This window comes from Agelaius phoeniceus, chromosome 9 (genome assembly GCF_051311805.1).
Source record: "Agelaius phoeniceus isolate bAgePho1 chromosome 9, bAgePho1.hap1, whole genome shotgun sequence".
NCBI lineage: Eukaryota > Metazoa > Chordata > Aves > Passeriformes > Icteridae > Agelaius > Agelaius phoeniceus.
The window spans coordinates 14048398-14170293 of NC_135273.1; the positions used below are offsets into that span (position 1 = coordinate 14048398).

Sequence of the window (121896 nt, forward strand, 5' to 3'; positions counted from 1 at the left end):
AACTTTCTGACCTCACTCTGATAAAGCACATGCTTCAGTCTTGCAAGAGAAAGGAGAGCAATGCGAGCTCTTGATCCACACCAAAGATCTGAAAGGTTTGAGTGCAAAGGGAGAGAATGATTGGCAAAAGATTCTTGTCCTTGAAGAAAACTAAACTCATTAGACATTCAACAGATAGAATCAACAGTGGCCAGGAATAGAAGAGGAAAATACATCTTCTTGAGACATGCAGGGCCTGACAAATTCAATTTAGTTTTGAAGTCAGAAGCTGGTATCTGAATGAGAATTTGATTCTCAAAGAAACTTGAAAGATGTGTCTGGAGAATGGATGCTGCATTACAAAGGCTTAGATGTTATTGTACAATTGCTTCTGAAACTAAGCAGCAGCATGAGACTGAGTTTCCTGATGCTCAAAGAAGTTGTAAGCATTTGCAGTTTGATCAGCTCTGAGCTCCATGGTCCTTGGCCTCTGGCTTTGAAGAAATAATTTTTTTGTTTGTTGTAGCTGGTCTATAACATTAAGAAAAACAAATGATGGCTCCAAGATGAAACACACAGTACATGAAACTGATTTTCTCTGTAGTCACAAACCTCTTTTCTCAGACTTTGGCCAAGGAGTTCACAGACAGTGCCTGTCAATGCTGGGAGACACTGCTGTTGCAGCCTGGGAGTGCAGCCAGCAGACTTGGAAACATCTGCTAGCTGTAGTGACACACAGCCATGGAGACATGTGAATGGGGGAAAGCAGAGCTCTTGGGGAACAGAGTTAGCAGGAGATGTCAGCTCTGATAAGAGCACTGCTCCCAACAGAGTACAGATAATTTAATAAAAAAATTGAGCTGGAGAAGGCTCACCAGCCCCTGCTGGAAGGTTTTGACAAGAACATGGGGGTTTCCATACACACTAAGAAAACATTTTTAATTTGGTTACTCACTCACTTTTATTTGTGAGCAAGTGGCAAGTGCTAGAATTTAAGGTGTCTGCTACTCTCTGGGAAGAGGGAGAAGCAATAACAGGTATGAGCACAGTCTAACTGCAGTTTAGGGGCAGCACAGAGACCTGCTATTGTGGAGCAGCAAAGTAAGTAATGGCAAAATAAAGTAATTCTCATCTAAGGATGCTAAAGGACTTGAAGTCTTTTATTTTCCTAAGGTGAGTATATGCACCAGGATTCTTGATGGGTCAGACAGAAGTGGATGGCTGAAACTGCCACCAGAAAATTCTGCCTCATCACTAGCGCTGCAAAGCTTGTCCTTATGAAACACAGTGGAGGAATAGGCTTGGTATAATCAGAATCACTTTGAGAAATTATATAATGGTTGAAGACAGAAAAAAGCTGTAGTCAAACTATGCCATAGCAATAGCTCCCTTCTCTGAGATACTCACAATAGCAGAACTGCTCAAAGAAAGGGGAAGACTAATCAGAAGTGTTCAACCTCAGGGTGCCAACATTTAAAGGCAGCTCACAGCTTCTCTGCCAGCAGCCAGCCAGTCTAAGCTGGGAAACCAGAGCTGAGGAGGAATGTGAGGGGGCCAGATGGAGGCTGCTTCTGCCTAGAAGAGTGAGAAGGTTTAAATGAACTTATCAGGAGAACCAGGCTTCCCTTGAATGTGGGCAAAGGTGGGAGAAGACACACACACACCTAGAACACCCTTTTAGTTTCAACAAAACAGAGTGGTAAATGCCAGCCATTGAAGAGAAAAGGACCTGAACACAACCACACTCAAAAGAAGACTTCTGTGAAGGGCCTGGGGCTAATGTTTCACAAGCAAGACAGCTGAACTTGAGAGAAGATAAGAATAGTCAGTTTAGCAGAAGAAAACTCCAGTGGAATGTTTGTCTAATAGAGAAAGAGAAATGTCACCTCCCTGAGTTGAAACTGGGCTTCATCAGTCAGTCTGCAGAGCTTTGTCACTGACTCACTGAATTGGGATGTGGACCAGAGCAGCACTAGCATTTGGATGGAAGATACTTACAGATTTCTGAGCTGCACAGTGGGCAGCTGACCCACTGAGGCCAGCCTGACACACACCACAGCAATAATCCCAGAACAAGGGGAACTATTCTCAAAGTGCAGGGCGTTGCCAGGATCAATTTCCTGGCCTGTTTTGCTCCTTTCTGGAAGTGGCATCCCCAGAGATTATGAAACCATAGTATTTAGCATTCCACAAGTTCAAAACTATGGGCTGAAACTTTTGTAAACTCAGTGTAACAAATGGTGACAGCATCACTCAAAGGTGGGCACCAGACTTTGTGCATCCATACTCACCCTTGCGCTTCAGAGACATCAGAGAACGAAAAAATCCAGAGGCTGTGCTGTTTGCCCCAGGCAGCTTTGGGTCCTCCTCTCCCATGAGCTGGGCCAGCTCTGCCCCAGGCAAATCAATGAGCCTGGTGATGTTGCTGACAACCAGCTCTGTGAACACCTCTGGCTTTTCATGGCGCAGCTTTTCCACAAAGAAGTCGGGATTGAAGATGATCGGCTGGCTGCGGAGGGAGGAGTCATTGCAGATGACAAAATTGCAGATGGCATCTCTGAAAAAAGGGAAAGAGGAAAAAAATACAGTAACTCCTCATCACTTTGGTTTTTACAGCCAGCTGGTCTGCCCTGAAGGAGACATCTGCTGACACAGGAGCTACCAGTCTACACCAACAGCACTGTCTGACTTTGGTGAGTGCTCAGCACAGCACAGTTACATTTCCCTATGGAGCAAAATAATTTCTGGACTGTTTGTACAACACAGTCTAAGACGAGCACTCCACAGCGTGATGATGACATAGGCAACACCCAATGAAAACTACATCTACATCTTTACTACTTGTTTCACTGTGTCTACATCATACTAGCTCTGGCAGAGATGACACCTAATATTTTACATTAACTTATTACTTTAAGTCATAAATAAGTTTGGCTTTACTTCCCTTCCTCCCCAGAAATTCACTCCCAGTGGCCCAAAAGTCTGAAAAACAATCTAAATTTTTCATGGCCAGCTTACACTCATCAGTTCGTATTGCCATTCTATCATACCTACCTTTCTATCCACAAACAGATAGTTCCCATGTCCTGGGACTCTGTTTTTAAGGTCATAAATGTACAACAACACTGAACCCTCAGTTTTGCTGTGGGTGTGGTCAAATGCTCCCAGGTAACACGCTGCCAACCCTTTGGTTACTGTTCTCTGCCAGCTCCTCACTCTGAGTCTGGAGCAAGTGAGTACTCATTGTCATGAGCCATGCAAGATCAGTCCTTGAGGAACCCCTACTAACTTTTCACCTAGATCATCCCTTTTCAGCTCATCCAGTTCTTACCTCTTTGTCATCCCTTCATGCCCTTTATCTGCCCTCCCTATTCTCTACTGACACCTTTCTTCATTTCATAGCTTCTCATGTGGCATGGGAAAAGGGATGCACCCGAGACACTGCTCTAACAGTTATCTCAAACAGGTGCATAACTCTACCAGAGGATAGGTACATTTACCATGTAGAAAATCAAATCAAAGAGTTATCAAAGAGATATCTCATGTTAATCAGCACTCTTAATGCTCACACTTAACTTTTATCCCAATTTCCATCTACCTCTAGGTTTTCCGTTACCTCTTCCCACCAGTGTTCCAAACATTTTCATATTTCTGAAGTCAAGCCCAAAGGCTAGAGTTGCCCAGCTTCTCCCTCCACTCTTTTACTTAAAGGTGAGGATTAGTGTCATTATTCTCCAGTCATGAGCTACTGTCCTGATTTCATACTCAGCTATAAAGTGACAGCCTGGCTCTGTGAATGGGTGTGCCAGTTCTTCCAGGGCTCTGGGAGGAGGATGCCTACCCACTCAGCTTGCACATATTGTGTGTGTTCAGCCTGTGACATTTCTCAATCTTTTAATCATTCTTTAGCTCTTATATAATACTTTCCATTCTTTCTACATCCATCCTCAGCTGTGAGCTATCACTGGACACCATTTTCCAAGGGCAGCTGCCAAGTGCACAGTTAATAGGGATGCTGTGCTTATGTACCAGGAATCACATCAGTCCCTTAGATGCAGATGTGGGGCAGTGAGTGCTCTGCTGAACACCCCTAAGCCCATAAAGGCTTTCTCTTCAAAACAGGCTTTTCTAGAGAAGACCTGGAGCACCTTGATCTTCCTCTCCTCCCTGCTGAAGGGTGGAGGCCATGCCATTGTGTTCAGACCATGCTGGGCATCCTTGCTCGCTGCTCAACACAGCTGCCACCAAAAACATCTGCAGCCCCCTGAACCTCACATCCACTGGCTCAAGAAACAGAGCACTTCACTGCTGGTTCAGAGACCTCAGCAGCTTCCTGTTCTCATGTAAACTGACAGTAGCTCACGACAGGGGGACATCAAAGCACATAGTGGCAAGTCACCTGAACTCCAGCCCACCTCCACACATTATCTGTGAACCCAACAGTTATCTAAGCTACTTTATGTTTTTGGCCTGAAAGACTATCTCCAGGATTTCCAGGATGCCTGATCAGCATAACAGAACAGAAGCTGGGACTCAGGCTCCACAAGAAGAAAGATACTTGCTGAAACAAGAGGAAATGAGGCTCTCAGCAACTCTTGTATCGTGAGAATCCATAGCAAACCCCCCTCCCCTTTACACTGCTCTCCATGGGTGCCAAAGACGCCCTTCAAGAGGATGGAGAGGAAGAAGGTCTGCAAGGCAGACTGCAAGGCAATCTGCCAGGTCATCTAAAATTTTAGAAAGCTCTTAAAGGCTCCCAGCTGCCTGGCTCAGTGGCCTAGCAAGCACACTGCTGACTCCAAATGGGGGCCATATTTTGCTGAGCACCTCCCAGCCAGTTTTTCAGCAGTTTGTTATCTGCAATAAATCAAGACCAAAATGCAACAATTCGGTATCAGCTGCCAAAAAGCAACTGCCAATGGATCTGATCATATTCGCATTTCATTGCATAGGGCTACAATGCGCAAACAAGTGCCAGCTCTGCCCATAATGTGGAGCAAGCCCTTTGCTTGAAACCCATGACAACTCATTCTGTGGCAATACAGATCCTGAGAAGGGTTAATAGCAAGTGTATAGGCCCAGTGACCCTGCCTGCAATGATCCGTGCACTGTTATTCACTCACTAGCAGTTTTGTTTCCCCACAGAGAAGATATGCAAATACTTTGAAGCAGTTACATCAAGCATCACAGATTATCTCTTCCCTCTGACAATTAGATATCTGGATTCACAGAAAGAAAATTAAACAATTTTGTCAACTAGCACTGACTGATAGGATTTCTCTGCACAGCCTGTGTTAGAAGTCACACAAAGTCCAACAACATTTAATGCAAAAATAAATAGAAAAAAGTAAATTTCTTACATGAGTGCTGAGAGCTTTTGAAGAGGCATTAGGAAGCAGAGACAGGGAAAAGAACTTGCTCCTTGTTTCCAGCAACAAAAGAAACCTGCCTGTCCCAGCACAGCCTATGCAAATTCCACGCATGCTACGAGACACAAGGGCGCATTATTGGGTCTGAAAGGCCCCCTTGGCACACACTGGGCATCAGCCTTCACACAGGGACAAAACAGAAAAGAAAAGCTGGACAAATTGATTCATGTCTCTTGCCAAAGGCTGCGTTGCTGGAGTTTAACTGCAAATAATTCCTACATAGAAACCAGGGTTTTGAATCAGGACCAGAGTGGTATTAAGTGCTTTCCACCTGTATCCAAGAGGAATCAGCAAAATAGTTCCAAGTCTACCCTGTGTTTACCATGAGTAAAGCCAGGCAAACACATTCCCAACGGCATCCAAGCACAACTGATGTTACAGCACTGGCAGGACAATCGCCAAGTCCCTTAACTGCACAACCCTGTGCCCAGAAACCTTGCTGGAAACACTCTCTGCGCCTGCCTTTCACACTTTCAGATCCTTTCAAAGACAAAGCACATAGATCAGCCCCTCAGAGCTGGGAACAGCACCTGGCCATTGCTGCTTGCTACCCTTACTGTGCCACCATGTGCTCTTCATCCACTTCAGGATTCCTGTTCCACGTTTCTCTGGATTCCCGTGCAGTTTCCCTGCCTGCTGCAGCTGGGACCAGCCTTGTGTACGCTTATTGTGATATGGCACTTCAATGAGCTACTTCATTTTGAAAGGTCACTTTATTAGCAGCTCTTCCTTACACAGAAAATTTGCTTTTGTATCATTATTGCTAATCAAAATGGAAATGTGAAGCAAGCCCCTATTTCTGAGCAAAGATAAAGCCCCCACTGGCTTTACACACAATAACCCTGCCAATCCTCACTGCTGCACACACCATAACCTTCAGAAAGAGCCATGTGCCCCATCTGCTGTTTTCATGTTAAAAAAGAGAGATGGATGTACTCTACCTACATTCACAGTTTATATAACAGCAGCAAAGGGGAGACAAACATGTATTCATGGAGTTTATTGCCTTTTTTTTTGCCTTGCTCACAATTACAGAGTTATATTTTCTATATGCTGTGATCTCAGATTGCTTTACGACACGTCAAAAGACAATAAAGTAAAGGAATAAATAGCTTCCTCTCCAGTCTCATGAATATAATCAAATCCCAATGAATAATAAAACCTTGTTCTAATAGGGTTGTGATTAAGACAGCAGATTAAAAAAAATGGGTCCTATATTGTGCTGAGATTCTTGCCATTCTAGTATCCTTCAGAGGCAAAGCCTGTGATCCCAGCCAAGTCACAAAGAAAGCTGTCTGTCACACACAACGTTTTTGCTTCAGGCATGACAGCCCCATCATTTCATGGGGAGTGGATGGTGCAGGAGGTCAAAATCATGATGGATCAATTAATCCCTAAGGTAACTAGATCCAGGCCAGGGAAATGCCTTGGAAACTGGGACAAAAATGAGACTTTAACTGCCAAAACCTGGTGATCAAACCTGCGGTGCAAGAGCTCTGCAAGCAGGCAGATAAGTTCACGTGGCAGCAAGCTTGCATTCGGATAGGTGAGATGGAGCTGCTGTAGTGGCTATCACAGGTCTGATATTGGTCTAAATCCACACATGTGACAGAAGAAAGGTCCAAGAAGCATGAAATAGAGCATAAGGAGAACAGAAGGCAAGAAAGAAAGAGAAGGAAGAGGTACCTTTGGGGCAAGGCATCAGCTGTGTTTGTCTGGCTGGGAAAGGGGATACACTGAAAGCTAAAGATTTCAGAGGAGCCTTATGTGTCTAACTCAGTGGACAAAATCCATCTCCAGTGCCATTTTGCACACTTTGTATGTCATCACCAAGGCCCTATGCTTCAGACACACCACAGCAGACAAGTTTTACCATGGAGGAGTAAAAGGATTAAAGAGCTTTTGAAAATAAGGCAGATAATAGGAGAAAATCTCCCTCTATAATAACAAAATCTTTAGATTATAGGAAAGAGCTGGGCTGGTACCAAATACTAAGAGCAGGGTGATAAGCAGGCAGTGCTGAAGAACACAAAACATGAACAATTCTCTGCCTGGCTAAGCACAAAGGGACATGGGACAGATGCACACAGGCTCGGATTTCCCCAGGGAGGAAGAAGTAGCGTTGTCTCCTGTGCTGTGCCAGAGTAAGGAATCAATTAATGAGGATGTCTGAAGACAGTATTTCCAGAGCCAGATAGGAGCCATCCCAGATTTTGCAAAGAGATGAAAGAACCATAGTGGAATTATATGGAATCATTTTAAGAACAAAAGGACTAGAAGAAAAATTATTTTCTAGATTAAAAAAGAATAAAAAATAAAAGTAGTCTAATGGGAATGGACTGCAGAGACATTAGAAGAGACTCCACAGTTAAAGTAGCTTTGAGGGCTGTACTTCAGACTGACATTCTTGTAAGATGGTGTAACAAAGATCACATTCAAGCCTCACACTTGGCACCCTAACTCTTCATAGGATGACTGATAAGCCTCTGGAAAATGTCAAGAAAAACACAGAGTAATTTTTGCCCAGGGTTATACTCATAAGGTCTTCAGGGGCAGAGTCCTTTTGTGATGAGTACACAGTGCACAGCACAGTGGGTGCCAATTCTTGCCTACTGTCTCTAGCTTTGACACAAGTAAGCCTTATGAGATATCACTGTCTTTTTAATTTTTGCTTTGCTTTCTTCACATTTAAATAGCTTACACAGAGTGATTCAGCCTTCTGACTATGAGAACCAGATAATAATATACAATTTAAATGGCAAGGAGCTGGCTAAGAAAGCTGCTGTTATTGATGGTGGCCTGTGCTCAACAACCTGGAACTAATGCAACTCCTGGCCACCTTTTGGAAACCAGGTATATTGGTTATCCCTGTCACTGCTATCATCTATGAATTCAAATTCTGTGTCAGTAAACAACTCAGAGTAGATCTTGCCAACACTGGCTACACATCTGTGATATGAACCTGGAGGAGATGGACCTATCTGAAAAGATAAAAGGGTTGGGAGGGGTGGGGGTCTGTGCTTTGGAAGAAAATGAAAATGCAATGTATTTCCAGCGTCAAAGAAAACAGCAGTAGCAAGACAGCTTGATATATGTGAAACATCAAGAAATTTGCATTTCAGCATGAAATTTCTTAAGTTTGACCTGAGTGAATTCCTTGTGATATTTTTAATAATAGCCACTGGAATATTTTAAAGTCAATCAAGCAGTACTTCAATCAGCCATCACAACATCAGAGCATCCAGATGCCTTCTAGTGCTAGGAGGGAGAGAACCAAGGGGTGCCTTAGAGACAATTGTATGTTCACTGCTGCTCCTCATCAAGTCTCCTTCCCAGTGCCACCACCCCAGGTCCGGGTGCTCCCACACTCTGTCATGGCTCAGCTGCCTACCCAAGACCCTGTAAAAAATGCAGAAAGGCAGCTACCACCAGAAATGCAGTAATTTTACATTAAAGATCTGCAAGCTCACATGTCTGCCTTAAGATCAGATTACCAGAGTCGAACAGTGTTAAATAGGAATGCTGCTCTGATTTTCACGACTGTCAATGCATTTGTGTCTCTATTTTAATATAAACTCCTACTGGGAGCAGTGATAGAAGAAGAGCCTTAGATCCAATCCTGATTTCACTGAAACCAGCACCAAAACTGAATCTTTTTAGATGGCAGCAGCTGCCTCCTCTCGTTACTGATGTGCTCACTTTTATCACTGTGGCATTGGGAACCTCGGTCACAGCTGGGGACTCCGCTGTGCTCCGTGCTGTACAAACAGAACAAAGGCAATACCCTGTCTTCAGAGGGCTGATAGCTAAATCTGAAATGAATGCTGCAGGGACAGAAAAGAGAAGGAATCCCAAGAGAAGATGCAGCACTATCAGTCAGCATGACTGATATAACTGAACTCTGCCAGCTTTTCTGTAGACACTATTAAAAAGGAGGGCGAGGAAGGACAGGAAAAATAATCAGGTCACATTGCAGACATTTAGAAGAAATACAGCTTTTGCATATGGGGTGACATGGGACTGAGCATAAAGGAGCTGGTTTGAAAGCTATCAGGCAGGGATGGCTGGGACATGGGGCTGAGGAGGCAAGAGCTGAGCCCCACGCACTGGCTGGGAGCTGCTGGTGAGGCAGAGACAGGCCAGCAGTGCCAGGCAGCTAGAGAAGCTTGGCAGTGCCACAGGGCACCGTGTGGCACATCCAGACCCTCACTGCAGGGTGGGACACAGCCTGAGGAAGCCCCACAGCCATTTCCCACCAAACATGTCTGCTGTATCCCCAGCGCACTGGTGGGTACTTTCCAGTTGACAATAATGATAGCATTCTCTTACTCTTCTCATTCTAAACTGTCTTTATCCTCTTATTTCCCCTGGATGGAAGCCAGGCATGGCCCAGTCCCACCTATACCTTCTTGGCCCCTAGCAATCCAAAATTGCTGCATGCACCTCTGATTGTCACCCTTGCTCTTGAAGGTGAGTCTTAGGGCATCTTTCAGAGGCAGGATGAAATGGAGTTCAGAGACCAGCAAAGACACACCATCTATATGCTTCTCAGCCCAGTAGCTCCAAGCTAGTGTCCAGGTCAGAGCAGAACTACCATCTATAAACAGCAACCCATAATAAGCAGGTTTACTTCTGAGACAAGAAATCAAGCAATTACACAAAAACAACACAGAAAAGTTAACAAGATATTGTAGCAACCAGTCTGGGAACTCAGAGCAACCCAGCAAGGCAGGACAGATGTTTTCCTAAACCCTCCCACAGGATGATACCCAAAAGTGGCAGCACCAGCTGGTGCCCAGAACACATTTGGGAATCCCATGCCACCATCAATTGGTAGACTGGTGCTTGAGCAAAGCACCACAATTTGAGTACAGTGTGCTGCAGCACTCACAGGTTTGCTGGACTGCTGCTGCTTTTTGTGCACTGAGAGGACACTGAGGTCAGGACTCACAGCCAGCTCCTCACAGTACTGTTGGTGAGGTTTTGTAGTCACAGCCTGGCAAATACAGAGGACGAAGGTATCCAGGAATTACAGCTCTTGCTTTTGTTCACTACACTTCTGTAATTCCACAGCGCTCCAGAGGTGCAGTGAACAAGCTGCATCCTTGCATCTGTGTTTTGTATCACAGTGGTGTTTGCAAAGGATGATAGCACATCAAATCCCTCCTCATCAGCAATCCTCTGCAGACACCACTGAGTATGTCAGAGGCCACATCCCTTGCTCCAGATGTGTAAACTCCTACGAGCTGGAATTGTGATGAGGAACACCTGGATAGGTGCCAGCATTTAAATAAGCTGGTGACATCTGGTCAGGGCTGCCGAGCACACAGATAAACAGGCTGGGCCCGCCACAGAGCAGCACAGCATGCAGCACCAGAGAGACACAGATACACAAAGCAGCCCAATTAACTCACCAAACTGAGCAGGATGGGGGCCTAGGGCTTTTGAAGGGGATCTGGGCAGGCTAGGATGTCAAAAACTGGAATACTGTACACAGATACCAGGATTCATTTGACAATAACCTACAGTGTCACTTTATGCGACTCTGGTGAGATACAGCTTCTCTTCACATCCTGCCTGACAGTTCATCTCTGTCTGGCTCAACTCTGCTTCACTGCAGAGCCCAGGGAACTGTGATATATTTATACAAGCTCCAGGGGCCACTCAAGAGAATGCAGAGTGGCATGTGCGTGAGGAGAGCTCCAGGAACCCCCAAGAGCTTGTGAGGATGTTCCCTAAAAGGCTTCCTGCTCTCCAAGGCACAGAGAGCCACAGCATGCTTGTCTGCTGCTATAAGACAGCTTGCAAGCAGGGCTGTAGGAATGCCCATATGGAAGTCCCAAACCATAAAGCTATGTTTCAACCTTGAATTTGAGCTCCAGAAAAACAAAAAAGAAAACTAATGCCATTTCCCCTGAGAAATTCCTGCCTCTGAAAATCAGAGCTGCCACATTACTGCTCAAGAAGAAAGGATGTTTTGGCTGGAGTCCAAATTATTAGAGCTTTATAGGCCAAAAGCAAACACATTAAAAGTTCCTGTAAGCCAGCTGGCAGGCAATTATTAAGCAGCTTATCACATTCTCCGCTATCTATAGTTTCTGAAAATAAAATTTATGAGGAAACTCTAGATAGTTTAATTGCAATTACCTAGTGTAGAGGTGAGAAAGGCCAGGAGTCAAGGAATGAGGGTTTTGCACTTTGGAGAAAAGGGCCCAGACACCATGGTAAGTGTAATGCATTCCCAGGATGAGAGGTCAGGGACACACCAGACCTGTGAAGCTTTGAAAAACTTCATCCTATTTATCCCAGCAAGCAGCCACATTTCCTCTCACTTCTCTGCCCATGCTGACTCCAAGCCCCCTGTGACCTGGGGACACAGGAACCCTCGGTGGCAGTCCCTAGGATCACAGCTTTGGTAACAGCGGGGCTGTGCCTCAACCCAGCAGAGCATAGGGCAAGGAAAGAGCCTCAGCTCCCTGCTCCTGCCTCCAGCTGGAGGGCGAGTGGAAATGAGATCCTACAGAACCAGACAGGCCGAAAACAACTGGCAAATGTAAGGGCTCAGCAGTGACGAGGAGCCCAACTCAACACTCAGAGGCACAGTATTTCCAAGATGGACTTGACTTCAGTGTAACCATTTGACATTAGCCAACAATTCCATGCTGTCCCCATCTCCTTCCCATCTGTTCATGTCATTTATTAAATCAACACACACTGAGGACTTTTGACCTTTAGGACAAGGCATTTGATTCCCAGCAGCTCCTAGCACTCAGTGCTTCAGTTTCAGACTGAGCTAAATGCCCAGGCACCTTTAAAGGAGTGATAACGAAGCTCTGTGACATTTTCATAGGCATGTAAATGTGCACACAGCAACAAGGCAATGGCCAGGCTGGCAAGGAGACCCAGACGCTGCGTTGGGCTATGTGGGAAGCAATGCTCCCCCTTCACACACACAGACAATAAACTGAAGGGTAGCAGAACAAGGATCCTGTTGTCAAAGCCCATCCCACCCTGGATGGGAACAGGACAGGGTGTTACATGCAAACATATAAAAATACTGCAAACACAACATGGCCTTGAGTTCAGTTCAGATGCAAACCTCACAGGACTTGGATGGAGTATGGGGTCAAACACGAGTTTAGGTCTCAAAGATTCTCATAAGGGCTGTGGAAAAGGGAATGCATGAATGAGATTGCCCCCAGCTCCCAGGCTTTCTTCAGAGAAAAGTAGCCATGTGTTCAAACTTGGCTTTAACTCTGAAATCAACCATTTTTTCTGCCTGACCCTCAGCAAGTCACTTTGATTTTTTGCCATCAAGTCATGTTTACAGTGAACATTTTCCTATTTCCAGTAAAACACAGATGGCAACTGTGTCTATTTTCATAACCTGTTTATGATGTGAGCTCTTGATGTCCAGTTGTGCAGTGCCACTATATCAAGCCATTTTAGCAAGATGCTTTATGGCTTTTTCCAGCTTCTTTCGGCCCCACTGCTTTTTCCCTTCCACTCACCCCACCCCTGCCATATCAAATAGCTGACATGAGTGCCTGGCAAAGCGTTTAGGCACTGCTTGAGTCGGACATTAAACGCATTCATTAAACAGACAGATGTTTCTCTTTTGAAATTGAGCACTCTGGCACAGTGCAATCTTCATTCTCAGTTATGAAGAACCAGGCAGAGGTTACAGAGACTACAAAGAGAAGAGAGAGACCCACACAAATCATCTTTTGTCATGTTCAGTAACATTTGGTAAGGAGTTTAGGACAACCAGGTTTTAATTCCAGTCTTTAAGTCAGCATCCTGTAATACCACACACACAGCATGCAAGCTTTACTAGCTAACTTGCACTTCTCTCCAGATGAGAGGAAATGGGGGCAAAAGCACAAAAAAAGAGGAAGCTTTGTGGCCTGTGTGGTGATAGGCCAGCAAAGCAAGAGCTCGATTTTCTAGCGCTACCTGTGGGTGACAGGCAGTGCTGGAGGAAAATTTGTACTTCAGGCTTTGCATTAACAGAATTGCTTATGGAGGGTGGGAATAAAGAGCAGGAGAATACATCCTAAGGACAACTGCCAACATAGAAAAAAATAAATCTAGTCATTTAGGCTGATCCAGGCCATGTTACAAATTCTTTATCCAAAAGGGCATTTTAAGTGTCAGCTGTACTAAGCATACAGATCCCTTTACCAGGTCCAGCATTTTAGGCACTCCCTGCCCAAACAGGCTGCAATGAGCACCATCTCTTCATCCCTACTGCCAGGGCAATGCTCTGCCCCAGCCCAGGTACCACAGCAGTGCCCCCAGATAAGCAGAGCAAGTGCCATCAGGATGGGTCCCACTCAGCAGCGAGCAGGATGGCACCACTGTGAATCAGGCTGGGTAAGAGGCATCAGCCCTCTTATAAATAACTGCATTTATTTATTCACAAGAATTACCATTCAAAGGATACTCAGTTTGCAGCTACACACCACACATACAGGGAGAGAAAAAAAAACAGAAGGGGAAGAAAAAAGGTACTGCAGCTTTTTAATAGTCATCCGACACGGCACTGCTGTAGCGAGGTGCTCATGCAGTCCTTGCTGTTTTATTGCAGCAGTAACAGAACGGTGATGCATACAGAAGTGTGAGCTGAAGGTGGATTACGTGAAGCTGACATCGCCTGTGTGTTTGGAACGCCAGAATAGCGCGGGCAGAGCGGACAAAGCGAAGGAGAAGGAGGGCTGAATGCGAAGCCAGTCTGTATAGTGCCATCACCCTACCAAAGCCCGCAACTGCCGAGCGCTCGGCGCGGGCTCTGCGGCTGCGGGAGCGGCGAGCCGGCCCGGCGGGCCCCGCAGAGCCGCACGGCGGGCACGGTGCCTTGTCCCCCCCGCAGGAACACGCCGTGCCGGGGCGGGATCTGTCCCCGCAGAGGAGCGGGCGGCGCTTCCCCGCAATGCAGCACTGGGACGCTGCGGGGAGCGCTCCCCGCCGCACAGCCCCGGGCATACGGGCACCGCGGGCACACGGGGCCCTACCGCCACCGCCGCGGGACCCCGCGGCGGCTCGCCGAGCTCCGGAGCCGCCGGAACGCTGAGCCCCACAGCTCCGTTAAGGTGCCGGGGCACCGGCGGGCGGCGCGGCACCTGGGACGGCGCGGCTCGCACGGGCAGCGCCGCAATGGGCGGGCTGAGGCCCACAGACCGGCGGCTGCCCATCGGATGGTGCGGGATGCCCGACCCGTACAGCGACGGCCGGAGGCCGAGGGGAGCGCGCCGCCGGGACGGGGCGAGGGGTGCCTGGGTCCCGCTCCTACCTGCGGCCGCCGGACGCCGGTGCTCCCGCCGCCATCTCATACCTGCCGCTCCGCCTGCCCATTGGCCCGCCGCACCACCCCCTCGGCCCCGCCCAGCCAGCGCTGCGCCACGCCATTGGCTGCGGCCGGCACCGCCCCGCCGCTATTGGCCGGTTCGAACGGGCAACGGCCGATCCGCGCGCCCGAGGGGGCGGGTGCGGGGGAACGGCCGCCCGTGCGCCGCGCTGCCTGCTGGGAGTTGTAGGCACCGGGAGCAGCGGCAGCAGAGCGGTGCCGCAACCCCTCCACTGCAGGGAAACCCACACCGGCCTGACGGACACCAAGCCTGCTCCAAGAAGCACGAGTTACACCATAAACTGCAATTCCCATCTCGGCTTGAGTGTTTTTTATCACTGCTTTCCATCAAGGACAAATAAAGAATATAGATACTGGAAGAGCAGTTTTATTCCGTTTTTCCCCTTTACGGGTGAAAGCATCTGAGTGCTCGCAGCCAGGGTCTCTGTGGCCCTCTACACTTACTGCACCTGCAGTGCTCAGGTAGCAACTATAGAAAGAACTTAGAAACAATTGAAACTGTAGATTGGAGTGCTGAGGGACTAGGAATTAATGTAATATTTTTTTTAATTGACTAGATTTCAGCTGGAGCGGTCCCTTGGCATTTAAAACTCCACACTTAATTATCTTGCTGCCAATCATTTCAGCCTAAACACCAAAGCTCCTCTTATACTGCTGTCCCCAGGAGGGTTTTCCCATCCCTGCAGCATGTGTGTGAGGAATCCCAACTCTGAACAGGGACCCCCAAAAGGCCTTGCAGTGTGCTTCGAGGATGGGGTGGTCCATCTGGACGGTGGGTGGGCACAGCCCATGGGGCACATCTGCCCCCAATTTTGAGCTTTAAGAATCACGGTGGGCATTTGCAACTGTCCCAGCCAGCACTGGGGGACACATGTTAGTCCTGCCAACCTCTCCTCAAGCTGGGATCTGCAAGGGTTGGGAACCCTTTGTGACAATGTCATGTGCAAGTGTAGCTGATTTCTGGTACTTCGTAGTTTAAGAGCCTGCTGGATGAAGAAACAGCCTTCAAGCCACCTCCCAGCTTGAGCAGCAAAAGCCAAGCACGTCTCCAGGTCCCCAGCTTGTGCCTCTCCATGGGTAACTGCAAAGCAGTTGCAGCAGGCAGGGGCAGGAGGCACAACCCCCACCACCCCTCACATGCCCCGTGTCAGAGACCTGCTCAGGCTCCTGAGGGTCCCCAGGATGCAGCTCTGCTCCCTGCCAGGGGCAGCTGCTGGTGGGGAAGTGGCTTGACTCACAGCCAGCCTTCCCAGGCAGGATGACATCTCCTCACCCAGGGTTTCCATTGCATTACATGATTAATTAGCTGATTAACAAGATGTTGTTGCAGTAGAATCCGTTCTCTGGACTCCAGCTCAGGTGAACACCATCCTCTGTGCTAATAAAGCTCTTCTGTTCCATGCAGTCATGTACTAATCTACGCAACAACATGCAAATGAAGGACAATAGAGTGAGTAAGCTGGAGCTCCCAAATAAATTAGCTACAGCCTTCTCCAGGCCCTGTCTCCAAGGAGAGAGGGGAAAGCAGGAAGACAGATAGCTCTGCTGGGTCTAGAGCCTCAGGTTACAGGTGCTGGTGTCTCAGAAGGTGACTGCTGCCTGTCTCCCCCTGTCCTGCTCTCAGGGGAGGGGAGGGCATCAGGCCCACGCTGCAGGCAGCAGAGGAAGATAGCATAGCTCCTGGTCACAAGGTGCTGCTTGTGAGAAGCCTGTCCTGTAGGCCAGGCTGTGAGATTCCTTCTGGCAGGACAAGCAGCAGCACTTCAACTTGGTCATGGGGCTCAAGGGTCCCACTGAGAGCCCTGGGTGGGAAAGCACAAAGGGAACAGCATTCCTGACAAGGCAGGACCAGTATCAGTACAAGAGCTCCTTCTCCATCCCAGGCTTTTAAAAGGATCTTGGGGGAAAAAAACCCAAACAAGCATAAGAAAGCCACAAAACTGGATTTGCAGCCTCCAGAAAGAAGCCTGCAGTAAGAGGCTGAACAAGCACAATCCCTTTAGCTTATTACAGAACTGAGAAGCGTTGCAATTCCAGCATGTAAGCTGTCACAAAAGGAAATTACAAAGGGCTGAAGGCTTTTTAATAGGAAAGAGGAAGGGAAAGCCATCTACATTCACCAACGCTTGTTCTTAGCAGTGTGAGCAATGGGACCTGTACCCACTACCCTCAGCCCTGCTCCCTGCAGTACACTTTGGCCAGACACCATCTTTTGCACTCAGCATAGAAGTAGCTGGGCAAAAAACCTGATGCTCAGGCCAATGTGACAGGGCTGAGCAGCTAAAAAGGTTCAGGATTACTCATGCTGCTCAGGTCTGGCAGGAAGTGGCCAGAGCAAATGGCTTCTCTCGGCTCTCAAAAGTAAGAGAAATGGCAAGGCACAGAGCTTTGCTGTAGCAGTTTTCCAGCCAGTTTGAAGAAATTTGCAGCAAACTGTTCCTCCCCCACTGTCAGGCATGGCTGATATGGGAAAAGTGTCCAGTGGTCAAATGGCAGTCACTTTCTGCATGGCACAGATCCCCTGGCCACGGTTTTGGGCAGAAGAGCCTGCCCGGAGTTTGGTAAAGAAAGCTGATTGTAAGGACTTCAGCCTCTCTGGCTTTGTTCTATGGCCAGCTCCACATCTCAGCCCTATTGCACATGTGCCCCACTGCTCTGTGCCACAGTGCTGCTCCTGGCAGCCTCCAGGCACGCCCAATGTGGGAGAGAGAGCTCTGGCCCCGTGTCCAGGCTGATGCTGCTGTGAGCCCTGCAGGATGCAGCCCTACAGCGGCAGCAGGGCCCTCTGCACATGGACAAAGGCACAGCACAGTTATGCAAGATCTGAAGGGAAGGAGAGAGAGGAGGAATCTGAGCCGGGTAAGAACAGAGGGTATTTATCTATCTAGAGGATTCTTTACATATTCCTTGCTCTCACACACACACACCCATGCCTGTACCAGGCACAGAAGGGCCATTAGTCCATAATACACCCAAGTGGCTTTCCAGGGAGTCTCAAACAAATGGAGGTCACCTTCAAGAGGACTCCCAGCTGTTCCACTAACAGGATTCTGTGTCCTTGGACAGGGGGAACACTGGAGTGTCCTCAGGAGCGCTGGGACTTCAGACGGTTCCTGCGGCCGGCCTTGGCCCCGCGCTGGGCTCCCTTCATCAGGCCCTTGAACTGGCCCTGCATTTTCGCCCGCTTCCTGCAGGGAGCAAGGAGCAGGAAGCTGGTTTGGAGCAGGCACTGGGCACACCTAACCCATGGGGATGCTGCTCCAGACTCCGCAAGGAGTGGCACAGCAGATGACAGGAGGCATGCAGGATCAAAACCGTTCCCACTCCTGTGCCCTTCCTGGTTAGCCTCACCTTCTGTTGAGTTTAGCTCTGTTCAGGGGGATGTAGGCATAGGGGTCGAGTTGGCCCTTCTTCTTCACGTCACCTTTACCTTTCTGTGGGAGACAGTGACATGAGAGAAGATGCAGCACCAGGGAAGATGCATGCATCCCATTCCAGTGCAACCCTGCCACCTGACTATCCCAAAGACTGTGTTGCAGTGGGGTGCCAGCTCAGCACACTGCCCTGGGAGCTGATTTCCCACCAACATGATGCTACAGACACCTGCTTTGAGCAAGGATAGGACAGGAACTTTGAAATGGGCTGGCAGTGTTCAGAGATACTGAGCATTTGGTAACTCCTCTTGGAGCAGAGATCCCGTCCAACCTTGGTGCTACAGGACCAGACTCCCAACAAAAATGGTGCTTCGTGCCCCAGCAAGTCCAAGCATCCCCACAGACAAACCCTGCGACCCCATGGCTCCCTCACCTTGGATCTATACTCTGCACCGAAGGCTGGCTTCTTGTTCAGTGGCCGATGGATCCCAGAGCCTCCAGCTGGAAAAGAGAATGTACGTTGGAAGGAGGTCTTGGGCCTCCCCCTGCCCAGTCCTAGCCTGTAGTAACTGTTCCTGCTTTTGTCTCCAGCTCTTGGTGTCAGGACAGCAGAGGGGTGGCCATTTCCCACAAGTAAAATCTCAGGAGAAACGTGTAGAGAACTGTCTGAAATTAATGAAGGCAAATGCACCTGGGGAGAAATAACCCCAAGCACCAGTTCGGACTGGGGGCCAACCTGCTGGAAATCAGCTCTGCAGAGAAGGACATGGGGATCCTTGGTAGAAAACAAGTTGTTCAAGAGCCAGCAGTGTCCTTGTGGCCAAGAAGGCCAAATGGTGTCCTGGGGTGCATTAGGAAGAGCTTTGCCAGCAGGTCCTGCCCCTCTAACTCAGCCCAAGTGAGGATGCACTTGGAATGCTGTGTCCAGTTCTGGGCTCATCAGTATAAGAGACACATGGAGCTCATGGTCCAGTGAAGCATTAAGGGACTGGAGCATCTCTCTTATGAGGAAAAGGCTGAGAGCTGGGCCTGTTAGACCAGAAAAGAGGCACCTAAAAGGGCACCTCATCAATGTCTTTAAGTATCTGAATGGAGGTTGTCAAGAGGATAGCACCAGGCTCTGCTCACTGCTGTTGGGTAATAGGACAAGAGGCAATGGCAGAAACTGATGCACAGGAAGTTCTTTGCTATGTGGGTAACTGTGCATGGGAACAGACTGCCTAGAGAGGCATTCTGGAGTCTCCCACAATGGAGATATTCAGGAACCATCTGCATGCAATCATGTGCCATGTGCTCTGGGATGACACACGGTTCTGGCCCTCTGGGGATCCCAGACTGGGCAAAGGCAGAGGATTTACCTCTATACTGAGAAGAGGCTCCACCCTCAGCTTCCTCATCGTCTGGCTCCTCTCTGAACCGACGCTTCTGACTCTTCTTCTGCAGAAAAAGACAGCAGGAACCCTGCAGCTGGCTTGGCCTTACAGTTCTGCCCTCCCATCGACCCCCAACCTCCTGCTTCCTCACTATGAGCACCAAGAGACTTTCCAGACAGCACATCCCCATCCCAGACAACTTCTTGCACCCCTCCAAGCAGCTGGCAATTGCCTGGTGTCCCCACTGGCCTCTTGGGCAGAGCTGCAGCTGCCATGGCACAGGCAGTGGTTTGGCGAGGATGAGTTCCCCCAGCATCTCCTCAGGACCACGAGCCCCATACTCACACTGCGGAGCCCCACATCTTGCAGCACATCTGCCATCTCCTCATCTGCTCCTATGGTACAGGATAAGAAGGTCAGTGTGTGATGAGGGCATGGCAGAGCCCTGGTACTGTGCTAGCCCCTGGAGGGGGTGGCAGCACCAGGGTGCCTCTGCTGAACCAGCACCTTCCTGATGATGTAGGTGACTGCTTCCCCTGGGCAGCGGCCCAGAAGAGAGCCACTTGGTGTGACACAAAGCCATACCAACTCCTGCCACTTTCACCCACATCCCCCCAAGATCCCACGTGCAGGTGGCAGGATGAAAACCATTCAGAGACCCAGAGCAAGTCTAGAGTGGCCCCTGTCAGCCTGGGTAGTACCTTTGCCTTCATCATCATCCAGCTCCTCCTCCTCTTCATGGATGATCAGGCGTCCGTCCTCAGACATCTGGAAATCATGGCTCACTCCTCTGGACCGCTTGGAGCCTGGCTTGGTGGCTGCTCACAATGAAATGGGTCAGGGCCTAGAGAAGGATCCAATTCTGGGGGCAGCAACCCCCAGGGCCCCTGTGCATTGCAGCAGCCCCTGCCCCATCCATCCCTCCCTAGCCCCATCTGAAGCTCCACTCCTTACCCAGCACCCGCTGGGACACATTAGGGTCCAGGAAATTGAGGGGCTCATCATCTTCCCCTTCCTTGAGCCATGCCTGGCCCTTCTGCCGTGCTTGCTTCCTCCACTCCTTGCTCCGATGCCGTTCCTCCTCTTCTTCCTCCTCATCCTCTGAGTCAGCCAGGATCTCCTCCATACTGGTCAAAAGGTGGAAAGGATGATGGAAAATGGATTAAGCCCAGGGGTGCACCCTGCCCCACAATGAGGAACAGCCCTGGAGATGTCTCCAGCATCTCTAGGAGCACCAGCTGAGCAGCTGCAGTGCCAAATCCCCTGCGGGGGCTGCTCTTCTTTACCCTGAGCCCATCTTCACCTGTGTCCTCTGGGCTGTGGTGCTGGTGCCTCCTCCTCATCCATATCTGCAGCTGCCTTCTTCAGGGCACGCTGCTTGCGGCTCCGGGACTCTGCTTTGCGGATGTTCACCAGCACTTTATGGTACTCAGCTGGCAGCAGCCCCTTCACCAGCTCAAAGCTGAGGAAACACACAGAGAGCAGTCAGCACCCACCTTCTCCTGCACTGCTTCCCAGAGAGCTCCCTCACCACCCCAGGACACCCTGGCTTACCCGAACTTGCGGATGAACTTGATGAAGAGGTTTCGCAGCTTCATACGGAAGTGGCGCCTCATGTCATCTGAAAGGTTCCCCACAGCCTCCAGCTGTCAGGACAGAAACCCTCAAGACCAAAGCACACCTGCCTTGGGGACCCAGCCTCCCAATCTTTATCTGCGTGGCCACCTTGTCCACCCTGCTGCCATCTCTCCATGCCTGCCCCAGGTAAGGCCATGGGGAGGTGTCCATGCTTGGTGGTGCTAGTTCATGGGGCTTTTTTGGCACGTCTATGCCAGGATGCAGGAGAGAAGCCTCCTCACTGCCATCTCAGCCACTGAGATCAAGGTTGTTTCCTTGGCTCCCAGGCAGAGTGCAGCTGGAGATGCTCCTGTCTGCCCAAGGCAGACACAGCTTTGCCCACCACCCTCCTCGAGGCACCCTGTGCATGATCTCACCATTGTCTGGACATGCTTGGCCAGGAGCTTGGTGTCCACCAGGAGCAGTGTGACCTTCAGGAATCCCAGGGCTGCCTTGACCACATCCCGTGTGCGGGAGGCCAGCAACAGGCAGATGTTCTGCAGGAGCTGCTCCACCACACTGAACTCCAGGTGATCTGTAACCACGGTGGGACTCAGCCACAGATGGCTTCCTCCCAGTACCCACCTTCACCAAAGGGCTCTGCCTCGTCCCCCCAGCCCTCCTGCTCACCTTTGAACTCGAAGAACAGGCGGGTCAGTGCCAGCACGGTGCAGCTGATCATGGTGACCGAGCCAGTGAGCCCCACGTAGATGAGGAGCAGGAAGCGCTGCATAGCCTCTGCAAGAGGGGGATGACTCAGGGCCCGACTCGCTCTGCGTCCAGCAGCATCCCTGGCCATTGCAGCAGAATGCTTGGCCTGGGTCTGACCTCCCTGGGGCCAGAGTGGCCGTAGGGCTGAGCAAGTAGAACAGAAGCTCACCTTCAGGGGTGGGCCCAAAGCGGATGAAAGCATGGCCCATCTCCACGAGCAGCATGAAGGCGTTCTTGCGGGCCCCCACTGACACCTCCTTGGTGCACAGGATGACCTGGAGGAACACAGCATGTCACCACTGCTGCCACTACCACAGCCAGAACCAGCCAGCTCCTCACAGGAACCCTGCTCACCTCTGGGACCAGGGCAGTGACAAAAGGCTCGTGCTCTGCAGACAGCTGCTTCACAATGTGGAACAGGCATTTCAGCCGTGGCTGGGGAAAGAAACAGACCAGCACTGGTACACCAGCGACACACACCTGGTTACCCTGCCACCCACCCTATCCCTTCCCTTCCAGCAGTGCTGATCACCACCAGCACAGCCCTTGCTCTCACCCTCTTGGCTGGGGATGCTGCGCTCTTGAGCGAGTCCAGCAGCGCTGCCTGCAGCTCCTGGAGGTGGGAGTGGACGAAGGCCTGGCAGGGAGCGTGGGGAGCAGCACACACCTCCTCCAGCACACGGTATGCCTTCTTCTGCATGCTGCGCTCTTTGCTCTGCAGGGACAGCCAGCATGCTCCCACTGTCAAGGCAGCCCCTCACCATGGTGTCTGAAGAGACACCAGGACCCCAGACCACCCAGCAGAGACCTATCCCCTAAGGCAGCTGCTCAGTCCCTAGAGTGTGGGTTCAAGCTGTCAGAAAGCAGAAGGTGCCCTACTGCAGCCCCAGCTCCTCTCAGGGCTGAGGATCAACTCACCTGGAGAGAAGGCTGGATGGTACAGTACAAGGAGTCCAGGGACTGCTCATCAGCATAGGGTGCCATTGCCACTACCAGGTCCAGGATGGAGAGTCTGCAGCAGAGAAGGACACACAGCTGCAGCTGTTATCTGTGGCATCACATCCCAACCGAGCTGGGACACCAGCTGCAGGTCACATCAAGTGCACAATGGTGGCAAAGCCCACACAGGACAATGCCCTAGTGCTGCTCACCAGGAGCATGCCATGAGTTTTACCCACTAGCATCAGCTCCCAGGTGTTACCTGGCAAACTCAGAGCTCTCAGGACTGGTCAGCTTTGCACTGGCTTTCTCCAGGAATCCACACACCATCTGCAGGGCAGGCACAGAGAGCAGGATCAGAACTGATTGAAGCGAGTGCTTTTACAAGAGTTTACAATCCACCTGGCAAACAACTTGCTAAAGGACTTTGTGAAGACCAGAAGCACCAGAGAGTCCAAAAAGACCTGGACAAATTCACAAAGAGCTTGTGCATGACGGGTGAGATGTGATTGCAAGACTGGGAAATCCCAGACTGTGGGTTGGAGAGGTCTCCCTGCCTATGAAGGCAGGAAGGACTGCTCTCTGGTCAAAGCCTTTCTACCTGTCCTCATCAATTAGGCCTGCACCAAAGCCCCATCAGACTGAGTCCAGCTGGGAGATTCTGGCCCGAGCCAGGACAGCTTGCCCCAGTGCCCCAGAGGCCCCTCACCTGAGGATCTGTGATGGTCAGGTAAGCACGGACAGTGTCCAGCACAGAGCGGCGCTGAGCACTTGTGCCCCCATCCTCCTCGGGTTGGCTGTACACGTTGAACAGGATGGGCAGGAAATTTTTGGCAAAGCGACCCACTTCTGCCCGCTCAGCATCTAGGGAAAGGATGACAGGGGGCTACAGATCAGCATTTCCCCTCCCACAGGTGGCAGGAACCCCCCACAAGGATCTGTTTCCCCCCAACCTGTCTCGCAGCCTTTGTGGATGAGGGTGCGCAAGGCCTGGCACACCGTGGGGCGGAGATCGGGGCGCTCACTGATGGCCATGCCCAGGGTGCGGGCCAGCCCCTTGAAGGCCCCCAGCACATCTGTGGGATGCGTGCAGAAGCCAGGAAGCAGAGTCCAGACCTGGAAGGCAAAGGAAAAGGTGGGAGGCCACAGTCTTTGCCCCAGCCACTGCTCCCCAGCCTGGTACCAGGGGTACACTATGGCAAGGCTCCCAGGCACTGGTTGTCACCTGCCACTGCAGCGTGTCATAGATCTTGGCCTCCACACTCTTCCCAGCCTGGGTAAACTCTAGGGCTGCAGAAGAAAAAGAGATGAGCGGAGCAGAAGACGTTGTAAAGCCTTGTTCCACCCCAGGGCAGAGAAGGGAGGTCCCACAGAACACCCTGGACTGCTGAGACCCCTAATATATGCTGCTTTCCTCACCTCTGCTTTTCAGGGCAGCCGCCAAAGGCAAGAAGTAGCTGTTGAAGAAGCCAAGGCGTGCACCCTGCACGTTGTCCCGCAGCACTGGCAGGAGCCAGCTGCGGGGGAAATCCAGCGTCTCCCTGGAGAGGAAAGGCATGGTTTAGGAGGGTGTGGGGCACTGCCAGCATCAGCTCCTGGGCACAAGGCACCTTCACCCAGCCCCAAAGCTGGGCACAGGTAGGACTAGCAGCCATACCTGCAGCACTGCATGGGGAATGAACGGGAACATAACAGCTGCAAAGCTGCTATCCCGTGACTGTACTCACTCCTTGCCATTGATCTCCAGGGGCACAGCTTCCAGGAGCACCTCGGGACCCATGGTGCTCACAGCAGCCCCCACTGCCTGGTCCACTTCAGCAGTGTAGGGAAAGTGTGGGGAGAGACGCAGGTCACACAGGGACTGGAGACACTGTGGGGACGTGGCAGGACAGTCACAGAACAGCCATGTGCACAGGGCTGGCACATATCACTCTTCCTGCCCAGGGATGCTAGCTGCCCTGCATGTCCCTGTGCCGAGCATCCCAGAGCTGTGCACGCTCTGGCCACACGTGGACAACAGAGCAGGGCAAACAGCATGGCCCTGCTCCAGCTGGAGGGGGCAATGCAGCCCAGACAGCAGTGCAGTCACCCCACCAGCCTCTATGGATGAATCTGTGCCCTTTTAGTCTGGCTCACCTTCCTCATGATGGGATGGCACTGTTTCCCACATGTCTCAAAGAAGACCTCCAACACTCGCAGAACTTCATCCCATGCTGCATGGAAACGGTATGTCAGCCCTTCCTCCACTGATCTGGGGAGAAGAAGGAAGATGGTCACACTGGCAGTATTCAGGGTGCCCACCAGGCCTGCTAGACCCCATTGAGGACTGGCCAGAGGCTGGCCAGAGCTCAGCCAGACCCATGGGCAGCCCCTCCCAAATCACTGCACCTCACCTGAACATCTTGCACAGATAGGCAGCAGGGGCTGGGGCAGATGCAGACACAGTGCCCACATCCTCCATGTGGGGAGCAATACACTCACTCAGGATGGTCTGCAAGGGCAAACAGGAAAAATGGGACAGGTGTTGGACCACAGAACCCCCAGCCTCACAGGCACAGAGGGGCACGCCACTCGCTGGCAAGCCCCAAGCCCCATAGCTGAGCCCCCCACAAGGCCCAGGGTATCCAAGCAGGGAGAGGTGTCTGAGTGTGGTACCTCCAGGGTCTGTGCTGCTGCTGACACCACCTGGGAGTGTGGGGAGAGGAAGCAGTTCATGGCAGCAGTGAAGAGCCGGGGCAGGTGAGCCCAGCACAGGTCCTTCTGCAGCCTGGAGAGGAAAGAAAGGCAGATTAGAGACCAAGCAGGCACCTCTCCCCTCGCCCAGCCATGGCCCCCATCTGCACCTGCCCAGGTTGATGTGAGCCCTCTCCATGGTGGACAGCCAGGTCAGCAGAGGCTGCAGGTCACTTGTGCTGGGCACATAGTCATAGAGAGCCTGCAGAAGCAGAAGGTTGGGTGGGTGGGTGGGTGCTGTGCAACTGCCAGCTCTGTCCCTCCCCACACTGGTAGCCCACACTCACAGTGATGATCTGGGCATTGAGCTCAGCTGGCAGGCAGGCCACACTGGCCTGGGCGCTGAAGAGGCTGTGGAAAGCTTGCATGGCACACGCTGTCACCAGCTGCAAAGGACATGGTGTCAGGAGAGGGGGCTCTGCTTTGAACCCAGTCCCCCCTATCCCTAAGCAGGCTCTGCCCTGGAAAACTCAGCACTACTGCAACTATGCTGGGTCTGCATAGCCTCCCTCTTCCACAGCAGTCAGGACAGCAAGCTGTCCTGGGCTCTTTTCCATTTGCATCCTGCATTTCCAGGCTCCCAGTTGACAGCTGAGAGAATTTGATCCCTTTCAGAGTGTAGCCCATGGGGAAAGGGTCTGGCCTTGTCATCCCTGGAGTGGGAACACTCACCACATGGCTGAGGGTCATGACTCGGAGCAAGGTCTCACAGCAGGTCTTCACCACAGCTGCAGGGAAGCAGGGCAGCACGTCCCGCAGCAGGGCAAGGACATGCAGGGTGGTGGTGGCCTCCTTGGCACCTACAGGAGCAGAGCAACCTCTGAGCCTGTGGGACACCACAGCAAAGCCCTGCCCAAGGCAAAGCCCCCATGATAGCAGTGGGGCTGACCCACAGAACACTCCAGAACACACAGAGTGAACACTCCCCTAACTTTTGGGAACAGGAAAGCACCGGAATGGCTGAGGAGGCTTCAAAAAACCAAAGGTGCCCCAAAGATATCTCATACCCTCCCCAGCAATCCAGCATGCTGCAATCTCTCCTCTTCCCTCCAAGTCCTTATTCTCCCACAGTGGCAGAGTCCCCCACATGCAGCTACAGACTCCATAATCCAGTGCCCCACACCTCCAGCTTTTTCAATCTCCTGCACACAGAACTTGGCAGTGGAGGGTGCTGCAGGGTGATGCTCAGGGGCTGCATCACCAAACATGAACTCGCTGCCCCTCAGGACAGAGCACACGCCATGCTGCGCTGCTTTCCGCACCTGCAGGAAGAAGAGCCCAGGTGAGCAGAAACTACAGACCCAGGGGTACAGCCATCCCCAGAAACAACCCCCCAGAGCAGCATCATCTTCTGCCAGAAGCACTGGGCTCTCACCTTGGGCTTGGTATGAACACAAAAGCTCAACAAGCCATGATAGACCTGCAGGGTGACAGGGTAGCTCCAGGCTGCCAAGTCTTGCTTGCGTAGCAGTGTGGCCAGGCAAGAGAGGACCTGTGGCAAGGGAGCAGCAGGGACATTAGCATCACCCCACAGAGACATCTTCCTTTCACTGCAAGGGCCTCAGGCCGAGCACCCAGCACCACCCTACAGCAGCAGCCTTGACCCCAGCACTCAGCAGACCCCGGGGAGAGCTGACATAGCTGGCTGCCTCTTGGCTACTCACCCATCTCAGGGCAGAGGTGGAACTGCTGCAGGCCTGTGAGGACACGATACTCATGAAGGCTTTTGAGGCATCTGAGAACTTTTTAATAAGAACAGGGCTCGGGACCCTGCCAGGAGAAAGGGACATATCAGTAGGGTGAGGAGCAGACAGCTGGTAGTAGTCACAAAGGGGACTGCATCGCCAGCTCATCCCAGCTGGATTCCTTCCCCAGCCTGGGGAGGGAGGACAGCACCAATCCCTTTTCCATGCTGGGGCCTGGTAACTGTCTCTGCTTCTCTGCCAGCCACTCACCGCTTTAGGACAATGTTAAGCAGGTAGGCGACAGCAGACAGTGACTCGGGGGACTCCACTGCCTCCAGCGTGGTCATCTGGGAACAGAAGGGATGACTAAGGGATGGGGTGCAGGGGGTCACACCAGGCCAGCCCTTCCCCACCCCCTGGGGAGGGGGAAAAGAAACCAGGAGCAGCCCAACAGCATCTCTGCTGAACAAAACCACTCAGGCTACAAGCACAGACCTTTCTCTATCCCTTCTCAGAGCCCACCCACGCTGCCAGTAGCAGCTCCCCTCACACCCTTCCACACAACCAACACTCACCAGTGCAGCAAAGTATTCTGTCTCACTCTCCTTGCCACCTCGGGAGCGGATCACCTCTGTCACAGCTGCCAGCACGGCACAGATCTGAGAGCAGCCAGCACAGCTGGTCAGCACCTCTCAGCCTCACAGCCAGGGGCCATCCCCCCAGACACCCCCCTTCCCCAGCCCTGCTCTGCCCGTACCTCTTTGTGAGCAGCAGAGTTGGATTCCCAGAAGCGCTGCACCTTGCTGAAGGTGACGTTGGTGCAGTCGCTCAGCCCGCTCAGAAAGGTGCCAGAGGATTTCTCTGTGGCAGCCTCCTCAGCACTGCCCTCCTCCATACGCTGGGCGCTGTCACCCGCCCGCTCCAGACGCAGGGACCCCGACTGCAGCTCATTGTGCAGCTTCACTGCATCCACCGTCAGGTTACTTTTCTCTGCAGGGTGAGAGATGTGTCAGAACTGAGGAGTCACACTGCTCCACCATTCACCCCGAAATCCCCCATGCTCCCCTCCCCTCCCAGCCAGACTGGCTTGGCTGGAGCTCATATCCAGCACGTGGAATACAGGTGCTGCTTTGCCCCAGTGGGCAAAACCACAAGAATAACTGTAAAGAGCTCCTTGTTCCTGTGCAAAGAAACCAGAGCACTGTCCAGTCATCTCTGATGACAGAGAGCATCATGTCCACTCAAATATATGCCGGTGTGCCAAGGCTTTAATAACACTGAGATGCTTCTTGTACTCTGCCCTACTTATCTTCCACCTGAAGCCCTAGCAACCAGACAGCCAGGACAGATGCTGCATGTTCCTGTGAGTCCCAGCTATCAGCCTGTATCTGCATGAGATGTTGAGATGAGATTTTCTTGGCCAGGCATCTGCATAGGATGCACGAAAAATATTTCCTTGGCCAGGAGCAGCCAGTGCTCTCAGAGTCCTCTGGCACACTTTTGGTTTACTTTCCCCATCATATGGCCAGCTGAATGTTAGTTTGTCACGTTCCTCATCACACCAGACACCACAGCAACACTTAAAGATATGATGCACCATGCGATGCCCCATTCCGCTTCTGAGGCCTGCTGTCACTACGAGGTTAACTCCTTGCGCCTTGGTCTCAGTTTCCTCCCCGGTTTGCTGCCTCCGCCTACCTTGGAACTGTCAGCGGCTCCGCTCTCACTCCTGCCCCAGCCCCAGCTCTCGGAGGACCCCAGGGTTCGCCCCGCAGCCCTCCGCGGCCCTGCAGCCCTCCTGGAAGAGCCGGGCACATGTCAGGAGCCGCCTGCCCCTGCCCTTACCTGCCGGCCGGCTGCAGAAGCGGCTGCGGGCAGCCAAACGATGCTGGCGAGTCTCGGGGTTGGAGTCGCTGCTGTGGCCTTTCCGCCAGCGCTTCAGCTTGGCCGCGGCTCCCAAGCGGAGCCTCCCGCTCCGCGCCATGCTGGACCCGGCGCCACGTGCGGCCGCGCCCACAACCCTGTTTCCGCTTCCGGCGCCAGCCGCCATCTTGAGTCAGGGCGGCCCTCAGGGAAGACCGCGTGCCGGCCGAGCGGGTGACAAGCGGTGTCGGGGGAGCTCAGCAGGGTCGTGCCCAGTCGGGGCAGAGTTGGGAGACCCGACGGGCCCAGGGCCAGCCACCGGCAAGAGCCCACCAAACATCCCCGTGCCCGAGCCGCGGCCGTGTGAAACCGCTTAGACCTAGCCCGTAGCCCCGGCCGAGGAGTCACGTGTTACGTATTACTGTGTGTCGTGACGTCACGGTGACGCCACGCCCTGAAGGTCGCACCGCCCTTCGCGGCCGCGCCATGTGGTACGTGCGCCTCCGCCTGGCGCGCGTTCAGCGCATGCGCCTCCCTCCTCCCACGGGCGGCGCGCGGGGCGGGGCGGGGCCGAGCGGGGGCGTTAATCGCGCGCGGCAGCGGCGTGAGTAGCAGCGCGCCCCGGTCCCTCCGCCCGCCATGGCCGCCGCATACCGGCTCGTCCTCGTCCGCCACGGCGAGAGCGCCTGGAACCTCGAGAACCGCTTCAGCGGGTGGTATGACGCCGACCTCAGCCCCGCCGGGCAGCAGGAGGCGCGGCGCGGTGGCGAGGCCCTCCGAGGTACCGGTGGACCATGGAGGGGGTGCCGGCCAAGAGGGGGGTCGCGGGGAACGGGGGAACGGGATGCGGCCTAGTGCGGCAACGTCGAGCCTAACGGGTGCTGGTTTGGGGCTCTCCGATGCTGGGCGAGGGCCTCCAGTGCCGGGTCGGGGGTTCAGTGCTGCTGGGTGAGTCGTAGGTATCGCAGTGTGTTCGTTATCCGGTACCGGTCGCGTCCTGGCCGCGGCCGCTTTCTGTGAAGACGAGGACGCGACCCGTACCGGTGCAGTGAGGCCGCCGCCCTTGCCCTTTTCACCGATTGCATAAGGCCGGCCACTCACCTTCCTGGTCTTCCCCCGCCTCCCCCTTTCCCCGTATTTTCTAGATGCCGGCTATGAGTTCGACATCTGCTTCACTTCGGTACAAAAACGGGCGATCCGTACTCTCTGGACCGTCCTGGATGCCATTGATCAGATGTGGTTACCCGTTATCCGGACCTGGCGCCTAAATGAGAGGCATTATGGGGCTCTCACGGGTTTGAACAAGGCTGAGACAGCAGCGAAGCACGGTGAGGCGCAGGTCAAGATCTGGAGACGCTCCTATGACATCCCTCCACCTCCCATGCAGTCTGACCACCCCTTCTACAGCACTATTGCAAAGGTAAGACCCGTTGCTCTTTGACTTCCTCGCTAAGGGTCTCTTAAAAGTTACCTACAGCATGGCCTGGGTTCCTGTATAAGGTCTCCTGTGTGTCTCTGTTGCGTTATCTGGGGCTGTTGTGCATGGTGTTCATAGACTTCAGGCTGAGTTTATCCTGCTTCCTCCCTGTGGAGTTGAACCCCTGAGCATTTTACAGACAGATCCAAAGAAGAGGGCACAATATCTCTGTTAATCATTAGTGCCATGACCCATTGATAAATGTTTGATCTGATTTCTTTGCCCAGATAGGCAATGTATGACTTATCCTAGGAGGGCTCATGGCCCTGACTGTGGCTCATTGCAGCTCCAAACCTCAAAGGCACTTTCTTGCTTCCAAGCCTGGCTTTGCTTACATGTAGTGAGTCCTCAGGTAGAGAATCTGGGGGAGAGATAAAATCTTGCCACCTTCTTCCCACACTGGATGGGGGGCACTGGGCTGCTGCGTGAGCACGGTTGTTCTCCCAGGATCGCCGCTATGCCGACCTGACAGAGGACCAGCTGCCAACGTGTGAGAGCTTGAAGGACACCATTGCCCGGGCTCTGCCTTTCTGGAACGAGGAGATCGTCCCACAGATCAAGGAGGGCAAACGAGTCCTCATTGCTGCTCACGGCAATAGCCTGCGTGGGATTGTCAAGCACCTGGAAGGTAGGTCACCCCTGCAGGGACATCCCAGGGACCCCTCCTTCCCTAGCTGCCACTGTGGGAAGGTGCAAGAGTGACGGCACTGCTGTGTTTGCAGGCATGTCAGAAGAGGCCATCATGGAGCTGAACCTACCCACTGGCATCCCCATTGTCTACGAGCTGGACAAGAACCTGAAACCTGTCAAGCCCATGCAGTTCCTGGGGGATGAGGAGACCGTGCGCAAGGCCATGGAGGCCGTTGCTGCTCAGGGCAAGGCCAAGAAGTGAGGGCAGGCAGCAGAGCACCACGTAGTAGAGCCCCCTGCCATCCCCCACCCCTCTGTTCACACCCCCACAGTTGTAGGAACTCAGAGCTGTGGAGCTGGAGGTGCTCCCCACGGTTAGGCCCATTCCCTCAGAGCAGGCTCCCCTCTGCAGATAGCCTGGGGGCTCCGGGGCGAGGGCTGGACACGGAGGTCTGGTGTGAAAGGGAGCCCTGTCTCTGCCAGGCAGCGACCCCACACCTGTCCATGCTGTGATCCCAACCCTCAGACCCTGTCTGCAGAGGGACAGGCCAAGCAATCCCTTGCCATGCCAGGCTCCTCCTTTGCTTTGCATCCCTGGCAGCTCTCATCACCTGTTTACTGTAGTTTTGTCACTTGATTTAGTCCTCCTGGGAGCAGTGAGGCAAGTGCAGTGCCGGCAGTGACCAAGGTGGGTACCCCATCCCCTCGTGGGTGCGTGGCACAGTGACTGGGATGCCACTGGAAGGGTTGTGTTTTGGTGCACGTGGTACAGCACCCCAGGGTGGTACTCATGACTCTGGGCCCAGCTCTGCCAGCCCCTGCTTTAACTATACTGCCTTCAGACAAGGGTGAGGGAGGGAGCCTGTTGCCTGGAGGTGTGTGTCTGCACCATGCTTCCCCCAGCTGATTCCCATGCTCAGCCTGCTGGTGAAGCAGGTGCTGTTGTGTCCCATCCCTCATGTGTGTACGTGGCCTGTCACTGTGGCCTCCCTCCTGCCGGTGTCGTGAGCCTGGGCTTGCACAGGGTCGGTGTAACTGTCCAACCATAGCAGCTGTCTTGTTCCTGTTCAATAAAGGAGTAATGCGCAATAAGGAAGTGTCCACGTGTCTCTGGGCCATGTGGGCTCCATGCTGCCAGCACGTGCACATGCAGCAGTCACTGCTGGGCACGCACATGAGTGTGCAGAAGCTGTGCCAGGCTCAAAGAGCAAAGCTCAGCTCTGCAATCTCTGCCCGAGAGAGTGATACCCTGCCATGCTCTGGTTTTTGGGCTGTGTGTGCCACACCCTCGTCCCAAAGAGCAGGGCATGCAAATGTGGCCTGAGGAGATATGTCCCCAGGCTGCTCTCAGCCACCGCCCGGTTAGTGGTGTGCTGAGACAGGCTCTGCTCCAGGCTTGACTCCAGTGTAGCCCAGCGCTCTGTGTGGTTGGTGTCACTCCATCACTCCCCTTCACCAGCACTGAAAATGTGCTTCCTTCTGCCCCTGGTGCTGTGGAAGCTGTTCCCTCACCTGCCTTGCTGCCGCAGCCAGATCAGAGTGCCGTAGATAACTGGCTCCCCCACTGACTAAAGAACAAAGCAGGAAGCTCTCAAAAAAAATTTATTATACAAGTAGCAAACCTGTCCTTGCCAGTGGAGGCCTGGCTGAACCTGTGAAGAGGGTGGGAACCCAGGGACTGCTCTGGCTCCACAGGCCCCAGTGCTGCAGCCCTCTGCCCCCTCAGGTGTTAGGTCTGCAGGAACTGGGGCTGCACCCGGGCCACTTTACGGAACTCCTTGGTGTGTGTCCGTGGGCACTGCATCTCGCACCAGCTGATGGGCACCATCTGCACCCCTGGGGACACAACACATCAGGGCTGCTCCTTCCCAAGCTTGCACTCCTCCATGTGGAGAGGGAGGCAGCTACATCAGCTGCCCCTAAGGCAGGGATGAGGCAGCACTGTTTCAGCCTGTCTCTGTCCCTGTGCTGCCCCTACCTGCCTCACTGCGTGCCACCACCACGCCCAGCTCGTTCTCTGCTGTGCTCAGCAGGTAGTTGGACTGTGCATCCCCCAGGGATATCTGGTTGGACAGAGGTTAAGGGAAAGACTTCCACAAGGGAGCCTGAGCCACCCCACTGCCCCTGAGGGGGAAGGATACAACTTTGGCCAGGACGATGTCACTGGGGCGGAAGCTCTTGTACACTTCTACCTGCACAGGAGAGAGCAGGCAATGCCACACAGTGCCAGGCTGCTGTCAGTGGGGGGACAGGGCCCCACAAGCAGAAACTAGGGAGCAACGTGTATAGAACAGTTCCTGGCAGTGGCTCACTGACCTTATCCTTCTCTGTGGCTCGGATATCTTCTTTCCTAAAAAAGGAGATGGAGAGATCTGAGTGCCAATAAGCACAGACAACTCAACAGCCTGTGGCAGAAGCTGTCCCAGTCTCCCTGGGCGCTCAGCAGGACCTGCTGGACACCAGCCCAGTGCTCAGGGCAGAGCTCCAGCTCAGGGCAGCCAGCTGCACTGCCCACCACAGCCTTCCTCCCCGTGAAGGGAGGGGATCCTAACCTTTTCCCTACCGTATGGTGCCTCGGAAGGTGGATTTCAGCGGCGTGGAGCCAACATACAGGATGTGGACCTTGGCAAAGCGAGAGTTAATACTGCAGACCTGCATGTAGGAAAAGGGGACTCAGTGGTCCAGGCAGGGAAAGGGCAAGGAGCAGGCAGGGCTGCACGGGGAGCTCAGGTCTCACTTGGCCTCCTCCACCTTGTGACCAAGCAATGGTGGGACACCTGGCAGCAAGCCAGGTGAGGAAGATTATACTTGTGCAATTCGAGGCACCAGAATAAGGCTGAGACCTGCAGTGATCCCAGTCCCTCTCCCACCACCAGGAACATAAGAAAACTAATCTCTGGTCTGTGTAATCCTTTCTACAAGCTGCTTGAGGCACTGACCTGCATGCTCCCTGCCCCAAAAAGAGTTATGGAAGGAGAGCAAAGAAAATTGTTCCCTCAAGCCCACCTCAGCCTCAGGGCAGGTGTCCCTCATGCCAATACTCACTTTCTTTGTGAGTGAGAAACTCAAGGGAGCCCCTGGGCTGCCCCTGCCCTGGTGGGAGTTGTACAGAGGGGACTAAGAAGCTCAGGGACTCCTCACCCCACCCTACCCGTGTGCAGGAAGAAAGTTCAGTAGGAGACAGAGTCGAGGCCCATGCAGTTTGTCAATGCAGCGCTCCAGTGCCCCACCTTGCATGTCACCACAGCCCCCACGTTGGGCAGGAGCTGGGACTCGCTGTCTCTCACCACCGACACCACGGGCAGCTGCAGGGCAAGACACGAGGGTCAGCACAGGGCACAGCTCGTGCACAGGATCACCAGCCGAGCCCACTGGAGTCCGATTCCCCGTGGCAGCCCAGTCTCCAGGGAGGCTGTGCAGCCTGGGCGCACAGCACTGAGCCCTGGGGAGGAGCAGCCGTGCCGCGGCCGCGCCCACCTCGTTGTCCTCATTCCTTCTCTCCAGACAGCCCGCCAGCGAGGAGAAGATGAAGCCATGACGAGTGTAGGTGCCGCTGCCAGCCGTGGCCTCCTCCGTGCTGCACAGCCGCTCACCTGCGACATAGGGGCTTCAGGGGCTGCCGGAGACCCGGCCCCGGACCGCCCCGGACACAGCGCTCGCTCCCAGCCGGCCTAGTGCGGGGCATTCCCGGGACAAACTCCCCCGTACTGCCTCGTCCCCTACTCCTCTCCTAGGCCACCGCGTCCCCTTTCCGGGCAGTAGCAGCCCCAGCCCCAGGAGCCCCGCACCGCCCCGGGCCGCACTCACCAGGGACGCAGTAGCGTGCGGGAGGCGCCATGCCCGCTGCCGACAGGGCATCACCAGAAAGCCCTCACCCTATTGGTTCCAGACTTCAATTCTGCCCTGTAAGCGTCGCGGCTATTGGTTCTCGCCTACCCGGCGTGAGACATGCTGGGAGCTGTAGTCCGGTTGACGGCAGCCGGTGCTCCCGGCATGCCGTGCGCGGGCGCTGCCCGTGGGCCGGCAGGGCCCGGGCATGGAGGCGGCGGGCGCCGGGCCCAGGTCGGCGGCGCCGGGTGGGGGTGTCAGGGCCTTGCGAGAGGCTCTGGGCTTGTGGGGGCTGTGGCTGCCGTGGGGCTGGGCGGGCTGGGCGGCGATACAGAGGTGCTCTGGGGCGGGGAGCGCGGGGGCCGGGAGGCGATGGGGGTGCTCCGTGTGCTGTGGGGCAGGAGGTGCCTGTGCGGAGCCGGGAGGCCGTGGGGTCTGTGGCCATAGGGTCTGTGGCCATAGGGTGCGCATGGGATGGGAGGCAGCGGGGGCATGCTGCTGGTCTGGAGGGGCCGGGATGCTGCGGGGCAGGGAGGGCCGGGGTTTCGGGGCTGGACGCGGTGGGGCTGTAGGCGAGGGCAGCCTTTGAGGATGGGGCTGAATGGCGGAAAGTGTCTTGGCGCTGTGGGGCTGGGTGCTGCTGAGCGGGGGAGCCGGGCGCTGTCAGCCACCGGAGGGTGCCACAGGGCTGCGCCTGGGTGCCTGGTGCTGGCACGGGAAGGCCTCCTCTTTGCCTGGGGTGGGGCCAAATCCAAGGATCCCCACCCCTCGGCTGTAAGGTTGGCAGTGCTCTTGTCTGTGCTGGTGGTTGCTGTCCCATTCCCATGGGCTCGGTGCCCCGCGGGGATGTGGGGATGGCCATGGGCAGGGCGAGGGCTGGATCCCAGTGCCCGGCTGGGCAGGGGAAAGTTTTGTGACTCTACTGGAGCCTCATCTCTGTGGTTGTGCTGCTGTCTTCAGGCAGCTGCCTGGGGACAGTGGGTCTTGCTCTGGAGCAGGCTGGCTGCCTCCCCTGTGGGTTCCCTGCCCAGCAGCTGCCGCTGTTGTAGGTGAGGAAGCTTCTCGGGGGGCAGGAAGGTGCTGTGTCTTTGGAGGAAAGGGCTGACCTCAACACCTGCTTCTGGCTGCAGTATTTTGTCTTTTACCACACTGACAGCACAGGGATGTGTGCCACCAAAAGGCTGCACGGCAGGAAGTTGTTGCTCCTCTTTGCACCTGCTGAGTTTCAAAGAAAAGCTTTTGGCAAACCAAAGGGGAAATGTGGAGAAAAGAGTGATGAAAGCGTTTGCATATCCCACCTCTCCCATACCAGGGCAGGAGCCCTGCCTGTGACCTGGAATGGGCTGCTGGGTCTGGGGTCCTCATATCCAGCACATCCCAACCTTGGGGTCAACCCCACACTCCTCAGGCAGGGTGGGGGAGAGCCCTGTCTCCTTTGGGCAGCCCATCTGGATGCTGCAGCTTCTGCCCTCACCCTCCCTGGTGCTCCCCAGGGGCTGTGTTGGTGGGCACAGCAGCGCAGAGAGACGATCCCTGCTGGAGGGACTCTGAGCTCTGGCACCAGAGCCTGGCACCAGGCCAGGGCGAGTGCTTGGCCCAGGCTCAGAACGTGCCTTGGCAGGACCCTGGGGCAGCCTTGCTGCTTAATATTGATGGGTATTGCCTGCACGGGTGCCTGGGGCCCCCAGCCCTGCAGATCGTTTTCCCATGTGCTGAGCCAGATCGGGTTCCTTGTCACTCCCAGCAAAGCTCTCAGGCAGGACAAGGGGCTCAGCAGGCAGGGGACCACTGGCCCAGGGCTGTCCCTGGGCCTCTCATTTGCTGGTGTGGGGCACTGTTCAAGGATGGAGGCGAGGAGAAAGAGGAAGTGTTGGGACTCTTGGAGTGAGGCTGTGAAGCTGTGAGGGTGGCCTCAGCAACTTGGTCCAGAAGTTGAGGTGAAGGAAAGTAGCATCCTTCACTTTAGGGAGGGACTAGGAGAGGAGGGATAATCCTTTACTGGCTCATCCACATTTTTGTTGTGTGGATTCCCCTATTCATGAACATGTTGGGAAGGGCTGAAATCATCCCTGGAAATGGCCCAGCATCCTGGATGTTCATGCCTTCTCTGGTTTCCTTTGAGTCAGACTCTCCGTGTCACTCCCCCGGCCCCCTCCCCGCTGGGAAAGACGAGATGGGACCAGAGAGCACCTGAGCCCAGATGCTGAGGGGCCTGTGCCCCCTGCTCCGTGCAAAGAGACATCCCGGCGACAGCGGCCCCGCTGCCTCCAGGAGCTCAGCTTCTCCAGCTCGGCATCCTCGTCAGCTCAGGGAGCTGCACTGCCGGCATCAGCGCGTCGGGGACAGCCAGGCAGCAGGGTGGCCTGCCCACGCCCAGCTCCTGTCCCCCCAGGCGTGGTGTGGCGGGGATGAGGAGCCGGCAGCGGATGTTTGCCGCCGTGATGCGCCTGCTCCTCAAGTGCCTGCGGCTGGGGCGGCGGCGGCGCTTCAGGCTGCTGCGGCAGGTGGAGCAGCTGTGGCACTACGGGCAGCTCTGCCTCCGCTCCTTGCTCTACAACTCCTTCACCAACGGCGATGTGGTGCTTGACTCTCTCTTCGAGCCGGTCTACTGGCTGGTGGACCATGTCACCCGATGGTTTGGTGTGGTGAGTCCCCCTCTGGGGCAGGGTGCGCGTGGTGCTGGGGCAACGGGCTCAGAGCTGCCTGTGCTTCAGGCAGGAAGTGAGCTGGGACCTCAGTGTGTGGTTCAGATTGGTTTCCTCTGGCTCTGTCCTGCTCATGCCTCTTCCCAGGCAGCAAGGGGCAGGCGCTGCCCCCTCCAGTGACCAGGTCCCTTTCCTGTAGGTGTTTGTGGCACTGGTGATCGGGCTGACGAGCTCTATTGTGGCCATCGTGTACATCTGCCTGCTGCCCCTCATCCTGCAGACCTACACACCTGCCTGGATATGCTGGCACCTCGCCTATGGACATTGGAACCTCATCATGATTGTCTTCCACTACTACATGGCTATCACCACTTCACCTGGGCACCCACCACAGGTGAGGCACCACGTGAGCTACAGATGGTCACTGGGAACAGCCTGGTGATGTTGCAGGATGCCTCTAAACTGGGGAAGCTAGCCTGGGCAGTGCAGAGTGGGGAGGCACTGGGGTGGCACAGAGGAGAGCAGGAGTGCAAGATGCAGTGTTTAAGATGCACAAATCTCTTCTGATCTGTGCACAGGCCAAGAACGACCTCACTGGTGTGTCCATCTGCAGGAAATGCATTGCCCCTAAGCCAGCTCGCACCCATCACTGCAGCATCTGCAACAGGTAGGACACACTCCCTCTGCCTGGGGCAGCCTTTGGAACCCTGTTCCTCACCCCCTGCCTGCCCCAGTATGAGACAGGGGCCCTTCCCCTGTGCTCTGCCACCTCCTTTCCCTGTCGCTTGTAGCCTGCAGGGCTGGGGGGTGCCTGTCCCCTCCCAAACACACCCCTTGCACTGGCTCTGACACTGGCACCGGTCTCCTCTCTCCCAGGTGTGTGCTGAAGATGGACCACCACTGCCGTATCCTTCTGCAATACTAACCCATGGCACACTCCTGGGGGGAAGCAGCACTGCTTCCCCCTTCTCTCCCAGCCCCTTTTCTCAAGGAGACAGCCAGCATAGGAATGGGTGATGGGAGCAGGGCCCAGAAGAACTGCCCTGGGCCCTGGGTTGGATTTGGACCCATGGTCTGTTACAGTTATGTACCTTTAACCCCAGAGGCAGCCTGGCTAAACAACTGTGTGGGCCACTACAACCACCGCTACTTCTTCTCTTTCTGCTTTTTCATGACCATGGGCTGCATTTACTGCAGCATCAGCGGCTGGGACATGTTCCGGGATGCCTACGCAGCCATTGAGGTGAGCAGCTTCTCCTGCCATGCACCAAGACTGCCTGGCTTCCCCAGGCTGAGCTTGCAGAGCAAGGCTGGGCCAGCCCCAGCCATATAGTGACTGTGCTTCCCCTCTTCCTCCTCCTGCAAGGCCCCCAGCTGTTCTGGTCCTGTGGGGTATGAGGGGAAGGGTCCCTGTCCCACTCCTCTGAGACACATAACTGGTGCCCTGTTTTCCGTCCCCCTAGAGAATGAAACTGCTTGAGAAGGAGAGACTGCAGGTGGCTGCCAACCAGGTGGGACATCCCTGCCCCCCAGCTGCTCCAGGCAGTGTGGAGCAGAGCTGCTGTGCAGGCTGGGTCCTGCTTGGGGCTCCGTTCTCAAGGAGCACCCCACATCAGAACCAGCCCCCATGTTCATCTCACATTTCAGAGAGCTGGGGCTGGTCAGGCAGCTCTGCTACGGACAATGCCTCCAGCAGCTTGGGGTTTGCCTCTCTGCACCCAGCTTCCAGGGGCTTGGGTTGGTGACAGCTTCTTGGCATGTGCTACTCAGGCCATGGTCTCCTGGTGAAGCTGCAGCACTACATACACATCTCTCCATGACCACCAGCTGCAGTGTCCTGACGAGGCCCATGGCTGCTCCCTGCCCCCTTACCTCCAGCCCACTGTTCCTCACACCTGTGCCAGCTCTGGGTGTCTGTCTGTCTGTCTCGTGGCTATCCCAGCTGCCTCCCCCTCACCCTGGCTGTTGCATTAGTTCCAGCTGCAATCCTTTCTTGCTGTCTAAGCTCTGCAGCAGGGAAGGGTGCAGAAATCCCTGTCTGGCTTCAAGCTGTAAAGCAGTTTGGGTAATCCTCCCCATCTGGTCCTTTTTCAGACATACTACCAGACCCCACCACCCACCTTCACCTTCCGCCAGAGAGCTTTCCACAAGAGCGTGGTCTACCTCTGGGTCCTGTGCAGGTGAGGGGGCCCAGGGGCTGGGGAAAACAGAATGAAGCCTGTGACATTGCTTGCCATCTACCTGCCTGTAGCTGGGCTTGCTCACTCTAGCACAGATGTTGCTGCCCTGCCAGCCTTTGGGCCACGGGGAAGGAGAGATTTTGTCTGTCGCAGGAGATTAGACAAGCCAACCCACTTAGGTGGCTGTGGGTGTGGGGAGGCAGCCTCAGCCCCCACCAGCTGCAGTGCCAGGGAAGGAAGGTCTGTGTTCCACCTGCTGTCCCTTGTCATACCTAGCTCGGTGGCGCTGGCCCTGGGTGCCCTGACGCTGTGGCACGCTGCCCTCATTACTCGCGGGGAAACGAGCATCGAGCGGCACATCAACAGAAAGGAGAGGCAGAGACTGCAGAAGAAAGGCAAGGTGAGCCTAGCCCACGGCACGGGGGCTGGCTGGGGCAGAGCTGGATGTGATGTGCCTCTCCCTGTCCTGCAGGTCTTCAGGAACCCCTACAGTTACGGCAGCTGGGATAACTGGAAGGTGTTCCTCGGTGTGGATGTGCCAAGGTAAAATCCTGGGGAAGCCCCTGCCTGAGAAGGTGGTGGCTCAGCAGCCCTTGGGGTTGTAGGGACAACAGGGGCTCTCCTTGGGCTGCTGGGGGAGAGGACAACAGCAAACATTGATACCACACTGCACTGCACTGGGCTTTGTAAGGTGTGGAAGATGTGGACATCATGGTCTTGTGCCTCAGGAGCCCTGTCTGGTGACAAGGTGGCATGCCCAGCACACCTTTGCCAAGAGAATCTGAGCTGAGGAGCTCAGCCATTGATTGTGGCAGCTCAGGATATGGTTCCTCAGAGCTGAGAAGCACCAAGACTTCACCTTTTGGCTGTGGCCTCACTTTCCCCACAGGCACTGGCTCACCCGTGTCCTGCTGCCCTCTCCTCACCTGCCCCACGGGACAGGCCTGAGCTGGGACCTGCCTCCATGTGTGACGGAGCAACGCACGCCACTCCTGGCAATCTGAGGCCCTGTGCTCTGGAAATCCCTTCCTGCAGGCAGGGGAGTGCATGGGGAAGCCACTCCACACTGCAGCTTCCTTTGGCCAAAGTGCCTGCAGAAGGCTGGCACATATCACTGACTGAAGCCAGAGCCATGGGGAACTCTTATGGACAGCGTTGGTGCCTGGACACCTGCCCTCTTGGCTCTTGGTGGCTGCAGGCAGCCCAGGGGTGAGGTGGCAGAGCTGCTGCTCCAGCTGGACAGTGCTGCCCTCATTAGCACAGGTACAGGCCAGCATTGGCAGCATTGGCCCAGCTCAGCTCTCTGAAGGGCTGGGCGCAGAGGATGGCACCCCCAAGTGCTCCCCGGGGAGTCTTTTTAGGACCATTACTAAATACTGTTTTTTTTTTTTAAGGAGTCTGTTTGTGTTATCTTGTGGGGGACATGGACTTCTGGGGATGGGAGATGAGGGACAACAATGTTAAGAGAGAAGGAAGAGTCTATAACCAGAAGGATCTTAAGCAGCTGAACACACAGAAGAGCACTGAGGACCCAGCCTGAGCTGCATGGAGACCCTCAGAGCATTATCAAAACAGATATATTTATTCTTCTGGTACATGTGTTGTCACACACCACACGTGTGCACAGACCTGTCCTCTCCACTCACATGTGGCAGGGGCTGTCCATCACTGTCCCTGGCTGCAGTAGAGGGTGGGCAAGCCACAAGCAGCATAGCTCCTTCCCTGCTGTGGGTGCTGGGAAGGGACTGCAGTGAGGGGTGCTGTCTGCTGGCCTGCACGCTCCAGCCCTAGCACTCGGGGCACTCCTGGGCTCTGAGGATCCAGGGGGTCCGTGGCATTTGGTCGAATGACTTGGTGGCTTAGCGAGGCGCTGGTCAGACTGTTGGTCAGCACAGGGAGGGGACACAGGGTGCTCACCTGCCTGGGCTCCCGAGCAGGAACCTGCAGGGACAGAGATGGCATCATCAGCCACATCCCCTACATGCTGGCACGCCCTCAGCAGCTACTTCCACACACTCACCATTCTCCACGTGCTGCCACTGCTTCCTTCCGCACCAGCCTCTTCTTGTCATCCAAAGGTTTGGCCAGTGCCCGGATAACTCGGCCCTTGTATGGGAGCAGCTGTAGGACAGAAGGGGCTCTTTGTGAGAGAAATGGATGCTGGCTGCCCCCAGGAGGTCTGGGAGCCCTTGCCCCTCTACACGCAGGAGCAGGCAGCAGGGTGCTGCAGAAGCACTTACCACTGTTGTGGGCAGACTGGTAAGGGCGTGGGCACAGCGCAGGGCGGCAATGCGGACAGCCTGGAACAGAGAGGGATGAGGGCAGCACAGGGGGCAGGAGAGAGTGGCATAGCAGGGAGGAAGGAGGGGGTGCACGCACCATAGTGGGGCTGGAGGTGAGGCTGAGGAACTTGGTGACCAGTGTGTCGACATGCAGACTCATGATCTGGGGAGCTTCGAGCAGCAGTGGGTGGAGGCAGCTCAGTGTGGAGAGCTGCACTACACGATCTGAGCAGGACAAGGCCTCAAGCAAGAGGGAAAGCAGCTGCAGAGAGGGAGAACACAGGAGTCATGAGTAATCCCAAACCATGTACTCCACAATATTACAGCTCACCCTGCTTGCCACCCAGGCTGGCTCTTACCGTGGGCAGCTCTGTCACCAGCACAGGTTTGGGGAGGTGATTGAGCACATGGGACAGGCCCTTCAGGTAATTGGCCTTCACATCTGTGGAGAGCAGAGATGGTTACAAGCAGCCTGCAGAAGGAGGAGATGGTGGCTCAGGTCCCCTGTGTAAAGGGTCAGGCGTGGTGAGGCTGGGCTGGGGGTGGCCACTCACCGGGGCCAGCCCCATGGAAGCCTTGCACCAGCTTGGGGACGTTGTCAGTGAAGAAGCGCTGGCGGAACATGATGCGCACGTCAGCATGGCAGCCCTTGTGCAGCACGTCCGGGGACTCGGCCATGAGCAAGGAGAAGCCATCGGCTGTGGCAGGGCCCAGCTCCGTGTCACCCAGCAGGCCCAGCAGCTGCAAGGGAGAGAGCTCTGAGACACAGTGCCCTGCTCCTGAGGGTCCCCAGCTAGCCATGGGGGAGCAAGGCAGGTTTCTTAGACCGCCCAGCCCCACTACCACCTACCTTGTCTGTCAGGGAAGAGCTCAGGGGGTGGTAGCGCAGCACCAGGGCTTTGGTCACCTGTGCAGGTAGAACAGTCAGTGCCAGGCTGGCTCCCCCAGCCCCCCTGCCCCACTCATCCAGGACAGGCCTTACCCAGAGCAGCAGGGTGAGTGCCTGCGTTCGGCGGGGCCCCTCTGCAAGGCTGGGCTCCATCCTGTTCACTGCAAGCTGCAGGATTTCGTCCAGCTGCTGCCCTGGGGATGGAAGGGCCAAGCTGAGCCATTCCTCCTGTCAGCAGTGGGCAGGGACACCTGGCATCTGCCCCAGCCCCCTTACCTGCTGGGTGCTTGTTCACCAGCCCTGCAAAGCACTTGGCAGCTGTGGTGGCCGTGAAGGGACAGTTGGAGGAACAGCTCAATGCCAGCAGCTCCCGGAGCAGCCATTCCTGCTGAGGGATTGCCACCTGGAAGAGACACAGAACGTGTTATGGCCCAGGGCTGCAGCTGCTCCCTCAGTCTGTCCATGGAGCTTGGTTTGGACAGAGGCTGGAGGGTGCTTGGGCAGGGCTCCCCATCAACGTACATCGCAGGGCAAGGAGCAGACGAAGGCCATGAGGAGGGCGATCAGGCGTCTCTGTGCCTCCAAGTGCTCCCCATCCTGCAAGGGAAGAACAGTGTCCATGTCATCACAGTCCTTGCTGCCAGCCTGTGCAAACATCCTCGTTCTGGTGCCCCAGCCCCAATCAAACATACCCCGAAAGGCTGGAAGGAGCAGGGAAAATTGTTTTGGGGTAAGAAGGAGACATCTCCATCCAGAAAGAGGGGCACCACACGAGACACACTCTGGGCAGCCAGCCTAGGAAAAGACATTATAGTGTGCTGCTCTGGAAGGGTCACCAGAGACCACCCAGGAGGCACAGGGCCACCCTGTACAGATAGCAGCAGAGGGCATGCAGCCTGCTCCCTCCCCACGATGGAGGACCCAGCTGCCTGCCCCAGCTTCACTCACTCAGGGCTCAGGTGAGTGGTGGCAGCACTGATGACTGGAATCATGGCAGCCAGCACCTCTTCCTCCAGCAGTGCCTTGCCTGGCAGTGTATGGGTGCTCTCTGCAGGTAGTGGGAGGAATGGAACTTGCTGGAGCCTGCTGTTCAGAAGGAGGAGGCAGGCACAGCCCCCTGAATGCACACCAGAATGGGGCAGGACTCTGGGACAAGGGCAGGGAGCAGTGAAGCCCACTCTTGACAGCCATGGGTGCCAAAAGGCATCAGCAGTGGCACTGACTGCAGGATCAGGGACCCCTGAGAGCCCGGGAGTTGCCTGTTCTACCCTCTCCCACTCTAGCCCTGCACTTACCTGGCATGGCTGCCTGCACAGCCAAGGCCAGCAGGCACGGCACCACTGTCTGGTGGAAGTACCAGCAGCCCTCAGCATCCTGCTGGCACTGCAGGGCCACACGGTGCAGGCTCTGGCACACAGAGATCACATCTTGGGTGTTCTTGGCCTCAGTCTCTGCAGGGCACAGTCACCACCAAGTCAAACAGCCTCAACACCCAGCCCCCTGATCTGCACCAGGATCCTGGGACAATGCAGCTCTTCTGACTCCCACTCCACCAGTGGGATTCACATCCCAGGTGTGGATTCCTTGTACCACTGCCATTCCAGCTCTCTCCCAGCTATCACCAGTAACAGAGGAAGCTCCTGCCCAGACACACTCTGTGGAGCTGCCTGCGGGAGCTCCATTACCTTTCTGCACCTTCTGGAGATGCTGTAGCAGGATGGGGACAGTCTCCTTCACGATGCTGGTGTGGGTGGACACAGCTGCCAGGGCCTGCAGGCAGCGCTGTTGCAAGGACTGGCGCTTGTGGTAGCTCTCCTCCCGCTCTGAAGAGGAAACACAGCTCAGAGGAGGACCTGGGGACACCCCACTCAAGCACAGTCAGGGCCCAGACCCTGCCAGAGTGGATGGGGTGAAGCAGCACAGCAGACCCAGCCCATGCCAGGCTCAAGGCACTCTGCCTGCTCTGCAGCTGCTCTGCACCCTTCTCACAAGGGTGGCCCTGGCCCCACACAGGCTGGCTGCCAGACCAGCCACAGCCTTCCCTGTGCCAGCACACAGTGCCTGTGCTGGGAAACCCCAAGGACAGCCACCGACCTACACCACATAACACAGCCCCACTGCCTGGCAGGAGCCCAATGGGGATGGAAAAGGCTTTACCCCAAAACCAGTCACCACTCTTTTCCCAGCCCTACCTGACTGCAGCTCCTCTTCAAGCCTGGGTACCATGTGTCCAGAGAAAACCTTTGGGTAGGTGGGGGCCAGGGACCCAGCTGCCTCCATTGCTGCTTCACTGCCAGGGGGAAAGAGAATGGGAAAGGTGATGCAAGGACTGCAAGTCCAGGGCTGCTTGTATACCAGCTGCACAGACCTGGCCAGAAGGTGTCTCCAGAACCCCATTTCTCAACAACTTGCCTTTTTCACCCCTCAGGTAGGCAGAGCAGAACCCCTGCTTTGACAGGCTCAACTTTGTTATTTCTAGCCCATGAATTGTCTGGCTTATTCCATACAGTCTTCTTGTTCAGAGAGTTCTTGTGCCTTCCTTCAGACTACAGCAAAGCCAGGCTTTTTCCTCCTCCCAGTGTGGGTGTGATGCCAGCCCTCCCCTCACCTGCTCTGGGAATCCTCCTCATGCAGAGCAAGACGGATGAGGTGATCCACAACCAGCTCCAGATTAGAGGAAGACAGGAAGCCTGTAACAAGAGCCATAGAGGAATCCTACCCTTGGCCAAAGGCAAAGATGCTGGTGTGCTGGACAGGATTCCTTCCCCCTCATCCAGGCCAGCAGCAATGCAGCAGCACACCAAATGCCAGAGATAAAAGGTGCCCAGCACAAACAGGCAAGAGAGAGACCAAATGTCCCTGGAGCTCATGGCTTGGGTAGAACACGTTGCTGCTACTCCTGTGCACTTACAGGCAGCAGACAAGGATGTCCCAGCAGCCACCGTGTCTCTGAGAACACGGTGACACCTCCCTCTGTCTCAAGGGAAAAAAGGCACCAACCTTGCAGGGAGCCCAGGACAGTCAGTGCCTTGATCCCAACCAGCTGCAGCTGCACACTGGGATCCAGCAGCGCCGAGAACACCACAGAACAAACCGGGGCTTGGTGCAACAGCAGAGGGCTCTCATCTGGAGAGAGGGGCATGGAATCACTGCCAGTGTCTGGCTGTCACCACACAGCCACCATCACAGGACTTGACAGACCCTTTCTGGGGTGCTGCTTCTGATACTCAATCATGCAGGGTCCCTGGGACATGGCAGGGGCTCACACATGCAGCCACACTGGCCAGTGAGTTTTCCTTGTATGTCAGCATACAGGAAAGTGAGGTCAGAGCCAGGAGCTCCTGGGATGCAGATGCCTCCAGAGGGAACAGCCACCCTCACCTTCTTCCACATGTCCCCACTTCTGCTGCAACTCCAGGAAGCCTAGCAGCATTTCCAGGATTGTCCTCCTCTGGCTGCTCTGCAGGGACACAAAGGTGTAACCCAGATCACCGTCACTGCTGGGACAGAGCTACACCTCAGCCCAGCACTGCACCCAGCACCACAGGGTGCCCATGGGATCTCTACCCACAGCTAGGGAAGGACATCCTTAGACACCCTGCTGCCCCCAGGCCCTGTGGAGCCAGTGGGTGCCCCTCACCTGCGTGTGCTTGGTGTACTGCTCCAGCAGCAGGGGCAGGACGCTGTGGGTGATGCGGTGGTAGGTGCGGAGGGAGGCACCCGCTGCTGCCTGCAGGAGTTTGGCACTGGGCCACACCAGCTTCATGTCGGGCTCGCACAGATGGTGCCTGCAATCTGAGATAGGCTGGGCGTCAGCTTCACCGGCACAGAGCTCCTCTGCCTCGTGTGCAGGGACACAGCGGATAGCGGGCTGGGACGTGATGCCAGGGCGCAGCTCTGAGCTGCAGCACAGCCTCCCCAGCTGAGCAGCCTCCTACAGCTCCAAGCACATAGAGTGCAGTTCCAGCAGAGATGGAAGGAGCTCAATCCCCTTATCCTCCCTTTCTGCAGCCAATTACCTTGGAGAAGCCAAATATTGCTGTGAGGACTAGAAAGAAAAGAGGCTTGAAAGAGAAGAGGAAGGCACATCTCTACCTAGGAGGATGCTTTCAGGCCTGGCTGCATGGGGCAGGTCTCTGTTAGCTACCTTGCAGGATGCTGCTGAGGAAGGAATCCAGCAGATCCTCAGAATCAGAGCTGAGCACGGAGCGGGAGAGGCAGGCAGAGAGAGCACGCAGTGCAGCCAGGCATTCCGTCTCAATCTTCTCACTTGCTGTCTGGAACACCTGCAGGAAAGGCCAAAGGATGAGCTGAACTCCACTGCTCACAACAACCACGGGCTTCAGGCTCCCAGTGCAGGCTGAAGGGCTCAGGCTCCTGCCTCACTTCCCATGTGATTTGAACATGCAGAGTGGCACCTTCAAGCCACATGGACATGCTGATAGGGCTGGCCTGTCCCCTCCACTTTTTAGCTGGGGCAGTCCAAGGTCACAGGTGCGACTGCTGGGAGACACGGGGCCCGCCTGGTCTGGTTGAGAACTCCTGCTCAGCAGAAGCCCAGCCCAGGTGGAGCCCTGCAGTACTCACCTCTCTGCGCAGGGATGACCAGAGGCTGGGAAGGAATTCCTGCAGCTCCTTCTGCCCATAGATGGCACAGCAGGCAGTCTGCAAGAGGAAGACAGGAGAAAGCATCACAGAGAAGCCAGTACCAGGAGGACACAGTGCCAGGACACCGCTCATCGCGGCAGGTTCATGCTGAGCTGCACAAATCGCTCAAGAAAAACAGGAAAGAGTGATGCAGGCGAAATCAGGACTCTGGAAATTGTGGCTCTGCAAGGGAGAGTCTCTGGCTGGCAGGAAGAAGGGCTCAGAAGTGGCTGGCAGCTGCTACTGCCACAGATTAGCTATAGGCTGAACGAAGTAGGGGATCTCTCCTTACCAGAGTCTGCAGCGAGTCAAGCTTGGCACTTTGCAGTTCTGAGTCCAACTTCTCAATAAGCAGAGGGAGAAGGAACTGCAGAGAGAAACATTTTAATTCAGCTCATCCCTTTTACCACCTTGTCCATGGCCCTGCAAGGCTGCAAGTTCAGCCTCTGCCAGGAGAGCAGAGGTGAAGGGGTACCTGCAATAGGCAGCCCCTTCCCAGGGTGTCAGTCAGCACCCTCCCCATGACCAGCCCCAGCAGGAGACAGGGCTGTCCAAGTGCAAGCTCCTGGTCCCAGTTTTCCCCATCCCACAGAGTCACAGCAGGAGCTGCAGCCCTATGAAAGGCAGCCTGTGCTAAGGGAACAGCGAAGTGCACAAGAATCCCCAGGGAGCTTTGTACCTCAGCAAACTGGGTTGTGGAGGCCAGTACAGCCCGGAGGCTCAAGATCAGGTCTTCCCTCTGGATGCCATGAGGATCATTGGGGGGCTGGAAAGGAAGCAGAGAGCAGGAGACCCACCAGTCAGGCAGGAAACATCGCAACCCGGCCATCAGCCAAGGCTGCATCACTTCATCTCCAACAAGGCAGCAGCAGTGCCAGTCACCACAGCTAGTTTGGCACCTGCCTGTCAGCCTGGGTACCACAGCTCACAGCTGAACACTGTCCAGCCAAGACTCTTGGCCACCCTCTCATCCCCTTCCCTGGAGGGGATACAACCCCCTAAGAAAACACCAGAAAGAAATAAAGTATAGGCTGTGGCACATGGCAGACTCACTCACCGGAGTAAAATCAACAGGGAAGTAGCAGGATGTAACTTCAAACAGCTCCTCCACAAAGGGACCTGCAGACAGAGGAGAGAGGGGGTGAGCAAAGATACTGGGCAAAAAAGGCACAGCAGCTGTGTTCAGCACCCACAATAGGCCAGCTCTGCAGCTTTTAAAGCATGTTAGGGACCACCCCAGGCCTGGTCAGACCCAAGAGCCATTCCTCCAACAGCTCAAAGAAAAGGGATATGTTTCCCAGCTTTGCATGGCAGGTTTAGGCTCACCCAGGGCATAGTCCTTGGCAATGAGATCATGCACAATCTGGAAGGCCACCAGCAGATTGCGGGGATCCTTCTCCCCATCCATGACCTGGATGAAGCCGAAGGTGAAGTTGGCACCCAGGCCTTTCAGCTCTGCAGAAAGAAGGAGCATGAGCAGGTGCAGGACATCAGACCTCACAACACGGCATTAAATCAGCCAAGTTGCCCCAGCCCCACAGTCCTTTTCCAGGTCTCCCAGGCAGAGCCACAGAGCCCTTGGAGAAGGTGAAAGTGAGTCATTTTCCCAGCCTCAACAATCCCAGAGTGATTCTGGCATCTGCTCCCTCACCTTCCTCCCTGGTGCTCATGAAGTTGGTGATGATGCTGTAGACTGTGTGGCGGTCCAGCTGCAGCAAGGACTGAAGGGAGGAGCAGACCAATCAAAACCATCCTGTACACATGGCAGCACAGCTACCCACGACCCCACAGGCAACACATGCCCTTGAGAGAGAGCAGGACCCCCAGCAGCTCAGCTGCTGCTTCCTAGCACAGAGATCCCATTTATCACACGCGAAGTGTGCACATGCCTATGCAATGGCACATGAACATGACTCTGTCCCATCACTGCATGAATACACTATCAGTCACACCAGGGCCACACATGCTGCCCAAGGCACTGCAAGCAGAAACAATCTTATATGTGAGGAGAACTGGACTGGGGGCACTTAAACACTGAGAATGGAGCAAAAGGAAGTAATTCCCCTAGGGCTGAGAAAAGAGAGGATAAGGGCCAAACAGGATTCTTGGCTGTTGTCTGTCTCTCACAGTCTCTCTTGCAGTGATCCAAGCTGTCTCTGAGCTCTGCAGAAGCACTGTACTGTGCTGAACGGCCAATCCTCAGGGCAGTCGGCCACTCCCAGACACACAGGGAGCAGAGATCAAGGACAGGAGGATAGGAAATCACATTGCTCACCTGCACATGTACCTCCTGGAAGATGGCTTTGAGCACAGACACTGCTAGCCCTGGGGACAGCACCTCACACATGCTCTGGGGACAGGAAGAGAAAAGCAAGAATAGAATACCATTATGGCAGCCACATAACAGAGCTCCTGCCTCCACACAGCAGCTGCCTGTAGGATCCTCTTCCACAAGAGGGAGAGCTCAGTATTCCTTCCCCAGACAGAACAGGATAAGATGCCCATCATCTGTGCTGCTCCCCAGGGTGCCCCAGTGCCCAACACAGGGCAAGAAATCAAGACAGTCTCCTGTCCCTGGCTCCTCCACAAGAAGCACAGCAGAAGAGAGGAGAAAAGGCAATGTTGCCAGATGGGCTGACAGCCCAGCCAGGCCCTGCTCGACACAGAGCTCCAACCCATACCCAGGTGTTGCACCTCCCTGACACTGCTGGGGGATGCAGCCCAGCACTGTGGGCTGGGGGTGCGAGCTCACCAGTGCCCGGAGTCCCTGGAGCACCGAGGGAATCACCAGGTGATTGTCTTGCAGCCGGCTCTCATAGAACAGGACCAGGTGCAGCACTGTGAGAAACAGACACCAGGTGTGTGTTAGCCCTAGGAAACACAGCTGCTGGGCGCTGGCCCCAGCTCAACCACAAACTGATGGATTAAGAGTGAGCACATCTTGCACTAGTGAATGGGACAAACTGCTGCTGTTGGGTGCACCCACCTGGCTCCAACACCTTTGCCCTCCTCTTGTAAGCAGCCCACGCCTAACTGCAGCAGGGCAGCAGCACCTCTGGCTGCTGCAGAAGTGCAGGAGCTACCCAAGAGGCGTTTGCCCTGGCCTGTCCAGACACGTGGATGCAGACACCAGCAGCAGAGTGGCAGTCTGCTCAGCGGAGGCTGGAGGATGTCATGGGGTGGGGTACAGAGTTGGGGCAGGAGTTCTGGCTTCCTCCAGCCTGGCTCCACAACACGTTCCTGGCCCCTGAGTCACGGCCACGGGCGCCTGCACACCCCAGCCCTGGGGAGTGGTAGCAGGAAGCAGACTGGAAGAGCCGGCTAGCAGCATCCTGTGCCCACAGCTGCTGCAGAAACTCAGCCCCCCAGGAGGCAGCCTGACGCAGCGCTTGAGAAATTACCTGCGTGAGCAGGGACACGAGGCTCTAACAGAGCTCACTCCCCTTGCTCAATTGCTCTGAGTCTCTTTTCTCCTTCAAGTATCCCCACTGAACCTCCCCACCTCTGGCTGCCCCTCCAGAGCACCCCAGTTCCCATCAGTCATCACATCTAGCTACTGCAGTAGATAAGGTTCTATGCACAGCTGCTCTCAGCCCTGCCTGGCTGCAGCCAAAGAGAGCCAAATTCCAAGGACTAAGCATCTTTTACTTCCATCCTCCCCTTCCTCCACCTTACCTACTAGCTAGGCCCCCTGTCTAGCCAGCCTCCTGGCGTAAATTCAGCTTCCCATTTGCAAGGTCCCCAAGCCCAAGCTGAAGCTTGTTAGCACTTTCTGGCTTTCCCTGCTGCCAGCCAGCTGCTATGAGGCATTTAACAGAGGCAGACCTTCTCCTTGGCTCCATGAACAGGGCATCTTCCCCTCCCCACCCTGGTCCATTCTCATCCTTACGCTGATCTCCCCTCCTCCGCAGGCCCCAGGGTTCCTCCTGAGTTAACACGGTCAGGCTGCAGGGCTGCAGTGTGACTTGGTGTGTGAAGGACAGGCTTCCTGCTCTGAGTCATCACCCAAGGATTCTGACATACAGATGTATCCCCAATGTGTCCCACGTGGCGCTGAGCACACCTTGGTGTGCAACACCCACACATTGTCAGGGGCCCCAGCTGTCCAGCAATTGGGGCCTGAATTATGTGGTGAGTTTGGCAAAAAGGCTGCAGCGCAAAGCTTCGTGGACTTTGGACTTTGACTCTTAGAGACATGTACAAGGTTGTCACAGTGTTAAATCAATCTCTTTGCCAATTGCAGGACAGACATTTTAATGGCACAGGCTTTGTCTGCAGCCAGACACTCAAGGGCCAGAAAAGCCCTTACCTTCCTTCTCCTGGAGTAGGGAGTAACACTGTAGCAGGACTTGTGACAACAGCTGGATGCCTCGCCCTCGCATCCGAGGATCTGTGTTTTCCAGGCAAAACCTAGGCCAGGAGGGGAGAAAGCCCAAGAATCCTGTTGTGAGCAGGTACATCCAAGCAGGAAGCACATCCTGAGCAGGCACAAAACCAAAGAGGTGCCCCTCTGTGGGCCCAACCACACCTGACTTGCTGGCAGAGTGGAAACAGACTCCTCTCCCCCTGTCTGTGCTGCATGTGTGCACTCAGCCCCAGAACCATGCAGAAAGAAATCCAAGCTCTCAAGTCAGACCAAAGAAATTGCTCTTGCAGCATGCTCCCAAGATCACAAGGGTCAAAAAGGATAAAGCCTCTTACAGTGAGGCACACCCAGCCCCCAGCTTGGGAGAAAGGAGCCTAGGCTATGACAGTTTGGACACAAAAGCAGAAGCTGAGTGCCAGCCAACTTGTGACATGGTGTTGTGCAGCTGTGTGCTCAGGCAGCTCCTGCTGGGGACAGCCCCAACTGCAAAGTGCCCTGCAGCATGCTGCCTGCCACAGCAGCTCTCCTCTGTCCTGGGAGAGCATCAGGGGCTGCTCCAGCCTTGCTCTTTCCCAAAGAGCTCCCACATCCAGGGAGGGCAAAGCACTGCTCAAGCCCCACTCTGTGAGCAGACAACATCCTGTCCACTGCAATGTGTCATCCAGTGCTGAAGCTCATCCTGGATGAGCACACTTGTCCTTCTCACTATGCCTCCTTCTGGGAATGTCCCCTGCAAGGCCTTTACCCAATGTATAACTTGCGTAAGGCTTTTCTTACCCCAGGGCTTCCACAAGCTGCAGCACTGTCCACCTTCCATCCTTCACCCCTGGAGAAAGAGGTAAAGAGAGTGAACCAGAGAGATCATGCAGGCATGTTGCTGGAGATGGATGCTGGGACACATCCCAGCACTGCACTGGGAACTGCCAGTCAGTGCTGACTCCTCACCAAGCACCAAAGGAGCCATGTGCACTCAACTGGTGGGGCTGCCTCCAGCCCTGCCTGCAAACACCTCTGAGACTGAGAGCTGAGAGGAGACAGCCAGGGGAGAACTTGCCTGCACTTTGCCTCACCCTCTCCCTGCAGCATGGCTGTATGTGTGGCTCCTAAGAGAAGTCTTGCTGTGTTCCACTTCTCTGAGATACTGAAACCCCCTTTTCCAAGGTGAGCATGCTGTGAGGAGACAGAGGGCAGCTCTCCAGATGCTTCCTGAGGGAGAACTGGCTGAACAAGCAGTGCAGACACTAGTGATCACTCAGCTTCCCACCTTGGCTCCATCACCTCCATGCTGTGCAAGAACTGCACTAACTCCTTCCAAGATGGAGGGCACAGAGAAAGGCAGTTTTGTGGTCAGAGGAAGATAAAATGCTGGGATTCCTGGAGTCTATTTCCAACTCTGACTCAGATTCTTTGCAAGGTTGCCTCATTCACCTATGGCCTCCGTATTCTTGCAATTCAACTGGGGGAAGAGTCACTCCTCAGGAGGCTTTGGTAAGGACCTGCTTGCTGCACCTTACAAGAACCTTGGCAGAAGGGCAGGTTCTCCATTCCTGCCACCCATTGCCAATGTGGCACCTCCCCAGAAGGAAAGCTCTGTGTATGCCCTCTGCCCAGATATGCTGGCAGGCAAGGGACTGCCTTCCTTCAGACCCCTAACCTGCAGTCAGGTGTCAAGTGACATTGCTAGAAAACAAGCAGCATCCCTAACTTTCTGCCTGGACAAAACAGCATTCTCATAAAAAAAACCCCAAATCACCTGGCAGTCACTGAAACTCACTGTCTTTGCCCAGGGGCACTTTTGGGCACTCTGGAGGGACCTGCTCACCTCTCTGCCCTGCTAAACCTACATGACTGACAGGGCACTCACCCTCTCAGAAGCCCAAAGGTTTCATTATGGGCTTTCCCAGGCCTTGTTCCAGCCAGTGTCTCCTGCTGCTGCAAGCCTTTACTGTCCCTTCCTAAGCAGTTAATTCCAGTATTAAGACACACTGTTCATCATAGAGCTGTCTCTAGGGATGGGATGACAGTGTTTTCTGACAGTGTGTTCTGACAGCAGGCAGTCCTGACTCCAGAGACAAAGCTTTCAATCCCGCCTGGCGCAGCAGGGAGAGGGAGCCTGAGCTGAGAAACAGAACAGATAAGGGGAGCTGTGTGGAAAAAGAGCCCAGCAGGTCTTGAAATTGACGGGCACAGACTGAAAAGGGGGCACCCTCAGAGACAGCCATGATGTGCTGGCAAAATTTCCTGCAGAAAAACAACAGTGAAACAGCAAGCAGATGCTTTGCACCAGACAAAGCAGAGTGGGCTGCAGAGAGAGCTTGGATAGCCCCTCCACATCCAGCATCCCAATATCTTGCTCTGCAAGCTCATGAAGAGCCCTTGTGCCTCTGCACCATCACAGAAAAAGTCTGAGACAAATGCCATCTCTGTGGCCAGGTGCTCTTCCTCTCTGTGTCTGCAGAGACTGAAAGCAGCTCTACACAAAGCTTCTGGTTCCCTACTCAACAGGAAAGAGCTGCAGTGTGATGGCCAAACCACAGTCAGGTACTGATGCACCCTGAGGTCAGCAGCTCCTTTGCTCAGCTCAGCGAGGGAGCTCCCTGTACTGTCAGGGACCCAGGTGTGACCAGCTTTGCCTCACATGGTGTGGCCACCCCTCCCTGGCACAGCCTGTGAGTGTGGTGTGCCTGTGGCCAGCACAGCTCATTGGACCTGCCTCATCAGCACGGCAGGCACAGTGGTGAGCCCTGAAACTGCTGCCTTCACATCTGGCAGCTGCACATATGCCCCAAGGTTAATTAGGCACCTTGAATCCCTCTACCAGGAGGGGCTGCCTTGCTATTCTGGCATTGCTGTAGCTCCCAGAGACTTAGCAGAAGGAAGTCATTCACCCTGTGCTGGATTGCTACTCTGAACCAAGCTGCTCTCTTTCCTGACAGGTCTCTCCCTCTTTCAGTGTCCTTTTAGGTATTAGTTGCTTCTGGAGGACTTCCATTCTTGTTTCCCGCACACCTTCAAAATGTGAGCACAACTTTCACAGGGAATGTGTAATGGATTCTGTAACAGTGGTATCCTTCTCTCCCCATTTTTTAAGATGAATTCAGCCTCCTCCTGCCACCCACTGACCTATGCAGCCCAACCTGCCTGTGACAGCACCAAGGCCTTTAGGCCACTTGCCAAGCTATGCTCATTTTAGTCCTTAGCAACAAACCGGTGAAGCTCAGTGTGTTTGTTACAGCAATTGCACAATGGCCATGAGCTTAGAAAAGACCTCCCTATCCTTCTGCTCAAGGATACACAATGCAATTTAATCCTTTCTGATGTGTGTTTCTGTACGAGGTCAGAGGGGCTCAAGGACACTTGCCAGCCCCACTGTTTGTGAAGGTGGACTTGTCACAAGAGCCACACGGCTGAAAAGAGCTGGGAGGAGCAAGAGGGTAGCAATTCTCTCTTGGAAAAGCTTTCTCCAGGCACTTCCGTAACATGACAGCAGGTGACAATAGCAGTTGTAAGGTTATCCTTCCCCAGGTATACCCCAAATATGTCGGAGACTGCGTAACCCTTCTGCAACATCTTGAATGTCACATAGGTTAGAGAATTCCTCCCAATTTCCTTGGCATTTTCTTCAATCTGTGTTACATGGGCCACTGGGTTTCCTTTCTGTTTTGCCAGCTCATCTCATCACCAAGACACTACATAGCAGTTCACAAGCCATCAGGCCTTGGGAAAGGTTCTCGAAGGTACCTGTCTATGTAATGTAACATACACAGACAGCCCTTCTCGGCTCTCCGAGCTCCTTCCCGAAACATGCTGAAGCCACTGCCTACACACACAAAAAATCAAATACCACCTTATCCTTAGAAAGCCACATTCCTGAAGCTGTGACTTCCCTAATGCAACAAAGTCACCCAATTGCTGATCGAAGGAGAAAGATAAATTATCCGACGAAATCAAATGCATAGGTCTTGCTAGAAACCACAGTGAGGGTAGTCTGCAACTGTCACCTCCCACGGTCCCTCAGCAAGGCCATGAGCTCTCGTCCCACCGTCGATTTCTCTGCCACGCACACGTGCTTCGCTCCTGGAGCCCCTGACCCTCGCGGCTGTCCCGCTCCTACCGCGCACCTCCTCGGCAGCTCCGAGCTGCAGGCCCTACCCTCCCCATTCCCACGTGCCCTGCCCGCACGGCAGCCCCACAACCCACAGACACGCTCTGTCCACACCACACCACACCACACCACACCACACCCTACCCTACCCTACCCTACCCTACCGTGCCGTGCCGTGCCCTGCCCTGCCCGCAGCCCCACGCTTCCTCCCAAACCCCTCCCCACGCCGCCACGACCCGCCCGTACCCACGCCCGCCCCAGGCCGGCCCCGCAGCCATGCCCACGCCCAGTCCCGCCCCACCCCGCCCCCGCGCGGTACCTGCTGCCACCTCCGCGGCACGGCCGTCCTGCTGCCCAGACACGAAGTCCCGGACGGAGGCGGCGAGAGCCTCCGCCCCGGCCCCGGCGGCCGCCATGACACCCGCGCGCAGAGCCGCGGCCCGGCCCCCGCACCCCGCCTGCGCCTGCGCGGGGGCGGGGCCGGCGGTCACGTGCGCCCGGGGGGCGGGGCGGCCCCGCGCGCACGGGCGGGCGCAGCGCGGAGCCGGTGCGGCCCCGATGCCGAGCGCCGCCGGTCGGCCCCGCCATGGGCGGCTGCGTGGGGCGGCAGCGCCGGGAGCGGCCCGCCGCCGGCGGCAACAACCGCAAGCGAGCAGGTGAGCGGGGGTCGTTCGGGCTGGGCACCCCCGCGATCGCGGGCACTGGGGCGGGGGCGTCCCGTGTTCCCCTGGGGGTGGCGCGGGAGGAACGTGGGCACCGGAGGGGCGCAGTCCGCCACGGGACAACTTCCCCCTCGCACAACCCCAGGAGCCGCTCTGCGCCCTCGGGGTTCCCGGACCTCGGGGGTCCCGGTTCGGTGCGCGGCCTCGGGAGCGGACAGGAACCGCGGCTCCCGTCCCGGTGCCCCGAAGGCTGTGCGGGGTGAGGGCTGCGCGTCCAGCCGAGCCCTGCCGGTTCCCGGCTCCTCCCGGGAAGTACTGTCCTGGTAGGTCTGCAGGGTGGCGGATGCCCCGGTCCGGGCTCGGCAGCGTGCCCCGCGCGGCACAGCGCGTCCTGCGAACGGCTGGGTCCTGCTCGCTCGCGATCCGTGCTGTCCCGTACACCCGGCGGCTGCCGGCGGGCGCCACCGCCTCCGCGCTGCCCCGGGGCTCCGGGAGGTGCGGCCGGGGCAGGGAGCGGCTGCGCCGGTCCGGAGAGCAGCGGCGAGACTGGTGCGGCCCCGCGGCCCCCCGGAGTTACCGGTAGCCGAACTCCCGGGTGCCGTGAGGCGCTTCCCCGTGATGCCATGCCGGAGGATCCCGGAGGCCGCGGGGATGGGTACGGCGGAGTTTTGGCGGAGAAGCCGTGGGCTGGTAGGATGAATCACGCCTTTCCCCTGCCGCCTCCCCGGCCGGTGCCGTCGCAGCCGGTAATTACCGTGTTTATGGCAGAGCGGTAGTGGGCGGCGGGAGAGGAGGGGCAGGAAGCGTGTGCCCGGGACGGGACGCCCCGGCCCCCGCCCGCAGCTGGGATGAGGGAGGGAAGGGCGTTCTCCGTGGGACGGGGCTCGCCGCTCCGGCTGCGCGTGCGGGGGGCCGTGGCTGCCGGGCCAGGCTGTGCCCGTGCCCGTGCCGTGGGCAGCCGCCCCCGCCGTGCGCGGCTCCCGGTGTGCCAGCCTGCCCCGGGGATGCCCTGCTGGTATCGATTGGGGTGATAGCTCCCCCACCCCGACTCACTTTGCCCCCCAGGAGTGCCTTCTTGCGGGTATCGGTGAGGCCTGGGGTTCCTGGCTGACTGTTCTCTCAGCTAGGTGGGATGTGGAGCCATTGTCATTGCCTTGTGGCTCAGGCTGCTGTGATGGGGGTGGGATCAGATCCCAACATCTGGATCTGTGTGATCCCCTCCCGCTCCAGGCAACAGCTGGCTGCAGAGCCTGTGTCTCGATCCCCACTTGCTCTGCTGGGATGGGTCATGGTCCCTTCCTGGTATACTGCTGGAGTTGCTGCTGCTGCTTTCTTCCAGTGTGTGCCTTCCTGGGAGAGCAGGGCTGTCCCTTGTGCCAGGTGCCCTGGCTGGTTCCTGCCTTTTGGTTCCACCAGCCCATGGGAGCTGCTCAGCAGGTGATGGGGGATGAAGCAAGGCTACAGCTGCTCTCACCAGCAGTATGGGGACATGCCCTGTGCCAGCAGGTCCCAGTACACGAGGACCTACCATCAGTGGGATGGGGGCACTGTCTGCCCACCTCTGCTGCCACAGGGGCCCTGCTAAGCAGCCCACCTGCCTGGCCAGCTCCTGCCCTGCCTGGGGCTTGTTGTGACCCCCTGTGGAGAGGTCCTTTGAGGACTCCCGGCAGCAGGTGACAGCACTGTCCCTGGGGTGGCCAGCTTACCACAGCAGGAGCGGGGGATGCCCGTGGCATGCAGCATCCCAGCCCTGCCTGGCTCCGGAGTGGACCAGCCAGCACTGCTGGAAGCAGTGGTGTGTGCCTTCTGGCTGACATCTTCTCTGGGGCCTCCAGGACCTGTCAACTGGGGCTGCCTAAGGCTCCTGCAGGCAGGGAGCAAGCCCAGGGCAGGGAAGCCTTTGGGTCACATCCTCCTGCCCGGGGGTCCCTCAGCAGGGCACCGTGGGGGCTGAGCCACGGGCAGGGTGCTGCAGGCACAGGGCAGGAGGAGCAGGCTGCCAGCCAGATCCTGTTGGCTCGAGGCCGGGCACAGCGAGCGGATGGACCTGTCTGGTGGTGCTGCCATGGAGAGTTGCACAAGGGGCTAGGAATAGACCAGCAGGAGGTGATTAAAAGGTGCAGGCCCAGTTGGGTGGTAGCAATAAATAGACTAGGCTTAAGCCCCTGCCTACCTGGGCAAGGCTGCTGGGCATGTCTGTACACATGAGGCAGCCACTGCCTGTCCCTGCTCCCTGCCACATTCGACCCCCACAGCTCCAGTCCTGCTGCCTCTCCTGGGCCAGCCTCTTCCCTTTGTTGCAAGCAGAGCTGGGGGAATGGTGCTGACTGGGAGTGCTGGCCAGGAGTCCTGGCTGTGAGAACATGAGCCCCAGCCTGGTGGCCATAGCAGCGTGGGGACATGATCCCAGACATGTCCTTGAGGCTGGCTGTGGACACTTCTCCGCTGCCCTCCTGGGGCAGGTGTTGCCTCTGACCTTGCCGTGTCCTGTGGTGCTGCAAATCCCTGTGGCCCAGCACCGTGACTGCTGAATCGGCAGCGCTGGCTGCAGCCGGCTGCCCTTGCTGCTCCGGGGATGTGGGCAGGATGCTGCCTGCCAGGGATGCTCAGTGCCCAGCCCCGGGGTAGCTGAGCACCTGTGCCCCTTGGGGACCCCTGAGGTGGGTGCTGCTGGGAGGCAGATGCCATGCTGGCTCCAGTGGTCTTGGGCAGGGTGAGGCAGGGCTGGTACAATCAAAAAGATCACATAGTGCTGTGTGTCAGCACACACTTGCTCAGGAGCAGCTGCCTGGGGAACTTGGCTCAGCCACAGCTGGCGGTGGTGGCTGTCTCCAGTGGCTGGGGTGTGTGGCATCACCTTGGCTGGCAGGTTGCTGTGTGGGCACAGGCATCTTCCTGCCCAGCTGGCGCCTCACTTTCCCTTCATCCTGTCCCCACAGGAGGGGCGCTGCCTAGCCAGCTCAGGGAGGGGGGTGACAGGAAGGAGCTGTTATCGTTCATTGTCCCCAGCTCAGCTGGGAGTGACAACAGCTCCTTCCTGCCCCACGTGTCCGGCCTGGCTGTGGGACCGGTGGGACAGGGCTGTTCCCACAGGGCCACAGCCCAGGGTAGTGAGGGCTTGGTGATCCGGGACTGGCATTGGGGTAGCTCAGATCCCTGGGCAGTGCTGGCTGCAGAAGGTCTGTGGGGATGTGGCTAGGGGCTGTTTTGGGGAGAGCCAGCTCAGTTCAGCCTGTTGCTGGGGCACCTGCAGTCTGGCAGCGATGCCCTCTGTCCCCCTGGTGCCTGAGATGCTGTGTACCTGCTGTCCTGCCTGCAGCTGGTCCCTATCATCCCAGGGTGGGCAGAGGGGACAGTGAAGTCCTGACCCCCCTTTGCTGCAGCTCAGCCTTTGTAATCCCCTTCTCGTTCCAACTCACCAGCTTATTTCCTGGCTAATTCCCCAAGCTATAAATACTGTGCTGCCTCAGAGGGCCCCAAGGCCCTTTGGCTACCCTAAGGGGCAGTGGCTGGTCCCCCCAGCAAGGAAGCAAGAGCCCTTGTCCCCCCTGGGGACACAGTTGGGGGAGCAACTGCCGTGGGGCCAGTGGGATCTTGGGCCAGGCTTGCTTAGGCCAGCTACCTACCCCTGGCTACATTGGGGACTGTTGTTCACTGGACAGGGTGATTCCTCAGACCCTTGCTGGGGTGCAGGAGGTCTCCAGGAAGAACCTGTGGTTGTGGGGAGGTGGGGGGCTCAAGACCCGAGGAGAAACTCTGTCCTTTGGCTGAATATCCCCCTGTCTGCAGGCCGCAATGAGCCCCTGAAGAAGGAGTGTCCCAAGTGGAAGAGTGACTACCCCATGACAGACGGGCAGCTGCGCAGCAAGCGGGACGAGTTTTGGGACACGGCACCAGCCTTTGAAGGCCGCAAGGAGATCTGGGATGCCCTGAAGGCAGCTGCCTATGCTGTAGAAGCCAATGACCACAGTCTGGCCCAGGCCATCCTCGATGGAGCCAGCATCACCCTGCCCCATGGTAAGGGTCAGCACTGGGGGTTTGGGTGGGGTGTGTGCTGAATGTCCCATATCTGGGCACATGGGGGTCCCAGGCTGAAGTAGAAAGGTGCTCCCACCTGCCATGCAGAGCCAAGGTGAGAAAGGCAGGCTGTGCCACACTGCTTGAGGTGGCCCTGTCCCCATTTGAGTGGTCCATGGGGATGCCCACCTTTAGCATCTTATCCTGCTGTCCCCAGGGTCCCTGACGGAGTGCTATGATGAGCTGGGCAACCGGTACCAGCTGCCCGTCTACTGCCTGGCACCCCCGGTCAACCTGATCCTGGAGCGGAGCGAGGAGGAGGCGGTGGAGCCGGCCGAGCCCCCGCCCCACGCCCGGCGGGAGTTCACCCTCAAGGTGCGCCTCTCCACCGGCAAGGACCTGCGCCTCAGCGCCAGCATGAGCGACACCATCGGGCAGCTGAAGAAGCAGCTGCAGGCGCAGGAGGGCATTGACCTGGCCTGGCAGCGCTGGTTCTTCTCAGGCAAGCTGCTCACCGACCGCACGCGACTGCAGGAGACCAAGATCCAGAAGGATTTTGTTGTGCAAGTGATTGTCAACCAGCCCCTTCCACCCAGGAACTGAGCCACCCCCTGCTGGTTGAGGGGAGAGCGCAGGGGGCTGGGGGACAGTGGCACCTCTGGGGATTCCCTGTGCTGTGTTTTGGCCCATCTGGAGCTGTTCCTGCTCCCCCCTGAGGCTGCCACACAGGTGACCCCCCAGGAAGGTCTGCGTGGGGCTGTGCCACCACAGTGGCTCCCCTTGGCCGGGGACACGGGCGGGCGCCGTGTTTGCTGAAGGAGGTTTGAGACCAAATGTCTCTGGGGCTGGGGCTCCTCTGCCAGGCTGTGCCGGCAGGGAGAGGCTGTGACCCACTGGGCTCTGGCTTCCCCCTGGCCAGGAGACCCGTGGGGTGCTGGGCTGGGTGGAGATGTCTCCCCTCTGTACATAGTCTGTATTTATCAATAAAGCCTTTTCATCCTTCCTCTGGCCTTGGGGACAGGCTGGAGGGGGCTGTGACCCATAGCCACAGGTGGTCCCTGTGCCTGTCCTGTATCTGCTCCCATGTCAGAATGGGCACAGGGTGGTCAAGGTTAGCCTGGACACCCTGGCTCTGCTCCCTAGTGCCACCCTGACCCTGTCCTGCCAGCCCTGGCTGTTTGCTTGCCAGGATCCTTCCCCTGCATTGTCCCATTGTCATCCCGGCTGCTTCTTAGTGTGGGGTCACCACCTCCTTTTCCTGGTGCTTCCCCTCTGGAAGTTTAAGCTTGTGTCTCCCCTTGAGCTAGGTGGGACAGTCCATGGAGGGGAACAGTCCCAAGACTACCTTCATGGCCACCATGGCCTGCCCTGGTGGAAACAGTGTCCTTCTGCTGTGGGAGGCTGTCACACCCATGGGACAGGGCACCCCAGGATGGCCCTAGGAGCTGCCCAAGAGGGTGACAGTGACGTGTAGCTGTCCGTCCCTCCCCCAGCTCCTGTGCTGGTGGACGGTGCCCAGCGCATTAACTGTCCCAGCACAAGGCAGTGTTGGCCTCACCTTACAAGGGGGGAGTTCTCAGGAGGGTTGAACAATGTTCCTGCTGCTGGGAATAGCTGCCAGCTCTGCCTGTTGGCCCCACGTGAGGCCACTCTCCTGCTGCCAGGCTGCCATGTGCTGTGGGGGAGGCCAGGCAGCCTCAGGGACCCTGGCAGAGCTGCTCAGAATGTTCCACACCTGAGGTCATCCTCTAAAGCAGCACAGAGGGGCTGTGACTCCTGGCATCCCATGCTGCCTGCTGCTGGCTGAGAGACTTGAGAGGACCCATTGCCTCCCTTTGGGGTGGGCAGCCCCCCCCCAGGCCCCCACCTTGCCCAAGGTGCCAGGGAACCTCGGGCACTGTTGGTGGCTGCTGCAGCATCTGATTGGACAGAGATGGGAGCCATGGGAGCATCTTGCTTGCCCGGGATGGGTGGCACAGGTGCCATGCCTATGGGGTGACCCTGGATCATGTCCCTATTCTGCTGAGCCTCTCTTGACTGGCTGTCACAGGTTCTGCACACCGCAGCTCCCCATAACAAGCACAGATGTCCTGGTCAACCCAGGGTGTGTGTGTGGGGGGGGTGTTCTTTAAGAGAGTGTGGGGCTGGAGAGGTGAGTCAGGGACAGAAAGCAGAGGGTGAGCTCATGGCAAAGCTGCCCCAGTCATGTGGAGCAGCCACAGCTGTTGGTGCCCTTGGGCTGTGGGACAGAGGGGCCAGCAGCATAAAGCCCCACGGCCAGCAAAGCCGCCGGCAGCACCGGGAGCCAGGACTGGGAACTCCCTGCCCGTGGTAGCAAGAAGAAGAGGACACATCCAGCACAGGACTGTGCACTGCAGGCAGACATGGAGCTGGATGTGGAACGGGCCAAGGAACTCATAGAGCAGAAGCTGGCAGAGGAGGAGGAGGAGGAGGTGGGTCCACAGGGCAGGGGAACCTTCCTGGGCTGTAGTAGGAACCCCCATTGTACTCTGTCCATGCTTAGGGACTCGGATATGAGGAGGCTGGCACTGACCTTGCCATCCTGGGGGATTATATGAACGTGTCCAAGGGCTCTCAGGGGGATCAAGTTCCCAACCCGGCAGCTCTAGCCCATGGGGCAGAACAGAGCAGCCGGCAGGTGCCCAGCTTACCAAGCAGGGTGGGCAGACAAGCTCAATCCCGAGAGCTGCCAAGCACCCCGCAGACCTCAGTGGCGAGTGGAGCCATGCCCAGAGCCACCTTCCCCAGCAGGCTGAGGATGGAGGCAGTGGGGCTGCTCTGTGCCCAGACAAGACCATGCAGCACCCGCTGTGCCTGTGCAGAAACTCAGAGGGGATGGAGCACGGGAGCCGCCGGCCGTGGAGCGGATGAACACACCTGAGCTGGAGGAGGAGAAACGCCGTGGGCCCAGGAACTGGGGCCTTGAGGCCATCAAGGTGAGAGGGTTGGGCTGCAGGGTGGCCAGGGGTGGCTGGTCACAGGCAAGTCAAACGGGGCACTGTGTGTGCTCACCAGGGCCAGGAGAAGGTGCGGAGGAGTTCAGTGGATCTGAGGCGGGAGATCATCGACGTGGGGAGCATCCAGCGGCTCATCGAGCTCCGCAAGCAGCGCCGGCAGCGCCGGGCAGAGCGGGCAGCCACCCCCGAGCCCACTCCACCACCTGAGCCCCTGGAGATTGTACGTCAGGGGTCCCAAGCTGTGGGAGGGGGCTGCTGGGGTAGGGGCTGGACCACCCACAGGCCAGCCCCCGGGTCATCCTGCCATTCAGGGACCTCTCTGGGGAAGCAGGGCAGGGGGCTCCCATGTTGTCCCCTCTCCTGCACCCCTGTGCTGCCCCAGCCCTGAGCCTGTGGCATTGCCAGGAGGGTCCTGTGGAGCCAGAGACCTTCCTGCGAGCTGCTGTCCAGGGCAAGATGCACGTCATTGAGAAGTTTCTGGCAGATGGTGGCTCCCCTGACACATGTGATGAGGTAGCATCCCTGGCAGCCTTGGGACAGGGCTGGAGGTACAGCCAGACTGGGCAGAGGAGGATGCCTCTGTCTGCCAATGTGCCACCCTGTCCCCCAGTTCCACCGCACAGCCCTGCACCGCTCCTCGCTGGAGGGACACATGGAAATCCTGCAGAAGCTGCTGGACACTGGGGCCACTGTTGACTTCAGGGACCGGGTGAGGCTGGATTCTGCTTCCAGCTGCATGCTGGTCTGAGCATCTGGGTGTGTTGCAGCCAGAACTACGGCAGGACTGGGGACTCTGCAGTGGGGCAGTGCTGTCCCCATCACAGAAGTGGCTGCAGGCAAGGCTCTGCCAGTTCAGCTCCAGCACGGGGACCTGCTGGGGCGGGGGACAGGCACAGGGTAGGGGTGTCCCCCACCATAACACAGCACTGTATGTCCAGCTGGACTGCACTGCCGTGCACTGGGCCTGCCGGGGTGGGCACCTGGATGCTGTCAAACTGCTGCAGGACCGCGGGGCAGACCTCAACGTGAAGGACAAGGTGAGCAGGACAGAGCAGGTCACAGGGTTGTGCCAGGGGCAGGGGCATACCCTGGAGTACCAGAGCTGACCCTCTGTTGGGTTAGCAGCTGTGGGTGCTGATCCCTCCTGATGTCCATCTCATCCCCCCTTAAGCTGCTCAGCACACCCCTTCACGTGGCCACCCGAACCGGACACCTTGACATCGTGGAGCATCTCATCCACTGCGGGGTGGATATCAATGCCCCAGACAGGGTGAGTGCTGCAGCCATCCAGGCATCACTGCGGGCAACACTGATCCCCCTCCAAGGGCTTCCAGCACCCACGGTGGGGCACATCTGGACACACACATCCCTGCCCCAGGGTGGTTGCAGCCACAGCCAGGTCTGGGACAGGAATGGTCCTCCTTGTGTGGAGATTGGCATGCTGGGGACTGAGGAGCAGTGCTGGGGACAAGCAGAGGGTCCTTGTCCCTGGACCACACTGTCCAGTGAAGCTGTGTCTCTCACAGGAGGGTGACACAGCGCTGCATGATGCCACACGGCTCAGTCGCTACAAGATCATCAAAACGCTGATCCTGCACGGGGCTGACATGATGGCCAAGAATGAGGTGAGTGTGTGGGGCCAGCACCGAGGCCATTTCCTGCCCCCATGTTGCACCACCCTGTGCCCAGCCTCTCTCTGCCCACTCTTGCAGGCTGGCAAGACCCCAACAGACCTGGTGCAGCAGTGGCAGGTGGACACACGCCAGGCGCTGGAGACAAAGGAGCAGCCACAGGGGGAGATGGAGGTCCCTGCATGATGGCACCAGGCAGGGACCAGGGGCTGGGCCCAGCTCCAAGGAGCAGGATCCAGACAAGGCTTGTCTGTGTCAATAAAAGTCAGCAAAGAGCAGCATTTGGCTCCAGGTGGCTTTGAGGTTGGGCAGCCTGCACCAGCGTTGATGGGCCTGGGAAGCTGGGTTATCCTGGGAGCAGGGTTATCTGGCAGCATGATGAGCCCTGCCTCCTCTCACTAGGACTCAAGTATTGGTGACACCAAGTGGTTCAAGGGCAGGACTCCTCGCTGCAGGAGTCCTGATTGCTCACAGTCTTACGAAGTCCCACCTGGGCAAGCTCAGGGAGGAAAAATTCATGGACAACAGTTCAACCTGCGTCCATGTTGTGCTGGAGGCTGGGGCTGTGCCAGAGAGCAGCAGCTGTACCTGTGCTGGACAGCCACTCTGTGGGCTTGGACGGCTTCTTGTCCTTCTGCCTTTCCTGCTGCAGCCGTCCCCAGGGGACAGTGGTCCCTCTGCCCGCATGCTGAGTGCAGTGCTCACTGCTCCCTACAAGGAAATGCTCACTCCGGTTTACAGGAGACCCTACCCTGGCAGCTGGATCAGGTGATCCCTGACCAAAGCCGTGGGACTGCTTGCAATGCCTGGTCCCTCCTTGGCCTTGCAGCCCAGCCCTGTACGAGGCAGAGGGATGGCTGCCAGGGTTGGCAAGCACAAGGGAAAGCCACGGCCGCGGTGGCCAAAGCTCACCTGGAGGGGCGCTGAGCTCCTTGCAGCCGTCCCTTGGAGGGGGAAGAACATCCTGAGCTCATCTGGTGCCACCCCCCCGTGTCACCTGCCCAGCAGGGTCGCGGGTCCCTCACGTGCCCTGTCAAACATTAACAGGCGCGGCAGGCGGCAGAGCCCGCGGCAGCCCGCAGCAGCTACCATGGCCCTCGGCACCCGCCTCGCCACCTCCCTCCGGCCCGCCCTGGCAGCTCTGCACCGGGCAGCCCCCAGGCGGTGCCGGGGGCTCAGCACCCCGCAGGGATCAGAGCCCTCATTCAATCTCGGCGGCATCTTCCCACCGCTCGCCACCCCTTTCTCGCCCGCACAGGAGGTGGACTATGCCCAGCTGGAGGGGAACCTGCGCCGCTACGCCCGCATCCCCTTCCGAGGTAAGCGCTGCCCCTGTCCTCCTCCGTGCCGGCTCCCGCCCGATCCCCGCCTGCCACAGAGGCTGTGCAGGCAGCCTGCCAGCTTCCCAAGGGTGCTCAGCCTCTAGCTGGACTTTGCTCCGTGGCTGGCAACGCCTCGGGTCACCCACCTGGGGCCCTCTGCACGGCACGTGCCCAGGCACACGAGTGTGTCCTTGCACACCCCCAGCACACGCCAGCACGTGCTTGCACACACGCTCCACACATGTGCAGGCCTGCACACATGCTCCACTCATAGCTGCAGGCTTGAACCTATGCAATGCACTCCCATGCACACTCTGAAAAATTCATGGGATATCTATCTGTTGATTGCCAAGGATGGATAGATGATAGGAGAGGAGCTGCAGCCTCACAAGGATGATCCCCAGTCTCCTCTCTTCTGACCAGGAGGCTGGGACTGCAAGGACATAGGCAGGAGAGGGCGCACTGTGGGCTGTGGAGCTCTGCCTGGGTGCCAGCAGCAAAGAAGGGAGTGAGAGTAATGTGGATCCCTGACAGTCCTGGCACCCTTCTCCTGCCCTCCCCACATTTGTGTTCCAGGGCTGGTGGCACTGGGCTCCAACGGGGAGTATCCCTACCTGGCATCCCGTGAGAGGGTGGAGGTGGTGAGCTGCGTGCGCCGGGCTCTGCCCAGGGACCGCTTGCTGCTGGCTGGCTCGGGCTGTGAATGTGAGTGCCTATGTGGGCAGCGTGGGGGGCAGGCAGGGCCATGTGTCCCCCCTGGAGCACCCCTCACCCCTTTGCCTCCTCCCCAGCCACCCAGGCCACCATCGAGCTGACAGTCAGCATGGCAGAGGCGGGGGCTGACGTGGCACTGGTTGTGACACCCTGCTATTACCGGGGGGCCATGACCACTGCTTCCCTGATCCATCACTACACAGAGGTGAGCCTGTCCAGTGCCTGCCAGCCACCCCAGCTGGGGCAGCAGGTTACACACATCCAATGTGTCCCCAGCCCACCCCAGCTACTGAAATCTGCCTGGCTGCCTGCAGGTTGCTGACGCATCCCCCATCCCTGTGGTGCTGTACAGTGTCCCTGCCAACACCGGCCTGGACCTGCCCTTGGAGGCTGTCATCACCCTGGCTCAGCACCCAAACATCATTGGGATCAAGGACAGCGGTGGGGACGTGAGTGGGGCAGGACTTTCCCAGGGCTGCTTACCACCAAATGTGGACCTAAGCTGGGAATGGGGAATTGGGACCTGCAGCCCTTCCCTGGACCCCAGGGCTGCCAGCAGGCACCCTGCAGCAAGGGGCACCAGGTGATGCCTGCCCCAGGGCATGGCATGTCTCTCCCCAGATCACCCGCATGGGGCTGATGGTCCACAAGACAAGGCAGGAGGATTTCCAGGTGCTGGCAGGATCAGCTGGCTTCCTGCTGGCGAGCTACGCTGTGGGTAAGTGCAGCTGCCCAGACTTGGCTGGGGACACTGCCTGGCAGGGGGAGGCAGGTGAGAGACTGGGAGGTGCTGGCTAGGCACAGCACTCGGAGCTGGTTGCCACGGTGTCCTGGTGTCTCTAGGTGCCTCTGGGGGTGTGTGTGCCCTCGCCAACGTTCTGGGTGACCCATTGTGTCAGCTGGACCACCTGTGCCGCACGGGCCAGTGGCAGGAGGCCCGTGACCTGCAGCACCGCCTCATTGAGCCCAACACAGCGGTGAGCGGGCAGAACCCCATGGATGCTGAGGGCAGGGGTGCCAGGCCATGACACAGGCAAAGAATGGAAGTCCCTTGGGCTGCAGGAGGTGGAGGGGTGGTTCAGGGGGACAGGATGGCACAGCATCTTGGCCAGCAAGCCTGGCAAGGCTGGAGGTGAGAAGGTGGGAAGTGCCAGCCCTGTCATGTTAAGGAACAGCTTGTCCACTGGCACCAGGCAGCGGTGCGTGACCCTCCGTGAGAGCCTTGCTGGCTATTTATAGGCAGCAGTGTGTATGGGGGAAGAGTTGGTCTTTCCTGGGTCCTTCATCCCCTATGGAGCGGCCTGTCCCTGCTGCAAAGCCCAATGTGCCACAGAGCTCCTGTGTGGAGTCCTGTGTGCGTGTGCTCTGCCCCCTCACCCCACAGTGGGCGCTTCATGGGCTGCTGCAGCCACCTCACACCCTGCCAGCCTTGCAGCCCCACATGGGGAGGACAGGAGTGATGGCAAGCAAAGGAGCAGGGGCTGCACAGCAGAGCCCAGAGAGCATGCTGCCCCATGGGAGCCAGGAAGCCTCCATGCCCTCCCTCTGTCCCACAGGTCACCCGCCGGTTTGGGATCCCAGGGCTGAAGAAGGCCATGGAGTGGTTTGGCTACTATGGAGGTCCCTGCCGTGCACCCCTGGCCCCTCTGAGCCCTGCCCAGGTTGAAGAGCTGAGGAGCACCTTCAGTACCAATGGTTGGTTGTGAGCTGTTCTCCATCTGCCCCTTCCCACACTGGGCAGGTACAGGAGTCAGGGATGCTGGGAACTGGGGACATTCTGGGGACGCTGGGAGGTGGCCAGGAGAAGGCTGCCATATTACTCTTCCCTGTTGGACATGGCTGGACTGGGCAGACTGGGCAGAGGAGGGCAACCCCAAGCCAGCCTGCATCCCTGCCAGCCCCCAGGGACCTGTTGCATTCGCCTGGGAAGGGGTGGATCCTTGTGCCATGAATAAACCTGCAGTCTCCTCTTTGTGTCTGCAGTCCTGTCTGTGCAAGGCACCCACTCCATCCCTGCTCCCAGCAAAAAAGACATGGCACAGGTGTTTGGCAACATGGTTTACTCAGCTGAGGCCCGTGCAGGCAGCAGCACAAGGCAGGGTCACAGCAAGGCACAGGGCCCGGTGTGGGCAGAGACTGGCAGGGAGGCACAGCCCCTGCACTGGGCAGTGAGGGCTGCCAGGACCCCTGTGCCACAGCCAGCCAGACCACACTGGGGGTGAAGGTGAGCATGCAGTGGGGAGGTGAAGGATGCTTGTGGGGGGCAAAATGGGGAACTGTGTGCCCCCTGCCTGCCCCGTCACCATACCTCTATCCCCGCTCTGCCCAGGCCTCCTGCTCCAGCCCTGGCATTCCATGCAGCCCTGCTCATGTCCTCACTCCAGGCTCCAGCTGATCCTTCTCCTTGCTCACCATTGCTGCCATCCTCACCAGCGTGCAGCAGACATGTGCCAGGCTGGGCATTCCCCAGTCGCTCTTGGTGGGGATGCTGCTGCTGGTGTCCCCAAGGCAGTGGGTGGATAGATTGGCACAGGGATGAGGGGAACACAGCCCATTGGCTGGCCTGAGAGCAGGCTGGGTTCTTTGGGGACACAGTGTCACTGTACCCTGGGCATGCAGAGGGATGGCCAGTCACCCAGAGCTGAGGGTGCAGGCCCAGGGTGCATGCCTGGGGTGCCCACCCTGCCTCCAGGACCAGGGCAACAAAGTGAGCCAGGAGCTGCCCCTCTGGGGGCACGTGGTTCAGTCAGCAGCTTCCAGCCAAGGCACCCTGGCAGTGGGGTCAGGGACCAGCCTCTACCCCCCTGCTCCATCCTCTGCAGCTGGCTAGCAGCTGTAGTGGTCCACAGTCTTCCTGGGGGGAAGAGGGGCCAAGCCCCTGCCACCCTGTCCTTCTGCTGCTCCAGCAGGTGCCAGGGCTACAGCCAGAAAGAGAAGGCACCACGGCTGCCCCAGGGCACTTGGGTGGAGAGCGGAGAATCCCATCCCCTCCAGCGGCAGGGGTTTGGCAGGAGGACGCTTGGAGAGGACGAAGGGCAGGGAGGGGCACCCAGCAGTGCCACATCCCTTCTCCAGGGCCAGCCAGTGCCCAAGTAGGGGGTCCCTGCTCTGGTGGGAGGGGATGCAGGCTCCCTCACGCTGTCAGGCTGTGGGCAGACTTGGAGGCGCCCTGGGCCCTCTGGATGATGGCCGTGCACTTCTCCCGCCGCAGCAGCTTGTTGTTCTCAAAGAATCCCTCATTGCGGGGCACGCCGTGCGAGCCATCAGGGAAGGTCAGGAGACCTGGGGAGGGGAGGGAAGGGCCGGGAGTGAAGAGGCAGGGAGCTGCACCCAGCGGGACGGGGCCAGGGAGGTGCTGGAAGGGGCTGTGCTGAGCAGGGGCCATGCAGCACTCACCGAAGCCGTACACGCGCCCGCCTTTGAACTCGCCCTCAAAGGTCATGTTGTCACAGCGGGTGAAGACCCCAACGCCATTGAACTTGCCCTGCACAAACTCCCCCTCGTACCTGTGTGGGAGGGTTTCCTGAGGCAGCGGCTCCCCACGGCAAGGGGGAATGCCCAGGGAGGTGTATGCGGGAGCGCCGTGCCCACCTGGAGCCGTCGGAGAAGGTGAGCACGCCGCAGCCATGGAAGAGCCCGTTCTCAAAGTGCCCCACGTAAGCAGTGCCATCAGCAAATGTCAGCTGCCCGATGCCGTGCCTGCGACCTGGGTGAGAGCAGAAATGGGCAGCACTGGGCAGAGTGGGACCTGCCCCAGTGTGGAGCTGGGCAGAGATGTGGGGTTTGTTGTCCCCCAGCACAGGTGGCACCATTCCCTCCTACCTTCTTTCCACTCGCCGCGGTACTCCTCCCCATTGGAGTAGGTGAAGGAGCCTTTGGTGAGGGTCATGGCAACAGCCTCCGGCACAGCAGGACAAGAGCTGGCAGGGAGAGGCACAGAGAGCTGCTGGGCAGGGAGAGCAGCTCGGCTCACCCAGAGCCCTTGCATCCTCTCGGCTCTCAGAGAGGTGGCTGCCTGCCCTGGGGACAGCTCTGCTAGGGCACAGCACAGATGAGAAGGTGAGCCCAGCTGCCCTGCCCAGGCTCTGAAACCCCAGCCACCAGGTTCGGGTTGCTGCCCGCCCCACTGCAGGGCTCAGGGAGATGTGAGCCCATGGGGGTCACAGCCCTGTGAAATGTGAGTGAGTGGCAGGAAGGAGTGTGGCACGAGCTGGCTGCCTCCCTCATGGCACTCCAGCAGAACCCCAGAGGTCCTGCACTGTGCAGGCTCAGGCCAGGAGCCATTCTCAGCTTTGCTGAGGCAGTCCCAGACAGAAACAAGTGTTTTGGAGAGGAGATGGATTTGCTGGATTGTGTTCAGGGGAGTACCTCAGGAGAGGGAACAGAGAGCTTGTGGAATTTCCAGATTCAGCATCAAGAATGGGCAGAGCCGGTTCACCCCCAGGGATGAGAGGACACTCCTCCCAAGAGGGACAGCAGAGATAGGATCCTGGGGCTTCAGGGCTTCACTCGGCTACCCAGGCTTTGCAAACCTGTCTGCCAACAGCAAGCAGCCCCTGAAGCCCTGCACACCTCACAGAGCACTGCCACGCAGCACAGCTCTCCCCAGCACACAGGGAAGGCACCAGAATAGAGACAGCCCGGCAGGTGGGCTGGGCGCTGCCTCTCCAGCAGCTGCCGGTGCAGCTCAGGCAGTGCCAGAGATGGAAAGGAGCTTCCAGCATCCAAGCGGGGTCTAACCGCTTACAGCCGGCTGCACATCACCCAAAAGGTGGGTACTGAACCACGTGAACCAGCAGGACGTGGCAAAACAGGAGCAAAACAAGAACTTGCCAGGGCTTTGTGTCAGAGAAATGGCCCCAGCCCAGGCGAGCAGCGACTGAACAGTGCTCTCTGCTGATGGGAGGCACCGGGAGCGCACCGCCGGCTCCCGCCCTGCAGCCTGCCCAGCCGCGCCAGGCGCAGGAGAGGGTGCTGCCGCGGGCTGTGACACGGCCAGCACGGCCTGTGACACTTCAGCCGGAGGACAGCGCCCCAGGAGCGCTCCAGCCTGCCAGGAGCCGGGTCCGCCCGCGCTGGGCTCCCGGTACCCCGAGCCCGCACCGCGTACCGCGCCCGCCGCAGGGAGGGGCAGCGCGCCCCGCACTGCCCGGATCGCACAGCGGCCGAGGGGGCACGACCCCGTTGCACCACACCACACATCCCCGGGCCGAGGCACGGACATCCCGCCCGTGCCACGCACCCACGGGGGATGCGCGCACACCCCGCCTGGGCAGGGTGGCCGGGGGCGTGACCGCGCCCACGGGTGATGCACCCACACCCCGGTGTACCGATACCCCGTCGTGTCTCTGTTCCTGTGAGCGATCACCCACACCCCGCCGTGTCCGTGCACCACGGCTGATGCACCCGCACCCCGGTGTGTTCATGCACCCACGGCTGACACACGCACGCCCCACCAGCGGGACGCGCGTGGCGATGCTCACGGACCCGGTGCGTGCCCAGGAGCGGGGCGGGCGGGGCGGGCGGCGCAGGGACCCGCGGCCCGCGCTCACCTGGCTCTGCGCTGTCCGCCTACACCGCTCCCCAGCAGGTCCCGCCGAGGGGCGGTGGCGCCACCGCCCCTGCCAGCACCCCGCCCCGCCGGGCGGTGCCGCGCCGCCAGCGTCCATCCCCACTCGCCGTTGGCTGTTTCCATGGCAACCGCTAGCAACGCGGCTGTTAATTGGCCAGCTGCGCTGCACGCCCTCGCCGGCCGCCATCTTTGTGTGGGGCAAGGAGCTCGACACAGCGGGCGTGGCTGCAGAGGGGCAGCGCCACCGCCCTGCTGCCATCTTTGTGAAGGGCAGCAATGGGCACGGCCACTCCAGAACGTCCATCTTTGTGTAGGGCACTGGCCGCCAGCCGCCACGGCGGGGGTGTACGGGGGGCGAAGACACCATGGCCTCCCCGAACGAACGGCTAGAGGCTCGAGAGGTTCCGACCTAGCCCCAGCGGTATCATGTCCGCAGCCGCGCCCGCGGCTCCGGCCGCAGCGGCCGGGCTGGGCGTGGCGGGACGTGGGGCGGAGCAGCCAATGGGGTGCGGCGGGGGGCGGAGCAGCCCCTGGGGCGCCGTGACGCGTTCGGAACCGGAAGCGGCGGCAGCGGCACGGCGGGGCCGGGCGGGCGGCGCGATGGACGAGACGAGCCCGCTGGTGTCGCCGGAGAGGGCTCAGGGCCCCGACTACGGGCTGCCGGGGGGAGCCGTGCGCGCCCTCCCGCCCGCTGCGCCCCCGCCGCCCTCCCCTCCCGGCTCCCCTGGTGGCCGCGACCGCGAGCGGCAGCCGCTGCTGGAGCGCGGGGCGCGGGGCCCGGCGGCGGCGCAGGCCCAGGCGCAGGCCCAGGCGGCGGCGGCGGCAGCGGCGGCGGCAGCGGCGGCCGCGCAGCGGGAGCGCAACGACTTCCCCGAGGATCCCGAGTTTGCCGACGTGGTGCGGCGGGCTGAGCTGGCCAGCGAGCGCGGCATCTTCCCCGAGCGCATCTCGCAGGGCTCCAGCGGCAGCTACTTCGTGAAGGACCCGCAGGGGGTGAGCTGGGCCTAGCCCCGCGTGGCCGACCCCGGGGTGGTGCCGCCCCCGTAGCTCCGGAGGCCTGTGCGCTGAGCGGCACCGGCCGGGCGCGGCACGCTGGGGGAGTGACCGGCATGGAGGGCTGGTAGGAGCGACCGGAGCGGGTCTGAGCCTCCCCGGGGAGAAGTACGTGGAAGCAGAAGCTAGAGTGCGGGGCAACAGTGTCCAAGTGCTGATTCAACCTCTTCTGCGGCTTTGTGCCCAAAGAGGAAGGGTCACCCCCTCCCACAGGCCTGTCCATCAGCATCTGAACACAGTGACTCCAGCCCCAGGGCTGTGACTCTGTGGGCTGAGCTGGTTTTGGCCTGTTTTTTTGAACTGAATGAGATGTCTTCTCTGTGGCTGTGTGGTTGGTATAATGGAGACAAAGTCCTTGGCATGTAGCTGGTCCCCTATAGACCTGGTCGGCTGTGTGGCAGCTGTCTTTGTGCCACTGACCGGATGACTGTGCAGCACAGGCTGGCTTGTCTTGTGACATGCTGCTCCCTGCCCAATTACTTGAGCTCTTGCTGTTTCCTGTGGCTCCCTTGCCACGTGTGTGCTGGGCTGCTTCCAGGGAATCAGGAGTGAGCTTTGTGGTCTCTGATGTGTCCTAGTTTTCCCTCTCTGGGTGAAAGCCGGCTCTTGGAAGCTGTTGCAGGCAGTTCCCAGCTTGGCTGATGGCGTGTGGGGAAATACTCATTTGTGCCACAGCCCACCTCCCTCCTATTGCTCAGTAGGAGTGGGCAGCCAGATGAGCTACTTGGGGATTGCAGGCTGGAGGCTGCCTGGCTGTAGGAGACCCAAACTCAAGGATGGCTGCTAGACCATGAGTGTGAGAAGTCAAAGTCTGTGTACTGCTGGTGTTGTCAGCTGGCAGGTCCCCCAGATTATCCTGCTGCCAGCAAATGTGGTGTGTGACTGGTTGCTTAATTGCTGCCCAGGGTTACCAAAAACATCCCACTGCTGGCACAGGAGAGAGTGCAGCATGTAGATATTGTGAGCAGCAGGGGGAAGATACTGGGGGGAAAGACTTTCTTCTTTGATTATTTCCCTTGAGGCTACTTGGGGCCTGAGCTGTTCCAGGGCTGTGCTGCCCAGCCCCAGTGGTTATGATCACCCCACTGCCAGCTGCTCCCCTGTGCTGGCTGGGCTCTCTCTGCCTTGCTGCTGGCACCAGGCAGACCTGTTTTCCCTGTCAGTGCTGCTCTCGGCACGGGGCTGTCTGGAAAGGGATGCTGTGCTGCCAGGCCTCTGCTGTCTGCTTCCATGCTGTCCCTGCCTGACTGGGCCTTGTTCTGCTGGACTGGTTCCATGGAGCACAGGGCTTCATGCTGCCAGAGCTCCTGACAGGCCTCTTTGTGGGCTTTTATCCAAGCATGGATATATTGGATATATTGACAGTCGTGTGACAGCCGAGTGGGGCTGGTGCGGGGATTGCCTTCCTGCCTGCCTAGGGAAAGTGGCTCCACCATGTGATCTGGACATGGCTCAAGTGATCCTCTTCCCTCAAACCCTCCCTTTCTGTCTTCCTGGTGGACAGAGCCTTGGTTCTGCTTGCTCTGGCCTGTCTTTAGGCCCCTGAGATTGCATTAAGGTTCCCTGCTGGAGCATTGGGACTCATGCTCTACTTCCACATTCTGGCAAGAGCTCAGCTTGGGGAAGCGATGCCCACTCAGGCCAGGGCTAGCAGTAGCCATGGGGAGAAGGTCTGGTTGCATGTGATGCTGAGTCACTCCAGAGCAGGAACTGCCATCCCCCCAGGGATGCCTGACTTGTGGGGACAGGTGGCCTTGCTCCTGTCCCAGCCCTTCTCTCATCTGTGTGCCATGGCAGTGCGGGCTCAGTGGTGGTGCAGTGCCCTGCACAAGGCTTCTGTGCCCTCTGCAGCAGGGGGATACCGACACTGCTGTCCCCACTGTTGGGTTGGTGTGTGTGTGAGGCTGGGTTGAGGGGCTGGGAGTGCTGCTGGTACCAGCTGGTGGCCAGTCTGGAGCTGCCTGTGCCCTCCTGTCCACAGTGTATTCAGAGAGTCAGCCCTTCTGCTGGACTCCCCAGCACAGAGCCCTGGCTCCTCACGGGTCCTGCAGGTGCTTGGCTGTTATGGTCCTTTTCTTCTGCTCAGTTTGAGATCAGCTCTGTTCAATTTTTGAGCCAGGGCAGGGATTGCTATCCTGTCCCTTTCCTGTGTGAACATAATGACCAGTGATGAGCAGTAGCTCTCCCCCGCCATCCAAAGGTCACTGGAATGAGACTGATGTGTTTACCAGGAGACTGCATCATCATTGGTGTTTTTTGGGACTCATGTTGGGTATAAAGGTCTCTGGGGAGCACTGTGCTCTTTTGGGATGGGATACTGGCTGGAGAGGGCTTCTTCCCAGCTCTGGGTACCTCCCTCCTGGGAGCTGTGGAGTTTTGCCTGGTCCCAGGAGGCTGGTTATTATCCTAATGAGGAGCAGTTCTGGACCTGTTCCTTAGTATCCCCGCTGTGGGCTGAGGAAAGTGTCCCAGCTCTGCCAGTTCCTGGACTCACCCCTCTTCTCTCCCACTCACAGAAAATCATTGGCGTCTTCAAGCCCAAGAATGAGGAGCCCTATGGGCAGCTGAACCCCAAGTGGACCAAGTGGCTGCAGAAGTTGTGCTGCCCATGCTGCTTTGGGAGAGACTGCCTTGTCCTCAACCAGGGCTACCTGTCAGAGGCAGGTGCCAGCCTGGTAGACCAGAAACTGGAACTCAACATTGTTCCCCGCACAAAGGTGAGGGGACAGCTGCTGGGGGCTCCTTCTGGGGAGCCTTTTGTGTGTTTCCACACAGCTCTGCTTGCACCTTATCTTGTGTCACTGCTGACCTAGGAGATTGAGTGCTCTAGAGTAGGACTGTTATTGCTCAAACCGTGGGGATCCTTGTGCTGGGCAGAGCTCTGGGAAATGCTGTGTCTTTTCGGGCAGTCATGTGATTTGCCAGAGGCCCCTGCTGACTGTGCTCATGTCCCTGCAGGTGGTGTATCTGGCCAGTGAGACCTTTAACTACAGTGCCATTGACAGGGTGAAGTCCCGAGGAAAGAGGCTGGCCTTGGAGAAGGTGCCGAAGGTTGGCCAGCGCTTCAACCGCATTGGCCTGCCACCCAAGGTAGGGCTGCCAGCCTCCATGCCTGCCTGTTAGCACTTCCCCAGCCTCTGTGGCCTTGTGTAATGCAGCCTGTCCTTGCCTCAGGTGGGCTCCTTCCAGCTCTTTGTGGAAGGCTACAAGGATGCAGACTACTGGCTGCGGCGCTTTGAAGCCGAGCCGCTCCCGGAGAACACAAATCGGCAGCTGCTGCTGCAGTTTGAGCGGCTGGTGGTGCTGGACTACATCATCAGGAACACAGGTAGGACCAGCTGCCTGCCACTGGATGCTGCTGCTCCTTCATGTCCTACCATGCTGCAGAAAGGGGTGGGAGATAAGGTCTCCATGGCTTTTCTCTGCACCTGAAACTCCTCTCCCCTTGGTTGCTGCCAGGTGACATCTGCCTCTAGGCAGAGTGCAGCTGCTGGGCTGCTCACCACCTGAGGCTCTGGCTGCTGGCCAGTTTACTGGCAAATCTGTATCTACCATGGTGCTCAGGTGAAAGTTTGCCAACTGTGAGGATCCAGGGACATCCAGAAACCCAGCACCTAACTGTGCCCCTGTATATCCCATTTCACACCGTGTTTCTGAGTTTCTGCTAGGGGTTGCACTCTGGGCTTGCAGGCTGACCTTTCTCTTGGGAGCTGGCGATATGTGGACCTCTAGGGCTGTCTGTGAGGGGCTTGATGTGGCTTCCCATGCCTGCAGCAAGTTTAAGGGCTCTGGGAGTTTGTGCCTAAAATGTGTCTGTCTCACTTCTGGGTCAGAGGAGGAATAATCTTCTGCCCAGCCTGGTGCAGGGAGGCCCTGGTGCTGACACAGCTGCTTTTATCTCCCTGCAGATCGGGGCAATGACAACTGGCTCATCAAGTATGACTGTCCCCTGGACAGCGCGGGTGTGCGGGTGAGTGGCTGCTCCTGGGCAGGGGCAACACAGGGACTCTGCTTCTGGAAGCTGCCAGCTTGGCAGGCAGGACAGGAATTTCCCATCTGGTTTGGGTTGCCAGGTGTGTTGAGGCCTGATCTTGTCTCCTGGGCCTTTTGTTACCATTTGCGTTGGTGACTTGTGGCCTAGTGGGACTTTGTGAGGGTGTAGCTGAACTCTGTGGGGGAAACTGGTGTTGCTGGACCTTGGAGTGAGGCCTGGGGGGTAAACAGCCTTGTCCCCCTTCCCACCCAAAGCAGACTATGCTTCCCTGTGGTTAAGGTGCCATGCTACAAGCAAGAGGCTGCTGTGCCTCTGTGGTAGCCAGGGCAGAGATCCTGACAGTGGGGAGTAGGAGAAGGACTGTTCCTGCTGGGAGGACCTCCTTGTGACATGCTTCACTTCCTTCCAGGACAGCGACTGGGTGGTGGTGAAGGAGCCCATCATCAAGCTGGCTGCTATAGACAATGGTTTGGCCTTTCCCTTGAAACACCCGGACTCCTGGAGAGCATGTGAGTCCCTCAGGCTATGCCAAGGCACCATGGCAAGCCACACAACTCCATGCTTGGGCATCCTTTTCAAGGATTGTAGAGGAGAGGGCTAGGGCTGTCTCTGCAACTTCTGGATTCATGGGCAGCTCCTCAGCAGAGAGGAGATGTAGAAGGCAGATGCTGGACTCTGTGTCCCAGATTCAGGGAATCTAGCACCCAGGGGCACATGGCACCATGTGTTACATTCCCCAGTTCTAATGTCTCCTGCTTTCTTCCACAGATCCGTTCTACTGGGCATGGCTGCCCCAGGCCAAAATACCCTTTTCACAGGAGATCAAGGACCTGATTCTTCCCAAGATCTCAGACCCCAACTTTGTCAAGGACCTGGAGGAAGATCTATATGAGCTCTTCAAGGTGAGCTGGAGGAGTAGTGGAAATGAAAAAAAGCAGGAGTGGTATTGGGGAACTCCCTGTCAAGGTTGCAGGGACAGAGGTGGTCAAACTCCTGACAGTGTTTCTAGGCTGAGACACAGCAGGGTTATTCTGCCAGAAGCTGAGGATTCAATGTGGGAGAAGCAGGAAACCCATGGGACAGGACAGGGGGTATGGCTTACATGGGGAATAGGCATCTTGTTCACTGCATGAAGCAGTGGGTGGATCTCATTGTGTTCTTTGCTCTCTCTCTTGCAGAAAGATCCCGGCTTTGACAGGGGACAGTTTCACAAGCAGATTGCTGTCATGAGAGGCCAGGTAAGCTGTGCATAGGGAAGACAGATGGGTGAGGTAGGAAGCCTTGTCCTGCCTTTGTGGCAGGAAGGGTGCTGGAGTGGATGCTCTTTGTTGCTCAGGCAGGGCAGCTCAGGCATTGCTCTGTTGTGCCATACAGATCCTGAACCTGACTCAGGCGTTGAAGGATGGGAAGAGTCCACTGCACCTGGTTCAGATGCCGCCTGTGATTGTGGAAACAGCGCGCTCCCACCAGCGCTCCGCCAGTGAGTCCTACACGCAGAGCTTCCAGAGCCGGAAGCCTTTCTTCTCATGGTGGTAGCTGTGGGAGCCGTGGGCAGGGCTTGGCCACCTCGGACTAGCACTGCGAGAGGAGCTGGGCCACTGCTGCCTCCTGTGGCTGGGACTCGACCTTCAGGGTAGAGCGAGCAGATGCGACTGGAGGAACCTGCAGCTGAACTGGAGGAGCCAGGCAGAATGGGCATGGTCCCTCCCCAGCTCCATTGGAGCTTGGTGCCCTGCCTGGGGCAGGGGCCAGGGGGAGGTGTGGGAATCTACCAGGAACTGTGGTATGGCTGGGACCCTGCTCCTGCCTCTGTTCCTTGGCCTGCATGCGGTTCTGAGCACCCCTGCTTGGGGCTGGGATGAACGGGCTACCTGAGCCAGGATCCGTCCAGCCCTTTACACCAGCCACTGGCCCTTCTTTTCCCCACCATGCCAGCTGCCAGGCTGGGAAGGCCTTTAGTAGGTGATACCCCCTCCATTTCCCTGAGGATGTGCTGTACTCCTCCACTGTCCCTCCAGTGCCCCACCCCCGTGCACGCTGCTTTCCTCAGGGGGAGTTCCTGCTGCCCACTGGCATAGCGGGGACCACAATGAACGGCTGTTCTCTGGCTAGAAGCTCGAGGAGGGGACATAAGAGGGACAACACAGGGGACTGGCTTGGATGCACTTAGACACTAAGGCAAAAAAGGTGCTGGCTTGTCCCTGTGAAGAGCAGGTGGCTTCGCAGAGCTCTCCCATGGGAGCTCTCCCCTTTTGCCCCAGTCCATTTCTCCTGCCTGCTCTCCATAGCTGCTCTCGCTTGACTTTCTTTCCTCTCCCAGCAAGCTCCCTGGCTGCTGTGCAGCCAGCATGGTGCCAGCCTTGTCTGTGCCTAGGGACCCTCTGAGGGGCAGGGGTTGCCAGGGAAGGGCTGGAGGGGCTCTTCTGCCACATGGGTGGGAGCACTGGGGGGCCAGCATGGACTCCTGGCTGCCCTGGAGCTGACAATCTCGCAGGCCTGCTGTGGGTGGGGAGGCAGGGAGCCCCTCTTACCAGCAGCTGCTGAGCTTGTGTTGTATAAAACAGCGCCAGGGCTGCTGCCTGCACCTGCTTGCCTTGAGCTGTGACTTCTCAGGCTGCTGGAGAAAGTCAGTGTTGGGTCTTGCTGTTCTGTTAGCTCATCTTTGGGGAGTGAGAGGGATGAAGGCAGGTGAACCTGGAAGGCAGAGCAGCTGCCATGTCTCCTGCAATGGGGAGGGGACTCAGCACTGGCTGTGTAAGCACAGAGGGGGCAGCAGTGGAGATCCCAACTACCCGGCCGGGCCCAGCTGCATTTGACTGACCCAAAATGTATTGTTCTAATGCACTGTAGAAATGTATGTAATGTATTTAAACCATGCAACGGTCTGAATAACAGAGCTGCCATTCAGCTGGCTACATCTGTGCCTCTGCAGCACCCTAGAGCAGGTCGGGGCTCCTCAGCCCATGGCTGGTATCCATGTGTACCTGCACAGGATGCACTAGCCGCCTGCAACTGCTGGAGCGGCTGCAGGACAGAGTTCCTTTCCTGTCTGCTTATGCTGGACATTGAGGGCAACCAGCTGTCTCTTGGCATCCTGTGTCTGCAGATCCTGCTCCAGTCTCTCCTGAGCCCAGTGGCTCTTGGAGAGGGAGCTCTGGAGGCTGGAGATAAGGCTGCCCAGCTGCTGCTTGTCCTCGAAGTGGTCACATTCAGACTGCAAGGCTGCTTCCTGTAGCTACTTCTCCTCCTTCAGCCACAGGACCATGGCCTGGAGTTTTGTTCTTTTGGCAGCGAGTCTGAATACCTCCTGTTTCAGCTCCTCCAGCTTCAGAATGTTCCCCATGACTTCTCCGTTCTCCTGAGTGCTACACTCTTCCAGCTTGGCCAGCTGGTCTTCCAGCAGAGAATCTTTCCCTGGAGAATCTCTATTCTCTCTTCCTAGTGTTCTTTCTCATGGAGGGCAGCATGTAGCTTGTTCTTCAGTTGTCCCTGTGACTGTGCCATGGCAGTTACTGTGTGACTGTGCACTGGAACAAATTGCCCAGAGAGGCTGTGGAGTGCCCCTCACAAGAGATATTCAGGAACCATCTGCATGCGATGCTGTGACATCTGCTCTAGGATGACCCTGCTTCAGCAGGGAGGCTGGAACAGATGACCCACAGGTCTGTTCCAACCTCACCTGTAGTGTGGGGCTGTTCCCCTTGCACTAGGTGCTGTACAGCAGCCTGGACCGTGGTTCTGCCACTCAGGGATGGGCAGGACACAACCAGAGCCTCACCCAGCCACCACTGTCCACCCTTTATTAACCATTCATTGCACCCTGCCCAGTACACTTAAGGTCCTTGGAAGGCTGCTCGGCGCGGCCCAGCCGCTCAGCGCTGCTGCATGGACCCCGAGCCCGTCCTGGCCCCGCAGTCACCCTCCAGCTTCTCCGCGATCCTACGGGCAAGAGGTGCGTGTTAGCGGCGTGGCCCGGCCGCACTTACCCCGGTTGCCCCGCCTCCGAGACCCGTACCTACCGAAGGTGTTCGAAGCGCCGTAGCGCGGCCATCCCACCGCCGGGCTGGGCTGTTCGTCGTCGCCGAAGCCGCCGCAGGGCCCGCGCCATGCGCCGTTGGCCCGCGTACCGCCAGACGAGGCGGGCGCGCTCCTCGGGCCGCTCGGCCCCGCCGCTCCGGAACAGGCTCCGCAGCTCTCGCAGCCCCACGCCCTGGAAGATGTTGGCCGAGGCCCGCTTGCGGGCGCGGGCTGCGGGCGCCGCCCGTCCCGGAGAGTCGCTCACCAACGAGGCCGGAGTGCCCATGGCCCTGGCCGCTGCGGGCACCGAACAGTCGGCGTCAGGCTGCGGTCTCGCCGCCCGGTCCGGTCCGCCTCCCCCGGGATCCGGCGCGGATGCCCAGTGAGGAAGGGGAGGCGTCGGGTTAAGGGCGGTCCGGGATGCCGGGCAGGGGGCCAGCCGCACAGGCGTTGCCGCCCGGGAACGCGGGAGACGCCCCGGCTCGGGCCGGGGCACGCAAGTCCGGTCCCGCCCTGCCCGGGGCGCTGGGCCCCGCCGTGACCCACTTTCGCTCCGACGCTGCCCCGCACCCACCGGCCCCTCGCACAGACCTGGCGGTGGCGACTCCGCCTGGTGCCCGCTGCGTTCCCGGACCCGCTTCGCGCCACCGCGCCGGGGTCCCGCCACAGCCGCGCGCCCCATTCATTCACCGCTGCGTGCCGGCCCCGCCCCCCGCGAATGCCCGCCCGCTTCCCGCTGCCACGGCCAATCGGCGCCGAGGGGCGCGGCTGCCCCCCTTCTCTAGGAGTCCACGTGGCAGATGACGTCACGGGCGGGGTGCGAGGCCTCGCCCCTGGGCGGGGCCCCGCCGCTCGGCACTCCGAAGGGAATCCCAGATGACGTAAGGGGAACCCCGGCGCGCGCCCCCCGCCGGCCGCCGCATGGGGTCCCGGTGCGCTGTCCCTGCGCCCCGCCGCCGGCATCGGTCGCCGTCTGCCACGTCCTCCCGCTGCCCCTCGCGCCCCGCGTTGTGGCCCGCCCTGGCCGCAGCGGGACGGGAGGGGCGCGGCGGCCCCTGCCCGACGGCGCATCCGCGGCGGCCCTCGGGTATCCGATGGGCTGGCGGGAGGTGCGGCGGGGCGCGGAGGCGGGGCGGAGAGGAGAGGAGAGAGGCCCCGCGCGGGGAGGACCTCTAAGTGCCAGATGTTTGGCAACAGCCAGGGAGGAAGTCGCTGCCGGGGCCCTGAGTCCCGCCCGAGCCGCGCCGGAGTAGGCAGGGCCGCGCCATGGCCCGCACGGCTCCCCCGACAGTGCCGCCGCCCCCGGGGCCGCCGGCCCGCGGCTCTCTCAGCCTCCATCGCGCCTTCCTGCGGAGCCCGCTGGGCCTGCTACGCCTGGGGCAGCTGGCTCTGGGCGCTGCCTTCTGGGTGACGGTAGCGGCTCATAAGTACGAGGGGGCGGCCCACTTCGCTCTGTTTGCCGCCGTCCTCGTCTGGCTCCTCACCCTGGCCCTCTTCGGGCTGAGCCTGCTGGGGCGCTGGGAGCTGGTGCCCTGGTTGGGCTCCCGCTGGCTCCTCACCAACCTGGTGCACGACCTGGCACTGGGTGTGGGGCTCTACGCAGCTGCCACCGGCATCATGGGTCACAAGGCCAAGCAGAGAAGCTTTTGCAACCTGCCGGGCTACAGCCAGCACTGCCTGTACAGTGCCTACCTGAGCGCCTCCATCTGCGGGGGCATCACTGCCTGCCTGTACCTCTTCTCCGGGCTCTACTGCCTGTTGCGGCGTTGCCAGGACCAGCGAGACATCATCTGACATCCCGTGCCACTTGGCTCCCCTTCTCAGCCGCAGACAGAACACAGCCTGTCTTTGGGATGAAATGACCCTGCCACCCAATCCCCTCCTGGCTGACTGCACTGCAATTCCTTCAGAGACTCCTGCACAGACAGATGGACAGACAGAGGCCTTCGCCGCGCACGGCTTCCCCTGCAGAGCACCGAGACAGCATGGACACCCAGCCACTGCACAGGCCCTTCTCCCAGCCCTGGACAGACATAGGCTACTGCAAGTGGAAGGACCCAAATGGAGAGCCCCTAAGAGGGATACCAATCTTTGGGAGCCCCCCTAGGACTCAAGCCAAAATCCCCTGGCCCTGGTCTTGCAGATGCTGCTTGCTCAGGTGGGTGCTGACTTTTCCCTGGGGTAGAGGGGGGACTGGCCTGGGGGAGCTGAGCTGGGGGCAGCAGTGCCTAGCGGAGTTGGATGGGCATAAACCCCCCTGACCTGCTGGCAGCCCCGTCTTGCCATTCCAGCTGCAAGGCGCCTCCACAATTCCCTAAGGGAGGCTCTGAACTTGGCTTCCCCAGCCTGGGCCCCTCCTTCTGTCTGGCCTGAAAACATCCTTGATCTTATTGGAGCCCCAAAGGGCTCAGCGCCTCCCTGCCCTGCACTCGAGGGGTGTAGAGATACCCAGTACTGCACAGCCAGATCCAGCATCACCCCAGTCCAGTTTGGAGGCTGAGCAGGGCATCAAGGCCTTCATTGCTGCACAGGGAGGGGAAGGACAAGGGGAGCTGTAACCTGTTCTGTGACCCTGGGCAGGGGGTAAATCCCTCAGCTGTGGAGTTTGTGCAGTCCTGGGATGGGGCCAGGTGCCCCAGAGGTTGAGGGGAGCCAGTCATGGGGTTGTTCTCTCCTCCTGCTGTCCCTGCAGAGAGGTTTGTGGCTCCAAGCCACCAGAGCCACTGAACCAGCCTTGGGGCCAGACTACTCCAAAAGGGACAGAAACAGCCTCGCTGATGGTTCTGGAGACCAGCCTGCAGCCCTCCCTGTCTCTGCCGCACTTGGTTTATCATCCTGGAAAATCTTCATCTCTGGACTCTGTGGGACTGGGCCTGGAGACTGTGGTGAGGTGGAGGGGAAGGGTGAGCACTGCAGCATGGAAGTCTGTGCTGGCACTCTGGCCATGGGGGAGCTGGGGCCAGGCATTGTGGGAGCACAACCTATCTTGGAGAACAGAAGAGGAGAACACTGGCACTGGAGCCAGCCCAGCCCTGGACCAGCCTCCAGAACCCACCAGGTGCCAAGCCCTGACGACGCCATGTAGGGCTGACTAGAGAAATGGGCACCTAGAGACAGAATTTTTGGAGCAGTGCCTCACTAGGGCTGCTCTGCCACAAGCCCTCCTCACCCTGCCTGGAGGCAGGTCTCTATTGCTCCCGGTTCAAGGGAGGGTCTGCTCCATTCTCGGTGTAGACTTAGATCAGTGAGATGGGTGTCCCCAGCAGCTGGCCACAGCTGCCTGTTCCCTGGGGTTCCCTGGCACCTTTTTTGAGGTGTAGAGGAGCAGCCATGGTTCAGCTGGGGCTTGAAGGGGTCTGGGATTGGTACTGGGTCACCATTTCCATCATGATGTGCTGTCCCAGTGCATACCCCATCATGCCCCAGGCCATGTACCCCTTCCTTGGGCAGGATATGCTGTCTGTGCCCTGTGTCAAGGCTGGTCCCTGACACCACCTGCCCCTGCCTTACTCTGGTGCAGCCCTTGGCCCAGGCCATCCAAAATGCCCTCGGTGCTTCTGCCACCACAAGTGCCTTCTGGCTTTCTGCAGCCCTGTCTGTCACACCAGCTCTATCCCCCCACAGCCTCCTTTCAGGTGCCAATGGATTCACCTTCCAAATAAAGCAATATTGGCGCTCACTGGGTATGTGGGGCTTTGTGCTGGAGCTGGGATCTGCTGGGTATGAGGTCTGAGCTGAGATCACACCCAGCTCTGTAGCCCTGCACCCTGGGGCCTCTCTGCTTGGAGTCTCTGGCCATAATCATGAAGTCCTGGCGTGCTCTGGGGTCACAGGGAGACTCCCTCATGCTGAGCCACTGCTCCTACTAGAGAGGCTTAAGCCTCTGTCCCTGGGGACAGGGGCTATCCCTGGCCCTGCTGCATGTCCAGAGACTGGGCACAGCCTGATGCTCGCATGGGGCTCTGGACAGAGCAGAGGAAGGCCAAGTGCCATGGCTTTGGTATGGGATGTACCGAGGACAGGATGTAGTTGCATTCCTAAGGGCTTCGTCACTTGGTGCTGAAAGGGCCCTCTGTCCCAGGGCCAGGGCACCATGGGCAGTCATGTACACACTGACTTGCCCCTTGGTGGGCCAGGGGCCAATGGAGGGCTGCCTGCATCTCCCCAGCCTGGCCGCAGCTCTGGGACACACTCTTGGGACAGAGGTGAGTCTGGGACCTGGACCTGCAGCTGGGGTGTCACTGGGTCCCCAGCCTTGTGCCCATGGGACACATGCCCTGTTCATCAGAGGCTGCAGGCAGTCGGCAGCAGCACTGTACCCTCATTGTCCAAGAGCCAGCACAGGGTTATAACGAAGTTACAACTTTTGGCATCAGACAGAATCCAGGATCCCCAGAGCATCTCTGGGAGCCAGCATCCCTGGTCTACTGCAAGCACCTTTTAGGACGGCCCATGGTGCCCTGAGCAGTGTGAGCAGGGCTGCAGGCTGCTGGGCAGGACAGTGCCAGTGCACCCAGGGCTGGGCTGCTTTGGGGGTATGGAGGGGCAGCGAATGAGCTGCCAGCCACGCTCAGGGCCTGTGGGGAACCTGCTGCTCCCCTCCAAGGATTCGGTGTGAGGCTGCCCCCCGGTCTCTCCGTGGGGAGAGGTGGCCCAGCAACCTCACGGGGACAAACCCACCGCGACCGTCACAGCTGGATGCAGGCCACGCCAAAACGCAGATTGGGACTGAGTCCTGGACCTGGACTAGACACGGATCAGTGCTCAGCCCTGGACTGGGACCGGATCCAGGCTGTGAGTGAGCCCTACACCACAGCAGACCCGAATCGGGACCGGGCCGGGTCCCGTGTCTAGACCGGGCTCACCGAGACTCCGCCCCGCGCCTCCCGCCCAGGGCGTGCCGGCCCGCAGGCCCCAGCAGGGCGGCGGGCACGCAGCGCGGGCGGAGCCGGGCGGGCCCGGAGCGCCGGGCGCGGCCCGTTCCCGTTCTCCGCGGGCGGGGCTCCCGGCGCGCCGCTCCCATTGGCCGCACGGAGCTCACGGCGCGCCCGCCGCGTCACGGGAGCGCGCGGCGGTGTCGGGCCGAGCGCGGCGGGGCCGCTCGATTCCCGGCCCCGGTCCCGTCATGCAGGCGGTGGAGCGGGACGGGGCGGCAGGCGGCCCCGAAGGGGCGGCGGGAGCTGCTGAGGCCCCGCCGGAGCCGTCGCCGCCCAAGGCCGCCGCTGCTTTCGACCTGCTGGAGCTGGTGCGGAGCTACCGGCGGCTGGAGCTCTACCTGGAGCCGCTGCGGGACGCCGCCGACGGTGTCCGCTCCCTCCTCCGGTAGGTGCGGGCTGGGCCAGGATCGAGACCGGGACCGTGCCCGGGTCTCATGTCCCTGGCCTTCCCCCTGTCGGCAGGTGGCAGCGGCCCGTGTGCTCTCTCCTGGTCTGCCTCGGCCTCAACTTCCTCCTGCTCACCCTCGGCCAAGGTGCGTCCCGGGGGTCGGGGCTGCTCCCGTTCCCGGACCCTCCGGGCTGACGCTGTCCCGCCTCTTCCAGCTGCCTGGTACTCGGTGCTCGCCCTGCTGGTGGCGGTGCCGGCCCTGCTGGGTTATCTGCAGGAGACGTGCCGGGCCCGGCCCTCGGAGCCGGAGCTGGTGCGCAGGAGGTACCACAGCATCCGCAGGGAGGATCTGCGCAAGGTGCAGCTCTCGCGGCAGGAGGCCATCGCCCAGGTCAAGAGCTTGTGAGTGCCTGGGGCCTCCCCAGCGCTGGGACTGTGGGGGGCCTCTGCAGCCACAAAGGCTTCTTGGAGGCTGTGCAGTTTGGTTGCAGTTTGGCTGCTGTAACTCATGTGAATGTGGGGAACGAGGGTGTGTGTTTGTGGGTTTTTTTGTGACTGTCTCATTCGCAGCCTGATCCAGCTGGAGGGGTTTCTGAACGGGATGTGCTGCAGCTGTGAGGCAGTGTACCGTGTGCTGTACTGGGAGAATCCCACTGTCTCTTCCCAGTGAGTAGTACTGGGTCAGGCACCCTGTGGTGGGCTTGGTGGGGAGAGGGGCTCAGCCAGGCCTGTGGTGCTGTGTTTGATTTGTTTGGTACTTGGAGAGAACAGATGGAACACCAGATGAAGGAAGGAGTTTGTGCGTGAGTTGCACTGACTTGACCACAGTATCCTGCTGTTTTCCACAGGTTTTATGGGGCGCTACTGGGCACTATCTGTGTCCTCTACCTGCTGCCCCTCTGCTGGGTCCTGGCCATCCTCAATAGCACCCTCTTTCTGGGCAACACCCAGTTCTACCAAGGTATGACACCTGGCTGGAAGTGCCCTGTGTGGGATGGGCTGAGGAAAGGCCCTCTGAAGCCAGGGATCCTTCCCTGGACCTCTCCGTCACATGAGCCTACTGTCCCATGTCAGGCTCTGCCATAGACCCTGAACCCCCATGAAGGCAATGATGCCCTAGGGGTGGTGCTCAGCAGCCCAGGGTGGGTGGTATGCTCCTGGGGCTCAGCTGTTGGAGGTGAGAGTCTCCCCTGATTTGTGTTCCAGCCCAGGTGCCATTTCCTTCTCTGTGGTGTGGCAAACCAGGGTCTGTCAATGCAAGTTGTGTGTGAGCCTCTCCGTCTCTCTTGATCCCTGACCCTGCTCTTCAGGACTTCAAACACATTCAGTGCCTGTGGCAGTATATGACACAGGCTTGAAAACATGCCATTGGAAGGGAGAGGAGTCCTCTTCTGTGGCTCGTGTTGGAGGAGTGTTGGATGTGTCTGAGCTGTGATGTTGGCTCCTGCTGTTCCTTGTCCTGAGCTGAGCTGGGGCAGGTGGTGGTGGGGGGTGGGGGGGGGCTTCCTTTCTCTCCTGACTTTGATGTGTGAACAGAGGAGTGTGTCAATGCCCCACCTTGAACCTTGGAGATCAGGTCTTGCAGTTGGCTTTTGTGTGATGTCGCTGGGAGTAGGGAAATGCCACCCTACTCCAGCTGTATTTCCCTTTTTACCAGTGATAATGGAGCTCAAGGCCTCCATCGAGCAGTGTGTGGGCTCCAAACCCCTCGAGAGCACTCCAGAACCTGCTGAACCCCTGCCACCAGCTGCTGCCCCAGATCGGACCCCCACCCCCACCAGTGCAGAGGTGAGAGAGGGGCAGGCTGGCAGTTGTGGGGTGGAAGCTGCAGAGTCAGCCCTTGGGTCTGACTGTGCCTGTGTCCCTCTACACACAAACTTCTCCCAGCTGCCAGCTTTGCTGGAAGCCTGTGAGCTACTTCTGAGTTACTGGGCTGCTGCTCTGTGCCCTCGGGCTTGGCTCAGTCCTTTTGCCACATGTAAGGATGTGGTCTGAGGAGGCAGGGGCTCACCTCACCTTCTGACACTTGTGTCATTTGTGAGGCTGCCTGGGGCCAGATCCATTGTCCTGGAACCTACCCAGAAATGTGGGGCCACCTTTGAACAGAGGCAGGGGAACAGCAGGACTAGCTTTGTGAATCTCTTGTAGGACCTTACCCCTGGCAGTGTGGAGGAAGCAGAGGAGGCAGAACCTGATGAAGAGTTCAAAGATGCAATTGAGGTTTGAGGCTGGTTGGGGTGGGGCAGCTGAGGTGGGAAAGGGACAAAGACCTTGTTGGGCAAACTGGGTGCTCAGAGAGAGTGACTGTGGGGCTGGGTGCCTCTGACTCTGTGTGTGCTCACTCTCCTCTCTGTCCCATGCTGCGGGAGAAGGAGAACCAGCTGCTGGTCATGGTGAGTACTGCCATGCCAGGGTGTGGGATCTCCTCCCAGCTGGAGCTTTGCCTGGTTTGCTGGTGGCTTGTAGAAATGCCAGGTGCCGCACCCGGCTTGTCGGGTGCCTGCCTCTGGCGTGGGCTGCCCTGCAGCCCTCAGTGTGCCCCCAGCCTCCCTGCTGTGCTCAGCTGGCTCTGCTCTCTGCAGGAGGATGATGAGAGCTCTCAGTGCTCAGCAGATTTTGACCTCAGCCTCCCAGACAATGGTTTTATGAGCAAAAATGAGGTGATCCGCAGCAAGGTGTCCCGCCTGACCGAGCGCCTGCGCAAGCGCTACCCCAGCAACAACTTTGGTGAGTTTGGGAGCAGGTGCTGCTGGGGAGCTCAGCAGCCTGGGCTCTGTGCTGCTTCCAGTGGTGACCAGAGGACTGGGAGAGGGTGTGTGGTGCTTGCTAGGCTGTGCTGACACCTCCAGTGACCTTTTCCACTCTGTGTGGAGAACAGTCCCAGCACTCCGAGGAAGGGCAAGGATGGAAGGTGCAGCAGTGTCACCTCTGAGCTGAGCCTTTACAACAGCTGTAGATGTTCTTGTGCCACTTGCAGCCCCAGGCAGCAGAGCCCTGCCTGACCTCTGCTCTCTTTCTTTCAGGGAACTGCACGGGCTGTGCTGCCACCTTCTCTGTGCTCAAGAAGAGGGTGAGTCTTCAGCTTCTGTCCCAGCTTGCTGTCTGCACCTGGGGCGGAGGTGTTGCTCATGTCTGGCTTGCCCCAGCTTTCTCCAGCAGCTCAGGTGTCTGGCCTTGGTCACAGCCCAAATGACCTCAGCTAAATGCTGGGTGTTGTCACATGCCTAATGGCACCAGGGATCCCTTGTGTTGTACAGCATTTGTCCATTTACTCCTTTGGAAGCTGCCTCAGGCCAAACCCATGTGTTATTGTAGAAGGTACCTGCTCTGTGCCCTGGTTTAGTCCATTTCCTGTGGCCTTTGTGGTGAAGTAGAGCATGGGTCTGCTAGTGGGAATGACCTGTTGCCTTATCTGAGCCCTGTGTGCAATGCTTGGCACACAGTCTGTGGGCAGTTCTCAGAAGCAGGTATAGACTTTTGACCCCTTTCACTTATTCCTGGGTTAGTCTGATACCACGTCTGGGTCTCACCTCCATCTTTCTCTACAGCGGAGCTGCAGTAACTGTGGGAACAGCTTCTGCTCCAGGTGTTGTTCCTTCAAAGTCCCCAAGGCTGTGATGGGAGCCACGGGTGAGTTGAAAGGTGGAGGGAAGAGCTTCTGCTTCCCCCTGTTCTGTGTGCCCAGGCATTTGCCCCAGCCCTGGTGGGGAGGGTAGACAGGACGTGCCCATCACAGCCTGGCTCGGGACAGAGCAGTGATGAATTTGCAGCTCTTGAAGCAGCTCTGTGGCTGGGGTCCCTAGCCCATGGTGGGAAAGGGGGATCTGACATTTGCTTTCCTTTCCAGCCCCGGAGGCTCAGAAGGAGACAGTGTTTGTGTGCGCACTCTGCAACCAGGTGCTCATCAAGTGATGAAACAGGCCCAGCCAGCTCTTGTGTCCTGCACTGCCTGACACCTGGGACAGCGGGCAGGCACCCTTGCCACTGGGAGCCTGGAGTGTTTGGATCCCAGCATGGCATTCCCCTGCCAGAGGACGCTTGCACTTGTGCTCCTCCTGCCAGCGCCAGGCTGGACGGACCAGCCTTCCTTGCCATGCACCAGCTGGGTCACTGTGGTGGAGCACTGCCCACGGCTGTGCCCCATCCCTGCAGCTGCTCCAAGCCCTGGGTGCTCTCTGGCACTTGCTGTGCCCTGCCACGTGCTTGTCCAGGCCCTTTGGCCTGGCTCAGTGATGGAAGAGCCATCCTTCCTACTTGTGGTCCTGCCTTCACCTCCTGGCTGGGGCAGAACAACCTCAGGACTCTGTCCCTACCTTTCCCAGCACTGTGCTATAAGTGACTGTATTTTTGGGATCAATTCAGAGCTCCTCCTGCATCCCTTGGGGTCTAGACTGGCTCAGCTGAGATTCTGCTAGCCACTCCTGTGCTCCTCACCCTCACAGCCTGCAGGTTTAGTCTTTTACCCCTGAATTTGGCTGTAACCCGGAGGAGGAAAGAGAATGAGTTTGGATTGGGCTGTGTGGCTGGGTCTCCAGTGTGACAAAAGGCAGGAGTTGGTGCTGCTCTGTGCACTTAGTGACTGCTGCTTTCTACTACAGATTAATATATAAATGCATATAGAGAATGATCAATAAATCTCTTGTCCTCAGCTGGCTCTTGTGTCATACCAGTAAAAGCTGTCCCAGGCCCAGGTCACTCTGACACCTCTGTGGCTTTGGCCCTGCTATCCTGCAGGTGCTCCTGGACAAATGGTGTTCTGTGCCACCAGCTCTCCACGCTTTACTGGAATTCCCATCTTGTGTCCTGCTGTAGCCTTGTTTGCCCCCTGCTCAGAGCTGTGTGCAGCTGCCTGTCAGCTGTGCCAGGGCTGGATCCTGCTGGGCTGGAGCCAGGGAGCACCTCAGCTCTGACAGGAGCTACTGAGCTTCCTCTGCCTCCCGTGGCTGCTCCTTCCCCTGCCCTCCCCGGGTGCTGGTCCCACCAGCTGCCTGTGTGCACAAGGATGACCTTTCCTTGTGTGAACAGCAAAGCCCCCAGCTATCCCAGGAATGTGACCCTGGCTGCTGTGCAGCTGGGAACAGCCGTGGCCTGGGTCCCTGCCAGCCAGCTGCAGCTTCCCCCAAGCCAGGGAATCTGGGGGGTCGGTGCCCACCAGGCTGTGACACCCACTAGTCTGAGAAGTTGCTGGAACCCAGACCCTGCTGCAAGCTCCACATCCCACCAGTGTGGGAGATCCTGTGTGGCAGGCAGCCTCAACACTTAGCTTGGCTGTGGGCTCATAAACTCCTTTGCATGGAAATTTGGAGAAAATCTGGACTTGGCATTTGATGATGAGGGTGTCTGGCTTGTGCTGGGTGTGCAGGGGAGTGGTGTGCAGAGGGCTGAGCAGTGGGGGCAGTGGAGCAGCTGTAACATTGGGAAGGGGGCTGTGTAGCACCACAAGAGCTGTGGGTGTGTTTGTGAGGGTGTCTGCAATGGGGTATTACTGGGCTGTGAGGGACTGTGAGGGGTCAGCTTGATGAGACAGCTGACAGTGGGAGGCAGAGGAGCCACTCATTTTCTAGAGAAAACACTTGGAGCAGTGAGCACTATGGCCATGTATGTCTGAACACTCTCTGGGAAGATGCTAATGACACAGAATACAGAGGGCTACAGATAAACTTAGGCTGTGGGAGATGGGGTTTTATTTATGCTTTTTAAGTTTTGCAATAAAATGTAATTGACAGTGTTTATTCCTATGAAAGTGTGCTCGCAGTCAAGCTCTGAACAAACCTATAATTTTGAATTTTTTCCCCCTTTTTATTTTTCCCCAGGGAGGAGTGCCCATTTCTGGTGCAAGGCTGGGGCAGGGGCTGGTTGCCCCATGTTCCTGGCTGGCTGTGGGGCCAGAGTGGGAGATTTGGGGCTCTGGAGGCTGACCAGTGGGGCCAAGGCCATGCCCAAGGAGGGCAGAGGGAGAAGAGGTCAGCCCAGAGCAGGGCAGGTGCACAGTGCTCTTGTCAGCCAGAAGAGGGTGGGTGCAGACATCCTGCAGCCTCAATTTCCTTCTTGTCCCAGGAGCTCCCTGAGGCTGGTCAGCTCTGAAGAGAAGGCAGTGTCAGGCAGGCAGGCACTGGGGGAATGTCCTGGCAGCACCTTGGGCCCCCTCACCCTTTGGGATGGGTGGATACCAGTGTGCACTGCAGGAATGATGGGGTCCCTAAAGCTGCCCTCTGCCAGCTGGGACTGGGGGGGCAACTGGGGGAGTCCAGCTGAGCTAAGGCACAGCCCCTGCTGCCCTCAGGGCTGGGCTGAGGGCTGCCCTGCTCCTCGGGGTTTTGGGAAGGTGCCGGCTTTTGCAGGTGGGTGGCCCTAGGAATCATTTTGGAGGAGGCTGGAGGCTGTGGCATGGGAGGTCTGGCAGCCGAGCAGGGCTGGCAGGGAGCTGCAGAGAGGACTTTCAGATGGTATGGTGTGGGGAGGATGGGGTTGGAGGCTGCCTGGTCCAGTATCTGCCCCCTTTGATGCTCAGTGCCAGGATTCTCACAAGTGCTGTGAGCTCTCAGACCATGGATTTATCCCCTGGGGTGACAAAGGAAGAAACTTCCCTGGCAAACCACAGCTAAACCCAGCTGTGAGGCTCCAGCAGCAGTGATGGCCCTGTCCCCCCATCCTACTCATCCCAATGCCCTCCCAGGCTCCCTGGAGTGGCAGGGGTGCCTGAGTCTCCAGGGATGTCTGTGACCACCAGGAACCACATCCCTTGGCTTGGCTGGACTGCCCAGGCTCAGGCTCTGGGCACAGCACCTGGAGTGGGACTAGAGCCAGATCCTGAGGTGACCTCTCTCTCTCAGGCTGCCTCACTCAGTGGGCAGGACTGGGACCCCCCTCCCAATCTTCTGGGGTGCCTGAGGGAACCCCAAGGGGCTCATACCCACGAGCTGCAGTGAGTGGCACACAGACTTCTCCGAGCTGGAATAATTTACTGTGGTGTTGGTGGGCGAGGGGTGCGTGGCTGGGTCACAGCAGGGTGTGTGCAAGGGATGCAGCAGGGCTGCTCTGGGGCACTTGGAGGTGTGAGCCCTGTGCTATGGGGAGTGGGGGAGCCCAGGAAGGGTTTGTGCAGCTCTGGCCACTGGGTCTGGAGGGAGTCAGTCAGTGGGAACAGAGGGGCAAGAGGGACCTGCCTGGGCTGGATCTCTGGAAGGTGAGATAATCCAGGGCTGGATGTGAGCTCCAGGTGAGGGGATGGGATGTGTTGGTGGGCTGGAACAGGGACTGGGGGGGCTGAGGGTCTGTGGCATATCATGAGGGAGCTGGGCAAAGGACATGGCTGCAGGGGAGGGGTCCCAGGTGTAGCCAAGGAGGCCAAGCAAGGATCCTAAATGAAAGCAAGGGTCTCTGGGCTTCTGGGTGGGGAACCTGGGAGTAGACAAGGGTGTCCAGTACAGACTGGGGCTCACAAGCATGCAGAACAAGGGTCCTGGGTCCAGACTAAGGTCCTGGACAGGGGTGAGGGTCCTGGGAGCAGAACAGGGATCCCAGGGGCGCAGAGTAGGGGTCTTGGGAAGAGGCAGGTGTCCTGGCTGTGGATCAGGGCTCCCACAAATGCAGCAGGGAATCCTGCAGGTGCACAGCTGGGTTCTGGGGCACAGCCAAGGGCCTGAGGTGAGCAGGGCTGAGGTCCTGGGGTGCAGCCAGAGAAGCCAGGGGTGGGATGTTGGGCCAGTGCAGGAGTTCTGGGAAAGGGCAGGGTGGGCAAAAAGCCCTAGTGCTGCCCAGCCCCATAGAGCAGGGGATGGTAGAGCGGGCAGGGGTAGGAGAACATGAACTTGACTGCAAACTTCATCTCCTTGTTGTGCTTCTGCCAGGGGTAGATGGCCAGGAGGAGCAGGCGGCCGCCCACCTTGCGGCCCATGACCAGGAAGCTGCCGCTGAGGCTGTCGAGCTGGGGGCAGGGGCAGGTACCCGCGTTCCTCATGTGCAGCACCATCTTCTTGGTGTCCTTGCGCTTCAGCGGGCCCAGTTTCAGCACCTTCTTCTTCTGGGCAGCCACCAGCCGGCGCTCCCCGTTCTCCTCCGTCACCTCCTTGATGCGCATTTTCACCACTGTGTGGGGCAGCGGGGTACGGTTGGGGCAGGGAGGGAGGGAGCACGGCTGGATGCTGGGGAGGGGAGGGCCTGGGCCGGGCACCTGGGCAGGACAGGGTGCAGCCCACCCCTGGGTTGGGTCTCTGGGGAAGTTACGGGGTGAGGAGGGGAAAGGGGTTTGGGGAGGGTCCAGCAGACGCCCCCAGTGACCCTCCCAGATGTCTTCTCCCCTATCCCCCACCAATGTGTGGTGCACCCATCCCAGGCATGAAGGGTCCAAGGGAATGGCTCAGGGGTCTCCCAGGGGCTGTCCCCATACAACCCCACCCTCTGGCCAAATCCCACCCCAGCTGCCAGACCTAGGGGAGGCAAAGCCTTGTCCAGGGGGGCTGGTAAGGAGACCCCAGCACTCACCAAAGTCACTGGAGCACATCTGCTCCATCATGCCATCCGCCTTGTGCTCCATCTCACACTGGGTGCAGATCTTGGACACTGTGGTGAGAGACCAGTTAGTGTCACAGCTTCATGCTGCTGGTACTTGTCACCAGGGCCAGCTGCTCGGGGACACGCTTGGGAGAGCCCCAGCAGCTCCTCTGCTCCCTAGGTAGCTGTGCTGGGGTGATGCAGAGAGGCACAGAGCACCTTGCTGGCCAGGGTCACTCCCCAGGAGGGGAGGAGATATGGGGACACCCTCCCATCAGATGCTGGCACTTTGAAGCACAGCAGCAGTGAGGGTGGTCCCAGCCTAAGGCTGTCACAGCCCTGACCCTGAGCCTAGGCTGCCTTTGGGTGATGTCCCCTCTCCTGGCTGAGGGGACAGCCACCCTGTAGCAGCAGTGTGGGGCTGACACCGCAGGTGCAGCATGCTCTCTCCTGCTGACATGGGACCCAGTGGCGGCAGAGGGACACAGCACTGCGGTGGATCGGCCAGCAGCTCCCACCTCATCCCCTGTTCTTCCTCATCCCGGGACAGCTCTATGCAGGCAGCTGGGAGCACAGTGCTTCTGGGCAATAGTGCCAAGACAAAGCTGATCCTGTGCCCCCTCCTGCCCTGTTACACAAGAGTCCTTGGCCAGCACTGGTGTCCTGGGCTGTGCTCTGAGGGGTGAAGGGACACCTGTGCAGGGGCTCCACATGCATTCCCAGCCCACTACAGTACCCTTCCCACTTACCTGGCGGCGGCGTGGCTTTGCTGTTCCCAAACTGGACGGCGATGCAGAGCTCGTGGTCAGAGGGGAACTTGCCACAGTGCAGCATCTCAGGCCAGGGGAAGCCATAGGACTCCATGACGGGGGCACAGGAGTCCCGTACCACCTCGCAGAGGGAGCGGCAGGGATACACGGGCCGGTCAAGGCACACGGGGGCGAAGAGGGAGCAGAGGAAGAGCTGGGTGTCGGTGTGGCACTGCTTGGCGAGCAGGGGCACCCAGCTGCCGGCCTGCTGCTTGGCTTCGGCCATGGTCTCGTGCTCCAGCAGGTTGGGCAGCCGCATGCGCTTGTAGCCCACGTCGCGGCAGAGCTGCATGTCGGCCGGGATGTCGAGGCACTGCGGCTCCCGCCCGTAGAAGCGCCCGTGGGGCAGGCTCTCGGGCTGCCAGCCGTAGTAGTCGTAGTGCTGCCCGCCGCCCAGGGACCCCGCCAGCACCAGCGACAGGGCCAGCAGCGCCGTGCCCCGGGAGCGCGGGTGGGTGCCCGCCTGCGGCATCGCCGCTGCGCGCCCGCCGCTGCCGGCCGCGGCTGCCGAGCGGGACGGGAGCGTGGCTCGGCACCCTGCCTGCTCCCTTAGCGCCTCCCACGCCCGCTGCCCTTTCTAAGGAGGTTGGAGACCTCGCCGGCAGCCAATCTGCTCTGCCTGCCGGGCCCCCCGGGGCTGGCCCCCGGCTCCCCCTAGCTTGCCCGCACCGCTGCCACCTCCCTCCCTCCCTCCCTCCTTCCCTCCTTGGCACATGGTGCTCCAGTGCCCCTCGCCCTCCCAGGGAGCCCCCCTGCATGCACCCCCCAGCCCACTCTGCTCTGTGTGCCCCCTGCGTGATGCTTTCTAGAAGGGCTGGCTTGCCTGTCCATGGCGAGGTGTTGTGGGTACAAGTTGTCCCCATTATTCATATCAGTCCTGCTGCCCCCATCCCACCTGGCACCCCAGTGGCATGTTCTGCCTTGGGGCAGGGGATCCTGCTTCCTACCCTGTGCCACACTACTCCCCACTCTTTTCTCCCAAGACTATGCGTGGGGTGCTGGGGTTTAAGGAAGAGGACACCCCAGAAGCTTCATGCTGCAGCCCTGGGAGGGCTCCTGTACCCAGGTGCCAGGTGTGCCATCAATGAGGCAGTGCCATGGGCATGGGGTCCTTATTCTCATGGATGGTTCTGCCAGCATGTACCTTGGGCAGTGCATGGTCTGCTCGCACAGGACAGCTGGGATTACACCTTCCAGCAAAGGGCCTGCACCCAGGCTCTGCCAGTGCTCAGGGTGTGGGCAAAGCTAGAGCCCAAATGACATGAGGGTCCTGCCCAGATGACATTCCCCCATTCCCTTGGAGATGGGGGGTGCAAGGCTTAAGACCCCATTAGAAACCCATTTGTCTGCAGGGGTTATCTGGGCCACCCCTCCCTTTCCCATGATCGATGCCCCTGCCTGGCCAGCGGGCTTTGGGCGGCCGCTGGCCCCTGCCCACCGGATAAGGCAGCTCTGTTAATGGGCTGAGAGAGCAAACAGTCCAGTGCAGGCAGTGATAGCAGCTGCTCTTTGCCCTGGGCTGGGGGCAGGGACTGTCCCCCCAACCCTGCTGGGGTACTGCTTTGGGACAATGCTGGGAACCTCAGCTGCACAACTTGCCCTTCCCTGTAGCCTTCCCACCCTGCCCATGCCCTCTGTGCTCAGCAGCCGTCACTGCATCACCCAGTGCTGCTTGCTTCCAGCCCGAGGGTGGGCTGGGTTCATCCCACCCAGCCCGGAGATGGCACCATTAATGTGTAACTGCCGGGGAGCCCGATAAGATACAGCAGCCTCTTATCAGGGCTGCCTGGTAGCAGGAGGGAGGGTGATCGAGGCATCAGGCTGTCACGGCAGGAGTAAGATTGTCTGGAGATAAATGCTGATAGAAAATAGGTAATCCGTGATGGATGGGCTTGGGCAGGGTGTAATTGCCATGGGAGCTGGGCTGGGAAGGGGCTGGTGAGGCCTGGGAGCAGAGGCAGAGGGAGGCCGGGTGTGCAGGGTGGAGCTGCCAGAGTGCTGATACTGAGCACAGTCGTGGGTGTGCCATGTCCCTGGGCTGTTCCTGTGGCACTGCCAGCACTGTCCTGCTCTTGACCATGGACCAGCTCCTGGCTCTCAGCCTGCCACATCCCACAGCCCAGTCTGGCCTCTACATCCCCAGTTCCTCCCAGGAAGGTGTTGGGGGTGCTGAGCCCTCTATGCCAGCTGGCACCACATCAGATGAAGGTGAGGGGGCTGGCGAGGCTGGGGCTGAGCAAGGGTCTCCCTGCCAGCTGCCCCAGGCCCTTCATCTGCCATGACGCCTTCATTAGAGCCCTGAGTCACCTCCTGGCTGTGCTGTGGGGAGCAGGGCTGCCCCACAAGAGCGGTGTCTGCCCCCCGTGGGTGTCCTGGCAGCCTTACCTTGAGCTGAGTCTGTGCCTCTGCTCTGGGGAGCCCCTGCTGCACTCGCGTTGCTTCCTTAACCCTTTCCCACCCAGGATGTCCCAGGCTGATCTGGGCTGTACCCTGGAGAAGGGGATGGACCCAAGACTGGCACCCTTCCCTGCGCCTTGTCTGCTCAGGCTGCTCCGGTGCCCACATGTCCGTTCTGCAGCCATGCAGCTGTCTGGGAGATAGACACTTGCTCCTGTCACTCCAGAAAGCTGGCTGTGCCACCGCTCGTGTCACTGCCTGTGCCACTGTCACAGCAGCGAGTCCAGAAGCGGGGCCATGGGGGCTGCCCCCTCTGCGGTGGGGACCTCGGGGACGGCCAGCCAGGGTGACACAGTAAGAGCACATCACCTGGGGGGCTCCCTCGACACTCCCGACCCTCCCTGGGGGGACCCGTGCCTGGCTGTAGCACGGACCAGGTCCTGTAGCAGGGAAGGGAGGCCCCCAGGAAAGGAGCAGCTGAGCACGGTCCCGGCCGCCTCCTTCCATCCTTGTGTCCCACCCACTTTTCTGCCGCAGCTTTGGGTGCTACCGACCTTGTTTCTGTCAGCAGAGATGCATCCCCAGGGACTGGGTGGGTGGGCTGAGTGGGCTACCTCTCATCCTCCTCTTTTCCCACCCCCTCGCCCTTCCTGCCCCAGTCCCGCACGGGTTCCTGGGCTGCACCCAGTGTGGAGCAGGGGCCTTTGGGAGAGGCAGCGCACCGGGGCTGGCCATGCCGAGTCCCAGGAGGGGGCGGCACGCTGGCACTGTCCCTGCACAGCAGCTCCCGGGAGAGCAGCCTGGCCGGGGGCAATGCTGGGCCGGCAGCACGGCTCGGGCGGGTGGTCCCGCCTGGCAGCGGCCGCGGGAGGCTGGGGCATGACCGGGGACACCGCGGGGCCGAGGCTGCCCGGGTGATGTGGCACGGCCGGGGCGGGCAGCGGGCGGGTCAGCGATCGCCGTGCACTTGCCCTGCGCCCACACACGCTCCCGCTGCCCGGCAGCCCCAGGAATGTGCTGGCAGCGCTCCCGGCCCAGCTGCGGAGCCCAGACTGCCCCGGCGCCCTCCCAGCCCCCAGCCAGCACCTCCCGGCCCTGCCCAGTTCCTGCCAGCTCGCACACAGACCCTCCCTGTTCGCGGCCGGACACCCCGATCCCGGCCCCCGGCGTTCGGTCCCACTCAGCAGGGCAGGGAGGGGGCATGTCGCATGTGCAGACCCTCTGAGGAGGGGTCCCTTTCCCTCACAGCGTGACACCATGCGTGGGGACCTGCTCTGCAGTGCTGTTTGTCCCTCCCCGCCCCACCACGTCTGCTCCCACCACAGCCCCATGCCCGGTGGGGGAGCAATCCTCGCACAGTCCCTGCTCCCAGCCGGCTCCTTGGCTAGTGGCAGACCTTGGCACCTTGCTCTGAAACCACATCCTCCTCTGCTGCCCGTGTGCAGGAGGATGCTGTGTCTCCCAGCATGTGGACTCTGTGGGATGTGCTGGGGGGCTGCCCAAACCCTCTGTGGGGGCTCCCAGTGCAATGAGGGTCCTGGAACCACCCCTCAGATGGACACAGCTGGGCTGCAGGTGCCACAGAGGGGTGTCCACACTCAGGGTGTCCAGTCTGTAGGGTCAGTTGGTGCCCGTTTGGGGCACTCTCCTTGTCCTGTGTGAAGGGGCAGGCTGGGGCATTTGGAGCTGTTTTCCAGAGGCTCACAGTGTGGGGGCCTCATCCCCCTCCCTTTTCCCTCCCAGGTGCACACACCTGGGATCTCTCAGGAAAGGTTATCAGCTAATCACACTGTGTTTGTACCTCCCAAATGTCACCGTTGTCCTCGCTGGGATTGTGAGCTCATGCTCCCCACCATTACTGAAAGCACTTCCAGTGCTAGGGGTAGCAGCTGCCATGCCCTTCTGTGGCCCCTTTGAAGCAGAGCTGGAGCTGCTGACAGCTCTGACAGGCTGGAGAGGGGTTCAGCAGGCAGTGGGTGCAGGATGGAGCCACAGGGGTTGATCCCAGACTGGTTGCAGGGCTCCAGCTGTCCTCCATGGGCCCTGGTCATCCTTGTACTGCAGGGAGGGTTGAGATGCTGGGATGAGGTGCAGCACCATGCACCCAGAGACACACAGGGGACACTCCCTGGTCCTGGGCTGGGAGTCAAGTGCAGGGCTTGGAGCAGGGGCACTGCTGGGCCATGCCTGCTGTGGTGTGATGGGCACATTGCCTGCTGAGGGCTGGCCAGAGGGGTACCAAGTGTGCCCCATGTCTGTCCCATGGGGCCAGGGCCAGGGCCTCTGGGAGGTCAGCCAGGGCCGAGGGCAAGGAGAGATCTGTGGGGTCTGTCTGCAAGACAGGTCAGAGCTGCCCACCCCAGGTGCACGGGAGGAGCCAGGCAGGGGAGTAAAGGCAGCTCTGGCATCAGCCATGCCTATCCCTGCTGCTGGGCAGCCTGAAAAATCACCCCTTTGGGCTGAGCAGAGGAAGCAGAAGGGTGAGAGCCCTGCCAGGATCCCTCACAGTGCAGTGGTCTGGGGAGGGCAGCAGGGCCATGCAGCACATTGAGGCTACCCTGAGCCCCTGCTGTCCCTGCTGCTACCTCCTGGGCAGTATAGCTGGCAAAAGGCAGCTCCCTGTGGCGGGGGGATGTCCCACCAAAGGATGGGACATGCACATGCAGACAGCAGGTCCATGGCCTGTGAGGCACATGGGGCCCAGAACCAAAAGTTCTTTGCTTGGGCTGGGTTGGTGTAGCCAGAGGAGACAACCCTGGGGCAACACTACAGGATGTGGGATGATGGGCAGAGCCTGGGATGGCAGGGAGGGCACCCCCCGGCTGCTCCTGGCCCCTCACTGCAGCAGAGGAGAGCAAACTCCATCTCCTGGCAGGCACAGCATTGCCATGGCAACCGGCGGGACCTGCCAGGCGGGCAGGCCAGCACTGACGTGGCAGTGGCATGCAGCACAGGAAGGAGATGGCAGGCAGGGGCTGGGGACATCTGGGGACAGGCTTAGGTGTGTGAGCACACTGCATGTGCACCTGGGTGGGCACCTGAGTGCATGCACGAGTGCCTGTGCCAATGTGCATGCACGTGTCTGGGTGCATGGGAGACTTCACACAGCACCCTCTCAAGGGTCGCCCCTTGGTTTTGTGGCACCATCGAGGCAGGATGTGCCTCACTGCTCTGGAGGGTGGGCTGCCAGGGTTCCTCTGACCCTTGGGAGCAGCAGGTTTCCCCAAAAGCTGCGGGATCCATGGCTTTGTGTCTGTGGGGAAGATGAGCCCTCCAGCTGGGGTCCCTGACTGCATGGTTCCTTTGGTCTCTTGGTCACAAACCCTGCCATCCTTCAACCACCCCCAGGCCTCCATTTGCCCTGCCCAAAGCCTGGGCTGGTGCTCAGAGCAAGGAGCAGGAGTCAGACAGAGCTACCCCTGTGCTGCAGGCAGCTGGCTATGGCACATTTGCTGTGTTAGCTGTGTTAGCGGTGTGTTATCTGTTAGCTGTGTGTAAGCTGCGTGTTGTGTGTGTTAGCTGTGTGTGTTAGCTGTGTGTGTTAGCTGTGTGTTGGCTGTGTAAGCTCTGTGTAAGCTCTGTGTCAGCTGTGTTAGCTGTATGTAAGCTGTGTGTAAGGTGTGTATTAGCTGTGTAAGCTGTGTGTTAGCTGTGAATTAGCTGTGAGTTAGCTGTGCTATCTGTGTTAGCCATGTTCTGTGCCAGAGCAGATGTTCCGCAGGGCCCGGCGCTGCCCCCGGCACGGCCCAGGTGTTGAGGCAGGCTGGCAGCTCTCCTGCCTGCTGAGGGCCCTGTGCCCAGCTACTGCATCCCTCGCCCCACTGCAGCCCAGCTGGGAGGCCCCCTGCTTCGCCTCCCGGGAGAGCCTCTGTTCCCCCCGTTTGGCATTTCTCCGGCTCTAATTGAGCTGTCAATGGGCAGAGATAACGGGGAGTTCGTTAGCTCTGCTCTTTGATGTCTGCCCGCGCTCTGATCACAGCACCAGCTGCAACTCCTTAGCAAACAAACAGCTTCAGATGAGGTCCCTTGGCACGGCGCTCTGCCAGTCCCACGGTGGACCCCCCAAATCCCTGCCGGGCCATTCTCACGATCGCTCACACCCTCTGTTACCTCCGGCAGCCCCCTCGGCAGCCAGGCTTCCCCCAGGGACCCCCGGCCGCATCTCGCAGATACCGGGCTGCGGCACTCGCCCTGCCGGACCCCCGGGACGCACAGCAGCCGCCCTCCCTCGCAGCCCCACTCCGGAGCCAGCCCCGGGGCACTCGGTGCCGCCGTCCGCAGGGGCTCCGCGCCGGCGGCGGCAGGCGCCCATCCCCGGTGCCTCGGGGCGGGCCGCGGCGGACCGGGCGGCTGCGCACACGGGGCGGCCGGGCCCGCCTCCGCCCCTCGGCGCGGCAGCACCGCGGACAGCGCCCGGCCCCGCGCGGCTCCGCACGGCTCCGGAGACGGCGCCAGTGCGGTGCGGTCCCCGCGGCGCGGCACGGCACAGCCCGGCCCGGCGCCCGCCGCGCCATGGCCACGGAGGTGGGTGCGGGCGGCGCGGCGGGGGCGCCCCGGCGGCGGCGCCCCCGGGCCGGACTGCGGCGGAGCTCCCCGGCCCGCGGTGTCCCGCCGCCCTGCGCTGCCGGGGAGCGGCACCGACGGGGCTCGGTCCGCGTGGGGTGCGCTGCTGCGGGGGGACAGCGCGGGGCGGGGGTCCGTGGGGACAGCGGTGTGGGGCAGAGAGGGCTCCGTGGGCGCGGCCGGTGAGGGGCCTGAAGGGCTGTGGGGTGCAGGGTGGCTGCAGGCCGCCTTTGAAGGCTGGAGCGGGTCCGGGTTGGGCTGTGGGACGGGGGGCTCTCCTCCCACATGCCGTGGGTCGGACGCGGGACGGCCTCAGACGGTCTGTGGGGAACGGAGCAGGCAGTAGCCCCATAGAACCCAGAGGAAGCACGGGGACGGGCCTTGGCACAACCTGGTGCCTCCATCCCCTTCTCCGGCCACCAAAGCTGCCCCACAGGCTGCAGCTCGGGGGCTGGCACGGGCTCTCACACCCTGTGGGGAGTCAGGGCTTAGCACCTGCTGCCGGGGCTGCCGGTCCTTTTCATGAAGACGCCCCACTGCAGCCTGCCCACCCGCTGGGCCACTGCTGCAGCCTCACTGCCCAGTCTCTGCTCCTGCTCGGGAGCCTGGGAGCTGTTGGGTTGGCTGTGTTCTGGGGCACTGCTGGGGCCGGGGGGCTATCCCCTCCCCGGGCCATGGCCCGCTGGCAACACACGCGTGCAGGAACCACTGGGGCTGAGACCAGACACCAGCCTGAGGTGGGAGCACTCACAGTCACCCTCCTTCCTGTGGAGCAGGGGCTGCCACAGCATCCTCCCCTTGCTGCCATCCTCCCCTCGCTCCCCGCCTTGCACCTCCAGCGCCAGGCTGTACTCATGGCATGACACAGCCTGTGCCAGGGGCTCCCTGCAGGCCCTGACACTGGGGAATGGTGCTGCTCCCCAGGCCTCCAGGCCTCCAGCAAGGATGCCCAGCACCCCTGGCTGCAGGCCCCGTCTCACCCTCTGCCCTCAGGTGCACAGCCTACAGGAGCTGCGGCGCAGCGCGTCCCTGGCCACCAAGGTCTTTGTGCAGCGGGATTACAGTGACGGGACCACGTGCCAGTTCCAGACAAAGTTTCCCCCTGAGCTGGAGAGCCGGGTAGGGAGTCTGAGAGGTTGTCAGGGTGGGGGGGTGCCCTATGGGGACTCAGAGGGAAGAAGAGTCTAAAGGTGTGGGGACTTATGGGGTGTTGTATGGCCCTGGGCCAGCCAGTGCTACTGGGTGCATGCAATCACAGCTGGCTTGGCTGGTGGGCAAGGCCTTTGGTGCTCCTGGGGGCTGGGAGGCTCTGGTGAAGGCTGCAGGTGCAGCAGGTCTTGGTATGGGTGGGAAGTGGGCAGGGGCCTGCAAGCTGAGGCATCAGCTGGGCAGGGAGGAGAGGGTTAAGTGTTCTCCAAGTCCCCCCAGGAAAGGGGACAAGGTGGTGCAGGGAGTCAGTCCCTGGCCAGACTCCTCTTCATCCTGGTTTCTGTCCTAGATTGAGCGGCAACTTTTTGAGGAAACTGTGAAAACCCTAAATGGCTTCTACGCTGAGGCGGAGAAGATTGGGGGCAGCTCATACCTCGAGGGGTGCCTGGCCTGTGCCACTGCCTATTTCATCTTTCTCTGCATGGAGACACATTATGAGAAGGTGCTGAGGTGCAGGGGAGGGTTCAGGGATGGGCACAGCTGCCAGTGGGCACAGGGATGGCTCGGGAGTGTCACAGGGAACATGGGACTGAGGCCAGAGTAGACAGCAAAGCTGGCAGGCCCTGAGTGTCCCTCCCTGTGCTGACAGGTCCTGAAGAAGATCTCCAAGTACATCCAGGACCAGAATGAGAAGATCTATGCGCCACGGGGGCTGCTGCTCACTGACCCCCTGGAACGTGGCATGAGGGTCGTATCCTTTGGGCAGCGGGATGCTTGGGGCATGGCAAGGGTGAGGGGAGACTGGGCATGGGTTCTGGGTGATTGGGCTGGCACATCTCACCGGTGTTCCTTAGCAGGGTCCAGATCGAGATCTCCATCTACGAGGACCGGTGCAGCAGCGGCAGCTCCAGCAGCGGCAGCTCCAGCAGCAGCAGCGGGGGCGGTGGAGGCGGGGCAGGGGGCCGGTGACTGGCCGGGAGTCCCTGCAGGGACTCGTACTGCCGGGACAGTGGCCTCTCCGAGCTCCGCAGGCTGCACTACCAGAGCACCCGCTTCTGAGCCCAGCGAGAGCAGCAGGGGGAGGCCGGGGCTACCGGGTGGGGCTGCCCACCCCCATCTGCTCTTTGTCCCCCGCAGTGGGTCTGCCCCTGCTCGGACCCACTGTGGGCAGGGACTGCTGCTGGGGCATCCCAGGTGCTTCCCACTGAGCCGAACTGTTGCCAAGGGGCTCCTACAGCCCTCCATGTGCTGGGTGCTGCCGCCCCTGCCACAAGCAAAAGGAGCTTGCCCTGCTAGGGGCAGTCCCAGCTGGCAGTGTCCCTGTTGCCAGGCTCTGGGAGCGCTGGGACTGGCAAAGCCTCAGGCAGTGCTAAGCAGGGGACGCACAACCCCACACTCACAGGCACTGACAGCTCTTGCTGCACCCCCTCCTGGGGACAGCCTGCCCTTGGTGCTGTGGTGTGGCTCAGCTGCTGCTCGTGCACCGTTCAGGGGGCCTGGCAGAGCACTGGTGCCGCTTCTTCTGCATGATGGGCCGTGCGTTCACCCCAGCTCTGTGCCACCCACTGCCCCATTGCTGCTCTCCTGGCCCCTTCCCCCATCTGGCACTACATCCTCTCCAGCAGCAACCTTCACTGCCCGGACACTGGGCACTTGCTTCTGCTCCCTGCATGACCTGCTGCCATCCCCAGCTGGACCCATGCATCTCTCCAGCCCAGTGTCCAGGCCAGGGAGCTGCAGTGCTGGGCATGGTGATGCCCTGTGCCATGTGCCCTGGACTCATTCATGGCCCGGCACAGTCGAGGCTGAGCTGTGACATGGGTGAGGCAGGGTCCCTGCCCAGTCCTAGCAGAGTTTGCCTGTATCCAGCTCCCAGCAGCCCCTGCCTACTCTGCCCCATGACCTGCCCTAATGCAGGGAGGGTGCCCAGTGGGGCAGCTCCATAAGGACCCTTCCTCTCACACTGCTGAGTCCTCTCCTGCCCACGTGTCCTGCATGCATCTGCCACCAGTGCCCCAATTCTCAGCCTGGTCTGTCAGAGGGACCTTGAGGGGCACCTGAGCCTGGCAGCAAGGTGTGGAGGTTCATGGTCCAGGGGTCAGATAGCAGGAAATAGAAGGGTCCATGTGACATCCAGCACCCCAAGGAGAATTCCTATCTGGGAGCAGGGCTGAACCAAGCTGGCCTTTCTCTCCTGGGAGCCTGGAGGGAGGACCCTGCCCTGTGGGACTTCTTTTGGCTCAGTCATGATGTGTGTGTGGGGTGGCCCTGGCCTCAACGTTCCTGCTGGAGCCCCCCCACCCCTGCATGGAGACCTTCCTCAATAAACCCCACGCTTCTTCCCCCACTGCCTACCCTGCATCTTCTTGTGTTGGGGAGGTGAGCAGGACAATCCTGTGGGGGCACAGAATCAGGCTGGGTATCTCTTTTCACACTGGGTTGCACAGAGCCCCACAAGGGTGAGCATGGGGGGAGGGAGGGGATGGAGAGGAGGGGGCAGTCTAGGGGAGTAGGGGGACAGGTAGCAGGCACGTGGCCCTGGGACAGGGACACACAAGGAATACAGAGCAGGAAAGGGTTTATTCTGTTGGCACTGGGTGCAACCAGCACAGTGCTGGGGGGTAGCAGGGAACACCTGGCTGCGCCAGAGCAGGCTAATTGTGCCAACAGCGTCCACCAGCACCCAGGGAGAAGCCATGGTGACAGTGGCAGTGGAAGGAGCCATAGCTGTTGTGGCAGATATGGTCACAGGGACCAGGCTGTGCCTGGCACTCATCTATGTCTGTGAAAGAAGGAGAAAAGGTCAGAGCTGTGCCAAAGTTACAGGGAGTGTGTGGCATGGGCAGCGCAAGGGATGGAGGAGGCATGAGGGGGACAGCTCCAGGGCTGGGTGAATGTGGGACACAAAGGCAGGTGATCCTGCCACTGCTTGGTGCCAAGGCTGCTGGGTGGCAGATGTCCTTACTCTACCAGCTCCTGCACAGCCACAGTCTGTCCATTCTGCCCCCCAGCAGTAGGGCTGTGAGCACAACTGGGCACCCAATCATCTCTGCCGCCAGGGCAGCAGCAGGCAGCAGCGGGGGGGCACTGCAGATACTCACCCAGGCACCGGCTGGCAGCCGGATCGAGGGGACGGAAGCCTGGGTGGCAGAGACAGCTGTGTGCCCCAGGGCTGTTGATGCACAGCTGGCTGCAGTTGTGCAAGCCCTGAGCACACTCGTCGATGTCTGGTGGGGATAGAGAGAGGAGTGTGGAGTTATAGCATGTAGGGGGAAAAGCAGCCCAGCCCTGTTGTTGAGGTGCAGGCAGGGCTGCTTGCGGCACCCCAGCCCCTTCAGAGCTGCACATTTTGCTATAGTCCAGTGCAGAACTGGGCCAGGGGCACCACCACTCTCCAGCCAGGTCCCAGGGTGGGCAGAAGCACAAGCACAGCCCAGCCCTGCAGAGCTCAGCAGACCAGGTTAATAGATGGGATATAGTTTATTGGGGGATCTCTGGGAGAGGGGCTGGAAGACTGTTGGGACTAAGCAGGGTCAGACTCCAAACAGTAAGGTCAATACTTTAAAAACCAGACCAGGAGGGTCCTGCCCCTGCAGGGCTGGGAAGAGCCTCCTCTGCCAGGGCTGGGGAGGTGGTTCCTGTCACCGAGGAGGGGGCAGGCGAAGCACACAGTCGCAGGCCAAACCAGCAGGCACATGGTACGGTGTCGAGGCGACGGAGCAAGGTACCAGCATGGCAGGAACAGCACTGGGGCAGGGGGGTGGGCGGGGGAAGGGGCACTGCCAGGCTGCCCCAGGGCTGCTTTCCCAGAGATGGCACAGGACAGCCAGGTCTGTGCCCGTCCCACTGCAGGTCACCCCACTATGTCCCAGCCGGCACTTCCAGGGTGGTTCGACGAGGACAGAAAAAGAGAGACAGGCAGAGGCCAGCCCATCCTTCCACCAAGGCTGCTCTGGCGTGTTATGGGCAGGGCTTAAAGTGCATAGAGACAAAGGCAGAGTCCGAGGACTTGAGGGAGGAGGGCACTGTGGGGGAGCCCCAGCCAGCTCCCAGCAGAGGGATAGCCCCCAAAAAAGGCCACTTGAGCTGCACAGAGAAGGAGAGAAGGAACAAGCAAGAAAAAGAGAAAGAGAAAGGGAGTCAGTGGCAGCTCAGTGGGAGGCATAGACAAACAGACAGAGAACCAGGGTGGAGGTGGCTGGGCTGCCGTCCGACAGGTTGCAGGCTGCGGCCTGGCCTTTGTCAGGGGTGCAACAGCATCCCAAGGTGGTGCTTTGGGGCTGATGCCAGCTGGCATGGGGTCGGGGTGTCCCAGCTATCACTCACCCACGCAAGCTGTGCCATCCTCGTTTGGCTCAAAGCCCCGGCTGCAGCGCTTGTTGCTGCGACAGCGATACCCGCCATAGGTGTTGATGCAGAGAGGCTTGTCCCGGGGACAGATGAAGGGGAACTCAGTGCACTCATTTGTGTCTGCAAGAGGGTCCTCAGTGTGAGATGTCTGGGCAGAGAGCTTGGGGCTGCCAGCCCCTCCAGTTCCCCCGGTACACTGGATGGTCACCCCAGTGGCAGCCATGCATAAGCCATATCTCTGCCCAGGAGGCTCACAGCATGGCCACAGCCACCCTGCTGCACCTCTGCTGCCCCTCCCATCACTCATGGCTGCAGCAGACAGCCTGCCACATGCCAGCCATGCCTCCTGCCCTAGCACATTGCTCTTGCTGTTCTCTGGGACACCATGGTGCTCCTCTGGAGCTGTACAGGTGTCCCATTCCCAGGCCATGTGCCAGGCAGGCAGCTGTACCTGGCACAGAGCCATGTGGCAGGCAGCCACCTCCCAGTCTCAGAGTGTCCCTCATGGGGCTATGCTACAGCATCCTGGGTACAGGCACACCTGTGCTCCAGCAGCCACTCACCTACACAGCGTCCATTCTCGTGCTGGGAGAATCCCTGCCCGCACTGCATTTGGGAAGAAGCAGAGACCACTGGGATGGGGAGGAATCACTCCTGGGCAGCCACTGAGCCAGCAGAGCCCAGCCCCTTGTTTCTGTCCCCAAAGTGTCACACCCTACACCCACACCTGGCCCTCACCTCCAGAGGGGCAGGCATGAGTGGCTCCTCCACATCCAGAGGGTAGGGGATCTCCAGGACAGAGTTGGTCTCACTGCTCGCCACAGCTCGTGACACCACGCGGCCATCTGGCCAAGTCACCTCCAGGCTGCTGGCTTCGTCACGCCCTGCAGGCGGGCAGCCCATCAAAGGGAGGGTCTCCAGGGTGGGCAGGGGCTGAAAGGAGGCCAGCGGGGTGGTAGGGATGGAGGGGCAAAGTCCTCCCTTGCTCCCTGAGCCCAGCTCCAGGTGCTCATGCTGACAGCCCACACACACGGATGTACTCTGAGGGGTGTACATGGGATGACCTTGCAGTGTGCAGAGACACCCCTGAAGGCTTGGCTGCAGCAGGATAGAGCTAAAGGCAAGGGAAAGCCCTACTGCCTGGGCAAAGCAGGAGGCAGGGCATGGGGAAGGGGGCAGCTGCCCCTTGCAGCACAGCTGCAGTGGCTGGGCAGCCTGCCCCCAGCCTTACACGGAGCCCAGCATACCTAGGGTGACAGGCAGGGACAATTACAGGGGCGCAGCAGGACACCGGGGCAGCACACATGGCCCCTGCCCTGGGGAGTGCCAGGGGAGCTGGGGATGGAGGCAGCCCCCTGACCCCCTAGCTCACCCAGTCCAAAGTGTGCCACGGGCTCCATCTCGCAGAGGTACCCGGAGCCGCCGTCGATGATGCGCAGGTGGGCCCCGCTGCGCCGCGTGAACAGCACCACCTTGGCCCCCCGCGCAAACGCCCCGAAGCGCGTGCGGGGGATGACGCGCAGCCAGTTGTTATTGGTGCCCTGCAAAGGGAGGCAGAGCAGAGAGATTGAGCTGGGAGGGATGGAAGGGATGGGTACAACACGAGGAGTCCCTGCTTGACTCACCTGGGTGCCCTTGAAGATGGAGAGTGGCTGTGCCATGGACTCGCCATGGGATAGGATGAGGTCCAGCATCCCATCGCCATCAAAATCTGTCACTGCACCTCCTGCAAGGACAGAATCATGCTGTGTCTGAGGCCTGGCCCCATGTTCACCAGCACTAGACCTTGCTGCTGCTGTGGCCTTCCACTGGCAATGGGAGCACTCCCAGCCACGCAGGGACAGAAAGGAAGATGGGGTGACATCAGTGCAGGAGTGTGGCTGGCACCCTGTAATCAGGTGCATTGGCACCCTGGGCAGTGGAGGGGACAGGCAGTGCCTGGATCGCTGTGGGTCACAGGGAGTTGCCTGACCTCTTCCCAAATGCAGAGGTTGGCTTTGAGCAGTGGACACCCAGGAAGGGGCACATCAAGAGTGTCTCTGGGGTACTGGAGATGGCACTATTGGCTGGGTATGGGTGGAGGGAGAAAGCATGGGGCCAATCCTGGGTGACAGGAGCTCCTGCCTGCTGGTGGGGAGCAGGCAGATAACTCAGCCAGGCATGTGGCATGCTCAGGCAAAGAAGGTGCCAAGCAGTGCTGTGCCAGAGCAAGGTGGACCTACCTGTGCCCCGTCCCTCTGGCTCCAGTGCATCCCCTGGATTCAGCTCTTCCACAATGGGGTCTGAGTGTTCTCTGCGGATGAGCCTGCCAAGGACACACACAGGGTATGAATGCCAGCTCCTGCAGTCCTCAGAACCTTCCTGGACATGTCTGTCCCCTCCTGAAGAATCATGGTAGGGGTGACAGCCTTGGTGGCTATAGGGTGTGGACGGAGGATGTGACTGTCCCCTGCCTGTTGGCACATCCCCACTCCATGCAGAGGCAACAGGAGTTTCATGAGAGCTTCTGGGTCTGAACTGCAGAGTAGCAACAGCGTCTGTTGCATCCCTCTGGAACCTGGAGGTATCTCCAAAGGGCTCCTTACAAAACCCTTGCCCTCTACCCACCCATGGGTGCAAACATTGGGTAGACAATCAGTTCCCATCACCCTACACACGAGGCAAGGAGGTGCTACACAGAAGTAATAAGACTTGACCCCCACAATTAACAGGAGCCATGAAGAAGCTTCCACACAGCTGCTAATCAGCGGTGCTGGGGACCCCAGGGGCTGCTGCAGGCACGATCACAGTGGCTGGTAATGATGCCAGGAAGGGCTCAGTCACGACGCCTTTTATGAGCCGAGCCCGAGCCGTGGCACTGCTGGAGAGGAGCCCTGTGAGCCTGGCTGTGCTGCTCGGGCTGCTCGGCTCCCAGCGCAGGGTGCAGGGTGCAGGCTGCCCGGCCCCGCCGGCTCCTACCGGAACAGGCGGTTGGCGGAGGAGCCGCGGTAAGCGATGTTGTTGAAGAAAACCTCCAGCTCCTGATCGTTGTCGAAGTCGGCTGCGATGACGGTGCGGACGGGGGACGGCATGGAGAACTTGGGGGTGGCGATGTCCTGCATGGACACGGCCCGACAATAGGCACAGGAAGCAGGACACCTGGGTCCTGCTTTGATGCCTCGGGTCCCCTCGCTGTCAGGTGGGGCTTAAAGGGAATTCAGAGCGAAGGCAGCCCCGCTGGCCGAGGTGGCAGAGCCCCAGTGCGGGGGCTCCCGGCCCTCACCCGGAATCGGACGCGCCCGGGAGCTCCGCTCTGCAGGTAGAGGCGGTGCGGCCCGTTCCAGTTGCCATAGACGATGTCCACTCGGCCGTCCCGGTTGAAGTCAGCCAGCGCCACACCGCGTCCGTGCTGGTAGGGGTCATCCAGCCCTGGGGAACCGCAAGGGGACAGGGGGAGACGGGAACCCCTCCCTGCCTCCTCGTCCCCAGCACACCTCCCAGGATGTGCTCCCCGTCCCCAGACAGGTTCTCCACACGCAGGGTTACATCCCTGCTGCGCTGATGGATGCCCCGATGCATCTCAGCCACTGTGGTCAGTGGGGCTCTGGGTCTGCCCTCATCCAGTGCAGGCAGAGCCACCCCTGCCCTGAAGTCCCCAGCGTCTCTGTGTTCCCCCCAGCTTCCCCTACTCACCCACAGCAGCCGCCACGTCCCTGTACGTCCCGTCCCCCCGGTTGTGGAAGAGGAAATTTGGGCTGTTCTCATTACCGCAGAATATGTCAGAGGCACTGTCACTCAGGATGGGGCCCACGGCCACCCCACGGCCGCCTGGGGACAGTAGCACGGGGTGAGGGGACAGCTGCCCCACGGGAGTTTGTGCTCCCCACGTTCCCTCAGTGTTGCCCACACGGTGGAACCAACCCCCCCCATCACGCGTCCCCTCCACTCCTCCCGCAGTGTCCCATTCTTGCCCACCTCCAATCCCTCTCATCAGGAGCTAATTGGGCCTGGCAGCCGCTTGTGTCACTCCCAACCCTAATCACTGCCATCGCCATGGTGACAACACTCCTAATTACTGACAATTTACCGCTGGGGCACGCAGCAGTCCCCACGGTGGTGGGGCAGCATGGGGCGCAGGCAGGCTTGTTCCTCCCGACGCCTACGTTCCCAAACCCCGCTGCTTGCCCTATGGATGCTGTGAGCTCGGGAGGGACTAGCCCCGGTGATGCTGGGCACACGGGTCCTGCCAGGCGCGCATCCATGGTCCTGGCGCCTTTCACGGGCCGTGGGGCTGCCACTAGATGGGGCAGTCAGGCAGCCCAACGCGTGGCACGGACCTCGGGCTGCACTGCCCTGCCTCAGCGAGTTCCCCCGTTGGCCGTGCCCTGCAGCGCCCCGTGCCCTCCGCAGGGCCACGGCAGCCGGGTGTACCTGTGTACTTGCTGACGCCAGCCTGGGCGGCCACGTCCACCAGCACCACGACACCGCGGGCAGGGTCACTGGCAGCCACATCCATCTCAATCAGGGCATGGGGGCCCACGTTGCCGCTGGCATAGTTGGCGATGTAGATGGAGTACCTGCCGGAGCCCTGCAGCCGGCAGCACCGCCTCAGCACCCACCCACCCGCGGCTCATCTCCACGGGGACCACAGGATGCCTGCTGTGAATGCTCTCATTGCTCCGTGGGAGCGGGCACTGCTACTGTGTGCTGAGAGAGAGCTCTGCAAAGCCCACAGCAAAAAGCATGCCAGGAGTAGGGATGTGCCCCATTGCCTCCAGGAGCTCTCTGGTCACAGAGCTGGCATGGGACACATTATCCCCCCTCCCAGCATCCCCGGCGTGCCGGGTCCTCCCAGTTTCCACCGCCCCCTTTGTCCCGTGCAGTAGCTGCACCCTGATTTAGCGATAATCATTTGGAAACAAACCGCTGGAGGAGGAGGACGAAGAAAGAGCAGGTGACAGGAACATAAATCACCTCGACAGGCACGTTTATCAGCTGGTGGCAACCGTGTGGACAGGCATCCACAGTCTCTAGAGCTGGGGCTGTTGCTAGCTCTGACAGTCCAGGGGCGGCTGGGGAGCACCCTTGGCCAAGCAGGGGATGGGACGGGCAAAGGGAGCAGGCCCCAGGACTCCAGTGAAGGGGCACTGGGAGTGGGAAGGGGGCAGAGATGCCCCTACCCACAGAACCCTGCTTGCTCACCGTGCGGTCCACGCAGGCAACGGAGCGGCCTGCAAAGCGGCTGGCCACGTCCCGGTTCACCTCGTCACTCAGGATGTCCTCCCAGCGCCCGTTGCGGAGCTTGAACAGTTTGTCTGTGTAGGTGGCCATGCCTGGGGAAGGGGGCACAGGTCAGTGGGCTCCAGCACACCGCCTCCTCCTGAGGAGGGTGCTTTGTAGCAAGGCAGGTTGTGGAAAAGGTACTCTTTTTCCAGAACACCCCAAATATCTGCTGTCCCTGCAGCCCCCTACAGTGCCATAGGGCTGGGCTGCTGCTGCTGCAAGAGCCCCATGACCCTTAAGGGCCACGGGGAGACACACAGAAGAATCAACTCATTAAGCTAAAATATGTCCCAATGAGGCACAGCCCTGTAGATCATCCTCAGGAAAGCAAAAAAAAAAAAAAAAATTAAAAAAGAAATCGATTCAGTGGCAGGCACAGTCAGCGAGCTACACCATTTGTGACAGCAGCAATGGCAGATCCTGATTTAGGGACAGGTGTGCCAGCAGCCACTGCCAGCCCAGGTAATTAGGAGCACTGGGAAGACAGATCTGCTGCCTGGAGGTCAGGGACACAGGGCAGAGCTGGGCTGGAGCACCAAACCAGGCAGGCCTGGGGTGCCAGCTTGGAGTATGTAAGTCTTGTTCCCATGAAAGGCATGCCAGGAGCAGGGACAGCACTGGACTTGACTTGGTACAGCAGGCACAGGAGAGCCATGAGATCAAAGGGGACAACTGCTGCAGGGCACAGCTGGGATTTACAGTCCTGTGGCAGGACAGTCGAGGGGGCAGAAGGGAATCTTCTGTCCCACTTGGGGTGCCACAAAAAGGGCGATGGGCAGCTGGAAGTGCTGACTCGGTGGCTGGCTGGGCTCAGTGTCCCACCCGTGCTGCCATCAATCAATGGAGCCACTCAAGTGAGAAATTAACTCCAGCCCGCACACATCCCTCACACGCCGAAGGTCACGGGCAGCCACGCCGGGGCTCCCCCCGTGCCTGGGGCCCGGCTGCCAGCAAGGCTCACCAGAAAAGGCATTGTTGGTGTTGAGGAAGTAGATCTCCTCGCGGCCGTCGCCGTCGATGTCACAGGCTGTCACGCCGATGGCGTTGCCCTGCCGGTCCCGCAGGGCGTAGTACGGGGAGCCCCGCTCATCCTCTGCCACGTTCACCAGCCGCCCCTGCGCCTTGTCGTACTTGAGCACCAGGTTGGGGCCGTTGTACCTGTGAGCGTAAGCAGGGGTATTGGCTTCCCGAGGACTGAGGATGGGATAAAAGCCCCTGTCTCACCCCTGGGGGGACACTGGGTGTGATACTGGATTTTCCCCATGATGGGCACTGCAGAGACCTGCATGGTCCATGGAGGCCAAGGACCCTGCCAGGCATCCCATGTCTGGCAGCACCAGTGGGGGTCAGGCAGATAGCAGTACAGGATAGGCACAGGTCCCTGCCTGCAGAGCTTTCCCAGGGCAAGGAAACCGTCACACGAAGCAAATCCTCTCAGCACGGAGCATCCCACTGGCTCCTCGCCCACTCCCGCCCAACGCACCAGTAAACAAGTTATACAACGGCCACCACGACTGCTTACAAAACTCCAACTGCCTTCTTGACTCAGCACAGCTGGGAGTGGTGGCCCAGACCCCTCCAGGGTTCCCAATGCTGCCCATGTTTTCCTGCCTCAGTGATGTTCAGAGCAGCATAAGGGCCAGACTGACTGCCTGCCACCATAGTGCCTCCATCTAGCTGGATGGGATCTGTGAGGGTAAAGGTGGGCACACTCTCCAGGTGGGCACACCTGTGTGTGCAAGCCTCTTTAGGGAGTGAGGATGGTGGTGTGTACACAGATATCCTGCAGTAGCAGCTCACAGCAGTGCCAGCACACACACAGAAGCTTACACCATGGTCTCTGCTCTTCCTGACCAAGATTGGACCTGCTGGCAGCAGCTGCTCTCTGTCCAGCCCCACTTGGGCACTGGCAGCACAGCACACGGCTCCCTGCTTCCCCAGCTCCTGCCGGCCCTTCCCAGCCATCACTCCAATAAAGGACTATAAAAAACCTCCAGCCAATTAACTGAATCTCCAGAGAAAGCTGAGTCCTGTCAGCAGAGCAGAGACGGCCTGGGGACACGCTGGCTGTGCACTGCAGGGTGGACCCTGGCTGCTGGGCAGCTGCCACCGCCCCACAGAGAAGGGACCAATGGGGGCACTCATGTGGTCCTACACAGGCACTCAGCCTGGCATCAACACCTTCTGTGGGTGCACACACACACACACACACACACACACACAAATTCACTGGTGGGTGCCTGCAGACCTCAACCCACCCACCGGTATGCACAACCCCCCCAGCTGGCCACAAGACCACAGAGGAGAGTGGAATTCCTGTCCCTGCTGTCACTGAGGCATTAGGGGTGCACCACTCACCCTGCCACCACGATCTCGAAGTCACCGTCAGCATCCAGGTCGGTGACAGCCACGCCGTAGTTGAGCTGGGTGGGATTGCTGTCGTAGTCGGGCGGGAGGAGGCGGTGGGTGACGGCTGCAAACATGGGCTCGCTGCGCTGGGAGCCCTCGCTGAGCCAGGCCAGGGACAGCAGGCACAGTGCCAGCATCCTGGACACCTGGGAGAGACCTACAGCCCATCAGCTCAGGAGACACGCTGCTCCACCATGCCCAAGCAGCCCACTGTCCTTGCATGGGAGATGCTCTTTTTTCACCCCTTGCCACAGCACCCCAGTCTGCACCACACCGCCTGTCTCTGGACCCTTGGGCACTGTCACACTGTCACTCTGGTGTCCTGGCACTGTTCACCCTTGGGACAAGATCATACTCCAGTGAGCTGGGGCTGAGCAGCAGCCCAGCCTTGGCAGCCCATCCTACTAGAGGGACTGGAGAGGCAGCAGGAGGGCTCTGGGGTGCTGACAAAGCCAGGCTCAGGCCCAGCTCACTCTGTCCTAAGGTGCCACCGGCTTTCAAGGTCCTGGTAAATCAAAATGTCAATCACTGCTCCCTAGACAGGGTCAGAGGAAAAAGACATTCACTGGCCCAAGGAGTTTGTCTTCTGTCCCCTTGGTCTTCCAGAGCTGGGGAAGTTCACAGGGAGAACACAGGGATACTTTTTCAGGTTACTCCCACATGCCTCAGTTTCCTCATCCTGCTGGAAATGTTCCTCCCAGGGTCTCTGCAGGGTGAGGTCCCTCCAGCCTGGCCAGGGAAAGCTTCTGCACAGGGATGCAGCCATGAGAAGATGCTGGGAGGAACAGGAGACTGGGACGAGAGGCTCATTTAACCTGGACTGCGGAGGACAGCTTCTGCCAGCACTGCTGGCAAGGCTGCAGAGATTTTGGAGCTGGCTCTGACCTGGCTGTAGCACAGGTGATGAGCAAGGTGGCACTTAGGAGGACAACCCCTCATCCCAGGCCTGGCAGTCACGTCCAGAGGGGAAGAGCCCAGAGATGAGCTGTGTGTCCCCAGGCTGTGGGCATGATCCCACATATCTCCACTCCAGCTGGGAGAAAAAGCAGCCTGGTCCACTCTTGCAAACCAGAGGGGTGGTTGGGGCACCTGGCCTGCAAGGGGACAATGCTGCATGTGACTGTGCCTGGGCAGGACTGCCCTCCCCAGCCAGGAACAGTCCCCCTGTCCAGGAGTGAATGACCCCCTGCCAGCTGACCCCCACGCTGTTGGACTCAGCAAGCCCAGGAAGTGGTGGCAGCTGGGTGGTACCACATGCCCAGATTGGAGAGGGGAAGGTGCTCAAGATTGAGACCCGAGCAGACCCAACAGATAGTGGAGAACAGCCTGCTGCTGCCTCCTCTGGGGATGGGAATGGTCCCAAGGCTCTCTTGGGGGCCATGGTTCCCATGCCATAACGAGCTTCCAGGCCTACATGGCTGGGCAGGAAGGGCCTGTTCTCCAGCTGCAGAGTAAACCTTAACCCTACTGGCCACAACATCCATAGCTCTGTATTGCATTGCACCAGCCTACTCCCCTTTCCTCTCCAACTCCATCTGTAGCCTGGGCACAGTTTCCAGTGTAGATGTGTGTGTGTCCCCAGCTCTATCCTCAGGAGAGGTATGCTCCCATTCTCTTCCTGTAATGGTCCATTACCCTGCCATGCTGTCTGCAGCAGCTCTTGAGGGGCAGGAGCCTGGATCCTTCCCTGGTGCAGGGGTCCATTCAAGACACAGGTGATGGGAACAGGGCTCATCGGGTTGTTCAGGGATGGGAAAGTCCCTGGGTGTCACTCTGCAGTGCCAGACAGTGAAGTAGGGGGAGCCTTTGCCACAGCCCCACTCCAGGCTTACCAAAACGAGCACGGGGGAGAGCCACTGACATTGTGGACAGATGGGTGCAGGGCTGCCACATAAGCCCCTGGCCCTGCAGAGCAGTGCTGCCTCACTCCCAGCCACAGCCAGACGATGGGTGGCTATCCCCAGCCCATTGGCAGGGCTCTCTGTCTTTGCCCACTCCAGCTCCCACTCCCCAGAGCCTGGACTGCTACCACATGCCCCCCCTGCCTCATCCAGCTGCAGCTGAAATCCCTCCAAGCTGGATGGAGCTTTTCCAGTATGAAACAATGCTCTTGATTGGAGACAAAAGGCTTTTCCCAGTGGATCCGGTGCTTGGTGCCATGGGAAAGGGATGTCCAGCCCAGAGCCAGGCCATTTTGGGAAGGGGAAGGGAGGCAGACTTGGGCTCTGCACGTCAGATGCAGAAGGGCCTCATCATTCCCAGCATGCTTTTGACAGAACCACAGTCCCAGCATGAAGCTTCACCTGGGGTTTGAGGCCATGGGGCCCTGCCTGTATTCAGGGCAGACCTCAGTCTATCTTGCTCCAGCAGAGTCACGTCTGGGCTTGTGTTGTGGCATCTGGTGGCAAGGTCACCCCAGGGGGTTTCTGCAGTATGGCTAGTGACATGAAGCCAAGGTGCCAAGCAGGGCAGAGCTACTGGGAGGGTGCCAAGGCACCCATGCAGGGTGCAGCCAGGCAGCCCAGGGGGAGCATGCTGGCCCCAGGGCAGAGATGCAGCATGTAGGATTCATCTGAGCCCATGCATTGCTATGGCTGGTAGTGCCCAGTGAGGAGGGTGGCAAGGGGACCCTGGGACAGGCAGGTGATTGGGCCCCAGACCTCTCACCACAAGTGGGGAGATGCTGTCCCCAGATGTCCTCACTGTACACACCTGGATGTCCCCTAGTCTACATCATGGGGAAGGGGGGTGTGAGGTCCCTGTGTGGCCATCCCACCCCGCATGTCACCGTGACATTGCTGCCCTGCTCACCACGCACCCCAGTGATGTCACGCTCCACCACTGCAGCAACGTCCCGCTGTGGGCCGCAGTCAGCTCCACGACATTTCTTGACATCATGCAGCAAGGGCATCACTGCACCCCAAATGCACCCCAAAGCAGTGACAACATGTGACATCCCAGCACCTCATGCCACCATGCTGCACGTGCCCCAGTAACATCATATTCTCATTGCTAGCATTGCCAGGCTGCCACAGCTGTACAGGGACAGGGCAGAGGACAGGCAGGAGACGTCCCACAGACCCAGCAGACCCCTCTTCCACAGCAGCTGGGCTGCCCAGAGTACCAGCAGTGCCCCTCCACAGCTCCTCAATGCCCAGCAGCCCAGACCCTGCAGTGCCTCTGCTCCAGCCAAAGCCCATGAGCCTGGGTCCTGCTGCGACGTCTGCTCGCTGCTGCGAGCCTGTCCCTCCTATGCAGGACTCCTCAGTGCTGGACCTGGCAGGCTGGGGCTCAGCCAGCAGCAGCCAATGCAGTGTGGAGATGAGCAGTCACCTTAGCCTCTGAGCTCGCCCCAGAGGGACACCAGCTCCTTGGGGGGCTCAGGCCCACCAGCACACAGCCACCTCCTTCCCACGCAGGCAGGTACATGGCTGGACCCCTCTGCCCACTCCCCCCGCTCCTCCATGGGCTCGGCCACGACCAAGCACAAGTGCCGCTATAAAGAGGGGCTGTCCCTCGCTGCTCACAGTCCTGCTGCTCCTGCCAGCGCTCTCCAGTCCCAGCACACACCGCCCATCACCGTACAGCCTCTTGAGCACGGTCCTCCCCAGCCCAGCATCCTTCCATCCCCATCCCATCCTTCTTCCCGCTCCCTCCCGGCTCACTACCCCGCATCCCCACCACGCCACGGGGACAGGCTACGTGCCCGCGGTCCCGCTCCGCCCTCCACCAACTTCTCCCCGGGCCGGTGACCGTGCCGGAGTTGACAGACGCCCCTCCCCGCCCCGGAGTCCCCGGGAAACTTCGCGGAGCAGCAAAACCACACGGCTACTCACGGGCCAGGGGGGCCGCCCGGCGCCCCCACGGCGGCGGGAGCGCATCCCGCACCGCCGCCTCGCCGCCCGCCGCGCCTCCGCCTCCGGTGCTCCGCTCCCGGCTCCCGACGGGCCCGGCCCGCCCGCGCGGCGCCTTAAGAACGGGCGGCGGCGGCGGCGGCGAGCGGGGCGGGGGCGCCGCTGCCAATGGGGAGCGCGGGGTGGGGCCGCCCGCAGCCAGGTCCGGCCCCGCGGTGCTGCGGGGGGGCACGGGGAGCATCGCCCCGGGCACCGGGAGGAGAGGGGCGTCCCGCCATGCCGGAGTCACGGCCCAGAGAGCTGCGTGGCCACGGCGGGCAGCGTGTCCCGGCTCGCTGCGGTCACTCCGGGGTGCTGGATGGGGAGCAGTCGGGCCATGGCTGGGCACGGCTCCCCAGCTCCTGCAAGGGCCGCTGGCGTGATGAACCGAGCAAAGCCAGGGGCCTGGCCCGCTGGGGGCGGCGGAGGTCGGGCACAGGGGGAGGAAAGAGAGCGGAGCTGGGCACGCCCTTGGTGCAACACTGTTTTCTTGGAAGGGCAAGGGAGAACAGTTTAAACTAAAAGAGGGGAGATCTAAATAAGATGTCAGAAGGAAATTATTCACAGTGACAATGGTGAGACACAGGAACAGGTTGCTCAGAGAAGTTTTAGGTGCCCCATCCTTCGAAGCCTTCAAGGCCAGGCTGGATGGAGCCCTGGGTGATCTGATCTAGTAGGCAGCATCCCTGTCCATGGCAGGGGGATTGGAACTAGATGATCTTTAAGGTCCCTTCCATCCCAAACCATTCTATTGTTCTACGAATCCAGCGCTCAGCCACACCCCGAGGGGTCAGCACCTGCCTGTGTCATCACCCTGCACATCACCATCTCTCTCTGCAGGGGCCCCAGGAGTGGCTGTGCCATGGCAGCCAGCCTGAACTCTAAGAAAGGCCCCATCTTAGGTCACGCAAGGCACTGACTTGCCCAAGATCTTGTAGCCAGTGGATGCCCCAGGCAGGATGGCATTTATGCAAGCCTGCCTTTGCCAACCTGTTTTCCTGAGGGGCTGGGCACAGAGCTCTCTGTGTGTCTCTGGAAGCACAAAGTGGCTGTGGCAGGGACTGGGACAGCACTGACAGGGCACATGGCTGCCAGGTCACCCTAGTGTGGCACATTCACAGGTGCCCCAGCACAGAGTCTGGGGCTGTGGGCACTATGAGAGACAGC

General features: G+C 58.9%; 17 protein-coding genes across 27 annotated transcripts in view; 9 read left to right on the top strand and 8 right to left on the bottom strand.

Moving 5' to 3' along the window:
• ARHGAP19 (Rho GTPase activating protein 19) overlaps window positions 1–14798 on the bottom strand; it is a 25530-nt gene extending 10732 nt beyond the window's left edge. The window contains exons 1-2 of one of the 2 annotated variants that reach the window (XM_077182991.1): window positions 14701–14798; window positions 2271–2536 (exon numbers count right to left, since the gene is read on the bottom strand). In XM_077182991.1, the coding sequence (XP_077039106.1) occupies window positions 2271–2536; window positions 14701–14762 (328 nt within the window). In that variant the 5' untranslated portion in view covers window positions 14763–14798. Of the gene's footprint in view, window positions 1–2270; window positions 2537–5339; window positions 5439–14700 lie in introns of those variants that run through there. The other variant, XM_077182992.1, reaches the window with a different exon arrangement.
• A 2832-nt stretch (window positions 14799–17630) lies between these two features.
• Window positions 17631–29500, bottom strand: RRP12 (ribosomal RNA processing 12 homolog). The gene is made up of 34 exons (XM_054637030.2): window positions 29053–29500; window positions 27965–28197; window positions 27783–27866; window positions 27478–27554; window positions 27187–27292; window positions 26898–27014; window positions 26646–26784; window positions 26195–26322; window positions 25810–25908; window positions 25633–25724; window positions 25445–25556; window positions 25183–25280; window positions 24926–25040; window positions 24517–24659; window positions 24209–24330; window positions 24015–24079; window positions 23743–23905; window positions 23499–23653; window positions 23052–23119; window positions 22769–22862; window positions 22407–22565; window positions 22205–22285; window positions 22020–22125; window positions 21770–21877; window positions 21517–21674; window positions 21077–21168; window positions 20826–20984; window positions 20477–20649; window positions 20224–20340; window positions 19868–19917; window positions 19508–19586; window positions 18583–18650; window positions 18127–18209; window positions 17631–17963 (listed from the first exon to the last, which is right to left on the bottom strand). The coding sequence occupies exons 1-34, from the start codon at window positions 29255–29257 to the stop codon at window positions 17861–17863; spliced, it is 3951 nt and encodes a 1316-aa protein (XP_054493005.2). The 5' UTR covers window positions 29258–29500; the 3' UTR covers window positions 17631–17860.
• Window positions 29501–29617: 117 nt separating this feature from the next.
• PGAM1 (phosphoglycerate mutase 1) lies at window positions 29618–32269 on the top strand. The gene is made up of 4 exons (XM_054636981.2): window positions 29618–29851; window positions 30216–30490; window positions 30995–31175; window positions 31270–32269. The coding sequence occupies exons 1-4, from the start codon at window positions 29710–29712 to the stop codon at window positions 31437–31439; spliced, it is 768 nt and encodes a 255-aa protein (XP_054492956.1). The 5' UTR covers window positions 29618–29709; the 3' UTR covers window positions 31440–32269.
• Window positions 32270–32764: 495 nt separating this feature from the next.
• EXOSC1 (exosome component 1) lies at window positions 32765–35096 on the bottom strand. Of its 2 annotated transcripts, XM_054637100.2 has the most exons (8): window positions 34985–35096; window positions 34655–34770; window positions 34408–34482; window positions 33741–33829; window positions 33494–33527; window positions 33319–33369; window positions 33156–33240; window positions 32765–33013 (listed from the first exon to the last, which is right to left on the bottom strand). In XM_054637100.2, exons 1-8 carry the CDS (start codon window positions 35013–35015, stop codon window positions 32907–32909), a joined length of 588 nt encoding a protein of 195 aa, XP_054493075.2. In that variant the 5' UTR covers window positions 35016–35096; the 3' UTR covers window positions 32765–32906. The 2 variants fall into 2 exon arrangements, with proteins under 2 accessions (XP_054493075.2, XP_077039114.1); XM_077182999.1 differs by lacking the exon at window positions 34655–34770 and having other exon boundaries at window positions 34985–35041.
• A 25-nt stretch (window positions 35097–35121) lies between these two features.
• Window positions 35122–40973, top strand: ZDHHC16 (zDHHC palmitoyltransferase 16). Of its 4 annotated transcripts, none has more exons than XM_077182996.1 (11): window positions 35122–35239; window positions 37132–37650; window positions 37850–38044; window positions 38229–38317; window positions 38527–38555; window positions 38760–38893; window positions 39114–39161; window positions 39745–39830; window positions 40107–40230; window positions 40303–40373; window positions 40720–40973. In XM_077182996.1, exons 2-11 carry the CDS (start codon window positions 37414–37416, stop codon window positions 40832–40834), a joined length of 1128 nt encoding a protein of 375 aa, XP_077039111.1. In that variant the 5' UTR covers window positions 35122–35239; window positions 37132–37413; the 3' UTR covers window positions 40835–40973. The 4 variants fall into 4 exon arrangements, with proteins under 4 accessions (XP_077039111.1, XP_077039113.1, XP_077039110.1 ...); XM_077182998.1 differs by having other exon boundaries at window positions 40107–40225; window positions 40720–40857; XM_077182995.1 differs by having other exon boundaries at window positions 40107–40373.
• Window positions 40974–41602: 629 nt separating this feature from the next.
• Window positions 41603–56602, bottom strand: MMS19 (MMS19 cytosolic iron-sulfur assembly component). Of its 3 annotated transcripts, XM_054637052.2 has the most exons (31): window positions 56439–56600; window positions 52792–52840; window positions 51958–52058; window positions 50401–50486; window positions 49924–49998; window positions 49300–49369; window positions 48975–49103; window positions 48706–48767; window positions 48328–48414; window positions 47941–48015; window positions 47589–47666; window positions 47149–47287; window positions 46642–46796; window positions 46383–46461; window positions 46002–46127; window positions 45610–45691; window positions 45194–45291; window positions 44687–44824; window positions 44297–44452; window positions 43950–44049; window positions 43694–43796; window positions 43524–43598; window positions 43278–43404; window positions 43095–43195; window positions 42963–43019; window positions 42667–42853; window positions 42472–42554; window positions 42210–42374; window positions 42071–42130; window positions 41851–41951; window positions 41603–41771 (listed from the first exon to the last, which is right to left on the bottom strand). In XM_054637052.2, the coding sequence occupies exons 1-31, from the start codon at window positions 56533–56535 to the stop codon at window positions 41744–41746; spliced, it is 3069 nt and encodes a 1022-aa protein (XP_054493027.2). In that variant the 5' UTR covers window positions 56536–56600; the 3' UTR covers window positions 41603–41743. The 3 variants fall into 3 exon arrangements, with proteins under 3 accessions (XP_054493027.2, XP_077039108.1, XP_077039109.1); XM_077182993.1 differs by lacking the exons at window positions 41603–41771; window positions 41851–41951; window positions 42071–42130; window positions 42210–42374 and having other exon boundaries at window positions 42472–42584; window positions 56439–56601; XM_077182994.1 differs by lacking the exons at window positions 41603–41771; window positions 41851–41951; window positions 42071–42130; window positions 42210–42374; window positions 42472–42554 and having other exon boundaries at window positions 42697–42853; window positions 43095–43190; window positions 56439–56602.
• Window positions 56594–61842, top strand: UBTD1 (ubiquitin domain containing 1). The gene is made up of 3 exons (XM_054637789.2): window positions 56594–56775; window positions 60571–60798; window positions 61016–61842. The coding sequence occupies exons 1-3, from the start codon at window positions 56706–56708 to the stop codon at window positions 61399–61401; spliced, it is 684 nt and encodes a 227-aa protein (XP_054493764.1). The 5' UTR covers window positions 56594–56705; the 3' UTR covers window positions 61402–61842.
• A 76-nt stretch (window positions 61843–61918) lies between these two features.
• ANKRD2 (ankyrin repeat domain 2) lies at window positions 61919–65598 on the top strand. The gene is given in 10 exon segments (XM_054637784.2): window positions 61919–63118; window positions 63120–63251; window positions 63642–63755; window positions 63835–63996; window positions 64182–64289; window positions 64387–64485; window positions 64715–64813; window positions 64948–65046; window positions 65303–65401; window positions 65489–65598. Coding segments are annotated over 10 exon segments (1152 nt in total). The 5' UTR covers window positions 61919–62983; the 3' UTR covers window positions 65594–65598.
• Window positions 65599–66209: 611 nt separating this feature from the next.
• On the top strand, window positions 66210–69394 carry HOGA1 (4-hydroxy-2-oxoglutarate aldolase 1). Its single transcript, XM_054637794.2, has 7 exons — window positions 66210–66726; window positions 67306–67434; window positions 67521–67648; window positions 67758–67892; window positions 68065–68161; window positions 68287–68420; window positions 69000–69394. Exons 1-7 carry the CDS (start codon window positions 66210–66212, stop codon window positions 69147–69149), a joined length of 1290 nt encoding a protein of 429 aa, XP_054493769.2. The 3' UTR covers window positions 69150–69394.
• Window positions 69395–69486: 92 nt separating this feature from the next.
• On the bottom strand, window positions 69487–73087 carry MORN4 (MORN repeat containing 4). Its single transcript, XM_054637792.2, has 5 exons — window positions 72996–73087; window positions 71266–71363; window positions 71035–71149; window positions 70840–70949; window positions 69487–70725 (listed from the first exon to the last, which is right to left on the bottom strand). The coding sequence occupies exons 2-5, from the start codon at window positions 71330–71332 to the stop codon at window positions 70577–70579; spliced, it is 441 nt and encodes a 146-aa protein (XP_054493767.1). The 5' UTR covers window positions 71333–71363; window positions 72996–73087; the 3' UTR covers window positions 69487–70576.
• Window positions 73088–73347: 260 nt separating this feature from the next.
• Window positions 73348–80969, top strand: PI4K2A (phosphatidylinositol 4-kinase type 2 alpha). Its single transcript, XM_054637783.2, has 9 exons — window positions 73348–74008; window positions 76585–76785; window positions 77027–77158; window positions 77243–77396; window positions 77977–78038; window positions 78472–78571; window positions 78831–78964; window positions 79241–79300; window positions 79437–80969. The coding sequence occupies exons 1-9, from the start codon at window positions 73442–73444 to the stop codon at window positions 79596–79598; spliced, it is 1572 nt and encodes a 523-aa protein (XP_054493758.2). The 5' UTR covers window positions 73348–73441; the 3' UTR covers window positions 79599–80969.
• Window positions 80970–81848: 879 nt separating this feature from the next.
• On the bottom strand, window positions 81849–82787 carry AVPI1 (arginine vasopressin induced 1). 2 transcript variants are annotated; one of them, XM_077183000.1, is made up of 3 exons: window positions 82671–82787; window positions 82082–82376; window positions 81849–82001 (listed from the first exon to the last, which is right to left on the bottom strand). In XM_077183000.1, the coding sequence occupies exons 1-3, from the start codon at window positions 82759–82761 to the stop codon at window positions 81935–81937; spliced, it is 453 nt and encodes a 150-aa protein (XP_077039115.1). In that variant the 5' UTR covers window positions 82762–82787; the 3' UTR covers window positions 81849–81934. The 2 variants fall into 2 exon arrangements, with proteins under 2 accessions (XP_077039115.1, XP_054493760.1); XM_054637785.2 differs by having other exon boundaries at window positions 82082–82761.
• Window positions 82788–83345: 558 nt separating this feature from the next.
• On the top strand, window positions 83346–85758 carry MARVELD1 (MARVEL domain containing 1). The gene has a single exon (XM_054637793.2). It carries the CDS (start codon window positions 83346–83348, stop codon window positions 83871–83873), a length of 528 nt encoding a protein of 175 aa, XP_054493768.1. The 3' UTR covers window positions 83874–85758.
• Window positions 85759–87060: 1302 nt separating this feature from the next.
• ZFYVE27 (zinc finger FYVE-type containing 27) lies at window positions 87061–92052 on the top strand. Of its 2 annotated transcripts, XM_054637503.2 has the most exons (12): window positions 87064–87401; window positions 87479–87549; window positions 87620–87806; window positions 87975–88070; window positions 88253–88365; window positions 89062–89192; window positions 89553–89624; window positions 89777–89797; window positions 89987–90131; window positions 90428–90474; window positions 90953–91034; window positions 91252–92052. In XM_054637503.2, the coding sequence occupies exons 1-12, from the start codon at window positions 87205–87207 to the stop codon at window positions 91314–91316; spliced, it is 1227 nt and encodes a 408-aa protein (XP_054493478.1). In that variant the 5' UTR covers window positions 87064–87204; the 3' UTR covers window positions 91317–92052. The 2 variants fall into 2 exon arrangements, with proteins under 2 accessions (XP_054493479.1, XP_054493478.1); XM_054637504.2 differs by lacking the exon at window positions 89777–89797 and having other exon boundaries at window positions 87061–87401.
• A 905-nt stretch (window positions 92053–92957) lies between these two features.
• SFRP5 (secreted frizzled related protein 5) lies at window positions 92958–97353 on the bottom strand. The gene is made up of 3 exons (XM_054637557.2): window positions 96647–97353; window positions 95889–95966; window positions 92958–95492 (listed from the first exon to the last, which is right to left on the bottom strand). The coding sequence occupies exons 1-3, from the start codon at window positions 97176–97178 to the stop codon at window positions 95152–95154; spliced, it is 951 nt and encodes a 316-aa protein (XP_054493532.1). The 5' UTR covers window positions 97179–97353; the 3' UTR covers window positions 92958–95151.
• A 6014-nt stretch (window positions 97354–103367) lies between these two features.
• GOLGA7B (golgin A7 family member B) lies at window positions 103368–107162 on the top strand. The gene is made up of 5 exons (XM_054637243.2): window positions 103368–103627; window positions 104660–104785; window positions 105165–105317; window positions 105465–105566; window positions 105680–107162. The coding sequence occupies exons 1-5, from the start codon at window positions 103616–103618 to the stop codon at window positions 105782–105784; spliced, it is 498 nt and encodes a 165-aa protein (XP_054493218.1). The 5' UTR covers window positions 103368–103615; the 3' UTR covers window positions 105785–107162.
• A 214-nt stretch (window positions 107163–107376) lies between these two features.
• On the bottom strand, window positions 107377–120827 carry CRTAC1 (cartilage acidic protein 1). Of its 2 annotated transcripts, XM_054637242.2 has the most exons (16): window positions 120673–120827; window positions 116786–116982; window positions 115389–115585; window positions 114347–114477; window positions 113576–113732; window positions 112838–112972; window positions 112428–112573; window positions 112124–112260; window positions 111388–111470; window positions 110791–110891; window positions 110538–110706; window positions 109904–110049; window positions 109729–109771; window positions 109142–109285; window positions 107917–108042; window positions 107377–107597 (listed from the first exon to the last, which is right to left on the bottom strand). In XM_054637242.2, exons 1-16 carry the CDS (start codon window positions 120715–120717, stop codon window positions 107470–107472), a joined length of 2085 nt encoding a protein of 694 aa, XP_054493217.1. In that variant the 5' UTR covers window positions 120718–120827; the 3' UTR covers window positions 107377–107469. The 2 variants fall into 2 exon arrangements, with proteins under 2 accessions (XP_054493217.1, XP_077039116.1); XM_077183001.1 differs by lacking the exons at window positions 107377–107597; window positions 107917–108042 and adding an exon at window positions 108277–108901.
• Window positions 120828–121896: the final 1069 nt, after the last annotated feature.

What these genes read in the sequence shown, in the direction of transcription:
- AVPI1 (XM_054637785.2), bottom strand. Translation starts at nt 82,761, where the DNA reads ATGGGGCGCGCGGCTGTGGCGGGACCCCGGCGCGGTGGCGCGAAGCGG. An exon ending in CGGCGCTTCGAACACCTTCG is followed by an intron (nt 82,002 to 82,081) that starts GTAGGTACGGGT and finishes TCTTGCCCGTAG; the next exon opens with GATCGCGGAGAAGCTGGAGG.
- UBTD1 (XM_054637789.2), top strand. Translation starts at nt 56,706, where the DNA reads ATGGGCGGCTGCGTGGGGCGGCAGCGCCGGGAGCGGCCCGCCGCCGGC. An exon ending in CAACAACCGCAAGCGAGCAG is followed by an intron (nt 56,776 to 60,570) that starts GTGAGCGGGGGT and finishes CCCTGTCTGCAG; the next exon opens with GCCGCAATGAGCCCCTGAAG. An exon ending in CAGCATCACCCTGCCCCATG is followed by an intron (nt 60,799 to 61,015) that starts GTAAGGGTCAGC and finishes TGCTGTCCCCAG; the next exon opens with GGTCCCTGACGGAGTGCTAT.
- HOGA1 (XM_054637794.2), top strand. Translation starts at nt 66,210, where the DNA reads ATGCCTGGTCCCTCCTTGGCCTTGCAGCCCAGCCCTGTACGAGGCAGA. An exon ending in GGCTGGCTCGGGCTGTGAAT is followed by an intron (nt 67,435 to 67,520) that starts GTGAGTGCCTAT and finishes CCTCCTCCCCAG; the next exon opens with CCACCCAGGCCACCATCGAG. An exon ending in GCTGGCGAGCTACGCTGTGG is followed by an intron (nt 68,162 to 68,286) that starts GTAAGTGCAGCT and finishes TGGTGTCTCTAG; the next exon opens with GTGCCTCTGGGGGTGTGTGT.
- MARVELD1 (XM_054637793.2), top strand. Translation starts at nt 83,346, where the DNA reads ATGGCCCGCACGGCTCCCCCGACAGTGCCGCCGCCCCCGGGGCCGCCG.
- MORN4 (XM_054637792.2), bottom strand. Translation starts at nt 71,332, where the DNA reads ATGACCCTCACCAAAGGCTCCTTCACCTACTCCAATGGGGAGGAGTAC. An exon ending in CCGCGGCGAGTGGAAAGAAG is followed by an intron (nt 71,150 to 71,265) that starts GTAGGAGGGAAT and finishes GCTCTCACCCAG; the next exon opens with GTCGCAGGCACGGCATCGGG. An exon ending in ACCTTCTCCGACGGCTCCAG is followed by an intron (nt 70,950 to 71,034) that starts GTGGGCACGGCG and finishes CCTCCCACACAG; the next exon opens with GTACGAGGGGGAGTTTGTGC.
- EXOSC1 (XM_054637100.2), bottom strand. Translation starts at nt 35,015, where the DNA reads ATGGCGCCTCCCGCACGCTACTGCGTCCCTG. An exon ending in ACCTTCCGAGGCACCATACG is followed by an intron (nt 33,528 to 33,740) that starts GTAGGGAAAAGG and finishes CTCCTTTTTTAG; the next exon opens with GAAAGAAGATATCCGAGCCA. An exon ending in GGTGGCACGCAGTGAGGCAG is followed by an intron (nt 33,014 to 33,155) that starts GTAGGGGCAGCA and finishes TTGTGTCCCCAG; the next exon opens with GGGTGCAGATGGTGCCCATC.
- GOLGA7B (XM_054637243.2), top strand. An exon ending in CCCCTGAGCTGGAGAGCCGG is followed by an intron (nt 104,786 to 105,164) that starts GTAGGGAGTCTG and finishes TTTCTGTCCTAG; the next exon opens with ATTGAGCGGCAACTTTTTGA. An exon ending in TGGAGACACATTATGAGAAG is followed by an intron (nt 105,318 to 105,464) that starts GTGCTGAGGTGC and finishes CTGTGCTGACAG; the next exon opens with GTCCTGAAGAAGATCTCCAA.
- ZFYVE27 (XM_054637503.2), top strand. Translation starts at nt 87,205, where the DNA reads ATGCAGGCGGTGGAGCGGGACGGGGCGGCAGGCGGCCCCGAAGGGGCG. An exon ending in AATCCCACTGTCTCTTCCCA is followed by an intron (nt 88,071 to 88,252) that starts GTGAGTAGTACT and finishes TGTTTTCCACAG; the next exon opens with GTTTTATGGGGCGCTACTGG. An exon ending in CCACCCCCACCAGTGCAGAG is followed by an intron (nt 89,193 to 89,552) that starts GTGAGAGAGGGG and finishes AATCTCTTGTAG; the next exon opens with GACCTTACCCCTGGCAGTGT.
- PI4K2A (XM_054637783.2), top strand. Translation starts at nt 73,442, where the DNA reads ATGTCCGCAGCCGCGCCCGCGGCTCCGGCCGCAGCGGCCGGGCTGGGC. An exon ending in CTACATCATCAGGAACACAG is followed by an intron (nt 77,397 to 77,976) that starts GTAGGACCAGCT and finishes ATCTCCCTGCAG; the next exon opens with ATCGGGGCAATGACAACTGG. An exon ending in TGGACAGCGCGGGTGTGCGG is followed by an intron (nt 78,039 to 78,471) that starts GTGAGTGGCTGC and finishes ACTTCCTTCCAG; the next exon opens with GACAGCGACTGGGTGGTGGT.
- PGAM1 (XM_054636981.2), top strand. Translation starts at nt 29,710, where the DNA reads ATGGCCGCCGCATACCGGCTCGTCCTCGTCCGCCACGGCGAGAGCGCC. An exon ending in TCTACAGCACTATTGCAAAG is followed by an intron (nt 30,491 to 30,994) that starts GTAAGACCCGTT and finishes TTGTTCTCCCAG; the next exon opens with GATCGCCGCTATGCCGACCT. An exon ending in GATTGTCAAGCACCTGGAAG is followed by an intron (nt 31,176 to 31,269) that starts GTAGGTCACCCC and finishes CTGTGTTTGCAG; the next exon opens with GCATGTCAGAAGAGGCCATC.
- CRTAC1 (XM_054637242.2), bottom strand. Translation starts at nt 120,717, where the DNA reads ATGCGCTCCCGCCGCCGTGGGGGCGCCGGGCGGCCCCCCTGGCCC. An exon ending in TGGCGTCAGCAAGTACACAG is followed by an intron (nt 112,973 to 113,575) that starts GTACACCCGGCT and finishes TACTGTCCCCAG; the next exon opens with GCGGCCGTGGGGTGGCCGTG. An exon ending in TCATGCCTGCCCCTCTGGAG is followed by an intron (nt 109,772 to 109,903) that starts GTGAGGGCCAGG and finishes TCCCAAATGCAG; the next exon opens with TGCGGGCAGGGATTCTCCCA.
- SFRP5 (XM_054637557.2), bottom strand. Translation starts at nt 97,178, where the DNA reads ATGCCGCAGGCGGGCACCCACCCGCGCTCCCGGGGCACGGCGCTGCTG. An exon ending in CAAAGCCACGCCGCCGCCAG is followed by an intron (nt 95,967 to 96,646) that starts GTAAGTGGGAAG and finishes CTCTCACCACAG; the next exon opens with TGTCCAAGATCTGCACCCAG. An exon ending in GATGTGCTCCAGTGACTTTG is followed by an intron (nt 95,493 to 95,888) that starts GTGAGTGCTGGG and finishes TGCCCCACACAG; the next exon opens with TGGTGAAAATGCGCATCAAG.
- MMS19 (XM_054637052.2), bottom strand. Translation starts at nt 56,535, where the DNA reads ATGGCGGCCGCCGGGGCCGGGGCGGAGGCTCTCGCCGCCTCCGTCCGG. An exon ending in TCCAGGGACTCCGGGCACTG is followed by an intron (nt 49,999 to 50,400) that starts GTGAGCTCGCAC and finishes TCCTGTCCCCAG; the next exon opens with AGCATGTGTGAGGTGCTGTC. An exon ending in CCTCAGCAGCATCCTGCAAG is followed by an intron (nt 46,797 to 47,148) that starts GTAGCTAACAGA and finishes AGCCTATCTCAG; the next exon opens with ATTGCAGGCACCATCTGTGC.
- ZDHHC16 (XM_077182995.1), top strand. Translation starts at nt 37,414, where the DNA reads ATGAGGAGCCGGCAGCGGATGTTTGCCGCCGTGATGCGCCTGCTCCTC. An exon ending in TCACCCGATGGTTTGGTGTG is followed by an intron (nt 37,651 to 37,849) that starts GTGAGTCCCCCT and finishes CCTTTCCTGTAG; the next exon opens with GTGTTTGTGGCACTGGTGAT. An exon ending in ATGCCTACGCAGCCATTGAG is followed by an intron (nt 38,894 to 39,113) that starts GTGAGCAGCTTC and finishes CCGTCCCCCTAG; the next exon opens with AGAATGAAACTGCTTGAGAA.
- RRP12 (XM_054637030.2), bottom strand. Translation starts at nt 29,257, where the DNA reads ATGGCGGCTGGCGCCGGAAGCGGAAACAGGGTTGTGGGCGCGGCCGCA. An exon ending in TGACCATCACAGATCCTCAG is followed by an intron (nt 23,120 to 23,498) that starts GTGAGGGGCCTC and finishes CCTGCCCTGCAG; the next exon opens with ATGGTGTGTGGATTCCTGGA. An exon ending in CCATCCAGCCTTCTCTCCAG is followed by an intron (nt 22,566 to 22,768) that starts GTGAGTTGATCC and finishes CTGTCCCTGCAG; the next exon opens with AGCAAAGAGCGCAGCATGCA.